Below are 144179 nucleotides of genomic sequence, written 5' to 3' on the forward strand. Positions count from 1 at the left end.
ATCTCCTTTAGAATGAGTCATGGGTAGATTAGCATATCGCCCGCTGTAGGCCAGGATATCCTATATAGGCTATGCTAATATGGTGAAACTCAGGCGGGATCCCCAGTGGAGTTGGAGTGAGAAACGGCGCTTACCTGAGCCTGGGAAGCAAATTCCTGAGGAAGCCTGAGCCGCATTAATGTATTAGCCGCTCCTCCTGCCAGTCAGTCCATTACATTTACTGTGGTTATAATATCAAAACATTGCTTAACACTCTTCTAACACAATTACATGTGCTGAGAGCGAGAGCCGTGTGTTTTGCTCCCTCGCTCCCTCCCTCCCTTGCTCCCTCACTCCCTCCCTCGCTCGCCCAGCTCAGATGTGGTTGTGGCGTTGATATTTGTTGCTGCACACCACAATGAAAATGTTTCTTTTTCATTTAAAATCAATGTCATAATGATGGATATTTTCAAAAGAGAAACAAGAAATCAAGCGGTGAAAATACTAAATAAATAAATAAATATAAAGTCAGGGCACTTCCACTTGTCAACGTGCCAATAACCATGGTAACCGTCATGCTGTGGATGTGTTTGTACCTGTGTTAAGATCATGACTGACAGTTAACATAATAAAGCTTCAAACTGTCACCGACTGTTGATCTGATTTACATCTGGAGTGAGGAGGAGGAGGAGAAGCTTCCTCTCTGCAGCTTCAGACGTCTTTAAGTGCTCTGGAGTTCCTCTTCCTGCTTCCTTTAGTGCTTTTGGACCTCAGCTTGGAAGGGAATCTGCTTACTTCTACATCCAGAGAGCAGGAGATACTTCAAGGACCGTGAAGATTATGTAAATCGGAGCGTCGTGTCTACAAGGCAACAGTTGCTTCCTTTCTGCCAAATCCATCACATACAGTAGAACAATAACAGAGGCAACGGAGGGATTTGATGTCGTTTGCTTTGTTCTGTTCGTGTGGCTGTTGGAGAAATCTAGACGAGAGACTTCAGAAGGGAAATTTGATTATGGCAGAATTATGTCGCTGTTGTTGATTTACTCAGAGCGTTTGTGTGCACTCGTTCACTGGAGTATTTGTGATTAGGCTGCATAAATAATTGGAATCAATAGAACTCCACAGGATGAGGTCACATCTCTCACATCGACGTGCCTAAATAAGCACATTTACAATCACAGGACCGACGTGGGTTTGTTCCTGGGCGATTGTTCCATTTCAATCACATTTACTGCCATAATCAAATATTGATGAGTGTGTGTAAATGTAGCGACTAAGCAGATGTCCAGTCAGGCACATACAGCCTGATGGCTTTGGAGAGAACCTGAAGTATTCTGAAGTAGGAGGTCAAATGGGGCGTTCAGGGACGATAGTTCAGGTGCCTAAGATGTTGAAATATCTGAAAGTTCCTGAGTTCTCCGCCCGGCCTTCATCAGTGGGGAAACTCTTCAATCTAAGTCGACAAGGTGATAGTTTAGTATTCCAACATGATGTGTTTCTTTTGGTGTTTTGCCGCTCAGATCAAAAGCTGGAATGTGAAATGTGCCCAGCAGGGAATCATTAGTCCACAGAGCTGTTACATATCAATACTGACACTTGGATATTTGAAAAGAATCAAACCTAAACCCCATCCCTGCTGAGGCTATTATCTTGTTCTACACCCATCCTGCATATTTAATCACAAAAACGATGTTAATATTGATGTATTTCTGTGAAGTTGCTCCAGATTGCTCTCCCCGTCAAATCAAATGTTAACATATCCAGAGTCGTGTGGCTCCGTGTGCTGCAGAGCTGCAAACATCCTCTGCAAGCCAATGAATGAGCTCACTTGTTACGAGGTGGACGGGCACATCTGAATGCATGCATGAGCTCATTGCACCTATTAAACCCAGGGCGAGCAAGGAGGCCTCAAAAGGCCAATTAGAAAAAGCAAGCTGTCACAAGCCAGCAGCCTCACCTTGCGTTCGCTGCACACACACACACACACCGTCCACTACAAAACTTCGCCGACCCTCCAGTGTGTGAGTAATAACTCCTCCATAAAGCCTGTACAGATTTATGAATCTCTATAAAGCCGAGGAGCGTTCGCCTGTCGTGATTTACATCAACGGGATGTTTGGAAAAGTACATCCCAAGTGCAAGCGGGCGCGTTTGTCCTTTTTATTGTAGTGAAGACCGGCGGGGATGCGGCCACAGACGTCATCCACACTTAATTTGTTATTTGTCCTGCTTAAGAAGGACAGTGTGAGTTTAAATCTCAGCTCTCACCCGTAGTGGAACTGCAAACGCAACACGCATGTCAATGCAATTCTGCACAGTTGATTTGATTTTGAGGCAATCTGTTGCTGTATTGAGACGTCGGGGAGCCGGTGACATTTTTGACCGTAACTAAATAACAAAAACAAAAACAAAAACATAGAGACGATGCCGATTCAGCACTTTTTCAACAGGATAAAGACCAAAAGGAGAACATCCAACATCTATTGTTATACAGACCCAGGAGTGTCCAGCCTGGATGTAACTCCACAGTACAGGAAACAACAACAAGCTGTTCCTGTGAGCTCCATCTGCAAAGGACACCACACAAACTCTTCCTTTATATTTACGTATTTAAGTCTCAAATACTCTGATGCAGATAAATGTTTGACATTTCGTCTTAACTCAACAACGGAGAAGGAACCATTGCGATTGAAAGCGTCTGATCTTTGTGTTCTTCTTGCTCCTCTCCCATCAGTGCAGAGCAGATTTGTGCCTGAGCCTTTAGGACCCCCGGGTCGAGAGCTGGGAAAAACAAGCTTCCCCTCTTCCTGACCTATTTTTTTTTCCGTGCAGGTTTTTTTTCCAACCTACTTCACACCGGCGAGTTTCTGAGCCCTACAAAGGAACCGTGTGAGCGTTGATTGGCAGCCTCGCCGTTTGATTGACTGCAGGACACTTTTGGTAAATGTCATCCTGAGTGTGTTAGATGTGTCAATCTCCCATACAGCGGGAAAGACATAAGGAGAATTTTAAGCGCTTGTCTGACTTTTTGATGCTAATCACACACGTCAGACAGGCTTGGTTCGGGTTTGACAGGTGAGAAGTTGGCCTCGCACTTCCTCTCCGTGTCTCAGAGATACAGTAACTATCCATATCATCACATTTGCTGACCTGTCATCGATCTTCAAAGTAGAAAACCCAGTGAACAGAGACGGTCTCATCCTGACAGCCTCTCACACACTCGTCCTATTCATGAGCTCACTGCGGTCTTCTGCTATGTGCTTTCTTCTCTTTCCCCTTCTTTATCATGCAGTTAACATCATCCTTATACATTTACATTACACTGGAATGACCTGAGGCTCCATTTTGGAAACGTAGCATTGATCCGCTTCTATGCGCCGTTTATTTCACGTACTGTCTCTTTAAGGATGCCGTAGGGTCCTTTTACGAACGGCCACACCACAGGTTGGAGTGAAAAGTGTGCTGCTGTAGAGAGGGAAGGGTTGTGTGGTTGTGTGTGTGCGTGTGTGTGCGTATTTGTAATCTCAGCATTATTAATCATATAAACAGGGGCACGCACTCTTACTGTAGGAGAGGTCAGGGGTGTCTGACAGTAATTAGTCTTGTGTGTGTTTTTGTGCTCTCCACACAATTACAAACTGGGTAGAAGGGAAATTCTTCAACTATGATCCTTTGTTTGTCCCTGGATTATGCATTGGAAACAAAACAATAATATTTTCAAACATGCGACCCTAATACGGGACTGAAATGAACTTCAATCCATTAAATGTAAAAGCTAAGTCATTATTTTTATTCACAATTTCCCCACACTGCACAAAAGGTGAATTCAGGGTTCTAAGTTCTTTCCAAGAATTTATACCTGGTTACCATGGAAACTGATGGGTCATGGTACAGCAGAAGCATGTGGAAAATAAAGGTAATTAAGCACCTAGCCGTATATTTATTAGGCATCATTTGCAGCATCTGCTCTGTTCTGGACCAAGATGGAGTTTGGCTTCAGTGTATTTGTCAAAATATTTGTTTCAATTTTCTGAAATGTTTGTGCCATAGCTGAAGAATTTCCTGTAAACTGGTGTAACAGCGCACAGTTTGACTTTGGAGAGTCGGAGAGAAAGGACCTTGAAAAAGAAATGTGGCCTTTTCATGAGAGCGGAGCAGAGCGAAGGTCATTCAGTCAATGCTGTCAGGCACACAGCCACAGATTTGACTGCTGGAGAGCGAGTTTCCACCTCCTCCCACCTCCCAGACCGCTGTGCCGGTCGAAGCAGCCTGAAGGTCCCTGCTCTGATTGGCCTGAGCTGGAAAAACAAAAACTAAGAAAGCCGGATGATGGACACTTTACACGTCGTGTGTGTTGAACCAAATGTGAGACGTTGACGTGAACACGCTACAGAAGTGAAGGACGAAGGACAGAGGAAGTGGTTGTTGACTTGATGGGTTTGTCTTACTGGATGCATCTCTACACCACAGGGATGAGTCATCAATATTACAGCTTGTATCCCAACATACTGTAGAAAAATAAGCAAAAACACCAAAAAATCACACCAATCTATTCCAGGCCTGTAAGCATGATTCTTCACAGCACACAGCCAAAGATGTCACAACTTTATTGTTGAGTCTGATACATTATTTGGTTGTCTTGTCCCAAAGTATGAGGTCCTCATGTGTCAGATAATAAAATACCATGAACAGAGTGAACCTGCGTCATGTGAAGGGGCTGAAAATACCACATTCTGTCTTTACAAATGTCTCTGTCTTATAAAACACTGTGAAAATCATGTCATCATGTCCCGTCACCAACACGTCCGTAGGTTTAGATCTTTAATGTCATAGGTTAGAATTTCAATCTGTTAGGTACAAAATAGACAAAAATAATTTCATATATTTTATCCAGATAAATTTCTAAAATCATCCAGTGATCACAACTAAATATAAAGGACAATCACTTTCAAACTAAACGCTATTAGCAAAATAATTTTCTTCCCCCTTGGCTCATAGAATCTGTCTCCCCTCCTCACGTGTTCCATTAAGAGTTCTGTGTAAATACCTTTATTATCTCTACAAACATCTTGATTCCATAGTAAAAATGTAGACAATCTTTACGTGATATGTGTCAGGATCGAGAATTTAAAAAAAAAACAAGAAAGGGAATGAAAACGAAAGGTGATGAGGGAATGATGAAGAAGAGTCCTGTGATGCGTGGAGGGTAAAGTGATAAATGACACTGTCGAGCACACAGTTGGAACTAGACTTCATATTTCTGTGAGGCACTGGTTGCCGTGGCGCTGCGTGGCCCCTCTGCCGTAGCCCTGATCCACGATGACGCTCTGAAACAAACACGCCCCGGCTCTGAAAGTCCTACAAAATAGCAAAATCTCAAGTGCAGTTGTTCCGGACGGCGGGTTTGGTGCTCGTCCAGTTAGAGGCACACGATCATTTTTGACAAAAAAAACCCGAAAGAAAATGAACACGAGAAACATCGCAAACTCACGTAAAAACGGAAAACAAACGTCCTGCCGGTCCAGTCAGAGTTTAGTCATTGGTATGTGCAGACTGTTCCAGGGTCCCATCCACAGCTCCTCCTCGTCTGACAGCGTGTGCTCGCTGTGAGACTCCAGCGTCTCCTTGCTGTCCCTGTGGTTGTCCACAGAAGTCTCTTGCTCCTCGCCCACGCATGTCCCGCTCCCGCTGCTGCTGTTCCTGTCCATCAGCGCCTTGGCAATATTGGTTTTGGACCCAAAACGTTTAAAAGTTGTAAAGGTGGCCGTCAGCGAGCCGTAGGATCGGGAGTTGAGGTTGACGTCCACGTTGGAAACGAGCGTACCCGTTCCGTTCTCTGTCTCGCTCCCTGTGCCGTTAACGGGCAGCGGCTCTTCGTAAGTCACGCCGAGCTTGTCCAGTTTTTTAAAATGCTTCCCCAGCCGGCACGGCGAGCCCACCTTCAGGTTGTTGGGGTGGGGCTGCCTGCGCGTTCGGACGATGGTGCCGTTCTGGGCCAGATAGATGTTCCCGTTGATGTTGCTGTGGCTGTTGACATTGGCCAGCCTGTTCCTCTGGGTCTCGCTGGCGCTCTCGTCCCCTGTGGAGCTGGTGTCGTTCTCTCGATCTGTCAGCAGCTGAATCCTCTTCTTCCTGCCGGCCTGATGGGAGCAGAGAAGCAGTTAGTGGGATGGTACTTTTCAAGAATCGACACGCACGGCAAACTACACTGCAGATCAGGCGGCCACATGCACACACACACATCTGAGACACATCAGCAGAGCAAAACCTATGCTGAGATGAGAAACACATAACAGAGCAGAATAAGTCAGAGTTGTGGGAGAGGGTGAAAGTCTGAAATACAGCAGAAGACCAAAGTTCTTTGTTGCTTGAAGGGAAGAGAAGAAAAAGTGGATGTTTGAAACACTCCAGGCGAGCAATGTTCCCTTCACACCCATGCGAGGGTAACTGATTATTCACTCTTACTTCACAGTTGACAGTGTATCACTTTAGAGGGCAGTTGAGTCGGATGTTTCTCCCGCTCTGCTGGACGATCTCCCAGAGGAGACAGCATCCTCGTCTTCCTCAGCGATGGGGGACAGTCCTCCGTACATCTCCTCGGAGGTGGCGCTCCTGACGTCCGAGCTGGACGCGTAGCGAGACGACGGCCCGGGGCTGTCGGAGGCTGCGTCGTCGCTGAGCTCACTGCCCGACTCTTTGCTCTCATCTGCAGTGCATGACTCTTCCTCCTCAGATGCCTCTACCTCGCTCTCCTCTGACCCCCGGCTCTGAGCGGAGGCCTCCTCGCTGCCTTGGGACCCTTGATCTGAAGACCCTTTTTCCTCGGAGCCGCCTTCACTTCCTGACCCTGACTCAGCCTCACTGCCTGCCGGCGTCCCGGACTCTTCCTCGCTGGCTGCCGGTGTCCCGGACTCTTCCTCGCTGCCCGCCCCCGTCCCTGACTCTTCCTCACTGCCCGTTCCTGTCCCTGACTCGGCCTCACTGATTTCTTCACTTCCTGATCTGGCCGATGACTTGACACTTGAGGCAGCATCGCTCCCACCCCCACTTCCACTCCCACTTCCACCCCCACTTCCACTCCCACTTCCACCCCCACTTCCACTCCCACTCCCACTCCCACTTCCACTTCCACTTCCACTTCCACCCCCACTTCTACTTCCACTTCCACTTCCACTTCCGCTTCCACTTCCACTCCCACTTCTGCTCCCGCTCATCTCTGAAGCCTCGGTCCCCTTGCTGGCCTCAGTAGCAGATGATTTCATGGAGGAGCGAGCAGAGGAGCCGCTCTCTCTGGTTCCCTCTGATCCCTCCTCTTCGTCCTCCTCCTCTTCATCCGACTCTTTTTCTGTACTCTCCTTCTCCGTTGCCGTGCCCGTTCCCGACTCGCTATCCTTTTCAGATCCGGACTCTTTCTCAGATCCGGACTCCTTCTCAGATCCGGACTCCTTCTCAGATCCGGACTCCTTCTCAGATCCAGACTCTTTCTCAGATTCGGACTCTTTTTCTGTGCCTGATTCCTTTTCAGAACCAGATTCTTTCTCAGAGGCCGATTCCTTCTCGCTCTCGTCTTCCTCCTCCTCCGAATCCCCCGGTTCTTCATCGCGCTCTTCATCTGAGTCCACGTTGCTTTCACTTGCATCGTCCCGGTCTAAATCTACTTTCAGACGATCTCTGTCATCGCTGTCTCTCTCCGAGGATTCCTCATCCGATCCCTTCTCCTTGCTGTCTCCACTTCCGCTTGCTTCTGGCTCACTCTCAGTCACAGTAATGGACACTTTAGATTTCTTCTCATCCTCGCTGGCTGCTTGTGAGGCCTCCTCGTCTCGCTCGCTGCCCGTTGCTGAACCGCTCTGCGAGAGTCTCCGCGGCTGCAACCGATTGCCTATTTTGATTTTCCTAAAAACTTTGCCAAGCTTGCTGCGGGCACCAGACTTGCCGTCGATTGATCCTGTAAGCCCCCGTCCGTCAGTCAGACTCTCCTGGCTGTCAATACGGCGAGCTGACATCAGTTTGGCGTAATCTTTGTCCTTCTTCCCGGCGCCAAACATCTTGAACATCTTGGCCTTCTTCCATGGAGATAGTCCAGCTTTGGATGACTTTGCTCCCTTGCCGGCTGCCAGTAGCTTGGTGAGTTTCATGACAGATTTCAATTTCTTGGCAGCCTTGGACTGCTCCTCCTCCTGCTCTGGCTCTGGCTCAGCCGCTTCGATCTCCTCCTCTTGTGGGTCGTCTCTAAAGCCGACCCTCCTGGGGGGACCTCTACCTCCGCCGCGCCCTCTGCCTCTGCCACCCTGCGACATAAGTCATATTCACTTCAAGATTCCTTTTGGGGTCTAGCCGCAGCGTCGGGATTTCACACTCTGTCAGTAACTCTGCTTCAATAATGCATTAGACATAGCGTGCTGGCTTTCACATTATAACCATTATGATTGGGCAGAAAATTCAAGAATAAGCTCAAATTGTACCTCGTCGTAGTAATCTCTTTCATCTTCCATAATCACCTCTCCGTATTCATCATACGTGGGCTGAATCAGCCGCCGCCGACTGCCGTACCTACGAGACAGGAGCGCACAGAATAGACGGCGTAAAATAATATGTCTGGAGTCGCGAATGGAAATCCAGGAACCTGTCACCTTGTAGGAGAAATGGAATGAAATTATTTTAATGTGCACCAATGTCTGTGCCCTGAGCAGAGCTTTCACTGGGTTAAAGTCGATCTCCAGACTCTGTTCATGTCAGTCGCCTGTTATCACTCAACACGATGAAGTGAGCGGGCGCGGTGCGGCAGAACGACTCGGTCACGGGGTTATCTACCCACAAATGTACTCTATTGTTCTAAAATATTTCACCGTATTGATCTTTGGGCATGCCATACAGTGGGACTTTTCCATTACGCTGATGCATTGACGTCACCGGCAAACGGAGAGCATTTCTCCTCCTTCTTCCCCTCTCGCTGAACTCATCTGACATCTTTCTTTCTTTCACATTCCCCTCCCCCCCTCCCCCACAGATCTTCATCCTCGTCTCGCACGGCAGCTTTTAATTTAACAATATCTACCGGGTAAATAAAGTTGTAATTGTTTTGTCGCTTTTGCAACACAAACGCAGAAAGGAAGCGCGGCGAACAGCGGACAGGACGCGGGAGAGCGGCGTGCGTATTAACCCCGTCCGTCAAACTAAATTGCAATTAGAACGGATGTGAACACAGGGAAATGAAAATCGTGTCGCAAAGCACCTTTCCCATACGCTGTGTGTATCCCAGCGAGTATTGCCTCACCAGGGGGAAATGGAACCCGTCTATCTCTCCTAACACACTATTCCTACGCCACAATAATGAATTACAAAAGGAGCCTGGAGGAAAGAAACCAGACTCGCATCACTGAAACTTTCCAAATATCTGAGGGTCATGTTGAGGATTGCAAGCACAGGAGATTGCTGGATTAAACGCTTATAAAGTGCTTTAAAGTTGTGCCCCTAAGTGTAAATAGAGGTGGATCAAAGTCAGGTCAGGTCATACTGAAGCTGCACTCACTGGCAACACCAGAGCTGAGCCCCCCAAAGTTATGACAGAACCTCAAAATATAATTACAACTTTGCTGCAGATGAAGGGCGCTGTGACACACACACACACACACACACACACACACACACACACACACACACACACAGGCGGCCGCAACTGAAGTAATTAGAATTAGCAAACATGACAAGAAGTTAAGACGATGAGTAACTGCGGAGGCAATTAAAACGCCTCAATGTGACGGAGGGAGGGGCAGTTTAATGTTTGTCAAATTTCCTGTCAGAAAACGTAAGCCTGTAAGGTTCAGAAAGCTGCTCTCCATTCTGATGAACCTGCAGCGTAATTCCCCCGAGTGGTGCAAGTCACCTGCCACCGCCCGAGCAGCGGCGCTTAATGAATCACAATTTGTAAAGCAGCTGCTGGAAAAGCTTTGGAGTTGTGTGTTTTTTCTGCGTTGGAGCATATGGGCCGTGTTAACACACAATCCAAATGCACACTCTGCTCATTAAACCGCGGGAAAACACTGGCGTACGCTCAGGTGTCTGGCTCAGGGCGGCATTACTGATCGAGTTTGGTGGGAGCAGACAGGGTAAACATCGGGGACGCCGCGTTCTGCTGCGGGGGCGGAACAAGTTAGGCTCGCCGGTTCTCGCTCGACTCTCGCTCGACTCTCTTTCTCGCTCTCTCGCTCGCTCTTCATCCTCCAGGGCCTCAACACTGGGAAGGAGGACTCCACTAGGAGGGGAAGTTCATGATAAATAAGCGTTAATGGCACCATTTGTAACTTTAAATGAACCGATGTTGATCAGCTGTATAGATTAGAGGGCGACAGATGAGGGATGAGAGGGGTTAGCGGGCTGCAAACACTCACCCTTGGTCATAATTATAGTAGTCGTAATCCTGGCCTGGGTCGATGCCCGACTCCATGGAGAGATCCTGCATTTCAAGAGAGGCAGAGAGAGTAATGAGTGGGCGCATGGCGAAGGGAAGACGGCAGCAGAAGAAGAAGAAGAAGAAGAAGTAGATCGGCGGCAACTAAAATGAAAAAGTAGAGTTTCTACCTCAGGTCTTAGGAGTGACGGCCTCAGCAGCTGCTGTGGCTGAGGAGGATTAGTGCAGAAGAAGGGAAAGGTAATGGAAGAGGAGAAGACATTTAAAGACAGAAGAAGAAGAAGAAAAGCCCTAAGTGTTTACTGTCAGATAATCAAGGTTTCATGCATCCAGGAGAAGACGGACTTAAGTATTGATGGCAGGTAATGAAGAATAGAGGAGAGAGTGACAGAAATAAACTTCCTACAAGATGAGAGCGCACCAAAAGTGTCAAACATTGTCAAACTTCACTTTAGACGCAAACTGCAACAGAAGGTTTAATCTGTTTATTATCGGCGGCAGCAAAACACAATAACAACATCGTCGCCCACTTTCAAATCAAATCCAAACTGTAAAGGCGGCAAAAAAAAAAAAGAAAAGCCATCGCCGAGATCTCATCTTAACCTGACGTTTCCATCACGTCAGGTGCAGATAAGGATAATGGGATATAAAGTGACATCGCAGAGATAAAACATGTCACGGCACAGAACGCGATAGAGAAATCTATAAAAGAAAAAAAGGCCAGAATAAGAATCAGAACGCTTACCTGTCTGCCGTAGCCTCGCCTCCTGTGCCGCATGGAGAGAGGGAATAAGACAGATAATGAATACAGATGGACAGCAGCGCTTCAAGTGCTTTCAGATAAATGAAATGTTGAGTCTACAGTCTGAACTATATTCTTATATTCTGCTGACCGGCGAGGAGATTCCACTTTTACTTACGGTGCAATTTCATCTGTTAAATGACTTGAGTTGCAGATATTGTTCATTTTGGAAAAAGGGGCCGCCTAAGGCCACAGTGTTATCATTTTGGCGCCGGCTGCTTCTTTTTTTGTTATCGCATCCCCTCCTCCCCCCCCCAAAAAAGACTTAATAAATGCAAATATCAAAGTGGGACTGGGGGAAGATTGGAATACGGAAAAGAAAGTGTGTGTTTGTACTGACGTATCTGCCGCCATCTCCCATCTGATAGCAAAGGGACGGAGCGGTTCAGGGGGAAATTACCGACTCAAAGAATTGTAATAAAATAGTTTCTCATTATCGTAACATAATACAGCGTTTCCTATTAAGAGATAGGAAAGTTTTTAAACTGCTAGTAAAGTGCGCTCAGCAGATAGTAAGAATTTTGCCCCATAAAAAAAGGCGCGACAAAAGGAAACGGAGTTGAAAGTCCCAAGGACGGTCGGCCCAGTCTGCATTCATTCAGCACAGATCAATGAGGAGCGGCGGGTAAATGGAGCAGCGGCGCCGAGAAACCCCCAGGATCACCAGCGTACAACTGTAACCTGTCTGAGGCTGTAAATAATGACGACTTTCACACTCAGATATACGACCCGGCAATAATGCGAGCGTCCCCCGGGGGAGCTGTAATCTGTTATTATGGGCAGGGGGGACGAGAGGACGCGAGGACAGGGGGCAGAGCGGTGTGGCCACGCCTCCCAGGCACGAGGGGGCGTGCTGATGGATGAGCGGTCGGTTGTGGCCGGCAGCTGCTCCACGCCACATAAAGAGAAATGAGTCGTTGGACGGTGTGACGGGTCGTAACCCGATATCAGAGGGGCGCCGCTCGGGATGAGGTCGGTACGACTCAGGGTTTACTGGCTGTGTGAGGGATCAATGCAGGAGTGGACAGATTTATGCCTTAGTGATGAATGTAAGGAATCATTAATCAGTAATCGGTTAACAAATATATGAAATGGTGCGCAAAGGTGCAGAGATCAGCACTTAAGAGTACATGGATACAGATGAGTGCATTCGACTGAATACTTTGCAGCCTTTAATGCTACACTGGCATGTAAACATGCACAGAGATCTGCTGAGTTGGAAAGCCTTATTTTGAATATTTATAATCTATATATTGATGTTCACTCAGCTGTATTTGAGTTATGTCAAAGTAATTCATCTGCTCTATCGTTTCTTGACCATTTTCTACTATCATTGTTGCTTTCTATTTAAATTCGTCACAACCTTAAGCACTTCTGTCACTAAATACAAGCACATATACAAACTGCAACTACTACAACTCTAACTAGCAGTACTACTATTAGAACCAACACACCGCTAATACTACTGACCACTATTATTACTACTACAACAACAAGAACACCAAGAACAACGACCCCTTCTATTCAAACTCCCTCTCTGACTATGAGACTGCTGCTGCTACAACCAGAAACAAACCAACTTACAGATCCAGAAGCAAACCTTTGGTCTAACGTGCAGAGAAATAGAAGGTAATGAATAAACAGCGGCAGAGAAACGGTTTGCATCTAAGCGTTGTGGTCTGTGGGCATGTGAGCTGCTAGCATCTCCAGATTACCCCAGGTAGCCAACAGCGGAATACAGAATTAGAAAGCCTTCGATCTGCCCGTCAGGGGGAACGCACTGTGAATCAAAAATGACATCGCTGCGGAAAGGGAGGTGTGTTGAGGCCATTTGCCTAAGGACAAAGAAGAGGGAGAGAGAGAGAGAGACGAGAGAGGAGGAGGAGAGAAAGTGAAAAACCTGAGCAACAGAAAAGGAGGACTGGCAGTGAGAGAGAGAGAGAGAGAGAGAGAGAAAGGAGGGAATGAAATCTCCAGAGAGCCGCGAGGGAGAGAGAGATTAACAAGACGAGACGGTGGACTGGAAAATATTAGAACTAACCAAAGAGAGAAGGACAAAGAGAGAGAACGAGAGAGAGAGAGAGAGAGAGAGGGAGAGACACAGATAAATGTTGGACAGAAGGTCGAGCGGATGGAGAAGCAGAGCAGAGGAGAGGATAACAGTGGCTGACAGTCCCACAGGCGGCGGCCCTGGTTAAGGATTGATTGGTTCTCTAATTAGCCTCTTCCAGCGGCGCGGCTGAACTTCACAGTGACTTCTTTATCACGCTGAGAGGATCTTAGCCGACATGTGAGGAGACGAGTCGCCCCCAGAGCCCGGTCTCTCTCTCCATTCACACCACGCCAGCCTGCTGAGGAGACCCAGTCGATGCGGTTTTACAGGCTGAGGCTTCTGCCAATAATAAACGTTATTTTCACCTGCCAGCGTCGGTGATATACTGCCTGCAGTTAATCACGCCTCAGGTCAAATGAAGCTCAGTCGCTGCAGGAAATCTATTACTATTATTATTTATATACATGTGGATTTTGCCTAAGATGTATTTAATTAATGGCACAAGAGGCAGAGTCGTCTCAAGGTCTTATTTTGGTGAGAGAGGACGAGAATTCAAATGTAAAAAAGCTAACATAACATTTTGTAAACCCTTAATGAACCAATATGCACTTTTGAGGTTAGGATACCCCGACTGAACGATCAATCAATCTCAAACTGTAAGAGCATGAAAGATGGCACTTCAGGCGGTTTGAGATAGTTCAATAAAAGCCATAAAACAGAGCAAAGCTGATAAATTCAAGCCTTTTTTCTTTATGTGAAACAAGCTGGAGAGCCAAATGACACAGAGCTGAGAGTTTCCTGACTGAGCTCACATTAGAAAAGAGCAACAACAACAACAACAACAACAACAACAACAACAACAACAACAGCCCCACACTTGAGGATGATCAGTCTCTCTACACAAACACCAAACTAAGAAACAGTACAAAAACATGGACAGTGTTAAGAAAGGGGGCCTTGAGAGGATAAAGACGAAGACGAAGACGAAGAGCAGAGGAGTCAGAACACTGTGGACTCTGAGAACTCTGCAGTACTTTGGCTGTCTGAGTCGGACTCAGTCGTCTGTTTAACCTCCGAGGTGGAGTCTGGCGGGCACGGTCCGTTCTCAGTCAAGTTGGCGCCGGAGGTGGAGCCGATGTGGGCGGCGGCGGGGTCGGCGTGCGTGGGTTCTGTTGCGCTCTGGCCATGCTGCGGATCAGAACCTCGCAGGCTGTTTGCTCCCTCTGTTGGCGGCCTCTTGTTAAACTTGGGCACCTTCCCGTTTCTGTCTACTTGGCTGTACATGTTGGCAACAGACCGCTCTATGTCAGCGAGATTCTGGATGTTTCTCAGGATTCCTTTAAGCTCCTTTTTCTTCCCGCTATCTGCTTGCAGAGGGCTAGGGGGATGAGGATGATGAGGATGATGAGGAGGAGGAGCGGGAGCAGGATGTTTCCGCTGTGAAACGGGCCGAAGGGAGGAAACGGGCGGCAGGGCGTTTGGGACAAAATGGATGCCTGGGCGAGGCCGGTCACAGGAAGGAGAAGGAGAGGGAGGAAGAGGAGGTGCGGGAGGAGGCGGAAGTGAGGGTGAAGGAGAAGGAGGCGGGAGTGGTGGAGGAGGAGCAAGCTGTTTGGTGATGGGAGGAGGAGAGGGAGGTTTGAAGTCAGGGGGTGCAGGAGGAGGGAAGGATGGAGTAGAGGGAGGGGATGGTGAAGGGGAGCGAGGAGGAGGAGGAGGAGGTGAAGGAGCATGAGGAGAAGGAGCAGGAGGAGGAGGAGGAGGAGGAGGAGGAGTTTCTGGCGGGTCTGGTATGATCTCCACTGTGATCTCACACGGCTGCACCGTCATGTAGCTGGAGATGCTGGAGGTGAACTTCCTGAGCACGGGCGGCGTTTCCCTCTGGCAGGCGCGAGGCTCCTCTTCATCTCCCTGAGTGATGATGATCCTAGGGGCCACGGCTCGGCCCACTGGGAAATCCAACATGGACAGCAGAGCCTCTGAGGTCAACTCCAGAGCCTCGGTGCCGTCTCTGCCCCTGAGCAGGACGGGAGAGAGGGCGCTCTGGTCGATCTGGTCGCTCTCGGCGTCTCTGCCCTGCCTGGTTTGCTCCTGAGAGGCCTGTTGCTCAAACTGCTTGGCCTGCTCACGGACTGACAGCTTGCTCTCTCCGCCGATGCCGCTCAGCTGGAGCGCGTCAGAACTCCGTGACCCCTCTGTGCCTCTCATGGACGCCACGAGGAGCTGCTCCTCCCACTCGCTCGGATCCATGAGCGCACGTCTCCTCGTCGCCTTGCACCCTTGCGCTCCCTCTGGGATACGGGCGGGCATCGACCAGACGCGACGCGACCGCCCCGAGCGTGTTGGAGAGAAGAAGAACTGTTTCTGAAACAGGCTGCGGCGTCCTGTGAGAGCAGACGGGCTGCTGGGGGGGCTGCTCTCCTCGTAGACGGGGTTTGGGGTGGTGAGCGGACGGCGGTCGGACAGGAAGGTCACGTTGCTCTCCGATCTGGGGAGGTTGGCGTGCAATGTGCCGTTGCCGTGGGCTCCGAGGGAGCGACAGCCAAAGGTGCTAAGAATCCTCTGGTGGTTGGTCTCCTCAATGACAGACTTTTTAGCCCTGAGGCCGGTAGAAGGTGGAGGTGAAGAGAGAGAGAGAGAAAAGACTTGAAAGAGATGAAGATTGATTGTTTAAGGGTGAGCCAAGCAACATAAAAGGAGGTGAGGCGAGACGAGATGAGGGGGAGACGAGAGGAGAAGAGGGGAGACGAGGGAGAGCTAGGGAGGGAGAGCTACAACAGGAACCTTTACATGCACCTTTAGTACTTCAATCATACCCTGATTTTAAAATTGATGAACTGGGCGTGTACGATCTGTTTCCTCACCCGGGAAACTTCCTCTACTAACAATGTGAAATCAATGAATCCTCTCGGTTCCATCAGTGCATGTAAACGTTCTGGATGAGGTGAGGAACGCTTTGCCTGCTTGACAATGAAACCAACACTAAATCTGGGTTCTGCAAGTTCAACACCACAAAGAGCTCAACTCTACATGATTTCTACAGGTTTGTCAAGTTCATATGAAAACCTTCTTCCCCCTATATAAATACTTTCACACACATTATGTCTCCTATCTTACTTACTGCAGTCTGAATCCAGAGAGACGAGGGAATAGAAATCATGCAGGAGACAGAAACACAGACGGATGTAAGAGGACTGAAGCAGACATGTCAGAGGTGGAAAACAAAGCCTTGGCTCCAGACACTGCATCCACATTCAGCATTCTGAGAGCGCCGCACGGCCAATCTCTGTGTGTGTGTGTGTATCCAAGAATATATATTACTGTGGGGCAAACACACAGGCAGGGTCCCTAATCTGCATATACACACACGCACACGCACACGCACACGCACACGCACACGCACACACACACGCACGCGCACACGCACACGCACACACACGCACACGCACACGCACACACACACACACACACACACACACACGCTCAGTCATAGACTCAGACATTGTTTTAATGGTGTTGTGTTTATAGAAACGCCTCCTCTTGTTCTTGGCTCTTGGTAATAAACCCAAAAATAAGCAACGACACCAGACTAGAATAGAAACACCGGAGCAATTCTGCCGCCAGAGCCGCCGCCGCCGCAAAATCGCAAAGCTTCTGCTCGTGGCTCGAGGGTTGGTCACCAGCTGTTAACACGGCAAATTATTTTTCCACAACAACTTAAACGTCCCTTTTACACCATAAAGTCGCTGCTTTACAATGATTTACATTAAAATAACAACGCCTACTGGGGCTACAGTGTCCATTCAGCGCTCCTTCATCTGAAACCACTAAACACTTTGTTGCTTGTTCAACATGAACGCTGAAAACTCACAAAGCCAATAACCCAGCCCAAACCTGATTCGGTGCGGGTCCACACACACACACACACACTGTAATAGAGTCCTGTAGGGAAACGTGAAGGTGAGGGATGAACCTGGTGGCTTAGAGGGAGCAGCAGATGGAGAGGATGAGCTGCAGTGTGTCTACAACAGCTAGAACTCATTTTAGGACTTTGAAAAATTGATAATGATTTGTGAAGAATGCACAAAAATAGATTTACATGAGCTGCAGAAGTATCAGTATGACTCTGAGGCGACCCAGCGGCCTGTGTGTGTGTGTGGAGACAGAATGAACGGTCAGAAAGGACTCACATGCTGCTGTCGCCCAGCTCGGCGTACAGGTTGGTGGTCGCTGCGGGCGCGGCAGCCGGCGCCGCCTTGGGTCCGGGCGGAGGCAGCGCCTGCTGGATCCTGGCGGTCTTGGCACACTCGGCCTGGAGACTGAGGAGTGCGTTCACCAGTTAAAGGCTTAAACTAAATCAGATACGCTCACATACACACACACACACGAGGAGAAGGAACCCAAAGAGTCAAAGCCAACTGGGATAACTAACTTCCCATAGGCGTGTAAACAGATCTGATCACATGTTGGAGAAGCTGACATTGGGTTCATGCTCCTTCATTAGAGAACACATAACATGCGGGTGAGAAGTCATAGCAGATGAGCAGACGTCAGTCGGCTATAAGAGGAATCAGCGTGCCATTGTGACATCAGTTGTTCTCGTCCTCTTCACACTCTCGTCTCGTCTCACAATGATTAACCAACAATGAAGATGATGCGGGGGAAGAACACAGAGTACCGAGCCACGAGAGCGCTAACACCAATCAACCCATGCATCACAACAATTACTTACTCTTTGAACCTGGTGGAGGGAGAGAGAGAGAGGGAGAGAGAGAGAAAGAGAGAGGGAGAGAGAGAGTAACATCATTAGTTGAAGCTCCTCGTCTATATGTTTGGTTAATGTTGAGAGGTCCTAGAGCTTTACGGGGGAAAAACATGTTTTATTCATGCAACAAAAGACCTTTAGATAACACAGCCTGTCAGATGTTTGCAGAACGAAACAGCAGAATCTCCTCGCCAATTTCTATGCAAAGTAGGAGGGACCAGGAAGACGCCTCATTCACAAACAGAATGCAATCATTTTTCAATAATGAATGGACTGCAGATTTTAGATTTCCGCTCATATTTAGGCGACGCTGAGTTGTGTTGATGCGTCTTCAGCGTGCGATTGATTTCTTTAAGTCGTCTAATTGCACGGCGGCCAGGTTGAGTCAAACAAAGCGAGCCGCCATCTGTAGCAGCAGCCTGTGTGTCGGGTCTCATGTCTCAGCCAACAGCCGTCTGTTGTGTGTTGGGTCTTTGCGTTTGCGTAGGACAACGCTTCGCCCATCTGCTGTGAAGAACCACTCGGCAAACATGGCAGCGTTTACATCGCGCCCGGCTCTCCCAGATTTTCCCCCGCCGCCGCTTTATGATCCTCGCCTGCTGCCTGAGAGTTTGACTGACTGGCCGCCCACAAGGGCGCGGCGACCGTAAACGCACGGGAATCAGAGAGGGACACACACACACAGGCAGAAAGCAGTATTCTTGTCTTTTTGTGTGTGTTTGTGTGTGTGTGTGTAAGAGAAGAATGATTAAATGGCGCGAATGCAATGTGACGGTGACAATCGGCTGTGGAGATTTGTCACAAATAAGTGTTAATTCATCTGCTTTCACAGAGTGTGAGCAGGGAGATTAGTCCAGAGAGGACAGTCAGCCTGTGTGTGTGAGTGTGTGTGTGTGTGTGTGTGTGTGTGAGAGAGAGAGCAAGACAGCGAGGCAAAATGAGTGTGTTTGGGATCCTAGCAGGTTAGGCGAAATATGAAAAATGCAATTTAGCCAACAGAGACGTTTGCTTTGGGTGAAATAGGAGAACAACACGAGGCAGCAGCTAAACATCTCCTGAGACAAATGTCTGCTTCATTAAAATGCATTTTCCCTTTTAACACCCTGACAACCAATTAAGGATGATAAATTGAGGACAGAAAACCTCTGATTGCGACGTACGCAGGGCAGCACTCACTGTTTGTACGACACCATGACGATGAGGATGGCGGGGATGCAGCAGAGGATGATGATGATGGCCAGGGCCAGGAGGGCTCCCTCCGTGTAGCCCACCGCTTGGGCCGCCTTCTTCAAACTGGCCACGATGTCCGGCGAGCGGATCTCCAGCACGCGGCCCTCCTGACCCAGGATGGGCTGGAACTCCTTGTTGATCTCCAGCACGTTCCCGTCCAGGAACCTGGGGTTAAGGAGAGGAAGAAGAAGACCTGGAGCATAACGTGCATCAATACAGTGATGGAAGAACCCAATTTAGGATGAGAACGGTCCAGTCCATTCTGTTCCTTGGCCACAAAACGTCTCTGAGGGTTTGTTTCCCACTGCCACATGCAATTATCATCTCATTTCTCTTTCACACGCTGAATAATGGAGATGAAGGTTATCAAGTCGTCTCTTTTGGCAGCCTGTCCTCCAGCCTCTCCTGCCACCTTGTAGCCTCACTGATACAAAGGGACACCGCAACACAGGGATCCCTCCTCCTTCCCCTCTGTCTGCCATCTGACACAGGTACACAACATGCAATTACCCCACAACACTGTCACACACACACACACACACACACACAGCTTTTCTCCGGCGCTGCTTTATTATTTTCCCTGAGAGCGAAGGACACATTGTAGCAGACGGAGCCCCTCAAAGCAGAGAAGCTGGAGCTGGAGTCTCTTATACCAGCAGAGATGGACACCCTGAGAAGAGGCCATTTGCAATCACGACCCCCGATCAGGTCCATAGGCACCCTGAGGACCACTAGGGGGCACTACAAGTACCACTGCTGGTCCACGTGCCACAGTTTGAGACTTAACATACGCCGTACCCATATCTCACTGCAGTATATAAGGATGAAGTAATGATGTGAGGAGGAGAGAGGAGGAATATAACTGCTGCCTGCTGGACCGGACACACTTCACTGAGCCTTCTCAACCGTATAGAAGGAGAAGAAGAGTTGCAGGAGTCTGGTTTCATAATGAGGCAAGCTGACGACCCGCATACGCCGAGGACCCCGCATCGTCTTGATGGCAGCTTGAACGCTGACAATTCAAAGAGCGGGTTCTGATTTTTAAAGGCTTAAAGTCTTTTCATTCCTGCATGCGAATCACACCAGCTGCCATTTCAAACTCATGACCGCTGCACTGAAATCACCGGCACAGAAGATGAGGAGGGGAAATGGAAAGCCGACGCATGGACGAGACAGAGGGGAGCTGCTGAGAGGAGGGGGGAAGGGGGAGAGGGGGGCTGGTATTCCCACTGATCAGCAGCTTTGTAGTTCCCAGACATCCTGAAGTAGCACCTGCCATCCCAGAGAACTGCCCGTTACCGCCGCGTTGCTCTTGTGCTGAGGAATTATTCAAACAAAAAGCCTCAAGTCTGCAACAGCTTGGGTTTCAGACGGCGAGCGAGCATCGGTGCTTGTTAACTGGAAATGGCTTAAATGACAGATGAGCAGTGATAAGAGATCATAGGAAAGTGGGCGTGTGTCACAAAGTCAACCAAAAATATGATAATTCTGTACAGTAAAACGTTTCCTTGTTACTTTGGAAACGAGCTGTGTGTTTGTCGCTGTTCTCTCCCCCTACAACCTATGTGGGCCTCCTCTCCGACGTTAGCTGTAAACATCACAGTGAGTGAAAACCGTGAATTACAAGGGAAATCACACATTTGGCAAAAATAAACAAAACAGTCTCTGCAAGGTTTCTGATGTTCAACACAAACACTGAAACGAAGAACACCCGGTCCATGACTTCAATCATGAGTTGGGTTCCTTGGGGTTCCTCAGACCCGGTGACTACATGACTGAGGAGCCTGAAAAGCTCAGTGCCTGGGGTCCGTCAGAGGGGCCAAGGAAGGTGAGAGACGCGCTTAAAACAATGTCCTCAGGTTGTATTTTAACCCCGCGGCTGCAGCTCAGGCCAACGCATTACATTCTCTTGTTCTAAAGGAGCAGAGTGTCTATCTGAACCTTCTCAGAGCTTTAATAGCACACATACACGCCCGGCTGTCAGACAGCGGTTCAGCAGACCTCGGGCTCACGGGAGCCGGCGCTCTATCCTCCCACCTGCAAACAAAGGGAATAAAATTCATTCTCCAGACTCTTGGGAAAGCCTTTGAGGCTGCAGCGTGAAGATTTGCCGGAGAGATGGAAATACTCCACGATCCACTCTTCCTCCCTCCCTAACCTTCTGTCTTCCCCTCCGCCCTCTCTACGCCGACACATAACAGAGACCTGAAGTAGCTGCGGGAAAGACTTACGGACAAACTCGAGGCCAGGGAATAAGGAGAGATGGTGAAGGAAGGAGAGCGGAGGGAAGATGAGGGAGGATGTGAAAGAAAACAAACAATCTAGTCAATGGTTTTTCATATTGTAAACAAAATCAACCACTCACTTGTGGAGCTCCTTGGGGGATATTGCCCTCTTAGTGACCGGGTCAATGGCGTACACCAGCACGTCCGACTTGGAATAATCTTCCTGCTCAAAGCCATCGCCGTGGCGACGTGGTCCAATGGACTCCACGATCAGCTTGGCACCTGGGATCTGGTCCTGAACGTGGCGCTCCAGAATTCTAAGAATGGATCAAACATTTAGGCAGGGGGTCGCGTCAAACTCAGAAGACATTGAGATCGAGACACAGATATTGAGACGATCACAGTTGGTTGGTTTGAAATGATGTGAAAAGCCAAAGTCCTATCTTTTCTACTAAATGTGCCATCCAAAAGTCAGAGCACTTCACTCTGGCTGTGATTGTCCCTAGGGGAAGCAGTTTGTGTCTCAACATTGGCATCTTGGCTAAACAGGACTCTTCTAATCCGTCTCAGGCAGAGAGAAATCCTCCCTCAAACTACAGCCAGCACGCCAAAGCCTTGACGCTGTCCTTTGCCAATGTGGATAAACAGTTTGAGCACTCAGGTAAAACAGAGTTGGATCGTCACCAGCGACTATGCAGAACTGGGGCACTCTCAGATGACATCACTCCTCAGACATAAACAACAGCAACTAGTGTGTCACCCAGAGTGGGAAGAGTGTTGCATACACGTGCTAGAAAAACATCTTTCAAGGCCCGTCTGCCTTTCAAATTCACCAATTTGGCAAAATACTGTATTTCCAAGAGCGGCAGAAAGAAGATGGTGCAATAAATCTCTGTCATTAATTAATTTAGACGAGGGAAATCGGCTCCACAGAATAGACTTATCTGTTCCTTTGGCTAATCCAGGGTTTTAATTGACTGGAAAATTGGTATAAAAGAAAACACGATTTAAATCTCATCCATTATATGAGGCAATATTGATTTTCCATACTTTTTTTTTTTGGCACCACTGAGTTACACATGTAATTCCACTCTATACAAAGTTTTGCGTTTGAATTTGGCTTCCATCTTGGAACTTATTCACAACCAATATCCATGTTCCAGCATCTTCCAGTGAGATATCAAGTGGGTGAAATGTGCTCTGCTTAGCCAAGACTACAGGAAACATTAGCTTGCTTTCCTTCCTCCTCCTTGGCAGAAATGTGCTCAATTTGGTAATGGAAATAAACAAACATCCAACGGGGTAACATGTGATCACTCTTACTGTAACATCTCCTCCCTGTTCTCTTCCACTAATGTGGGCTTGACGGTCGACACGACGACTTGCATGTCCAGCACGTTGACCACAGAGACCTGAGAGAGAGAGAGAGAGAGAGAGGCGAAACAGGAAGCAGATTTATTTATTGTTATTTTAATGTTGCTTTCTTTGATGGACCCTCTGAACCGCCTGCTTGAGTCGCTATCATGTGGCTTAAACTTAACAGGCCTTGATTCTAACGCTGTAATAAAGAGTGTAGGCAGTGGCGGCGGCGGCGCTCTGCAGCCAGATCTCCCATGCGGCCACTGGGAAATTAGATTTTCCCTTGAAAATTAACGAGCACCGTGGTTAAGAACTCGCTGCTCTCTCGTAGTCAGGCGATGTCTCAGACCCTCTTTCTGTCTCATTAGAGGCTTGTTAGCCAGACATATTTCACTGAAACTAAAAAAAAAGAATAAGCCCGGACACACTCGGCAGATACACACTTGAATTGGAGGCTGAGCTGAGCCCACTCACAGTGGGTGGGTGGGGAATGTATTGGGGGCTTAAATAAACACACAGAGAGGTAGAGACACACAGACGAATATATGGTGAAACACTCTCACATGCATAAACAGGCTAATTATACCAGCGTTAAACCTATATGATTCTGGAAAAGGTTTAATTAAGCCAGCAGCAAAAAGCAGAGAGTTCAGTTAAGTACAAACTACAAGCTGTGAGTGCTGTTAATAATTCAGCAGGCTGTGGGCGAGACACGTGTAGAGAGAGAGAAACAGTGTACACATACAGCCTACTGTGCATACGCACGCAGTACATACGCAATGTGTTTACAGCTGAATGATGCATGGACACGCCTGCATGCCACCGAAGTCAAGTAGCAAATCAAGTTGGACATATTTCACAATAGCCATCATTCCATAAAATCAATAAGCGGTTAATAACGCTCCAACAGATCAATAAACAGTAGACGGATGACTTTACAATCTAATTGAGTTATACAGTCGATGACCTTTAACTGGAGAGATGCGAAGCTGTGCTGTGTTCATTACCATTGTTACTCACTCCACACATTCAGCATGAGGCTGATAGGTTCACACTTAGAGATAAATGTACATAATTACCCACTGCAGCTAAGAGTAATAATAATAATAGAACAAACAATATACTCACAATCACTTCAGCCGTGCTGCTGAGACCGATTCCATAGTCGTCTGTGGCAACCACGTCAAACTCAAAGTAGGACCTGCGCATGTTTCGGAACTTGGTGGCCGACTTGATGATCCCCGTGTACTTCTCTATGACGAAGCTGTCAGTGCCGCCAGTCGGACGGAAAATCAGACGGTATTCATTGGCACTGTAATTCCCGGTGTCCTTATCGGTGGCCTATCACACACACACACACACACACACACACACACACACACACACACAGGGGAAGATATAAAGAAGAGTGCATCACACCATCACAGATTGAGACAGATAAGGAAGATAAACGTAACGACTCGATTTTAATGAAATCATCAAACGGCTTGTTATCATTTATTTAACAAAGTGGCTAATGCAGCGATGACACCGAGCTGTCCTTCACTTCCTGCAATACCGGATAGCTATGAAAATGTGTAAAACGATATCCATAACAAATGGGAATTGGTAGTTTGAATTTCTCCTCCCTGTCTCTGTCGCAGATTAATTCCATCTCAAAATGATTGTCAGTTAGATCATGGGGTCAAATCCGGGCTCGCAGAAAATAGCTGTGACCTCATTTTGGTTTCATCTAGAGAACTGACAAACTGGACGAGAAGTAGCAGAGCCCGAGTGCAGCTGAGGAGATGAAGAAAAAAGCAAACTACCATCGTTGTGTGTGACACATTAGGTTCACTGACTCATGCTAATCAAGCAAATGCAAACCAACACACACACTTCAAGCCTTAACATCACTTCAGCCAACAGTATTTTTGTGACTGGACTCATCTAGCCACATCATTTGAGCTCTCAGCCATGATGGAGGCTGTTTTCTTTCCATAGGTCCCAATCAGTGACAGCTGATAGAAAATACCTGCTGCAAATGGGTTGTGGCCAGAGCTGCTATAAGGGAACAGAGCAGCAGTGAGTTACTCTGAAAAGGTCATGTGATGCACTGATGCATCAATGTGGCGCTGTTTATTTGGTACGCAATCATTCCGGAGCCGTTTGAAGTATCAATATGAGTCAATTTCCCCGTGAAAATAGGACGATGGAGCTTTCGGCTTATATAACTCGATTGTTCGTCGTCTCTTGTGTCGCTGTGACATTTTCACATTTCAATAATTCATACCGTTTGATGACTGGAAACCAAAGGAAAAGAGATGAACGCAGACTGGGAAGTTTCAGATGCTTCTTCTTCCAAGTTTTGTCTTTAACTTTCTATTAAACATTGATAATTCATAAGAAACAGTGTGTATACCAGATAAGATATCCTCACATTCTCATCTCCTATAATCTCCAGATCTGCATTAAAATCATCATATACTTCTACCACGTCTGTTTGAGGAGCAGGTGGGCTCTGACTGACCACCGAGCTCAGGCATCAATTTTCTTGAGCGGCTCCTTGGCGAGCGACAGTGACAAATAGGAGCAATCTCTCTCTTTTTCCCCCTCCGTATATTGAAAGGAGGAGAAAAAACGTCAATGAACAGGCTGCATAAATCAAGAGGGCAATGCATCCTTCATTGGGGAAATGGGTGACCAATTGTGAACAGGTAACCAATCATACCAGGAATCAAACCACGTCAGAAAATGGTCACGTGGTTTTCAAACTGCAACATTTGTAGAAATGAGAAGATCACTCCGAATTAGGGATGTTAACCATTTAACTATCAACTACAACCTTCCTGGAATAAGGACAAGCAGGTTCCATCATCCCATCGTGATATTCCTTCTAAAACCTGGAGTACTATCTGCTTCACCTCACTCTTCCAAACCTCAAGCAGGGTCCAACAGATAACGATAAACTGATAAACTGCTAAAGCAAAAATGTTGATTGTGACGACTTGGGGAACAATCACAAGCAAATATAGTAAATGTTAGCTTATGGCAAATATTGTGATTTCTAACCCATTTTCTCCAGAGAGACGGCTTTATCCTTAATTAAGTACAAACGCTCCATGTGAGACGTACACCAAAAGAAGCCTTAGGGCCTGCGGGAAATCATATATAGAACTTGACCTAGAATTCTACACTTTGGTGTCGATTCCAAGTCCATGGAAGGAACGCAAAGAGACTCGTGGATTGGCTGGATTAGTGAGCTCAAAGACCCGAGGTCCTCTCAGTTCTGCAGCTGAGCCAGATCGGATCTCAAGGGGGGGACGTTCACAGCCCTTCATTAAGGGCAAACCATGGTCCCTCATTCATAAGTACTTGTTAGCAACCTTTCATTAGTATTACTTCAGTAATCCCTTGTGTCTGTAGGATAAGCGTCTTGTATAACACACAAAAATGAAGACTTGTTTCAGCAAGACCATTCAGTAGATTAGTCACTTCTTTATATTCTGCGCTCTGCGTCTGTCTTTTCCACACACACACACACGCACATATTGGACTTGCGGTGCATGGGTGGTGTGATTGTGTGTGTGAAAGAGAGAGTGTGTGTGTATTTGGCAGCTTATGCACCATCCTTTTAATATTGCTAGACCAATTTTTGCTTTGGCACCGCAGGCAGCAGTATACAGCAGCCTTTTACGTTGTATGTTAGCAGTTCATTAACACGCCAAAGTTCCCAGGTTTCTACCTGAGACGCCACTGAGACAACATGACGCTGTTGCTACAACGAAGCACCCATTACTGTAAAGGAAGATTTATGAACAAGCTTAAATTATTGTGGCACATAGTTAGAGAGGAGCTGCTGGTGTAGTTATGGGTAAATACATTTTTTATGAATTAGCCCCAATTGGGTTTTAAAGGTATATTGTACTTTAGGAATAGCTTACAATGAATCACCACCGATTAAGATCCAGAAGAGGACAAAATTGACTCAAAAACACTGGGAAGAGACAAGGAAACTACTAAATAAACGCATTCATCGTCAATAAATCTTGTTAGAAGAGGAACCTGTCAAATAAATATGAATATCCACTTTGCTTGTTTAGACAATACACACACACAATCATGTAGTTTGTCTGTGTTCTTAAGTCTGTATCTATATCTCTCAAAGGCCACTATACAATGAGATTAGCTCCATACGTTCAGAACGCGCACATCAACACTGTATATTCATCCCTGCTGTCAGATTCCTGCCATTCTCAAGCTAGCAACTTGCTTATTCTGGCATCTTGGAGCGACTTCTCTTGTTATCACGAATGCTTGGTATTTCTGTGGGCCGTCTACTGGAGTGTTACCCTGCTGCACCTTCTCTCCTTTAATGACAGCTGGGAAATGCGACGTGTCTGACGTCTGACAGTTTGGAAAGATTACTTTTTTTTTTACACGTATTGTAAATATGATTGAAACTGTGCTTTCCTTCTGGTAGTGTGTTGTCACAGTAAAAAGGTTCTATGCCAACAAAGTATGAAAGACGACAAAGGTTTTCATGAAATATTTAGCACTGCACTTTCATGAGGGTCTACATCTTTAGATCTCTTCAGGCCTCTTCAGAAAGAGACCGACTTTCTCAGGAGGCCCGATAGCCGCAGGCAGGCACGCTACCACTCCCGTAATTAGGAGTACTCTTACTGCTATTATATATTTAAATAAAATCTTTGCTTCTTGCAGTTTGCATGAGGCCAAATTGCGTTTTTGATTTGAATTAGATTCATTATGCAGCAGTTACCTAAGGCCAAACACCCACTACCTAACGGTGTATTTTTTTTACCACACAGCTGTCAGCACCTTGCCATTCTCCCGCTCAAACATTTGGACAACTTGGCAACGGTTCTGGAAAAGGTACCCGTCGTTACCATGGACACTTGATATGTTTGGCTGTCTCCTACCCCGGTGTCACTGTCTAACACTATACGCGTCCTCATGTTTGCAGAGGATCGCCGTGCCTCCTGAGTGACTGAATGCATTAGAAGCCACACTGAGTCTAGCCAAGACCTTAACGAACGCATCTGGATCCTCTGAGAGCATTTGTTTGATAATAAAGATTTAGGTCGCAAGGGGGTACATATTTTTCAAGCCTTATTTTCACAAGTAACAAAACAGCCCTAGAGTTTTATTGGATAATATCAATAAAGCCGTTCCTCTCTCTCCCCTGATAGTCCCGTCTTCTCAATTTCAGACAGCGACTAATTTCCTTCCTTTCCCGTTAATAAGGTCAGGGATATCAAATCAATAACGGCTCCCTCTTCTACAGCACTTTTTGGCTAAACTCCCTGCTTGGCCTTTGCACAATCTGATCCAACTTGCAGACTTCACATTATATTCACCTCGCTCTCTAGATTCCACCCGCCCCAGCATCTAATGTCCATTATAAATAGCTCACTTGTTTCTGGCCGCGGCCCAGTTTATTTTAAACAGGACAGTTAAACCTCAACTCGGGGAGCTGGGTGAACTATAGCGCCATTTCTCTAATAAGTCGCCATTTATCTCCAAAATACTTGAGTGGGTGGTCGTAAAATTGCTGTTAAATGTCTTGGAAAGTCATAAAATCTTTGATGAATTAATTTTGGTCTGGCTTGGAAACACTAAATCAGCACTCTGAAGGGCCCTGAATAGTATTTTGATGGATGCTGATGCCGCTGGGGAAGTGAGTGTGTGTGTGAGAGTGTTTGTGTGTGGGCTCAGCTCTTTTCTGACTCGATCCAAGAGGAGACCTCAGTGATACCGTGGATCAATGTATTGATAAGTCGAGACCCAACTGGGCTTGGATGGGGCGTTGTTGGAGTGTGTTCTCTTCCTCCGTTATCCTGCTGCATCCTCTCAGATCTCAAGACTCTCACTTGTTTGTTGTTGTTGTTGTTCTATTCTCCCCATTGATGTGACTCTTTTTTTTTATCAATCCGTCTGAGTCTTACAAGCCTAAAAATCCTCAGAAGTGCATCAAAGGTACACCACTGCTTTGATCTGCGTTCAGTCTATATTAAGTCATGTTCTGGCAACTGCCAGAGTGAATTACACATTCATTTTATCATCACAAACGGCGATATGTGCCACAGTCAAGCTCCATAAGGAAGCTCAAAGCAGACGTTAAACGGTGTCTTGACCTATCGTCGGGATCCACAGGAAATGTCAGAGTGCGGCTTCAGAAATCTGCTGAACGCTGCTCTTTATTCATGTTACAACCAACTTTTGAACCTTAGACCTGTGCTCAGCCGCCGCAGACGTTTCCACATTTTTTTCTATTTTGCTGACCCGACTGGTTTGATAAGCAGTTCATCTCACGCCATCATCATCATCCTTGCTTTCCAGACTACAAACAGCTGCTGAATACAAGCCACTTTTTCTGTCTCGCCTTTTTTCCAAGTCCTTCATCAAAATTACCGTCATTCTGCCATTGATGGCGTTCTGGAATCTATTATTCATGACTCTGTGTGGCCCTGGCCTGGACTATTGTAACTTACGTGCTTCAATCATACCGGCTGCTTCACAATGCCGCAGCAAGACTCTTCCCTGTAACGTTGATCCAGCTGCAGAGCTCAAACCTCCCTCCCGCCCTGGCTTAACTTAACTTTACTCGGCTGCCTGTAGAATTCAGAGCTAAATTCTGATTCTGGTGATCACATGTGAGGCTCTTCAGATTCCAGCTCCAGCTAACATTCCCCAACTCTTGACAGGACCACCTGAGCGGAGTTAGGGCTGTTTCTCCTGTCAAACCTTAACACTGGAGGTGACGTGCAGACTCAGGGAACAGGTTTCATATCAAAATCCATTTGGTCAGCAGCGTGGACTCTGGCACTTATACTGCAGGATCAATGAAAAGCAGCCTGTATCGACCTTCACAGGCACTTTATTCTGACACAGAGGCAACAACTACGCCTTTAACTTCTTATGCGCAAACAGTTCCAGGGTCAAGTGTTACTCTTAGCTTGTACACTTAAATTGCAGCAAATTCACAGAAATACAAGCTGAGCTATAAACAACTAGATCTATAAAACAGGAGATTCATGTAGGTGAGAGTATGTCATGGCTCTAAAAAAAAATAAGAGCAAAATATGATCCAATCGGTTTTCAGAACTCTGAATCCAGCATCCAACATCATGTGTTCTGTCCCGATCCCTGGCTCCCAAGTACAACATACCAAGCAGCCTCTTGTGGGGTATTCAGGCCCAGATTTGACACATCCTGCTCTAAAAATGCAATCTATAACCTATCAATGACATTTCTAGCAGGTACACATTAGTGAAGGTGTATCACAGACAGCATTTTGTTCCACACTGTCCCAGGTGTTTGTTTTCTAAGCTTGTTGAGGGCAACCTTAGTATATTAGACGTTCCCAGCTGCCTGTGGACAAGGCAGACAGGGAGAGGAGTGAAATTGAAAAGTAAGAATGGCGAAAGAGAGAGGGGGAGAGATGTGGGGAGGAGATGAAACTATGCCGAAATGTGGATCAGATGAATTCCCTCACCGTGACTGCGGGGTTCATGCTGAAGAAGTCGGCTGTATTGATTTTGCCCGTTTCAGCGTACGATGCTAGAAAAACAAAGACTGTTGCTGATGTTTTCTTACCACTATCTTGAGTACGGAGCTGAAGATCTTCGTGTCCTCCGTCACCCCTCCTATGTAGAGCTTCCTGGAGAAGACGGGAGGGTGGTCATTCTCATCCTGCACATCGATGTACACCTTGGCTGTGTTGCCTGGACAGAGTGAGAGAGGCAACAGAATGCAGTCATTATGACCTCTGGTTTTGACTTTTGGCATGAATGCTGATTTGTTTTCATGGCCTTCAGCTGTGCCAGAAAATGTGAACACTTGAGAAAGTGTTGAGAAAGTGTATCAATTTGACAATAAAAGGAAATATTTTACAAAAAACACACAGGTCTACTTCTCCTCCACATCGCTGCAGTAAGCGATGTTCGCACACTGAGTAAAAACAGACAAATCTTACGTCCCCTCTTAGCTCAAGTTGTGATTGGTCAGCTCTGGCAGCATCTTTTAACAATGTTGACCACACACTAGCTTCTCTATTACACAATAACAATAAACATGGTAAAATATGTCCCCTTCAAATTCAACAAAGCCATTGTTTGGACTCATATTCATCGGGCCGCTTGTATCCCATGGGAAACGGTCCGTTTTGTAATATTCATTCGCTTATCATTTAATAATAAATTTGAGTTGCCGCAGCGATGAATATTTAAAGTAGCATTTGTAATTGCTTGCAGGAAAATGACTTGCTTCTTTAGTCCTCAATGAGTCTTTTAATTGAAACGCTACGAGGAGCTCTTTTGATGTAGCTGACAGCCCTGAGTCAATAACAAAGAGGTCAATTTTGTTTTCATTACAGCATCCAATATGAAATGAGATACTGAGACTGAGAGGATGGTTGATATTCCCTCCTCTTCCCCTGATGAGCAGATAGAGAAAGTAACTGTGCATCCAGTTTACAGATCAGCTAAGGAAAACAGCTAAAGTTTGAGTGAAACATGATGAAATCTCTCTTCTTAGCCTTTCTATACAGAGCGCTCTCCCTCATTAGCCTAAGCTAGCAGAGAAGCATTTTTATATATTATTGGAAATGATATCTTGCAGGGATTAAGGGATTTGAACAACTCAGAGGTGTTGGAGTTTGAAAAATCCCTCCAAGCTAAGGAAGCATATAAATTCTACATCCTCTTAAAAGTGTCTTTGCGTTTGAGGTTTTTGACTCATGCGTTCTGTCCACAGTGGGTATAAACATGTCTACCCCCATAATTTGTCACTGCTACACTTGTGCAACGTGAGTGTATACGGAGCAAAATGTCTCCAACGCTGCAGTTTAGGTAAAAATATACATCGTCGGGGGCCATTTTTCTTCTGGCGACGTGTGAAGATATAAAGTCATGTGGCACAGGAGGATGAGCCGGGGGAAAAGGACAAACAAAAACGCGGCGCATTAAATTACAGGCGCAAAAAGCTGCGGTGTGAGGCACAGAGGGACGACCCCAGGGGATGAGGAGGAGGTTTGTGGCGCTCCTCTCCTCATTTTTCCATTTCTTCTTTTGAAGACGCTGGCTATTCTCCATCCTCTGAGTCTCGTGGCACCTAAACATAAACACCAAGACTCCATTTCATTCCCTGGCTCATTAAGAGGGGGAGTTGGTGTTATAATGCAGAATAAGCTCGAGTGTGCCTTCGAGCGCATTTTCATTAAAAAAACAGGTTTAATTAATTCATGTCTCAGTGCGTTACATGTGCCCTGGTGTGCATGTATGAATGCATCACCATTCCCCACGTGTGCTGCTCCTAATTAGGCAGAGAGAATCTTAATCTGCCAAATACGTCGAGTTCTGCTCTGATAACTTGAACTCAGCGAGGACCCGAGAAGGCAAAGAAAGACGTTCCCTGTCCCTGATCCGCATTACAGCAATAAAAAGAGAAATAGCTCCTCCACTGTCTGCCAAATGTCTTCCATTGCTTGCCAGTGTCCTCTACTTTAAGTCTGTCAGAGGGCCAATGGGTACTGGCTATCATTAAGTGCGGGAGAGACAGACAGAGGGCGCCGCGAGGAGAGAGACGGGTACAGTAGATCATCAATGGTTCATTGATAGTTCAGATCAATCTGGAGCCAGCACATTACTCATCATTACACAAGCCAGTGAACTGTCCAATTATGGAGGCCATCATATTCCAACCGGTACATGACCACTGGAAATCTTCATAAACGGTAGCACAGGGGTGACACAGTGACTGAGGAGCTTCTATCCTTTACTGAATTTCAAAAGCATTGATTGAAGCTGATTGATCGACAGACAAATATCAAAATCTGCCTTTTACTTTGACTGATACCTTCAACTTGCCATTCACCTAAATCAGCCTTAGTTCATTTAAAGGGGACAGAACACAGAGACAAAGTGACCGATCGACTCCTTTCCCTTACTGCAGCGCCACTGTGCACCCTGAGTGAAAAGTGGCCAGTTTGCATACCGTCTCATGAAGCGCATTACAACATCAGCGTTTACATTTTCCATAACTACATCCATCTCTGTGACAAACTATCTTTCTTACCTCATTCCCTTCCCCCCTCCCTCACCCTCACCCTCATCCTCATCCCCACCGGTTCTTACTTTTGGAAGGCACACGCAGGTTGATCATGACCACCAACATGGAGTCAGCCTGGACCCTGAGGACGTAGGTGGTTATGCTCTCGTAATCCAGACTCTTGGCTGTGTAGATCACCCCCGTCATGTTGTTCACCCTAAAATGACCTTGAAATGCACACATACACACACAGACACACACACAAACACAATGGATTACATGAAAGGAGGGAAAACATCTGTGTCTCAGCCTCATTTCCATATATCCTGGTATATCCTCAGTGCGGTCTGACCTTTACGTGCCTTTGGCTGAACATGTGATTTCAAACCCAATCTCCTTTACATCACCATAGACAGAGCTTCATAACCTTTATCCTGCTTTATCTGTAAATGACTTCAGCTTTACCCCCAATTAATCCATGATTTGGCCTTTACTTGATTAATTATCAGAATGTAAGAGCGATTGAGTCGGACTGAGAGAGCATCTGGGGTAAAGTGACTCCTGCTACAGTTTCCCTGTGACTCATACGTAGGGGATCGCCACAGCATTTACAGTTTGAAGGTTCTTGCAAGGAAGGGGCGACTGACAGCTTTCCTCCTCTTCCTTCCCACACTTTCTTTGGGGCCCGCTCTCCAAATTTAGTCTGCCACATTTTGCCGTACAGAACTGAGCTAACCTGACACCTGTCTGCTGCGCTTTCTCCAGGTGCAATTACCACTTTCAGACTTTCCCAACCTATGTGAAAAGTAGTCTAATGGTGAGAAGCAGGTAAAATAGTCACTCGTGTCATCTCTTCCACTCCTAGACAAAAAAAAGGGAGTGACAAACACATTTCAGGGGGAATAAACGTTAGCTACGGTATATTGTAGCTCCAAATATATTTTATGTGGTTTTGTTTGGACTTGATGAAATTCTGGACGTGAAACTTCGGACAGGTGTCACAAAAAAAGTATTGTCGCCGCATGAAAAATATAAATAGAAGTGAAAAATGTTATCAGCAAAGTCTGGGTTAATCTTTCATCAGTAAGAGTGAGTGCAGAGATATCTATATGTGCAGGCGTGGAAGGACTGCAGTGTGTAGGAGCCAGAGTAGATACCTTTTTCATTTCCTTGCACTATGGAGTAGAAGATGGTTTGATTGACGGCAGCAGCTAGGATCTTCCCCACTGATGTGCCGACGGGAGCCAGCTCACTAACAGGCTGATACCTGCATACACACAGAACAAAAAGCACAACGACTCAGACGAATGGAGTCGACACACTGACACATGTTCGAAACACACGTAAAGGAGAAGAGGATGGAGTCGCATGTAAGAGCGCACAGTTCATATTAGTCAGTGTGCAGAAACGCTGACTTTCTATTCGTGGGCAACACTTTTGACATTTCTTTAATTAGTTTCATTAGTTCTTTAACACAGCACATTACTTTCCCTTGTGGTAAAGGAATACGCCACATGATTTTCCTCCAAGGGAGAAAAATGGAGATTTGAAAGAAAAATGTTCACATTAATGCAGAATTTCTTGGCCTGAGGTTCAATCTCATCTCAAATCAAATAATGACTTCAACTAGTAAGGACAAAAACACGAGCAGAGAGCTGCCTCACAAAGCAAAAGCCTATGCGCTCCATCTTCGTTCCAAAATTCAACTTTGGTCGTCGTCTTTGTGTGGAGACTGAGACTATGTGATAACATGAGGACAAAGGCAGCAAGATGAGGCAGAGATCACGCCTACGCCAAGGTGGATAGAGCACCCGGGCTTTTGAGTTCATAACATAAATCATTGCTATAAAGTTTAAACGAACACATGGATGTCAAGGGGATTTCCAGGTTCTCTAAAATAAAGGCTATGACCCAAACTGCACACCGAGTGGCGTTGGAGCATGGGAAGGATTAGGAAAGGGTATTTTTATGAGGAATGTTTCAAACTATCTTCGGTTATATTGGTTAAATGTGATGCTGAATGCCAGAATGAGCTAGGAATATGCGGACAGAGTCAAAGTAAGACTTAAGCTGCTAACAGTGAGCAGCTGAGCCGTCTGAGAGGAGCTCAGTGTCGAGCTGCTGCTCCATTGCATTGAAGGGAGTCATTTGAGGTGGTTTGGGCACTTGGGGAGAGTGACTTTAGGTCACTTCCCTGTGGAGTTGTTCCAGGCATGGATGACTGGGAGGGGAGACCCCAGGGCAGAGCCAGGAAAAGCTGGCCAGCTTATATCTCCCAGCTGGCCTTGAAGCCTTTGAATCGCAGGAGGAAGTGAATCCTCCAGTTCCTCCTGAGGGAGCACTCGCAGGAGGGACTGGAGGAAACTGCTGGAGGTGAACAGCTCGTTGATTGACTGGACTTCACTTTGATTGCTATCCCGTGTTTGTTCCCCAGGGAGCACTTTGTGACACTTGCCACATAGATAAACCTAATCTTACCTTACAGCTATGCTTGTTCCTTTGGTGACCTCAATCCACGAGAACAGTGGTTCTCAATCCGGTCAGTTTTCCTCTTTGAGTACCACAATAAGTGCACATTTTCCATTTCAACCTAATCTACCCACCCCTGAGCCAATCAAGATCTGGGCGGAACCAAACTCTTGATGAAGCGAACACGTCTGATTAAACTAATCACTTGTGGGTCCACCGGGGAGAAAACTGGAGCACTTGGATTGAGAGCCACTGTGCCAGAAAATGGCACGAGGAAATTAATATAAGTATGGATCAAGAATGAGATTCCTTTGCATTGTAAATTGGAGTGTCGATGCATAATTGCTAAAATGCTCTTTTTCTGAATTCATATTATAATTTATTCATCCATCAAGTCCCTGAAATTGGATGTTGTTTGAGCAGGTTTGGCCAAGAATGACAGCTTCAATTTGGTCATGCTCGGGGGATAGAATTAATATCACAACAAAAGAATTGATAGTCGACGCAACAGCAAATCTTCCATGAATAGTTAAAGTGTTTTTCCCCTGAGAAGAACGACCTTATAAGCTAATAACTAGGCTTGACTATCAGGACTACAAGTGTGTAATCACATCCAGCAGATATGATTGTCACAACTCTATACACAAATTTCCAGCGACTATAAATAGCAGGAAACCCTGTCTTTGCCGAGCTTCACTGAGGGCGGATTTAAGTTGATAATGTCATGTCACTCTGACACTCACTGTGATACTGTCAGAGCTTTCACACTCATTCTCTCATCTCTGTATATGCGGTGTCTGTGTGTGTATATGTGTGTGTGCATGCACAGTGGGTTGCCATCCCTTTGTACTGTGCTGGTTTCATCCAAACTTTGACAATAATTCATAGCATCAGAATAAAAACTGTGACAGCGTTGTAGACGAAGTAACTGGAACACCATAATCTGTGAAGTCGTATTCTATTATAGGCTCAAGCTTAATGTTAGAAAAGTATTTGTGTGAGACAACAATATCTCTCCGGTCTGTGTCGTGAACATTACTGGGAACCGGGGGCGATTCCACACACAGATCGATGCATCAGAATTTATCATTGTAATCTTTGCTGACCTCTAAAATGCAGAGGTATTTTACTACATGAATAATAAAAAATGATCCTCAAGGTAGGAAGAATACTATAGTCAGCCGGAGATTCATTTCAGGGTTGATTGTTATTTTATAGCTCAGCTCTCGCTCCAGAAATGCCGTTATGTGAGGTTCCACAAGGAAGACTAAACCAATTTCCTACAGAGAAGACAAAGACTGGGGAATGCCTCCTTCGCACAGGGAAGGAGGCATGTATTTGCTCTAAAAATACACAGCCGCAAGAGACGATAAATGATGCTGTCTACCCTGCTCATTGGAGTAAAACAACATAGTAACTTTTGAGACAGCTGACGGGTGGAACATTCAGTGAAGAAATGTGTTTACCGCCCTCAAAGTTTCAGAGGAAAACAAAGGTACAAACAGCATGTTCTTGGAGGACACAGAGTACAAGAGGGCTGTCTATCCATCCTGGAGGCTACAGTTACAGTCTCCAGTAACAAACAATCCCCAAGGACATCATGGGCTGAAAATAGGTCTGGAGAATGCAGAGGCTGAGAGTATAGATGCTAGCATTCACAGGGACAATATTGGTACTACAAAGGTAAACGAAACTACACTAAAACGGATGTAAACGTTAAGCGTAGTACATTGTAATGTTAACACAATAGCTAGTATCGCTATGCTTACACTAAAGACACTACAAATGCTGACCAAACATTTAAATACTCATTCAACACGTGAACCACTGTGTTGCCTGCTCTCTGTGGGTGGTTTCTTCCATTTCTACAGCATTGCGGACAGAACAGATTTATTAATGTGGCCTTTACACCAGATGCTCCTCAGAAAAAGGCGACAAAACCGTGAAAGGCAGGTCCTTGAGCACCAGAAGTGTGTGGATTTGCAGCACGGATGAATGAGGTGACAATGACTCATTGGCACTGCATGCATGCATGACACAGAAGGTACTAAATTAAGGCCCTTTCACTTATGTTAGATTTGCAGGGAGCTAATGTCTGTCTGAGGGTGTCGTAGACCAGATAAGATCCTGTTCAACTCACAAAGCAGACCTCTTCACACAAACACTGCTCAGCTGTGATGGTTGAAGCTTGGCCGCACTAGGGTTTCAGAGTATGGTCGTACATCCCGCTTCAACACATTTGTACCAACGGCAAAGAGTGTTTGGTGCTAGCGCCGCAATTTGGGGTGTGATTGCTGGGAAGAGGCAGAGCTGACATGTAATCACTTCCACCCGTAAAAGCGGCTTTGCCTGAGGGATGTACGCTGCCGAGAAGTGCCAAGGGGGCTGGGAAGTTGTATGAAGAGTGCAGATTAATATAAAGGTGCGTGTGTCTACACCAGGACAACGTGACAGGAGAGGATGACAGGAAAGTTAGCTGGTGAGATAGAGAGACAGACGGAGAGACGGGCAGAGATTCCTATCTACTTAAGGCACATAAAATGTAATAGGAGTGGAAACTGAGATGCCCACTGGAGCACAATAAATGCAGTCTGAACGCAGTGTGTAATTAAGTGGGAGGAGTTACGAGCCCACTGATATACTGAGACTCGAGGCTAGCAGGGGAAGAAGGTAAATAAGTTGTGTATTGAACAGTGAGGCAAGCAGCTCTTAAATTCGATTACTGGCATATAGCAAAGGCGTGCAATACTGAGCTCGGCTGAAAATGCTTTTCATATTCAGATGAGGAAACGGCAACATCCGGAGAGCGAGAAACGGATAGCGAGAGTGAAATAAAGAGGACGGCCTCGGTGCTCATGACACGACCACAGGCGGCAGCGGAGCGTCCTGGCGTTCGACATGAAAGCGGCTGAGTGACGCGCAGCTGAGAAGCGTGGCACAAGGGTGTCAAGTGAGCTCTCTGCCCCAGGGCCAAATGGCGGCGTGACGCTGACAAGACAAGGCAGAGGCGGTACGAGCCAGCATTTTGCGCCACAGGGGCCCCTGTTACCTTGTCGGCTCACTTTCTCCCCCTCCGTCACGTTCTCTACGTGAACAACTAGTGACGGAAACACCGGGAGGTAGAGGGAATGACCTTGCCTTCCTGTGTTCTTCTTCTTCTGTGGCTTTGTACACGCAGTACAGTGTAAAGGTCTCGACTCTTCATACTCCCCCCCCCCCGGCCAACCGTGGGAGGTTTTAGCAAGTGCCTTTTTCTAAAACGATAACCATAATCGCTAGCCTCATCACTCTTTTTTCATACTGAAGCCACCAGAGGGCAGTGTTGATTTTTGTCTTTATATTATATGAGAATATGATCGGCAGCCAGGAAGCAAAGGTGTCTCCTCAGCTTAGGATGCCAGCTAGTGGACATCTAGGTAACATGTGAGCATAACTTGTGTAAAACAGCAAGATGCCTGTAAAGTAACTTTTGCAAGATAAAAAAGTTTGTTTCATCAATTTTATTCACATTTCTGAGTTCAGAAAGTGAACTTAGACTCAGAAATCAGAAACAAATTGCCGATGATTGATCATTATCAACTCCCAGCAAAAGAACTACAGTACAATGCAACACTATTATGGAGACTGAACTCTGGTTTGTGATGGAGCATAAGAAGGGTTACCTACAACGATTACAGGTTGTGTTTAGAGAAAAGAGGGGCAGAGAGGTAAAGATTTGAAAGGGGGATGAGAAATGGAGATAAAAGGAGCTATTACCACAATCTGAAAGCACTCAGGATAGTGAAGTGCTTCTGCGGCACCTGAGAGCCGGGGCACCAAACAGCGATGGCATTGTTGGAGAAGTCTGAGTCTGTGTCTAAATCACATCTACAACCCCCACCCCCCGTTGTGAAAAACACCCCGAAACAGTGTGCAGCCGGGTTACCATGACAAAGGGGTATGAAGGTTGTTGTGTTATTGTAATGTAACACAATAACACTGTAATATATCTAAAATATCGGATGCCTCTGCACAGAATCCTTTGCTTGAGTGTTATGCTGCACAGGACAAACAACACACTTCATGTCATGCTGATCCTTTCTGTGTCACCCAGTGTGTGTGTGTCTGTGTCCAGTGAGTTTGTGAATGCTTCTTCTGCTCACAGACAGATTCCCTCAGTGTAACACTAACAGAAGGAAGCATCTGGCAGCTATTGGTGTTATGAATAGCTCTTGTATTGTATTGTGTTATGTAATCTGTCGTTTCTGCGTTGTTGGCTGCCGTTTGCACACTGATTGCCTCTCGAGGACAATGAAGTTGGTTTTGATGTTATTTGACAACTTTAACACAAAGCTGCGATATTCTGAACAACCTCAACCCAAAATGAGTGGGATTATTGTTACTTATTATTAAAACACACTCTACTCATTTTATGTAAATCTATAGTCAAATTCCTACATTAACTCAGCTTCTTACCAGCAGATGTTAGTTTATCTGGCACCCTGTTGATAAATAATGATAAGATTTACTAAATAATGCACCCAGAAATCTTGCACCTCTCACACACTCACACTCATTTTCAAGCAAATATGTAGGCTCATTCTTTGTCTGATTATTTTCCCTCCCCATGCTGCTCCTCTATTTACTTATCTTGCCACAGCAGACCTCCTCATTTCTTTTGTTTCTACTTTGAGCTCATTTCTCTGTGCTGCGCGAGAAAGAAAGGGCCTTCGATCAAAAATATCTTCTGGAAAGGGACGACGGGATGCATTAACAAAGCCAGAGTAACAACATTGTGTGTGTGTGCTGCTGTGTGCCAGCGGAGCCGTGTCAGCCCACAGGATAAGACTTCACATATCACCCGCCGGGTCTTTTACCACTCAAGAGAGGAAGAGCTGGCCAGCGAATACATGAGCACTAGTGGCCGAGCCTGTTGTCCCAATCTGGACCGCCTCGTAATGTGCAATCATGCGGGGGCGCCATGTCGGTATCGATGCCATCCTCCGTGTTTTACTGTCAAATAAGCCCGGCAGAATTATCTATTCTCCCACAGCAGCACCTGCAGGTCTCACCCGCTGACGGTCATTACATCGTGGGAAATGCTGTTAACAGAAATGTGCTTTGGAGTAGCTGTGATAATATGCAGAGATCCTTTATTGGAATGCCTAGTCAGGTGTGTCTCTTTCATCGACTTGTGCTGATAGATTTTGGGCCATTACCTCCGTATGAAATGTCACTTCCATGTTACAAAAACAATGCCAGATTTAAATCTTGCCCTCCAGATAACTTACGCAGACACAGCGACGGCATTCTAAAGAGATTTAGTGAGAATATTATGATGTAAGATGAGCATTGTTCCATTGTTCTTTGATTTGCATTGCACGTCTGAGCATGCCGAGTAAAATCTGATGAGTTGTTTTCGTCTTAAAATATGAGTCAGTTATCCCGATAATGCCAATTCATCTCCTTCAAAGTGTACCTAATAATAAAAAAAGGGTGAAAAGCTTTTTCAGGCAAATCCGAGCTGCAGCATTTGGCGGCAGTTATGCATCGCAAAGGCAATAATGAAGCAGGAAATGAAGAGGAGAGCACTACCACTCTCTCGTTTGGAACAAAGCATTGACGCGAACAACACAGGTCCTTCGAGAAAATTGGCCACGTAAAAGTTTTATGAGGAAGGAAATAGAGTGAGAACGTGTTCGATCGGCTTTAAGGATGAACGTGCTGTGTGTTGTCGAGAGACGCCGAGATATTTCTTGCAATAATTTATTTGCTTCCCCATCAATCTCTGTAATATACTGCAGGCTAATGCGACGGCTGACCCGTGTAGTTTGACACGCTCCACTAAGCACTTCAGAACTCACAATACAGACAACAAAATCATTCAGCACCGTACAGCAGCTTGCCACTGTTCAAGCTCACCAATACCTTTTACCTCAACAATCCCAGGGTTTCCACGTCGACCTTTAGCTGATATTTGGGTATGTGTGCAGTCGGTGTGACCTCACGCCTGTTAAGACGGACAAGTGAGGCCTGTCTACTTAGCGGAGATGAGTGAAAGGTCAACGCGCTCCTGGTGCTTAGAGGCTCAAGGCTCTGGGTGACCGACTCTAACCTGCTGCTAAAAATCAATCATGCCCTTCAAAAGTGTGAAGGAGCAGCACAGCTTACAGTCTGGCTGCCGAGGAAAAGGGAGAGGAATGGACGGAGGGATGGACAGGAGGACGGAAGGACAAATGGACGGAAGACGACTGATTGACAGAGGAATGGGAAGAAGAAAGATGGACAGATGGCTAGAAGACCTTTCCATGCAAAGCCATAGGTCATGAGATACCTTGCACATTGCTATCTCCCGTGGTATGCTAGTAAAGCTTCAGCAAGACATGAAGGAAGACAAGGTGAGACAAAACTAAGCCTTTGAACAGCTAAGGTGGACTAGTAAGGTGGACCACACACTAACCTGCCATCATCCTTTTGTGTTACGCTTTCAGCAACATAAGTGTCTTTGCCTCCAGACGTCAAGAACACTGGAATAATGCTCGCACTCAGTCGATGTGTTTTTCGTCGTAAAAATTCCTCCAATTTCTGTGAGATTTTGTCCCTCCTTTCTCTCCATTTGAAAGGTAATTTATAGCTGCTTGATTAGAGGATAAAGGTCAGAGGACTCCACTGTGGCCGGCGCTACAAGCCACCGCACATTCATCTATTTCAGGTATTGTGCAGCCATTTGTGAGTCGGAGCGCTGAGAGCACTAAATCAATGCCCAGACTGCGGTCAGACATCCACAGGAAATTTACTCAGACAGTCTCTATGGTCTATAAAATGTTGAAACTGAAGAGTGGAGACTTGCTGTACAATATTCCAGAGTTTGAGCTATTACCCCTGTGACATTCGGAGTAAGGACCACGGCTACAAACTCTAATGGAAGCAATCGGGACAGAACTGTGCCTGCAGGCTGTGTGCACTTTTAGTATCTCTGTTATGTACAAAAGGACAGACCAGGTGATGTTTGAAGGTTCCGAGATTTGGTTTGTCCTTAAACAACACAATTACATGCAGCTGCAGTTTCACATGAAATATGTGAAAATGCTGAAAGAATGAATCCTCAAGGCCAGATGTCTGAAAGGTTTCTGTACCTGAATGAATAAAGAAGTTACAAGCAGGTTGAGTGACAGCTTAAGCTCAAATCCTTAGAAGCTGGCGGTTGTTTATAAACAACAGGTGAAGCCAATTAAGCAGAGACACAGAGTTGAGTCAGTCTGATGGTAGATTATGCCTGAAAACAACAAGTGGAAAAACTGGCTCTCACGCCATAACTGTAACATCTATCTGAAAATGGGTTGGGCCGTGAGAAGCAGACTGTGAGGCTCACAGCCAATCACCTTCAACTTGCCTCCACTCCAACAAGACACAATACACACACACACATGGGGAAGGCTGAAAAATCTACTATTTTGATGATGATTTTGAAAACACTGAATAGGTGGAAGAAAGCCTGAAGTCTGAATGAATGGTTTCTCTGCCGAAAGTATAAAGGGTTAATAGGTTTTGATGGGGATCTTTCAGCCGAAGATAGCAGAGTATTTCCGAAAATATGAAAGATATGAAAGATATAAATACATCACCAACACCAAAGGTCACAGCAATATTGTGCTGAAAATTTTGAACATATTTTAATCAATCTTGTCTGTAGGTTTAAGTATGCAGTGGTTGATAACTCCCAAAGAAGAAAAAAAAAACAGAAGACAGTACCTGTGTAGCAGCCACAGCAATCCAGAGAGCTTACGGATGAATTTGAATAAAACTACAGCATTAAAACCACTGAGCCGCTGTAAGGGGAGGCGACGCAAGAAGAATGTAAGCAGACGCAATTATGGCTGAATAATAACAGTGCGACGACATTGTAATGAGTTGTAAATGTAAATGGAGTCTTTCTGTATGAGGTAAGACTTGGTAACTGCTAAATGACAGACGGGGAAGCAGAGCCGCATCACGTTGTATTAGTGTGAAGCATTTGGGGCAGGGGGGTCCTTATTTGCTTCTGTGTGGTGGGTCCTGGTTGCTGCCCTACACTCCCCTGTGGGCTCCGTGCGGACACCTCATCTCGCCAATGTCACAGATGCTGGGTGCCTGATGATGATGATGATAATGTTCAGCCAGCCTCTGATGCAGCCAGTCAGGATGCTTTGTGCAGACGTGCTCGCCGTGGCAGACAAAAGTGTTTACACATTAATTGTCGACACACTGTCACTAAATCGACGATTAACAAAGCTGGAAGCATAAGTAGAGTGTGTCTGACAATGTGTTGTTGCTTGTAGTAATACTCTGCGTTGACAGTGTTTACTATGCTAACAGCGTAAGTCAGAGCATCACTCAATAATGGGCCGTGCTGCTGGTTGGGCTGCCAGGCGGCATATTAATGTGGCAGGTAGGGCGCTACGTCGCCGTCTGCTTCAACAGAGAACAGCCCGAGAGACGATATTGTAATCCTAAAATGATGCTTGCGACGTTCCCATCAATCCATTTACAGCTGAGTTGAACACAACAATGCTTAATATTTAATTACACAAACAAAACAACTCTTTTGTGCGTTTGGCATTTTTATTCTCGGTTTCAAATGGTGAATTCCCACTGCGATCAGGCTCGACCCTGATGAGGATCCCATAGGCTAGTTAAGGGCAGAGTGGAAATGCACGAGGACACACACTCCCTTGCCGAGTACGAACTGAAGGTCTATTGTAAAGTGAGAGGAGGAAGACAAAGTGAGAAAGAAACTGGTTGAGAGAGATACGAGCTGCGACAGAAGACTCCAGGGACTTGGGGGTTTGGGAGCTAAAAGGAGGAGGAGGAGAGCAAAATGACAAACTCAGGAGTGGCGAGGCAAAAGGTCTCATGTGATTTAGAGTAGATTTAGACTGGGGAGTGCTGTAGGGGAAGAGAAGCAGCTTGAAAAATGCTCCGGCCACAGGTTTGCAGTGGGCCAGAGAGGAAGCCAGAGCAGAACTCCTACAGAGCGATTATCCCGCCTCGTCTCCGCTCACACTGGAGATGAGGAGAGTAAATAAACATAGTAGAATATATTGTAAATTCTCCCCCGTGTGCCCGGTGTTAAAGACATCCCTGAAGGCCTGCGCCCATGAGCTCCATATCAAAGAGCCTTCAACACTGATTTAATGCAAAATAACTCTCAGAGGAAACCACAACAAACACAATATTTCCACCAAAATTGCAATTTCTGGTGAAATAATTACAGTTAAGTGCCTAATTCAAGGAATGAAGCTTTCTAAAGATGCAGCGTTTTGTTCACAGCCCCTGAAAAGCAAATGCCAACATGCTGTTACAGTAGTGACTGTGGTATAAGCCATTTGTTTTAGGCAACAATGACTGGGAGCCCCACATTTCCCTCAGACAGATGGAGGGGACCAACCATAAAGCTGGTGCAGAAATCATTAAGTCAGCCAAAGCCCTGCAGAGCTGTTTTAATTGTGTGCTCTGAAGCTGCAGGCGCTGCGTACCTGATTGCTGCTATAACTAACTGTCTTCACACAGACAGACCAGACCTTCTGTGGACGTTTAGAAAGTGATTTGTGTTGAGAAACTTCCTCTGGGAGAAGAAGATGGGGCAAGATAGAGAGGCGAGGAATGATGGGACAGTTCATCGCTGGGTGAGCAGATTGGAGGCTCTGCACTGGAGACGGTCTTGTCCAGCAGGAGAGCTCAAGCACCTGGCTAATGCTTCCATGGCTCATCATTTACAGCTAGCCTGCCGCTGTGTACACTTAGCATTTTCAATGAGACGCCCCGCATCAGTCTGCGCCTGTGGTTTGACCTAGCCGGTGTGTGTGTGTGCGTGTCGCTCTCTTTCAAAGCGTTAATCGATGACCTTTCCACAGCCATGCTGCTGTGCCTGTGTTTTGCATTGATCAATCATTGGACGTAGCTGAGCAACAGGAAAACGTGAGCGCACACACAAAGTGCTCCATTAAGAAACAACACGGAAACCAGTATTCCAATACTGGCCCATACAATGACACACACTCCTCCACACACACGTGAAGTGCACTTACACAAGCACACAGTCGGTGCGACGTGTGGACGCAGAGACACCTGCACACACTCACACACCTCGACTGATGTGCTGACAGGCCGAGCAGGACTTACATTTCTTGTCTAATGAACAAAGGCGTATCAAATTCTATTACAGAGGATGGCGTCTGCCAAGCCGCCATACTCTGACTGACATACAAGCTTGTAAATCATTCCGTTGCAAGCAAGCGTTGCTTTAAGTGCGGGAATGATGGCAACGTGCCAGCAGAGGAGGGCGTGAGACACCTAGCTGTATCGCTCCCTCTCCAGACTTCCGACAGCTGCTTACTAAAGCACAACACAAGTATAACTCTACTTTTATTTCATTCTAAATTATTTCTTCGCCGTCTCTGATGACTCATCTGCATCAATGTTTCACTTCAGTCTGGACTCACTGCAGCCTCAGGCAGCAATTACACCGCGTGCTTTAAAGGTGAGAGGCACTGCAACCTTTTCACACCGGGAATCTCTGATCCTGATCACGCCGGCCGCTGCTGTCGCTACGAGACATTTTTGCCGTTGCTATGGCACTTGAATCGGAAATCACTCATTTGGTGACTAATGCGTTCAGGTAACGCAAAGACGCCGTGGTCATTCCTCCTTCTTATGAAGAAGCTCAGGTTGGTCAACGCCAGCAGCTACAGATGTTTTCTCCCGTGTTTGCCGCTATTTTTGAGATAGACGAGCTTCTCTTCCACATGATAAATCCCCATTTGAGTTACGCATTGGAGAAACTGATCAGCTTCTACTTCAGCTGTCACCAATTACAGTGTGGTAACTGACAGGTGTAGCAGTCACTCATTTGTTACCTTACTCAGCTCCTCTCCCTTCATCTTGTCTCAAACCCTTTGTGATAAACTGGCAGGGGAAGCCCGGCTTTACCCTCAAGGAGAAACAAACGTGATGTACGGCCATGATGATATGTAGCATCTACCCCGCAAGCACTTATAAATATTTATACTCAAACCTCATTATTCAGTTATACAGCAGGAAAGAGAGATAACACAAGCGGGGTCTCTTTTACAGAGTGTTGACAACAGCCGTAAAGCATCCAAAAATAAAGCCCGGGCAGACAACTTTATTACCAAATTGTGAATTCATAAGAAATGGTGGATATCATGGAAACGCCAGATGGCCGATATATAATTTAGTAAGCAGTGAAATATTTATGCAAGTGTTAGAGGATCTGAGTAGAAGACGTGACGTTAGAAAAGGTAAATGTGTGTCGAGGCGTCCAGGAGATACCAGCAGCTTCTTCTTCTCCTCCTCAAACTGCCCTGCGGTGTGTGTGTGTGTGTGTGTGAATGTACAGGCATCAGCAGGAAGACTTACCTGTACTCCTCCTGGGTGAAGATGGGGATGCGGGACGGCTGGAGGACGGTGATTTCCACCAGAGTAGTGTTGAATTTCACCGGGTCTCCGTCATCGTAGGCTATGATGTACAACTGCAGTGGTCACACACACACACACAGACACAAACAAATCCAAGCGTAGAATTAGTTTATTTTGCGCCGCATTCTAAATTGGTCTCTTTGAGGGTTGCCAAGTGTGTTTCTGTACTCGTATCTGGCATCAGAAACCACAGACTAGTGAAAACAAATTTTTGGCGAGCAGCCTGCAAATCTCCTCGAGAGCCAGTTTGAATGTATTGATCTGCATTCATAGACTGAGGGGAGACGGAGGCCTGGGAGGGGGAGGCACAGACGGGATAAGTTGAGAAATGTTTCAAGCTGCAGAAGAGGGAAAACAAGCAGGGGAAGGCTGGGGAGGGGCGGGGAGGGAGGGAGAGATGCAGAGAGGACGTGGGCGGTGAAGAGACTCGTCCTCATTAGAGCCTCACATCCACTCAGTAACAACCACAGTATAAGGTCACGCACTGAGGCACAGGCTCGCTTACAATCATCTCATCTATTCAACACACAATGTCACAATGTCACAGACGCACATAAAGCTGTACGTAAAACTGCCATAGCATCACCATAGTACATTTAAAACCAATGCATGGAAAATGAAAAAGGTTTTCATTCAAATGTATTTCCTCAAATGGATTTGATTAAAGGAACAGATGGAGGTGGGCTCAGTGCAGTAATCACATATTAAAACAGGATAAAGGACAACACGAAGGATTTACATGTGTATGTGTGTGTGTAGTGTTAAGAAGGATAATAATAAAAAGTATAAAGGCAAAAACTGGAGGAGAAGGAGCAAAGTTATATTTATGATATGACAGCGATACAGTCGGGATTTTTGCGTTTGCTGTTTCTGAAAGCACACAAACCCCAGCGTCCCTCGCTCACCTGAAAGGTGACGCTGGGCTCTTCGTTGAGGTTGACCTTGGTGATGACCCTGCCGCTCTCCTCCTCCACGTCGAAGATGCTCCCGCTGTACGGCGACTGCTCTTCGTCCACTCTGTAGCGTATCAAACTGGCCGGCGTTCCCTGGGAGAAGGAGGAGGAAAGAAGAACGGGAATGTTACTCATCCTTCCATGAGGCTATGAAAGAGCCGATGCACCATGATGGATCATTAAATGTATCGTCTGGTAGGAAAGGTATATTTAAATGTTATTTTCATCACGTATCTTCATTATGATGCCAAGATGGAGGGACAGAATGAAGACAAACTAGGTCAGTCTTCTGTCAGACGTGGTTCATGAAAAACCAATCACTTTGCACCTTCATCCATATTAACAACTCCTCATCATGTCACAGCCATCATTAAGATGACCCCACCCCTCATCATGACCCCACCCCTCATCACCACGCCTGATAATAACTCACTGTTGCTCACTGATTGGGACCGCTCCCCTTTCATATGGAATTAGAAACTCTGCAATTAAACCTGTCCCTCTGCTCCCCAGAGTAACGGACTTAAATTCATTAAGGGGAGCTCTGACTCTAATGCCACCCTTTGATTAGGATTAATCACGGGTTCCTGATTGCAGATGAACTCTATAAGCTTATCTTATTCTACTTTCATCCCTTTGGACTCCCAGCTTGATTTTATTGTGGGGTTCCTTTTTTGTTATAAGCTGGACTGATCTTTTCTTTTGGCACTCTAGGGAGCTGCTAAATCCTGTAAGAAGCGGCAGGTCTCTTGGGAGACTTAGTCAAACAAATGTATCTACGGGACGTTACGACAGCATCTTAAAGTAAATTCACTGAGGGCATTCTTCAAAAGCTCTTGCAGTTCCAGCACCTCATGCAAATTGAAACGGAAACACCTCAGCACAGGAGGATTCATTTTAAAAAGCAGCTCCCGTAGATTTACAGCGGAGTTACAACAGCAAAAAGTATAGAGCTATAGAGTGCTCACTATACCTCAAAGCTAATCATATAGGACAGGTGGAATGGTTCTCAAACTGTGCGGTGTGTGCTAATATACAGCCGCAAGGTCATATTTACAAAAATATTAACGAAAGGGAATTGTTTTAGATATTTCTTCTTCTGTATCTTTGAACCCCTTTCTATTATACCTTTTCTGGTTTTGGACTCCCAGACCATTAATGGTTTGTATCTCTGCTGGAGCAAACGCGGTTAGTCATTAACATTGGAGGCAAAGCAACAAAAGTGCCATCTGAAAACGTTTCTTCATCTTCCAATACCGTAACCAAAGGCAATTATTTGTCCTTCCTATAGATTTACTCAAACCTGTTCCTGCCTGTTCTTGAGCTACAGAAAATGGTGCAATGCTTCAGAGACGCAGTGTGAGAACCAAAGTGCGATACGTGAGGCAGCATATTGAAATCATTTCACATGACGGGACTGCGGAATGATTAATGATGAAATCTGAATCAAAAAGTCCAAAAGTCTGAAGGACCTTAAGACAAAACAGGGAGCTCTGTCCTCAAGTGATACGGAACACTGACAAAACTTTTCCAATTAAACTATTTTAAATGATATTTCCTATAAGTTTATTCTCATGAGACCCTGGATCCTGTTAGGCATTCCATTCCATTCCTTCCCTAAACCTTCTTCATCTTTGTGCTTATCTTAAACCTTATATCCTCATATCTGGACAGATTTGCTGCCCCCTTGTTGTATACTTATTAGTTTGGGTTGCTAGAAAAAGAAGAAAACGTTGCATACAGGAAGAAATGTGTTAAACTCTTTGTGTCCATATGTAGTACACAAATGAAGACACACCACTTTTTTTTTGTATTATACTGTGTCCAGGTCCAAGAGGTTCATATTATGTTCAAAATCTCTTAAACGATGTATTGGACCTGAGAAATAAACCAATAAAGTGAAGCAAAGGTCCTACTTGTCAAGCAAAACTACAAGCAGCAGCAGCAGGTTGCCATTGCTTCTTTGTTTGTTTGTGTGCTCTTTGTACTAATGAAGAGAGAGAGAGAGATAGAGAGAAGCAATAACGTGTACACATTTGTGTGTATTTAGCGAGCGTCAGACTAAGCCCCTTTCCACCTGATAGCGGTGTCTGTGGCGGGCTTCCTGTCAATAAAATGCTTTGAGCTTCCAAATCCAGGTCAATATGAGACTGGGTTATCCTGCGCCTGTTAGAAAATCTAATCCCTCTGTCTGTCAAACGGCTCTCCTGAGTCACTCTCGAGTACTTCCTCGCTCCCTCGCTGCACCTATACCATCACATAATGAAGTATTCTGTAGCCCACGTTTGTTCGTGACTCAACGCCAACGGAATGCAGCCTACAAGATTTCTTTATTGGTGTCAAGAGGGAAGCAAAGGCAACAAGTTCACGCTACAATAAGTGAGTTTAGATTGTAGCGGTGAGGCGGAGGGGGTGTAAGGAAGCGAGGAAAGAAGGAGGCACAAGAGGAGGAAAACGTGCTGCAGTGTTTGCGATGCTCTTTGTGGTTGAGCTACCACCCACAGCTGAGACTGACAGGCACCCATACGCCTTGACATTTATGTGCTACAGAGCACACAGGCCACAGCGACCTTACTACTGGAAAGGCGGATGAGGCGAGGAGGGAAGGCATCATGGTATATAAAACGATTAGTCACATGGCTGCTGTGCAATTTTCCTTTCCTGCTAAATAGAGATCTCTCTTTGACACAAAACACTGCCTTCATAATGTTTACAGCTTATGGGTTATTTACAACCCAGAGGGGAAAATGATGTACCAAACATCAAAAGGGAGAGAGAGAGAGATAAAGAGAGAGGACGTGAACATGAAGAATGCTGACTCACACCGCTTGCAATGAAATATTTAGGCGGGTTACACAGCCAATAAAAGTGGCCCAGTTGAGAATGGGGGGCTTTGATGCGGAACCAAACATTGTCAGGGCAAAGTAACCTTTGTTGTACAGCGTGTAATGGTTTGCAAATAAATCCTCAATGATTTAATTATAATATTGACTCAAAAGCAAGGTAATAATAAGCTGCAGTCGTATGAATCTGCCCCTCAAACACGTTTGCCATTGTTTTTGTGCAGCACATTCTCAGTTTGACTATTTCTCGCTATGCAACTCGACACTGTGTCACTATTTCTCTGCTGCACTGTGCAATATTGTTTCGCAAATGCCAAAAAAGAAAAAGTCTTCATAGCTCCAATCCCCGGGAGAGCCTGCTCAGATGTAGTGAGGCGAAGGAGTGTGAGGAAGCTCAGAGGTGTCTGAGGAAACCGAGGTAGATGACTCATGCAGGCGGAGAATGCAAAACAAGAACCCCCTCACAATTAGAGCGACTGGAGCAGAAGGGAAATAAATGAATGTACAGTGCTGCTGCTGCTGCCACGGCAACGACAATGAGTGCATATACTGTATGTGTTGAAGGCGCCGTTTGAAAGCGATTCTGTCAACTGTCCTGTGCTGAGATTGGCTTTGAAAGCAACATGTGTGTGGTAACGCCAAAAACTGATACAACAGGTCGCCCATGTAGTGACCACGCTTCACCAGGCCGTGTTTTTGTACTAAAAGTTGGGAATTCAATTACTACTTTATCCTGAATTAAAGAGAACATTCACCTCCTCAGACCCTACGTCCTCATATGTGGACATTTTTCCTTCCCTACATCTTATACATCATTTTGTTTAACTTAAACCTGTTGTCCTCATGTGTGGACATTTTGTGCTGCCCCCTAGTGGTATAGTTACCATTTGGGTTGGTTGGCTAGAAAACACGGAGGTAGATACTCACCGGTGGGTCCTGGTCGTCGGCGAACACAGTGGTGATGACGGTTCCTTTATCTGCATTAGGCGCCACCAAACCCTTATACAAGGCCTGGGCGAAGACTGGGGCAAAGTCGTTTACATCCTAAAAAAACAACAGAGGACACCGTGAATGTAATCTTCTATCTAAAACTGTGAACGACTGTATAAGCTAACTCCTGCAGTTATCTGACACTGTGCAGCGATATTAGGTGAGCAGAGTAGAACACATTTACTGTCCTGTAGATGAACAGGTAGTAAAGTGGAGACCAACACGCTGCTTCAGTGTGGCAGATAAGATTTGGCATCAGGATGTTTGATTTCAGGGGGCTGGTGTTTGCCGTCTGCATACTGAACGCTGTGATATCGGAGCAGTGAAGATGCAGCTGCTCACTTTTTCAGCCCTGACCTGAGTCATCACATGTAAACACGTCCAATCTGGTTGTGTTCTGGTTAGTGTTTGAAAATATGAAAACAAACCCAATCTTTCCATAACAGATTATTACTGGAATTATAACATCATTACTGGTGTGGAAAAAACAAACAACAAAGCTTTGAGGGAACACCAGGAGCGTCTTATGGCCAAGTCATGCATGTTCTACACAGCAGCTTTGATATCAAGTAGATATCAAGACACCAATGTCACTGCTACTGTGTTAGCGGGAGTGGAAGGCCAAAAATACTTGCAACAGCCAAATCCAATAAGAACAGAACTTCATGTGGTGAAATAGATAGAAAAATAAGATTTCTCTGCATATTACCTCTGAGACATTAGACATCAAAATCCAAAATTTGTATTAAATTCAATTTAAAATCAATCTTTTCATTTCAGGTTTCTAAAAACATCTGCTGAGTTCCTCACTGTGCGATCTCGCTTTCTTACTTAAACACTTTCTTTCCCCGGCCAAACAAAGTCTGTAGATATACACAGCCTGAAAAACAATAACGGCAACAAATCATCACACTTCACAGGGTACATTACATTACATTAGCTTGACACGGCACCGTTCAAAAACAAACACAATGCAGTGACTGATGGGCAACGCTAAACTTTTGCAAGTACCGGTACAGTAAGTTCTTTACCTTTGTCCTTATCTCTGTATTAAACCTCCCTTTGGGACGGTAAACAGTTTTTGTGATTTACGGCTCCCTGGATGGAGGCGAGGTGCGTTTGAGTAAAGCGTTCACATCCCTCTCAGAGGCGGCCTCGACCCTGCAGTCCGCCCGGGCCGAGGTCTCGATCTTTCTATTGACTTTTCTCCACTCCTTTCTTCGCTTCTCTACCCAGCCGCGGGCAACAGTGAGTATTGTGTAAACTTAGCGATAAAGGGCAGCCTGGCCTTGATCCAGACGCAGGTGGAGTGTTTCCTAGCAGGGAATCTATGTTCCGCACTTCTTGCTTTTGAACAAGAAAGCCTCGTCTCGCAATGGAACGCCTCACTGAGAAAACGCCACGACGCCCATGTGATTACTCGCGTTACACACCGACTGCCATCCAGGGACGCACACCGACAACAACCCGCACACAAAGCACAGAAGTTTGAGAGGTTACTTTGGAACAGTGAGACAAATAGGACACCCGGTCCCATCACTACGGGGCATCCGATGAAAGAGACAACAATAGAACAAGGGGGGACTGGAACACAAGCCACATCAAATAACCCTCTGGAAGGCTTTGTGAGGAAAATGGAATCACTGGAATCTGCTCTGTGTTCGGCCCCCAGGAAGCCAGTGTGAATTCATTAGGCTCATTTTAATACAGTTCTGCCATTTCAAATAGCGAGACATCTGTTTGATACGGCTCGTCCCCTGGGGGACAGAGAGAGAAGGTCCACAAAGGTTGTCCTCATCGGGGGGTGGGAAAACAGGGAGGAGACAAAGACTCTCCATAATGTATCTTTGTGAACTTTTGACCCTATTTTCAGACAGCGGCTCCCCTCAGATCGGGGTCCTCTGGTCGTCGCCCTCGACTGAGCCTCAGACTCGGGGCGACTAAGCGTTTGATATTGTAGAACAGCTTCCCCACGGACCTGAAGTCAGAGCCGAACAGAGCGGCTGTGTGTGGGTTTTATTTTGACCTTGATTATTGCTCCATGTTTGCCACCAGTGAAGCTCTTTGTGCAGCTTTACCTGACTTTACCTTCTGCCATTCAGCCCAATACAGAATGGATCCAGCACTTTGTTCCATCAGGTGGCTAGATTCTAATTCTGTCAAGCCGCTACGCATGCTGGGCGCAGACAAAAATCCATGCACAGAAGAGAGAAAGAGTCAAAGAAATGCCAAGTATAAACACACACACACACACACACACACACACATTCACAGCAGCACGGCAGAAGGCCTCTCTAATCCTTCTGTTTGGATTCAGCTGCTAATCTCTTGAAAGCTTGGAAAGGGAACACAAGAAGAGAGAAAAAACTGACATAATTGCCGTCTCAAAGCTAATGAGTCATTCAGATCCAGAATAGCGCGGCGAGTAAAGCAGATGCACCTTTCCATCAATCCTCTTTATGGTGGTGAACGCACAGGGACGAGCAGGTCACGGGTAGAAAATATGTCTCACAAAGAAGACAAATGAGGCTTTGGGTCGCTGAGTGTTCCGTTTGCAGAGGAGGTGAGACTCTACAGTATGGCTCCAATCCCCCTCTGAACCTGGATCAGGCAAGGTGTCCTTACTGTAAACCGCTGGTAATGACTCGCAACATATTGTCCGCCATCTGCATCTCCTCGGGGACAAGGAAAATAGCAGGAAGAAGAGAAAACGAGTCTTACCGTGATGCGGACCGTGACGGTGGTTTGGCCCGGAGGTATGACGGCTCCTTGGTCCACCGCCTCCACCTGGAAAGTGTAGGAAGCCCCCATACCCATCGCCGCCAGGTCCTCAAAGTCCACGGTCTGTAGGACGGTCAACACGCCCGTGATGGGGTCCAGGGAGAACAGCTGGAGGGCCGACTCGGTCTTGATGTGGTACGTGATGTTGGAGAACACGTCCGCATCCGTCGCCTGGGGATTTAGAGGAGGAGAGAGACGCCGGGCAAGAGAGAGAGAGAGAGAGAGAGAGAGAGAGAGAGAGAGAGAGAGAGAGAGAGAGAGAGAGAGAGAGAGAGAAAGAGAGAGAGACGTCCAGGTTTGCTTTAGAAAAAGACGGAGCTCTGTCTCGCACACAGACACAGGAACGGTAATTGCAGACGATGAATATTAATGTTTCTATTTTAATTCTCCTCTATCTCGGGGCTAGTATGGTTATTAATAGGCCCTCGTGAAAACAAACCAAAGGGGGAAGATCTAATTGATCCCATGTTCAGATTCTGGTGAGGAGTTCAGTCAGACGTGCTCCTGTTAGGGCCCTGCGTCACAGATTTCCCCCCCTTTCCCCCACCTCTCGCTCGCCGTCTCACTCATTCTGGGGTTTTTGCTGGCAGAAGTCATGCCAGCCCCTCCCCCCCTCCCCTCCTCCCCCCCCTCCCCTCCTCCCCCCTGCCTGCGTCAGAGCTGAGGTGTCACTGCAGAGGAGATTAATGGTGTCACAGTGCCGCTGTCAATCACACGGAGGCCCCCCTCTTTTTTTGTTCTTCTTGCTTCTCAAACTCGGGAGAGAGAGAGAAAATAACGTCACTCACAATATGCCGGCAATTACTTGAACCCCCCTCTGTGTTTGCTCTGCACGTGCCGTGTTTCCCACGATTCTCTGTTTCAGTGCCGAAGAACGACTTGGCTGACGATTTCAACAATGCCACACTAAGACGCCGCTTCCATAGAGTTTGAAAGTTTTTGGGGGGATTTGTAAAGTCCCCGAAAGAGAATCCCGAGTTTGGAGGCCAAAGAAACGTTTCCATGACTACGTAACCGGAGGCACTCTCACCTCCAGCGTCATGATCACCGTCCCCACCGGACTGTTCTCCGGCACGTTCACTAAGTACGTCTGCTGGGAGAACACAGGGCTGTTGTCGTCGATGTCCGTGACCTCGACGGACACGGTCAGCGCCGTCCGCCGCGGGTCCACCGCCCCGTCTGAGGCCTCCACCACCAGCTCGTACTGGCTGACCTTCTCCCGGTCCAGCGGCACCAAGGTGAAGATGCTGCCGTTGGAGGTGATGGTGAACAGGTCGGGGTGATTCACGATGCGGTAACGCACCTGACCGTTGGCCCCCGCGTCCGGATCTGTGGCCTAGGGAGAAGAGAAGAGATACATAATTAATATTCCTAAATGTAAACAATCGTCTGCCAAGTCTCCTGTTTCTGTTTTGGTTTAAAATGGGGCGATTCCATGAGCGCCTCTCCTGGTTCCCGCCGATGTGACGGAACGATCGGGATTTAATGCTGCTAAGCGACAAAACAAAGTCGGTGCCAGAAACCAAGCAGAAGGGAGTGGCAGCGTGAAATACGGCCCAGATTAGCAGACGGTGGAATAATCGGCGGCATGTGCGGTGCCATTAGCTCATGCTAGCAGTAGACTTTATCAGGTGAGAATAACACCGCTGAGTGAGTGAGCGAGTGAGCGAGTCACATCAATCCACCGTAATCGATAAACGCTTTTGTTTCCGAACCGCGCAGAAGTAAACTGACAACCTGTGGGAAACGGTGAGAGCAAGTTTACATACGTCGATACGGTACAGCGGTGTGAGGGCGAGCATAAGAGCAAACATGCGTAACACAATTTAGCAATGAGATATACATGCATTTCCCTTTAGGCTCACTCCAGCTTTGTGGAGTTTAATGTGAGCTTCACACACACACACACACACACACACACACACACACATCCAGGCCGCCAGTAAACAAAGCAGGTGCTGCCTGCGTTTCACCGCTCGTTTATCGTTTGTTAATCGTTTGCCTTTTTTACATCGAGCCAAGTTTTCAAAAGAGAATCCTTGAACGCTAATAAATACGTTTAATAGCTGAAAGCCGAGCCAAAGTAATAAAGGGAAAAGAGGGCGGCTGAGAGAGACTTTGTGATGCTCTGTGAGGAAGAAGAAGAAGAAGATGCTTTAAGGGGAAATACAATTCTCTTTTTTGGGAGAGTATGACAGGTCATTTGTTCGCCCGCGGATTAAGTTGTGCATGTGCTCACGAGCCTGCTGTCGGCAAGGCACGTCGGTAATTGCTTCTACTAGAGAGAAAGAGGGAGAGGGAGAGAGAGAGGGAGAGAGAGAGGGAGAGAGAGAGAGAGGGAGAGAGAGAGGGAGGGAGAGAGAGAGGGAGAGATAGAGGGGGAGAGAGAGGGAGAGAGGGGGGGAGAGGGGAGAGAGGGAGAGGGGAGAGAGAGAGGGAGAGGGGGGAGAGGGAGAGGGGAGAGAGAGATGGGAGAGAGAGAGGGAGAGAGAGAGAGAGAATATGGCAAAGGAGGGGTAAACAGACCTTTGTGAGGAATGGTGCATAAGGATTTGTTGATGCACGCACACACACACACACACACACACACACACACACACACAAACACACACAAACACACACAAACACCGATTTGTTCGACACGCAAAGTGCCTGACAAATATTCACAGAGGCTACAAATTGAGCCGTCTGCAGAGCGGAGGGGAGCGCCTCGTGTCAATATCTGCAGAGGAATCGCCACGTCTGTGCAGCCATTATGTAACACCAACACACACACACGCACACGCACAGCTTTGTATTTTTCCCTGTAGGAGCAACTGGGCCAATGGAATCAAACAAGTGGATTGTGGGAAATGTACGGCTCCATTTTGCAAACTTTCCAGTCCTTCAATGTATAGAAAGACCTTACTGCACCGCTGCTGTGCACAAGGGGTGAAAACAGGTTAATCAGCTGTGTTTCTGTGGATGTTGAGACATCTTAAAATGTAAAAAGGAAGAGTACATCTATAATTAAAAAGGGGATGTAAATATAAAAGCATGAGAGCTCTGAGCACACGGCTTTGTTTCCTCTGTGAGCTCTAATCCAGAATCCAGTCTCTTTATACAAATACCCTGGCAACAATAACACAATACACACGCGGCCCCACAATCTCCTGACTGAAGCACACAGCCAAGAGTCACCGGGTGATGGGAGGGATTGTTACGACGGGATGAAGCTGTCAAACCCGTTCTTTATCAAGGAATCAGCGTAGCCAGATTGCGGTTCTCCTGTCGTCCTCCATCCTCTCCGTTTACCGTTTTGTTTGCGTGACGCTTTTACACACCGCCCGCTGACATGAATGCTAATCGATTTGGGCCCCGATCATTAGCAGCCTGCATGCTCAGATTACGGCTCCCTGCTAGGAGCGAGCGGCGCCCGGGCCTCGTGGCGGCGGCGGAGGATTTATTCAGTGAACAAACGACTTAATCAGCACACGCAGCAATTCTGTCAATTATGATAAGGTGGTAAATACGCTCCGGTCTTCTCCTGCGCGTTCGGAAAAATAAGAACAGGTGGGACCGCTTCCTGTTAGGCCATAATGGTAATCCAACACGCTTTAGGCTTCACATTAAGCTACTTAACGGCATTATGCATCTGCACTGCAGTCATATTCACTGATAGCGCCGGCCTGAAGCTTTGTGGTGAAGCTCGCTCGCTCTCTTTCTCTGCAGGTGAATTCAACGCACGGCTAAACAATGATTTAATAGCGTCATGTTCAGTTTGAGAGCTGGTAATTGAGTGGGTGAATTGGAGCGGAGTGTAAACTACCCTCACACCCTCGCTGGATTCCCCTGTGGGCGACTGATCGGGGCGTCCGTCCCACTTGAAAGGGACAAGAGCGCGAGAGCAAAAGGTCTTCAGATCTCCACGCGACCCCGCAGAGGGAGACGTGATGAGCCATCTGTCAGCAGAGGTGATGAAAGGCTGAGCAACACTTGCGGTGCCGTGCGTCGCGCTCACGTTTCTGCTTTGGCCTTCCTTTGTCCACCGATGTTGTAAACTGGCAAAAGACGAAGAAGCAGAGTCTCTCTCCCTCCTTTTGTTTTCAACTCAACTGAACTCTTTTGGCTTCAAACTTAACTGAACTCTGTTGGCCTTGCTAGAGTTTCACTCCTTGAAAATAAAGGTGAACTAAGGTGTGTGAGTATGCAAACAATCATAAGTTGAACATAGGTCCAGCTTTTGGCAGGATGGCATGCTTGTTTTAAAGGGAGCGACAGGAGGAGAGATCTCATTCCCAGAAAGACGGAGAGCCGGTGATGCCCCAACCTCAGGGGCGTAGACCTGACGTGGCCGATTGTAATCATCTGAACTTTCCTCCGAGAAATGAATCTAAGCACCAGAGTATCTTAATTCTGATTATGCGGAACTTTCCTTTCCTTCAGTCTTTTGACTTAAGGGGCCCCACTTAAGTCGGCGACTCGGCTACTTAATGAAACGTTGTGATTTAGCGTGACATGGGGGTAATAAAAGTCTTCGCCTTCCTCCCTTCTGGAACTACAACAGACTGAGCAGCAGCTTATTATAAAACAGGGAGGATTGTGTTGAGCTAAGTACCGAATGTACTTTTCTCTTCCGTCAGAGAGCCTCAGCCTCAGCACACACTGGCTACCAGCCAGCTGAGAACCAGAACAACTTCCACAGAGGAACAGAGGAAGAGGAGGAAGAAGAGGAGGAGGAGGAGGTTGGGTGGCTCAGATGATCAAGCCGCTGGCTGAAGAAAGCCTGGAGGAGCGGCGGGGTAGAAGGAAGCTTCACCTCACGCAAACGCGAATGTTCTTCTTCTGCATCTGTTTTTACACACTTGACTAACTCTTAACTGGCACTCGTAACTTGAGATGAATAAGGTTAATTAAAAAGTACAAAGTCTGCTATTCTACCTCAGTTCTCCTCAAATCTCATAAACTGAGCTTGGAGCTGGAGCTGTGGGCTGTTTTCACTCAGTATGCACAGGAGAGGGAGAGCAGAGCTGGATCAATGGCGTGGAGAAGTGCATAGGAATTCTGGTAGTAAAGAATGCAACCATCCCGGTTTTGGTTTGGGTTCCGTTCTCGCCTCGTCTCAAAGTACAAAGTAAGCACAGTTGTTTTGCGCTCACTGAAGACGTCTCCTCCCATTATCACCTGATTGATTAATCCGCCCACGGCTATCAGCCTAATTAATCTACTGCGGTAATTAGAAAAGTCTGTCTGCTCGGTGGAGCTGAACAGAAGCCAGCGAGGAGGAGGGAGGCGACTCCGGGTGACGAATCTCCCCCGACAGGACGGTGCCTGTCGAGAAAATGGCCGCGGAATAGGACACAAGACGAGAGGAAGAGGAAAAGAGGGAGGATGGAAGGTGACACGGGGCTCGATGGATGTGGTGGTGACGTGCGACACGCCACACTCACTTACCCTGACTTGTCCGACGAACACGTTGGCCTCTTCCTCCTGCACGGTGAAGTTGGTGGTCAAGGCAGGGTCGAAGGTGGGGTCGTTGTCGTTGACGTCGGTGACCACGATGTTCACCGTGGTGGTGGAGGTCTGTGGCAGGGGAGAGAGGAAGACGGACAGGAAACACATCTTACATCTTTTTACTTTCCACAAGTACAATTCCATAAGTTTCATAAGATCATTCCAGCGCAGAACAATCATAAATATGCGTAATTACATTTGGCTAAAAGTGCAGGCAGCCAAGGACGCCATGAATAATTTACGAGATCAACTCTGGGAAATTAGTTCCTCTAACAGAAGCGTGAGGAAATCAAGGCCAAACACTTAAATATTCAAAGTGATGACTGTTTTCCGATGAACCCTTGACCTCGCCGCGACTCGGAGAAGTTTAACGACGAAGCGAACGTGTCAACTTATAGACGAGAACCTGACAAACTTCCTTCCTTGCCAATCGTTATTGGATACAAAGTCATTGAGGCGTTGTGGTGTTTTATTGAGTCTCCAGTTCAGATGTAGCCTGCACGTGTCTGGACTGTAGGAGCAGCAGGTAAAGGGGGGGTAGTTACTGTTTAATGAAAGCAGCCGACTGTAGAAACCCTTGACCGACATCCACGCCCTTTCCCCCCCTTCTTCCTTCCTTCCAATTCTCTCTGCACTAATTTCCATTCCTTCACACGGTCCAGGCAGAAGGTTTTAAAAGTCGGCGCCGACACAAAACACTCGAGAGCAACCGGCTGGCGACACGTTAACCACGGCGACACGGACACAGAAAACAAAAACCGGTCTTAAACCCTCAAATACAAAACATGGCAGGAGAAGCAACAAAACAGTTTGGGACTTTAGGAACGTCTGTGGAATCTGGAATAATTCCCAGGTTGTGTGAAAAGTCAGAAATCATTCCATTATTCAGACCAACAGCTCTGCCTTCATAAATCATGAAATATCCTCTGGGGATGTCACAGGCATCCATTCATTCAGAGAGCCAGCGTGAAGCAGAGCGCCGCTGTTAACCTTCAAACAATGACGCAGCACAAACACCTTCGGAAGGCGCCGATAAATCAACACCGGAAATAGCTGAATAGGCAACGATCTATAATCTCTCTGCGCACGGGGGAGGGGGGGGTCGGGCGATGGAGCTTTATGCAAATGGCGGTGCGAGCCATCTCCTCTGGGGGGGAGAGGAGTGATGGCTAGGTTGCAGGGAGGACTTGGCCCCTGCGCAAGAGGAACACCTCCCAGAAGACCTGGCATGTTGGAAGTTGCCCTGGCAGACGAGGCATTCAGAGGCACGGCGGGGGGTCGGGGGGTCGGGGGGTGCTTCTTCGCCTCACCTACAACATTTACAACGTCCTTGCGGAAGGAACGAGTCGACTCCACGCCGTTGTTGCCTTTGTTTCCCACGCTCACAAACGTGCCCTTTCATGCAGGGAGAGACGAGCGGCGGCGTCACCTGCTCTCTGAGCCGCCGCCGCCGCCGCCGCGCTCCTTCTTCCCTCCGCCGAGCGAGCCCACAAAGAAGACTTCAAACCAATTAGCATCGCAGTACGAAAATATCTGATGATTATGATTAATGAGCTGCTATTATTGATGTTAGAAGAGGACAAAGCTTCAGTGACGCGGCCTTTCCACCTTTTCAGAGCGACAAAACTGACTGGAATCCATTTTGTGTCATTAATTACCGTGCGGCTGTATGAATAGAAGTACATTGAGTTCAGTGAATGCGTCTCCCTACTCGTGCGGATGATCTCCTGGATGATCGGCTGAGGTGGGCGGCGTTGATGTGGTTGCTCTTGTGGAGGGTCGGCGCCTTGAATCCTAACTGCCTGCTTAAGCGACCTTGTTAGGCAGCATCTTTGTGTGAGTGCTGCTATCAATCCCAGTTATTGAGCCTCCTGTGAGAATTTGTTTCCGGGAGTGCCGCAATAGAAATTAACTGCCTCATCTCCATGGATATACTAAAGTTTTAATGCAAAGATTTTAAAGGCGGCCTGGCTGTTAGCGTTACGAGTCGCTCCGCTGAGAATACAGATTTTTTTTCCGGAGACAAAAGGGGCGAAGCTGTGAGGTGGAAGCTTGGCAGAGCGTGTGGATTCACTCTCTTGTCTCCTTGCATACAGGCGATGTTATGATATGTACCCTATGGAAGTAAACAAAGAAGCTGTGTGTGTGTGTGTCAGTCATCTTCCTCTCTGAGTGGAGCTACGATCCCCAAAATCTGCTTTACAAGCTCACCCACATGAAACCTTATTTTTAGTTTTGCTTCAGCTGAACGAACTGAACTGCAACAACAAAACACTTGGCTTGGCTGCGAATGAGTGTGTGTGTGTGTGGGTGCGGGTGTGTGTGTGTACGCCCAGTAACACACAAACTGGCCACTTGACCTGCGAATTCAAGAATAGTCCAGCAAAAACAAGCCACTAAACAACGCTCATGTGTAGAGACTTTATCCAGGTCAGAAACTTCTAAATAGAAGAGAAGAGGACAGCTTGCCTCACTGGGTTCCCATGGTTACTGAAGTTCTTTAGTTTAATTAGCCCTGTTTAAATCGTACTTTCTCACTCGTTATCCTCACTCCACTTTGATTATTTTGACCCTTCCTCCTCGTAGTCTTCCTCCTCTTCGTACCTGACAGCGCTCTGCACCCGCTCGCCCCTGAATCCAGCAGCCTTCCCAGTTCACTGAGCGTCTGCCGAGTGGCGACACTTTGCCCCTCAAGTGCCAGGCAACAATTTACTCCAAGGAGAAGATGTCACACACACACACACACACACACACACACACACACACACACACACACACACACACGGTAGCACTCAGCAGGGGGGCTTGGCTCGGTCCATCAACATTCAGAATGGGAGCATCTGTTTCTTTCTGCATCATCCTGCGAGGTCCAGACCCCCACACCTCTTGATTTATTCCCTCCTTGCCCTCTGACCCCGTCGCCGCCCCGTCTCTCCGTCCTCTCCTCCTCTGAAGCCATCTTCCTCGGCACTCCTGCAGCGTTTGAGGCCCCTCACACCGGCAGCACAAATGCTTCTTTAACACACTTACACACACACACTCGCCAAACAATTCGAAACGTCACTCCAGGACTCAGCTGACGCGACTTCCTGCGACAGGTTTGACCAAACAGAGCAGAGGAGAAGTCCAATCAGATGAAGAGAGTTTATGTGATCACCACCTCCAGCACCAGAATGCAGGGTAACCGCTTGGTGTGTGTGTGTGTATATGCAGCGTTACTGTTTGGTGTGTGTGTGTATACGCCGTAAGTCTGTTTGTATCCAACCATTAGCCGCCCACGCCCACGCATCTCCACGACTCCCACTCACTACGCTTCAACCAACTGTCAATTTCTCTATCTGTGTTCCAAGTGTTTGCATATGTATGTAGAGAGAGAGAGGGAAAGAGAGAGAGGGAGAGGGAGAGAAAGGGAGAGAGGGAAAGGGAGAAAGAGGGATAGGGAGAGACAGAGTAGGGGGAGAGAGAGAGGGAGGGAGGGAGAGAGAGAGAGAGAGAGAGAGAGAGAGAGAGAGAGATGCAGTGTTGCTGTTGCATTTTGCAAGTTCAAATGTTACTTGGCCGCATTTCAATTCAATGCAAATACATTTTCCCTCTCTCCTCATTGTGCAGCATCAGGATCAGCAGCAAACAGAGCTGGACCATGGAGTCGCTCTCCAGGAAACCACTGCACTTAAGATTACACTCTCAAATCTGCGTGTGTGTCTCACAGACCAAACAACTCGGCCATAATCTCATCACGTCAAGGTCACCTGAGACGTCGGACGCAAAGTGCAGCAACTTGTAGGCCGACGTCCAAGTATTTCATCCGTCGAGGGAAATAAAAGCTTTTCTCAAACTGCTCAGGTTTGTCACACAGATCCTGTTGCAGCTCTCACTGTCAGATTGCATTTTAATTAAATTTGCACTGTTGCTCTCATTAAATTCAGGAAAAAAAGCAAAGCACCTCCAGCCAGAGTAAAAACTTAATATTGATATTTGATGTTTTTTTTTTTTTTTAATTATCATATTTCCGTAACAGATTTTTCAATTTGCAACTCCCAATTTACACAAAACCCAGAAGAATGGAAATACAACCTGGGAGACAGAGCGATGGGAAAAGGGCGCCCATGTCAGCTGTTTCCACACTCGGCTGCTTTGCGACTTCATTAGACAGTTTGGACTCATTTTGTTTACAAGTTAAGTGAAGTGGAAACTCATAAAGCGCCCGACTGAGTGAGCGAACGCCACTCTGCCCCCTGCATATGTGTTTATACGCTGACCTGCGAGCAAAGAGGAAGACCTTCAGAAAACTTAGATCACTGATTTATTCATTCTGTAGCTTTTTGAAAATGCAATGTAGGAGGAAGAGGAGCGAGATCGTATTACCATAAACTCGCTAACCCACTTGAACCCTAATGAGGAGAGATGAGGGTTAAGTAAGTACATGTATATATCTGACCATACTTTATAAGGAGGCTGCATCCATTTGCTATCGATGCGGAAAACTCAACCTGTTTTGCTCGGTGAGATCCGTCAGAGTCGATAAAATCTAACATGAACTCCTCAGCGTTCATCGCAAACTCGCTGCTCCTTAAAAGCTGTGGTCATATTCACACAGCAACAGTCTACATATAGTTGTCAATCTACACAAGAGTTTATATACAGAACTGTGTAATGTATGCAAACTCTACTGTGACATGTTCAACTGCCTCCTCCAGTGTGTGTGTGTGTGTGTGTGTGTGCTAACAAACAGGAGTTGGAGTTGCCCCTGTAACGATGCTTTCTCCTGTCAGGTGGAGTGTGTGCACATGTCAGGCACTCATTAGAAAGTGTGTAATTGGACTGATGAGTTGAGTTGAGAATGGCATGATGGCAAATATGAGCCCTGTTTAGAATGTAAAGTCTCAGCGTGGAATAATGATAATAAGGATCATTATAATGGCTCGTTTGGTTGATCGGAAATTGGCTTGAAAGTCGAGGCAGCGGCTCACAGGGTGTTAAACTCTGTCACTCTAAATACAATATTAAATTTTCCAGGCTGGGGAATCACTTAGGCCCTAAAGCTCGGAATGAGAATCTCTCATTTGGACTGGATGTGCTGGACCGTTCACCCGAAGGAATCCGCTCTGCGATTCATTATTAAACAGCGCGGCGGTGTCTTACCCCTCCCGGGTGGCCGTCGGAGGCCGTGACAATCAGGCGATGGCGGTCGGTGGTCTCTCTGTCCAGAGGCTTGCCCAGGAGCAGAAGACCGATCCTGCGGGGAGGCAGCAGAGAGGGACACACTGGTGTTACTGCATGAGTGGAGCAGCTTCAGACTGAGATAAACAAACATTTAGAGAGAGTTTATTTACTCCCAGATTAGAGGCACATATAAAACACAGCGCCTGATTTACGGTGAGGAGCAGGTGGGCTATTAAATGCCCCCTCAGCTTAGTTTTCTCCTCTCTGTGTGCTGCCTCTTCCCTGGCTTCACGCTTTCCTTCCAAGTGACTGCGGCAGAGAGAGCAGCCCTCCTCCTCCTCCTCCTCCTCTCACAGGGTATCATTTGGCAAACCCAAACACAAAGCGTGGACTCATTCCCCAGCAGAACATCAAATTATCTTTGTTTGCACACAGGCGCACACACACACACACACACACACAGTAGACACCCAAGCACAAAGGCACACACAGCAAACCGTACACTCAGGGGAGTTCATGTGTGAGTTCCCTGCCAGATTAATGCCCGTCACATTTCCATCCTGTCCTCCAGCTCCTCTGCACTTCTTATTTAAAGCTCCTGAGGTCAATCCGGTCCCAGCAGGGGGTCGCCCAGCTTCTCCAGGCCCGTAACGCCAAACTAAATGGGCTGTGGTCAGAGAATAGTTTTTAATCTGAACTGGCAGCTTTATTTTGGTTCAAAAGGGCAACGGCAGCTATCAGCAAAACATTCTACCCAAAAATTGCCAAGCGCCGTCCTTCACAGCAAAGATCCAAGACTTGAATTTATTCCTAATGAAGCAAAATAAGCCAAATATGTGCTTTGTTAAGCCAAATGCACAGAATGGAGAACGGCACCGATGCCATAATGAAGATGCATGGAGGTAATTGACGTAATGACATGATAACGATGATGACTGCGGTGATAAAGATGATGTCCACGCTGATGACGGAGATGATCATGATTTATGCCACTTTGCCAGCCCGTGGCGTTTATGAGGACGGCGACAGCGGGAGTTGCGGCGAGAGGTTCACCGATCACAGCACATCACCTATCGTATGAGAGCGTCCTGCCGCCTTTTCCCATCAGCCACCGGGAATGAGAAACGGCACTGTCGGACTGATAGGATCTTGTTAACACGACTGTCCGGAGTAACAAGACGGTTTAGAGGCTCTGTGGGCCCGAGAAGCTACAGGCCCACCCTTCATCCGGCTCAGATCAGGTCTCTTGTACGGCATAATGGGACTTAACGCACACAGCTGCCTCAACGTGTAACAGGAAATCATCTAACCTGCAGGATTCGTGTTTTTCAGGATTCTCCAAAGCCTGCTGAGCTCTTCTTCCTTCGCCCAAAGTAATGAACCGCCATCGGAGCACAATTCCACCACGGGCGACTTCCAGCTTATAGGTTTTCTTGACTTTCAAACACCACTTTGGCGAATTGAAAATGCAGAAGTGCCCCGCACAATTAAAAGGCGTACAGAGAAAGTTTAACTGACCCCAGTGGATGATTGATCACCTCGACTCATAAATATGGATGAGCTACACGCTGACCTGCTGCTGACACCAAGGAGAAGATAACCTCCGATGGTAAAGGAAAAGTTTGTTTGCATTCATTAGTATTCTTTTGCTCAACTCGTAGGCTGAACCTCGAGAGTTCTTACCGACCTAAGCTGGACGTTGTTGGCACAGGATGGAGTTGAGTGTGAGCTCATCGTGGGTATTGACACATATCTGCCATTGAGTGATTAATATTAATGTTACCTCAACTTGACACCGGTGTGGCATCGCTTACGAAAACGATGAGCAGGCAGCTACAGTAATGATGCATTCAAATCCCGTACGACGTAGCATCGAAATACAAACTAAGCAATTCAGCATTTTCCCTATGCTACACATCAGGAGTTTTTTTTAATAATAAATTAAACAAATTCCTCACGGAGATACGCCTGGGACTGAGTCTTCACCCGTTTGCTGAATTTTTACGGCTCAGTTTTCCTCTGAGACGAGTCTAGATCCGACATATGAACACAAACAGTATGACACATTTCTTCCTGTCTGCTATTTTCTCTAGCGACTAAAAGCGGTAGCAAAAAAAGTCCAGACACGAGGACAAGAGGTTCAAGTTAAGTATAATCATGTATACGGTGTAGGGAAGGGGAAATGTAACGTCCACGTATGAGGACGCAGGGTCTCAGGAGGTTGGGTATATAACATGGGACTTTATCCTGACCTGATTACTTTACTTAAGGTAAATGTAATTAGTGGCTACTTTCAATTAGATGAGGATCAATATTAATTCCATTCTGTACAGAGGAATCTCCCGAGGCTTGTTTATCTTATCTTAGCTCAGCGTTTGGAGGTGTAATCAGATCGGGCGGTCAAAACTGAAAAGCACCATTTTGAAAAGCTCCAAACTTGTTTTTTCGTCACAGTCGTCATTTTCCCCCGGCTGCCAGTCTCAGCTCGCTTAAACAAGTCCGACACATCTCTCTGTATCGAATGCAACAGAGATAAAAAGTGGTATCGATCGTCTTCTCTAACTCCCTGGAGGTTTCCTTCCAAACGTGCCTGTGCACTCGGACTCCAGAGTTTGTTGAGGACGCTTGGGATTTGCTTGTGACTTTAAAAAACTGCCGACTCGGTTCTGTCACTGTACCGGCAGCTGACTTCCCACCTCTCTGCTGGAATCGTCCCCATTTAGGAGGAAGTTACAGAGTAATGAGCTCGAACCAGGATCACAGAGATTACTGGGATCAAACCTCATTAATCAAATCTCATTGGAGTTCTGAAGGGTTGAGAAGGAGCTGAGGAGACGGCAGACTACCAAATTACCCCTCTGATTGGTCCTGTGCTACATCAGCACTTGAAGCCGTGGGGCTGCTGGGATTGCGTCGGCCAGAGAGGACGCACCTGAGAAGCCCCTGCGCGTTTCTTCCGGCGATGCCCTTTTGTCACATCTGCTTGGAGAGATTAGAGCGGCGGCGGCGGGCAACAACAGCGGGAAGGCTCGCCGCGTTTCTGATGCCGTCGCTGTGTTTGCTTTTAACAGTTCCCATGACATAACTGGAATGCAATCATCCTTCTGTAAAACTAATTATTTCAGCGCGGCGGAGCAGATTAAGAGTAAATAAAAGGCAGGGACACGGGCGTCGCCTTGGAGACCGCGGCTGTAGATGTGAGAGGCTTTAATCTATTAGAAAGAAACGAGCCTTTACGCTTTCACATCTGTCTCTCAGTATGAGAGGCTCATATTTCCTAGCTTGGTTGGAGGGATACTTTAATATTTCATGCCTGTGTCTCGCTCCCTGCAGCGCTCGATTCAGAGCGCCTTGGGGACAGATTGGCCGATGTGGCGCTGATTTATTTGGATTTTTTTCTCTTAAAGAGGAATTCTCTCCTGTCGGGCACGACTCGGCGTTTCAGTCGCTTAATGGGAAGCATGAGAGGGACGCAGAGCAGCGAGACGAGAGAGAGAAAGAGAGAGAGAGAGAGAAACGGCTTAGAAGCAAACTCGAGCCCAGCAGTCGGGTAAACTTTTGGTCCGTGCAATTATGGCGTCTGACTCCTTGAAAAGCGATGACCCCAGACCTCCAATACTCTCTCTCTTTATAAATCACTGCACCATCCTGGGTAAAAACTAACAAGCTTATGCTCCATTTTAAGCTTCAGGGATCATTCCTCTTGTTTCTCCCTCACACGTCGACTTAATAAGAGAAACTTTAAGAAACCGAACTGTTGGTGCGAAAATACTAAATTAACTCTGGAAGCTTGAAACGGATGCAACATTAATTCCAGATGTCAAGATTTGTTTTTCCACTCCGATCCAATCTGAAGTCCTTGGACGTCCAATATGTTTGCTTATTGAACATTCAGAATCCAGTCTGCATCACAGCCAATAGTGATTCATTAGCTGCTGTCATATTTTGTGTAGTATCGTCTGCTTTCATATGGATGTGGTGCAGTGGAGGATCCTACTTCCTACTCTTCCTCAAAATCAAATCAATACTTCAAACGCAGTATTCAACCAACAGTGAGGCTTTAACTGAACGCAACCCAAATAGAGAGGAGCTTCTCCGTTTGCATGGCTCGGCAGCATTAATAATCAGGCCGCCCGCCGTCTATTGGTTTTCCTGCTCTTTTGATTGCGGCGGCCGGCCGGAGGAAACGCCAACGAGGCTGATTGAGTTGTTTTCTGCCGCCGTACCGCAGAGCCAAGATGGTTTACGGCTTCCGATAGGCAAATCTAATCGATGAATCCATGTGTGTGTCTGCGGTCAACAGCGGTGGTCTGTGGTCACGGTTACGTCGCCGGAACTCTGCTGTGTAAAACAAAACCGCATGTGTTCCAATATAGCAGCCAGAACCAATCGTTGGCCCGGTATCTCCACGTCCTCCTCTTCTCCCGGCTCTCATTACTGGATGCAAACCTCCTCCCCCCTCCCCTCTCCCCTCTGCTACACACACTCTTATTCCACAGCATTGTAATATTCTCTTCTCTGGCTGCGAGCACTCCAGAGAACACACAAAAGCTTATCAAAGGCCATTATGGCTGAGTTATCCTTTTTTGTTTGAGTCCCTTAGATCATATGTTCCACAGAGCCTTTGATAAATCACAGCCACTGTACACCGGGAGAAATATGTTGCGTCCCATTCTTCAACGACTTCAATTAACTCTCTGGGCCTTTTTTTATCAAACAGACGTGAGTGTTTGAACAGAGCCCGGGCTACGGCGAGGAGGCGAGGAGGAGGGGGGCCGGGGAGCTGCTGATTGCAATCCAGCAAAGATTACTGTTGCTGTTTTCATTTTGAAAAGCCACACAGCCGCGGGAAAATCTGGATAAAATGTCAATTAATGGTGGTTTAACCTTTTCCATCCGTGCAGCCGCCCGCCTCACGCATCCGCAGCGGAGCTAAGTGAGGCGGCATGTCTGAATGAATCCCCCGTACACATTTGTCCGCGGTGTGTGAGCCCTTGAGCTGTCAAATAACTGTCCTAAAGGCTCGAATGGAATTGAATCAAAGTGAATTGTATTGACTTGGATGGGCGAGCGTACATTAAGGGAAGGCCCCGGTCTCAGCGTTACACAAATAACCGAATAAAGGCTCAGCTTACGTTTCCGAGAGGTTGAAGATCTGCTGGGAATCCCCGCTCAGGATGAGGTACGTGATGGGGTCGTTCTCTCTGTCGGTGGCCTGTGGGGACGGGGAGACAAAGGCACCGGAAGGTCAAACTGCACCGGGACATGGGACACGTAACATGTAAGCAAAGAGAGTGTGTGTGTGTGTGGAAGAGAGAGAGAGGAAACAAAAATAAACAAAAACAGTGAAAACAGCCAATTTCAGGTCTCCATATTTTATTACAGTAACAGAACCTGTTACCTTGACTCCACATGACCTCAAACTGAATTAAGTGGAGCCTTTCCTTCGCCGTGTCTTTGTGCTGGCGGTGCTCAGACTCACCTGCATGTTGAGCAGAATGGCTCCGATCCTCATGGCCTCGCTCACTTCCAGGTTGTAGGTGGGCAGAGGGAAGCGTGGGGGGCTCTGGTTGTTGGGTGGCAGCACCTCGATGTACACGGTGGTGATGGAGCTCCTGGTAGAGGCGAGAACAAACTTGCTTACAGTGCAGAGGGGAGAAAAAAAGGAAAAAGAAGAGCCGTAACTTTCTGTGGAGTAAATCTAAACTCTGCCAAGGAGTTGAGTGGAAATCACACAGTCCACTCACAGCAGGACTACACTACTGGAACTTTACTCGGGACGCGACCCGAAGTAAACAAATGTAGAGCGGATGGCCGGGGAGCTGGAGGGCAGGGAACGAGAAGTAAGTGAGGAGAAGGAGGAGGAGGAGGAGGAGGAGGAGGAGGAAACAGAGCGAAGAAGCCGACCGGGCCAGATTCATCTAAAGGAGCAGTCTGCTTCCACCAAGACCAGCCAGGCGTGGGGTCAGAATTGTCAAGTTCGTGGGTTAATAGGTCGAGTTAGAATCTCTTTCCAGCAGGAATTAGCTTGGCAATGGCGCCCAGCGCTTCTTCTCCACGAGCAGATGGCGGATGTTGGAGCTACCTGTGCATATAAAGACATTTCTGCACCGCTTCCTTCCTTTCCTTAACCTGCAGCTTGATTTATCTCACTGTAATAATCCCGCTCAGATGAAACGTGCCTGCCAGCTACTCCACCGATCTCATAACCGAGACGCCCACAACTTTGAGCCGACATCTAAAACTGCACTCTACATTAAAACGCTGTAATCATAAAGAGGTGACGACATATCAAACATCTCATTTCACAACCAGCAAAACCATCTGCTGTTCGACTCACAACAGCTTGTCACGCGTGTTTCCGCCATAATTCAACACTCGGAGGACTCGGCCTGTCATCCAGAAGGTAACCGGGGAATAACAGAGGAAGATGATGTTCAATCAAATAAGGTTGGAGCATGAAAACAATAAGTCTGTGTGGACGTGGAGTTACTGTACTTTTGCTGTGTCTCCGGCGCGCTGTCCGAGGCCTTGACGGTCAGAGCGTACGACCGCCCCACGGTCAGAGTGACGCCGGGCGCGATGCTGATGCGTCCGGTGCGCTCGCTGATGACAAAGTCTCCCAGGGCGCCGACCAGGATCTCGTACGTCACCAGGCCGTTTTGACCCTCGTCTGCATCCACCGCTGTTAACTGGAGAGAGAGAGAGCAAGGGAGAGGTGGGGGGGAGAGAGAGAGTTGTGGGGGAGGGAGAGAGAGTGAAAGAGAGGGAGAGAGAGAGCAAGGGGGGGGAGGGGGAGAGAGGGAAAGAGAGAGAGAGAAGAGGGAGAGAGGGACGGGGGAGAGGAGAGAGAAAGGGAGAGAGAAAGGGAGGGAGAGAGAGAGAGGGAGAGGGAGAGAGAGAAAGGGAAGGAGGGAGAGGGAGGGAGAGAGAGATATTTAATTTTGCAAACAATATCACCATGGCAGCATGCAATGATAACGATGCCAATCGTTAACGAAGAGGAACAAATGGAACAGTTGAAGACCAAATCACTGTGATATGAACACAAACAAGGACGGACGTGATTCATTTAGAACATTTCTGCGATGGAGCCATTACTTTCTGGGTCCTCAGCTGTAATGTGTGTGTGAGGTGATGAAAGCAGCTGTATGTGCAGTTTGAGACGCGATCACCTGCTGGGATGTGATGGGGCCACGATCCAACATGAGGACCAGAGTGAGGACAGTCATTTAGTTTCTGTCAGGGAAACGTAAACTAAAGCAAATCGAGTCGTAACTACAAGCAGACTGTGGAATCCATTTTGATTGATTACACACATTATGCTGCTCACAATCCAAAAGTTTGCACATTAATTAGTTTAATATGCTGAAAGTAACAGCGGGTGTGTTCTGCATGAGATGAATTACAAGTTGCGGTCATGAAAGCAACTTATTTTGCAGCTTTCTGAGGGAATAATTCCATTCTCACTTATCAAGAAAGTTAAGCTGCGGCCGTTTCCCTTCAAGCCAATTATTTAGTGCCTCCTGTTGTTTTTAACGATGCGATCTGGTGCTGAAGTTCGCATTAAACCTCCGAGGCCTTGAAACTTTAATCCGCCCAAACCCAAACCGCACCTTCCTTGCGGGCTCCTGGCACAGCAGACGAGGAGGAAGAGGCAATGCGAACCATGAAATAAGCAGCGGCGTCCTCCGGAGCCCCGCAGCTCTCATAAACGGCTTATAAAGAGCGTTTCCGCCGCAGACGCTCTGTGACCCCGCGACCTCCTTCAGGGGAGGACAGAGCGGCTGGCTTTTTTTTAAACACGGATTAAACTTGACCTTTTCCGTTGGAGAGGCTGGCGCTGAGAGGACGGATCAACAGGAAAGATCAGGCTCGGACCAACAAATCAAATCATCCGTTTCAACAATTAGGCATGGCGGCAGAATTAGGCCGACCGCTCTGAAATCGCAGATGGGCTCGTGCTCCAGTTTGACCTTTTAAAAGCCAAAGCGAAAAATAAGATCCAATGAGGAAAATAATTTATTCATAATACATCAAATAAAGAACTGTTGTCCCGTATTACAAATCATTTTGAATGCGAGGCGAGTTCAGTAATGGAATCATTCACAAGAGGTCAGAGAGTGAAGGAAAGGAATAAAAAACACTGTAGCCACACGAGCGACGGATCCACTGAGGAAAAGGTTTCACAGAGCTGCGGATTGAAGAGGGAGACGTTCGTTTTCTCTCTTTGTTCGCCACAACGGCAGATGAGAGGACGGGGAGAGTTTGCAAAAAGGGGGGATTGACTGTCAACTCAGTGCGTGGAACTGCTGGAGTAATTTGGTTTGAGAGAGAGAGAGAGTGTGTGAAAGAGAGAGACGTGAGAGAGGCTCAAACAACACGACAAAGAGATAGTGTAGGTGCCAAACAACCAGAGAGAGAGGGAGAGAGGGAGATGGGGAGGAAGAGAGAGAGAGATTTGATTGATTACCTGTAGCACCGTCTCTCCCGGCTGCATGTTTGTGTAGACTTCGACGTTGTACGAGTTCTCTGCAAAGGTTGGTGTGTTGTCGTTGGCGTCGACGACCAGGATGTTGACGGTGATGGGCACACTCTGCTGGACCCCGTCTGACGCCACCATCTTGAAACGGCAGGAAGGAGAGCATTGTTATCATACAAGTGAACTCCACGCTGACAAAGAAGCCGTTAGACTCTCAGGTGCTTCGCTTGGAGAGTAGACATTGAGCTCAAGTGCCAGAGTCTGAACAATAGACCTGATAGACTTGGAGACCTTCTGCAGACAATTGAGAGGAAACTCTGAAGGAGCTCGGAGCATCAGGCACAAATACCTGTGATTGTTGCCCACGGCGCTTCAACAAAGTTCTGACTAAAGGAGATAAATGTAATATTCCAGTCTGTGCTCTCCTGTTAAATGGTGTAGATTTGTGTAGTGAGGCGTTTAATTCAATCCATTCTGGAGTGTGGCTGTAACGCATCAAAAGATGAAAAGGTAAGCAGGGCTGAATGCTTCCCGAATACGCTAAGGCTCCAAAACTGGTGTGCAGAGCAGCAGGAGGGCGGAGAGGGACAGTTTGCAAAATGAGCAAACAGCCTGTTTATTCTTAGAGTGGGAAAGAGAAAATCAACTTAGTGGAAGAGCAAATGAAGTGCATGGAAACGCACAACTAAACAACAACAGCAGCAGCAGAGGCAGGAGATACATTTTCTGTCGCTTTCCCCCCCCCCCCCTCGACCAAAAATGTGCAGCCGGCGCTGGAATAGAAATGACACCTCTGGTTGGTTATCCTGTACATCAAAGAGGCACTTTAAAGCAGAAGCCAAAGTTTCCCTGTGAAGGTGTTGGAACACATGATTAGAGACGTGACAGCAGCTCCTTCTCTCATCGCCTCGTGTTTGTGCTCTTCATCCGGCGCCTGGAGAGAGACGGCAAACTGTTGTTTTTGTGGGGGGGGGGGGGGGGGGGGGAGAAAGCGCATTAGGCTTTTACTGAGACATTGTCATCACACATTCACTGAGGGTTTAGACTGCAGTGCAACTATGTGTGAGACAGGACCAACACCTGCCTGTGCACACACACTCACACACACACACACAGACTGAGCAACAAACACTATTCAAGGAGCACTCTGCTGTTCTAGCGCCATCAGCAGGTCAAATTGACTGATAAATTCAACAGACACAGCACTTTTGGACAAATGAGCCACGCCCACTCGGCAGCCAATTACAGCATAATCGAAGGGTTTATCAAAAAGGAAAGATAAACGTTTGTCCGTTTGTTCAGCAATGGGCCTTTATGGGACGCAGGTCAAGCCACTGAATCCTGGTCAAAGTGCCGATTACAGCGCCACCACCAGGCTGACTAGTTGCAAAATCGCATGCGTTCTCCCCTGATTTCTGTGTCCAACCTGGCCACCCAAATCAGTTCTCCACTTATCCAGCTATTCTGCTGAAAATCAAACGGACACGTGGAAGAAAACCAACGCAGGTGAAAGCACGAGCGGCTTGTCAGAGGTAATAATAACTTGTTACGGAAAGGTGGCTACACACCTGCATTGTATCCATCTGACAGATATGTCATGTTTGTTGGATACGAGCATTTGAACAAAGGCAGGATTTCTCTTCATGACGCACAGCCTTCATTTCTATAGCAGCTATAAGTGGACTGTTGATAAGCTTTTATCCATATCTCTGCAATTACTTCTGATCCTTCTCACTCCAGGCAACATGCTGCAGAAGTTGTTTTGGATGAAGAACAGGGTCTCTGGTAGCTCGCTTTGGTGTTTATCCCCGAGCGAAGGTCTGAGTTTGTGGTCAAATCCCCAGGCTGACTTCTATCATGGAACAATATGTTCCCACGTCTGCAGGCGGAGGAGTGGGTGACGCTTCTCTCTAAATGTAGGACTTCCTGCAGAGATCCACTTCCGATTCGTACCCAAAGTGCCTCTTCAAAGAGTGCATTTGTATGTGTGTGTGGTTGCTGTTTTGACAAATGCTTCTACCTAAGAAGCCGTTTTATCCTCAACAATGGCCTCCAAAACATCCGCCGTGCGAGGTGCATTATGTCTTTTTAGGGGGGTGGGGGGTTACAATGACATAGAAGAGAGAGAGAGGGAGAAAGAGGGAGAGGATATTTGTGAGCTGGAGGAGAATGTCGGCGCAGATCCGAGCTGTGAATCTCTCTGAAGAGGATTTACAGGAAGCGGCGCTCTGCAGCTCTGCTTCTCTACATTTGATATTGAATGCAGTAAACATTCACGGGAGACGCGCGGCCGTGGAAGTCTGAGGATTGTCATATTGAATGATCACCACAACAGAGCCCAGGCAGACTTTCATCGCCACGGATCCTGTGTCACCTAAAACGCTGCAAATGTACGGCGTGAAAAACTGTATCAACATTCATAAATACGTGAATAAAACCATGCATGCGTGCGTAGAGACATGGAGGAGAGGGGGTCTCTCGGTCTCTCTCTCTCTCTCTCTCTCTCTCTCTCTCTCACACAATAAACATGTCGCGCCTTCATGAGCTGCAGCTGGAAATGGAAATGGCAGAGAAGCACTTGAGACTTTAAACAGAATAACTCTGAGACTTTTCTGACTCTGAGCTGTCCAGGGACACTCGCTGTCCTGCTGATGCTTTCCAATCTGCAACAATCCCTCCTCCTGGATGACAGAAGCCATTTTCCTCCACACGCTGCAATCCCTAAACAAGTTACTCGGGGTAAAGTAAAAATTTAAAGTAAGCCACTCCAAAACACAACAGTGAGGTAGAAATGAACAACATATGATGCAAGACGGAACTCTATTAGAGCCACAAATACACTGTTGGCTGGTCTGACTGTCACTGGCACCCTGCTTAGTGCTGGCTGCCAGTTTGGAGAGTATGTTTGATCACAATTAGCAGCATATTGATGAGGCAGATAAACAGCAGAGACATGCTGGGCCTGAGTTTGGAGCTTTGTAGAGTTTCCTTCAAAACTACATGTGTACTCGTGAAAAGGTGCTGCTGCTATAAATGCTAGACAGCCTTGTTCTCTACGGTACAACATACAGATAAATGTCAGATACCAAACGCCACAACGACAAGAATCTGACCTACATGTCTTTGCGTACAGATTCCTCAGCTACAAAGTAAGACATGTTGGTATGTGAGTGCTGGTAAAGGTCACGGCTCTGTATCCCGGCTAACCTGTGACTTGTACTCATTAACATGTGTAAGGGGGAGGTAGGTGGCGTTGTTTGAGCCCAGATCAAGGCCCACCTACCGTGAAGGTGTAGACCATCTGCGTCTCCCGGTCCACCGGCTTCAGCAGCTTCAGGTGGCGGATTATCCCAGTAGGAGTGAGGGCAAAGATGGCGGTGTAGTCATCCATAGTAATCGTCAGCATGGGGTCTTTCGTCTTTCCCGGAGAAAGACATAGAACAAAGATAGGCGTTACCATGGGGATATGAGTGTTTCATCACGTTTTTTTTTCTTTTTTCCCAGGCCGCAGCTGTGGGGCTGAGAAACACCATCAAACGGCACATTTCTGATCCGCCAAAGAATCGAAAAAGTAATCTGCTGGCAGGTCTTTCATCTGCCCTCAGGAAGGGAACCTGAACGCAGCGTCTCCTAGCGCCATCACATCAGCAACAGAGGGACAGGGGGGAGAGGGGGGGGACGCCTAATATCTGCTCTGTTCATTGGCAGAGAAGGTCAAGGGCCGGTGGACGGACGCTGAATAGGAACGATGACAGAGGCGGAGGAGCTTCACTTCCTCTCTGCTAACAGATGAGTGTGTGGACGTTCCACTGCGGTCCAATGAAGGGAGCTGGTTTCGATTCCCGCCCGTCAATGAGTCGCCCCCACAAGAGTGTTTGGTAAACACTGGGGCTGGGTGGCTTATTGATTTTGTTATCTCTGCTCCCACTCCGCTTTGATTTGTTGATCTCCTCCAAGGACTCGAGTAAAAGCACATTTACACCTACGAGGTCAATTAGTTTCACGCTACAGGACGTATATGAAAACCTCTTTCCCCCATTTAAATACAGCTGAGAGAGCCAGAAGGGAAACGAGGGCAGTTTGTTAGTGACACCTAACAGCAGCTCTGCAATAAGGGGGGAATTTAAGATGAGCAAAACACACACCTTCATCCCACTCCACACACACACACACACACACACAATCAATAGTCAGGCAATAAAGTGATAAACTCATTTAAGGAATACGCCAGAACCACAGCAGAACGTGAAGAGAATGCAGCACAGCAAACCTCTTAAATCACACAACCCTCAGAGAACACAACACACACACTCACATACACACATCAGGACTGGAGACTACACACACAATTTGGAATGAACAGACCAAATGGAAATCATGATTAAAATAAGAAGTAGACAATTGTGAATACGTCTCCACTTGCGATGCATGCATTAGTGTGTGTGTGTGTGTGTGTGTGTGTGTGTCACAGCATCTCAAAGCAACCCGTTTACCTACAGGCATTTCACCAGGCTCCAGCTACAAACAAGGGTAGAAATACAGCAGAGATAATTTAAACATAAATAAACGAGCTAATTCCTTCAGTTGGCGACCTGCTGCCGTGTGTACGCCGGCTGTGCGGGCGTCAAACCCTCCCCCTACCTCCTCTATGTCATTATCCAGAGCCAGGATCCCGAGGGGGGAGGTGAGGCTGGCGTTGGCCGAGATGGTGGTGCCCACCGGGGACGACTCGCTGACGTAGCCCTGATAGGTGGCGAACTGGAAGTACGGCGCCTGGTTGTTCTCATCCAGGATTTCGATAATGAGGTCGGCGTAGACCGGGAGGGGGTGACCGTTGTCCTGCTCGGCCTAGGAGAGAGAGAGAAAGCGAGAGAGAGAGAGAGAGAGAGGGAGAGAGAGAGAGAGCGAGAGAGAGAGGGAGAGAGAGAGAGAGAGAGAGAGAGAGAGAGAGAGAGAGACTCTGTTACTTTGGCTCCGATTTTCGCTTTTTGGGACCATCTGGGACAAACACACTCGGAGTTTGGTCCAAGACGTTCCAGAGCGTGTTTAAAAGCATCGCCACAAAAGTTCCCCTCTTCTTGTCTGTGCGATTGTACGTGGTGATGAGTCGATGAGAGGCTGAGACAAGGTGGAAGCTGTGAAAACATCATTACGGCGGCTCGTTCCTCTCTTTCCCTCGCTCACACACCACTAATACACATCCTCCTTTTTCCTCCTTGTCGGCAAAACGCAGTGACTTCCTGCACCGCGCTTTCACTCCTCCAACTCTTCTAAGTATCAATTTCAGGAGTGAGCCATCTCCTCGCAGGTGAGCGATGCTGTGATGTGTTCATCTCCTCTGCAGTCTGCGGTGCAGCGAGGGGACCAAAACAGAGAGACGAGAGGATTACAGTAGAGATTGTTGCGTAATTTTGAGCGACATTTTTAGGGATTTCTTGAAGTTGCACCGCCTGAGCTCAGCAATCACTGTCCGGCACATCTCTCCATTTCATTCCGCCGCAGCAAAACGCGTGAGTGTGTCTGCCAACCGCTGGAAGCCGATAGAGATGTAGCAATAGATGGTACGAACAGTGGCCCTGTTCCACTGAGGGGGCCGGATCACAACCGAGCCGCTCCACGCCGGCAGCCTGCTTCCATTTCCACTCTAATCAAAGCCGACCCCGGTCTGACTGAAGACAGGGAGACCCGGGCCTGCTGGTCTCCACCCTCGCCGGGGGACCAGGTGACGTACGAGCCACCGCAGCAAATGGAACAGAGAGGAGAATTCATCAGTGACATTTGCAGCAGAATCCAGGATGTGGATTGCACTCGTTTGGTGCCATTTGGTCAGAAGCCCAAAAAAGAGATTTGCAGGGTTCACAGTGAGATGAACGCTTTGTATTCTGAACCATCATGAGCCGGTCTAACATAGAATCTATAAAGCAATCCGTACTCTGAGTCTCCACAGTAAAGCAGAGTGGAAACATCCTGATTTAAAGGAGCGATTAGTCTCTTTTATGTAATCCAGATGTTACAGCTGATAACCCACACGTTATTACATAAGTCTCATGATTGTTTGATACGTTCTTATCTGCATGAGTCCGTTCGCTTCAGCGTCCAAGTCTCCGATCCTGGAGTGCCGGGCCGCCGTCTTGGAAAGCCGTCGTTTCTCTAAGCAGCATTTCAATTAGAGCAAAAAGCTACAGTGACTAAATTTAATCAGAGGTCCACTCAGGATTAGGCTCGGTAATTGCCAGGGCACTTAACGCAAATACCATCATTTGTGTGGGATAGACGGCAATTAGCGGCGCCCGTTAATCCATCAAGAGTGACTTATGGTGAAAGGTGCGACATGGAAATATATGAGCGGCCGATGTCGGGAAATCCAGAGGAAAAGTAACACCATTAGCCAACAAGTGAGTGTGTGAGCAGTCGTATGAAAGACGGGAGGAACCTGACGGGGGGAAATCTCGGAGGACCTTACAGGAGAGCAGAATGTTGCCGTGGGAACAACAACATTATGATAAGCGTGCTCTTCTTAGCAGTTAAGCTCATTTGCATGTCACCTTCCCGTCCTCCGAAAGACGACGAAGGCGATGACCTGCCATGAATAGTGAGGGGAATTACTGCTGAATCAGCGAATCTGACCGCTCTGACATAAAACAGATACATTTGGCCCAAATCACATTCCAAATATATTCCCATAAAACCCTATCGTTGTGATTTCATCTGGAAAAAGTGAAAGTGAAACGCTGACTCGCCCGAAACTATACGAGCGAACAGTCTGCCAGCTCAATCATCAGGATACAGTAATGTGTAGAACCAGTGAACTGCTGCTCGGACTCGCACCGACAAACCGTTTAAGGAAGAAGCAGAAGAAGAAGAGGAAGAAGAGGAAGTGAGAGATTCTTATTTCCTTCACACAGCTCAGCATCTGACAGAGCTGCAGCCACAGTGAGACCGAACCGAGAGAGAGAGAAAGAGATAGAGATGGAGAGAGAGAGAGTCACGACCCTTATTACGCTTTATTAGCCCAATTTGATCGCTTGTCTGTGTTTTCGGAGAGCCGTCTGTAACCGGAGGCCAAGGGTCCGCAAGAAGGCACAACATTCGCCGTCCACTGTCGTCTGTATCCTGGAAGACTGTGAGTGTGTGTGCAATGCTGCTGTTTTGGCACATCCTGTCGCTGTTCCAGATGCCAGACGATCCTTCGCCCACGCACACACACACACACAAACACACACACACACACTCCCGTACCACAGATCCAATCATCTCGCACTAACACCTGAGGGAGGAACTCTGTCATTGACGGACAGCGTGTGGGCCCGAATGTCTCTCTCTCTCTACTTCTCTCACTCTCACACACACACTTCATCATAGCAAGGGAAGACAGAGAGAGGAGTGTGTGCGTGTATGTGTGTATGTGTGTGTGTGTACGATTACAGTGCTCCCTGGTGATTGAGCTCTTTAGCGGTGTCCCTATTTCGAGTGAGGCAGTGCTAAATGACCTGTGTTCTGCCGCTACAATACACGAGCCTGCAGGACATTCGCGGCTACCAAAAGTCACCGTTTATCACTCGCTCTCATCCCGGCTCCATCTCCCTTCATCCCTCCATCCTCCACGTCGCCCTGCGTTCTGTTTCTCTTTTGATAAGCCCTCCCTTCTTCTCCTCCTCCTGCCTTCAGGCCGCCACCGTCTGATATTCCCCTGTCAGGATCAATGATGACTTTGGAGGAACAACAGATGGGTTTTGTGAAACATGCCAGAGTTGGTGTGACTTTCTGGTTTCACCTTGACGAGGGTTCGCACACAGAGCCTGAGATGTTTGTATATTTCATTCACATCAAAGCTCACACGGCTCGGCTTTGATCACAAAAATCAGTATTGTGAATTGAATTACAACCTTTAAACAGCGACGGTGGCAGAGGATCTCTGAGGAGGACAAAGTGTCGGTATCAGCGCCGCGGAATGTCTTCAAGGTCTATAACAAGTGCTCAGATAAGGACTGCCACTCCTGCCTGTGCTGTACTCTCACGCCTACTCTGTTAGCTGCACACCAACCAAACTACTTCTCTGTTAGTTTGTGTCGTTTTGGGCAGGTCGCCTCCCGAGCGAACACACTGGTTGAGAACATACATCAAAGTAAGAAGGTTATGGATTATGTGGGCTGTAAACTGTAAATAAACAGCGGTGGAGTCGCCCTGATGAGCTGCGGGGTGGAATTGGAATGAAGAAGAAATAAAGTCTTCTCCTGGCAGTAGGCGTGTGATTGCATTAAGGAACAATTTAAAGGAATGAAAGAACAAGAAAGGCTTTCAGAGATCCAGCCGTTAAAATGCTGCATTCCTGTTAAAAAGCTGAGACAGTTACATTAAAGTCTGCAATGAGCTCTGGAGGAGGAGGAGATGTTTGAGAGGAGATCATCATCAGCATATTGTGATGTCATGAGAGGAGTAGAAACATCTGCTGAGATCCACATCGGTTTGGTGCTCTGGTGTAGAACTGCTCAGAACCAGGACCAGGACCAGGACCAGGACCAGGACCAGGATCAGGATCAGGATCAGAACCAGAACCAGAACCAGAACAGCACCCAAATCAGCTGATCCAAAACAACAGACATGACATATTGGCCTGCACACGTTGCTCATGCAGCTGAAACCTCATTCAGAATCAATGAATCCAATCAAAAGGCGAACCTGCTCCAAAAACAGTTAGAGTCTCTGTGTGTGTGTGTGTGTGTGTGTGTGTGTAAACATAATCAACTGTGCACAAGGTTGTAATTACTTTTTAATGTCTGCTTTTGCCAACAATAATAATAATAATATAAAATAATGAGCTCGGTGTGTGTGTGAAGTGTTTAGTGACGGTTCACTCTCAGAGGCGTTATGTATGTTCATCACATCCTGAGCTCCATCACAGACCTCCCATGATGCCACAGGCTAACACTCACTTCCCTGCCCCTCACACTCCAGGAGCAAAGGTCCCCCTCCTCCTCCTCCCCTCTATACAGCTGAGGTTGTTATGGCTACAGCCCTCCTCTCCTTCCCTCGCCCTCCCCCTCGCTCTTTCTCTGCTCTGTTTACTCAGGCTACACGGCGTTCCAGAGGTGTCCAGAGGTTAGTTGATAGGTGGATGCAGCGGCCTGAACCGACTCCGGCTGCGTATTAGGATTCATGAGAGCGCAGCCGCTTATCTTACTGCCAAGTCCATAAATCATATCATCTTTTTCAACCTCAATCCTTTAAGATAAGGTTAATGACTTTCAAGACTGAGGTTATCTACGTGGAGAGCGTTAAAGGTGGCAGCTCAAACCTCGCCGCTAAACAAATGCAGAAAAATGTGACGAAATAAAGGGAAGGATTTTTGTTTACCTAACGTGGGAGGCAGCAGAAATACTGAACTGAACAGCTGAATACATTACCTGTCATGTATACGGGATAAAACCTATTGTTTTATTGTTCTAATCATTTAATAAGAAGCTTTAATGCTCAATTCTTCCCCTCTGATCACTGAATGATGCAGGAACACATCCGCAGCGACACATCTCTGTGACGAGACACAACCATTGTGTCTTATTTTGGGACGTGGTGGCGTCCAAACAAGAATAGAAAGCAGTGGGAGCAGGACGTGTCATAATGCAGCCGCAGCGTCCGACACCAGGGACTCATTTGAAAGGGTTCATAACAATGCAGGGTTTCAACAAACGCCAGGAAATTCAAGCCATGAATCTGAACCGCAGCAGTGATTGGCCCGAGCAACACTGTATTCACTTTGGACATAATGAAGGATGACATTAATGTGACAGGTTAAACCAATCATAGTGTTCACAGTCCCAGCATGTCGAGCAGCTTTCACTCCCTGAAACCATGCTGGGATTGATTGCAAGCAAACCCTCCCCCCCTAGAACCCTAAATGTTATATAGACCTGAGGCTTTCTTCTCTTGACCGCATGAGTTCAAATGAAGCTTTCACACTTCAAACGCACCAGAATCTTGGGGAACACAGCCCCGGGCGCCAAAAAACCTTTCCAATAAAGCCAAACGTGAAAATGAATAAATGAAATGCACTGTGTGAGAAATTCACAAAGCGTGTCGTTAAAGGGGGAAATTGCATCTCGAAATCCAGTTCTCTCATTCATAAATGCTTGTTACTTGACTCTTCTGAGCGTTTGCCCTGACGGAGGGTTTACTCTGGTATTTCCTGGTTTACACTGAGGAAACTTCATAACACTCTGTCACGCCAAAACATTAACACTGGATTCAGTCTGGTGGCAAGTCTCTAAGGTACGGAATCTGTGTGATGTGTTAGCAATCAATACAACTGAAATCTAAACCATTAGTCACTTTATTTAAACAAAAGCTTAGATTCAAACTCTCACACATTCTTGCGGAACTTCACCAACCACAAAGCCTCTGCCCGTCCAATACAGACAGACAGACAGACAGACAGACAGACAGACAGACAGACAGAGACTCTGTGCTCTAAAATCAGATAATTAAGCATTTCCTTGCTGAGTTAATTTTATCTTGTACCCTATCAACAGCAGAGTTGATTGGACTTGGTATTGATTACCTTGATGGTGAGTGTGAACCTCTGATACAGGTCTCTGTTGATGGGCTGCAGGACGCGCAGTTCTGCATTCGTCTTATTTAGGGTGAAATACTCTGCATACGTCGCTGGATGACCTGGAGTGAAGGAACAACGGCACACAGGTTTTGAATGAGCGTAACCTTTCTGGTATGACCAATAACACCTGTACTGTGGGGTTTGAGCGTGGTTCACTCACCAACCAGGATGAAGTAAAGGATCCCTGGTCTGAGTGATGGAGGCTGTATGTTCCTGTCCTTGTCCTCTGCCTGGATTGGAGGAATCACATCCAGTGGGTTCAGTTGGCTCTGTAACAAGAGAGATGTGGAGTAAGCACTCACATTATACTGAGGTCTAACCGCACACACACACTTCTGCACACAGTTGCTATGTCATTGGTGATGCCTTTGTACTTGATGCCAGTCTGGAGGATCAATTTGTATATTACACTATAAGAATACTCAAATTAGACTCCTTGCGCAACAGAACACAAAGATAGCAACGATCAGGGATGATTTCATGCCAAATACTCTGGCAGGCATATTTGTTACTGTAGAGAGATGCTGAGACATCAGATAAATGGATGACACGCTAAATCAGATTCTCCTCCAAACGTTCAGCCTTTTTTCTGCCTTTTCACAATCTCTGCGTTGCTGACATCACTTAAAAAGTTGGCAGTGCTGCACCCTTGATTCTTGCAGGTACTGTTTCTTAAAGATGTGCACAACCATAAGCTTCAATAGAATGCAAGTGGCATCCATCCTGCATGTGAATAGCACACATTGTTCTAGCCCTTCGTCCACAAGAAAGCAATGTATTCAGAATTTCTATCTGATACTTCAAGACACGAGACGAGCAAGATGAAGCAATCCAATTCAATAAGCAAGATTTCCTTAAGTAGGCCAGCAGCGCTACATCAGTCATAATTCACAACGCACTAGCCGATGTTAAGGGGTAATTAACTAATGAGCCAGCGGTGTTAGTCCACATCAACATGCTTCTAAACATGCATAATAAAGTATCACATTAAGCTTAATCTGCTCATTGTGCTGTAGGCTACTTTTGCTGCTCATGCATACTCACACACCATCAGGGGTAATTATCCACATCTACCTACACTACCGCAAACGACATATGGCTAAGTGGGAAAGTGTTTAGCACATCATATTTACGCATATCTGCTCTCATGCAAAGTAGTTCCATATGGCTGACGCGGTACGTGACGGTACGCTAAGAGGCTGGTGCTGAACTTCCTTTAAAGTAGGAGGGGCACGTGGCGAGCAGCTCTCTCGCAGGAAGGACCCCTCCCTGCGGGGGTATATTTATATCCCTCTGCTCTGGGGTAATCCTTACACCCCTCCCCAGCCAGCCCTCTCCCTTTTACAATGTCTAGAGGTGCGCTAAATCAAATCCCACTAGCTGTGCACAATGATGATTAGCTATAATACCCTCCTCCAGCACTCATTATCCTTGGGACTCCAGAGCCTGCGTTATACCCCCCCAGGGCAAGAAAAATAAATACAGATCAACTTAATAATGCCTGTCTAGCCATTGTGATTAATTACAATACACTCATCAATTACGAGGAGACAAATCTCCCCGCGGACAGACACGTTAGCATAATGGCTAAACTGCACAACGGTAAACAGTGAGTGAAGGTTGCGTTATGAAATTGTGTTAAACGCAGTGGAAAAGAACCTAAGGAGAGGATTTAATACTCGACTGAAAGTGTAAAGGGAAAACATTGGATTTTGGACGCTGCTTATTAAAGGCAATATCTAGCATCGATGTAACATTAAAGCTTTGGTAGTGAAGCTTTTGCAGATGAATCTGCTATTGAAAGGGCAAAAAGAGCAGTAAGATGGGAGAAAGGCCAACATTTTCTCACACTGATGAAAAAGCTCCACTTTGTGTACCCACAGCTCACAGGTTCTGCATACTTAGCAGTCTGCAAACCTTTTACCATAAATTATACATTAGTCGGGGCAACTCTGAATGGAGGTCTGAACAAACAGCGGTGATTCAGTATGGCTGCTCTACACCAGGCACACACACACACACCCCTCTGTGGGCTTCAATCTATACCCTTTGATATCCTCAATCTCATCTCCACAGCGTCCTCACATGTCCCAGTGTCTCTGGCACCGTTCCCCCGCCTCTCTTTTCTTTGTCTCAAATCAATTTCGGTGAAGAATGTTGCAGAGGACACCTGATGCACGCTTGATGCAACCGTCCCCAACGTGCAGCTTCAGAACAACATCACCAGCACAGTGTATCCCATAATCCATCATTCCACAGTTCTATGCGGCTGTCCCAGTTGGTGGAAGAAACCAAGACATAAACAAACAAGAGTTGAAACCTCTAAATTTGTGACGCACTTCACTCAATGGCAGACTGGATTGGATTTTGACTCATATATCAAATTCACTGACCTCAAATTAATTCTCCATTAAGCACATCTACATAAACCAAACCTGTTGGTGATGACGTCACTGAGGAGGCTTAAACTCAAGATTTCGGTCTGTTTTGTGCTTGCAGACAAACTCATGCACATCTACGGGCAATTTAAAGTTTCCAACTCACCCCACTGGCCCCGTCTTTGGTCTGTGGGAGAACAGATGGACTTCCCAGATAAAAGGAGCGAGGCCACCGTCGGATCACTGCACTTCTGTTCAATTTCAGCTTCACCTTCGTCAAATGTGCCTCTGCTTTCTGTCTCTTTTGTCGTGTATTCTACTGATTCACATTTAGAGCTAGAGACACGTCTACACTCTACACTAGACACCTCTACAATGACTTTTACAGTGAATTTCAGACAAATAATAGTCTTATCTCTAATTTTGTACTAGTTATAAGTACCAGTCTCCTTTGTAGCAGGATAACTTCAAACGTTAAGACGCCATGATGAATTTCCTCCAAAGTACCTCAATTTAGGGTCAACTGATGCCCAATCTTTCATGTAAAATGTCAGGACCAAGACCGACAAAGGTGCCGTATACTCCAGTAAATCACGTCATTTGTTGCGGTACAAGACTGCAACTTCCTGCAAACTTCAACAACATTCAGTTCAACAACAAAGTTAACTCTTTTGCTGATGACTTCCCGTTCTCCAGAGGTGCGGAGGTGCAAACTCTTCACTTTTCCCTGACTTTTCACCTGCTGTGTTTCCTTGCCTCCTGCTGTCTTCCTCCTGTGTTCCTTCTTGCAGGATGCTTGCAGGCAAAGCTAGTTTGCAGTTGTTGGTTGCTGCTCGTTGCTCAACCGTACACACTGAAGCTTCCTGCATTATTACCGGCTGGCTCTCTCTCCTCCCAAAAAACCTTTACACCCCTTGTTACTGTCTGTTTTTGATTAATGTAAACTTATTATTCCACTCTGTGCCCCTATAGCAAGTAACAATATACTATTAAAGACAAAGATATGTATATTGGTCCAGTCAGGTTGTTCCCATGTCAGCCTTGTTATCTCTCCTTCTCAGCTGCCACACACACACATCCTGCTCTCTTACTTTCCCCCTTGCTTCTATGAATTCCAGCAGTGTTTAGCTGTCATCCCAGGTCAAGTCAGCCTTCAGCTCTAATTGCTAGTCCAACAGACCAGAAAAATGCCCCGGTATTACCATGCTGAGACAACTGGTGGGGCTCTCTCTGCCTCCAGGTGAGCAGCCCAAAAAGCAAGGTGTAAGCAAATGATTAGGCAGTTTGAGACACTTGGCAGTTAATCATTCTGTGACTTCAGAATAGAAAATAGCATACATACATATGTCGGCGGTGAATGGTTCCTGCGTGTGCATGAGGGTTCACACACGCGCAGGATGATGAAAATATGCGCATACTATTACCAGTTGGAAATCAGTTCGAGCAACCTTGTGGAAATGCTTTGTTTACCACTAAGCCTGTCTGCCTGCTTCTTACCGGTTGGGTGATTTCAGGGATGGAGACGCGGTAGGTGATTGGGTTGCAGTCGTTGGTGTTGTTGACCAGAACGCACGGCAGGAACATGGGGCCCAGGTCGTCTCCGTCCAAAACATCCAGAGTGAGAGTGGTGGTGGCCGAGCGTCTGTTGGGAGGGTACGGAGCTCGGTCCTGCAAGACGGATACACTAATGACTTTCTATTCACCGCTTCAGTCCCCGAGACGATTTGCTGCCGCGGGCACTGGGGCTCCACGCCGATGCAGTCAAAATCAATAGAATCTATTTAAACAATACAGTAGGGGTCATTATGGACTTTGATTGACAGTCTTTCAATAGCATTAACCTAAGAAACAGATTTACACCGTATTTGCAAGTTTCACTTTGTCAAGTGAAATTGAACTCTTGACATGAACAGTGCAGAGTTCTAACAAATACCAAGTGTTCTTCCTCTGCTCTGACATTGTACTGCAAGAGAAAAGGAAAGTTCTCTTGAGGACTTGTTGCCAGGCCAAAGGGTCGAGCTGTTGCTACCTCATCCAGGAAATGAGGAGAATAGGAACTGGCTCGAATGCTAAAAGACGATCAGCCTTTGGTGCTTCACCCTTTTCTATTTTAGAGTGTAGAGTGTCAACTCTGACCACCGTGCTTCTTTGCTTGAGTTTCCTTCCAAACACGGGCACAGTGAGCCTGTTAGTGCTCAAGGAATCAGGAGACATCCACAGCGAGTCCTTTTACAGAAATAGCCACATATAGGGTATTAAAGTATGGGTGAGTGTGGGTTGAACATTGTGAAAAGTTGCAAAAGAAGTAAAAAGAAAATGGAAAAGCATCTAGTGAGACAAACCCATCGGTCCTGAACTGCCACAGTCTACACTTTTGGTTCCACACACTCAACAAGTCTGAGACCAGCTCAGGCCTGATGCAGCTGGCAAACAAGCACAGAACTTCCTCAAATAGCCTGTACAGGGGCCTGTGTTCACTCAGTGTGAACTGCGGCAATGCAGCCAGGCCCCCTGTCCATACTGTAGGTACTGAGCTGTACGGTCCATGTATAAAGGAGGAACTTCCATTTAAGCTTCTAATGGGGGGAATTCTCAGATCTATGTGAGTTTTAGGGTTTAAGGGACCAAAGAAGGAATAAAAACATCTTTCTTTCTGCATTATTCTGTAACTCACACAGTCATTATGTCATCATTAGGCAAACTTGATTTTCTGTCTCAAGCTGGCCTCCTGAGAGTTGAAGGAAAATGGCCTTTATCAAGTAAATTGCACAATCAAATCAATTCTAGAATGCATAGCTGTCTTGACAGGAACGGACTAAATGGTAAAGTTAGGAGAGACAACTTTAATCGCTTTTTAATGGAAAATATACAGCCAAGTAATGATGGAGCAATAGAGCGATCAGCCCTGTCTGCTTGGTTTCCTGAATATGAGCTTAGCCAAGTTAGTATTAGTGGAATACGCTGTATAAATCAAGCAAATAGTGTGTGTGATGTTGTGAGAGCTAAGTGAGGACGAGAACCCTTGCAACTACTGGCCAACATGTCGAAAGAAAACAAGAACACTCTGTTATTCTCCTATTATCTTTGTGTATAAACATCCGGCACTCAGAATAGCTGAAAGGTCTGAAACATGACGAAAACCCTTTTTCCACTCTCTTCCCGCAGGCCAGGAGAAGAAAAAAAACTCCTTGAGCGCCGGTGCTACAAATGAAAATTTCAGGTTCCAGCTGCTCCCCCTGAATACCAACTAGACCTTGTTATGCCAGTTTATTGACATTGAGAGCTCTTCACCCTGTAAGGGCAGACAGCCTCACAGAAGCAGGAACAAAGTCCAAGTCAACACATATTCATAATCAATTCACATACAATATAGAGTGAGACATCTTCACGCTCACAATTTTAAGTGATTTTGCCCATTAAAGCACATTTCTTCACTTACGCTGGCCTGGACTACAATCAGGTAGCGTGTTCTCTCCTCGTAGTTCAGCCTCTCTGCCAGTATAATGTGTCCTGATAAGGTGTTTGAAACGCCGACCGTGCCATTAGATTCCTGAAAGAGAGACGGAGAGCGAGAGAGAGAAAGAGGGAAATCAATATGATAAAACAAAGAGCATGCTGTACGTGAGAGGCATGTAGTGTTTGTCCATATACCGGGTCGTTGGGGTTGTACCGGATGCTGTACTCGATGTGTCCGTTGGGTCCGTCGTCAATGTCTGTGGCGCCTTTCCTTTCAAAGCTGAAAATTGTTGTTCCAATTGGTGTGAGCTGAGGAAAAGGACAAGAGTAACAAAAAAGGGTCGAGCACTTCAGCATCGTCCTTTGACTAGAATAGGATGCGGACGTACATCAGAGGAGGGGAGTGTGCACACGGATATTGCTGTTGCCACTCCAAGCCCCATTATTATATAAAAGAGAGAAGAAGAAATAAAACATTTCAAGTGGAAATTGAAACGCGGTAGTCAGCAGCAGTGCGAGGGCGTCGGCGTCGTGCTCACTGAATAACAAAAAGTGAGTATGAGAAGCTCTGCTGTTCCCCAGAGGCCTGGGAGACGCCTGTAGGACCGGGCGGCGGGCGGGCGAGCGAGCGAGCGAGCGAGCGGGTTCAAAAGGAGGAGCTGAGAGCGGAGGGAATGATTCACTGTGCCGCCGTGGGTTTAGCTGTATGTGGTTATTGTAACTCCCTCCGACATGACTTTCGGAATTGGCGACGCAAAGGAAGCGGGATGGAAAAGAGATGAAAGCCGCAGCTGTGCAGAAGTTAGCGCGCCGAGTCTTTAACACTTATCTGTCGTCTCAAGAGGCGCAAAATGTAAAGCAGTGGGATTTGGCCTCACAAAGTGTGTTAAATCCCTGGAGGTCTGCACTGTACTTCCCTTCAGAGCAGCATGTAGTCTAGTATTTGAATGCTTTACATCAAATTCCCTTTACTTTCTGATCCATGGCTTCTGTAGGCAAGGTTCCCCCAAATACAGACGGTTTATTCAACACATGTGACCTTACTTCATCAGTTTTTTAGTCACAGTGACAAGGAAGAGCTGGTAAAAGCCCTTAGTCATGTTATTACTAAAAGTAGTAGAAGTGGTATGTTGATATCATTAGCCAGTGTTTAAATGTTTTACAGCATTTCTTTGGATATTTGACACGGTTCAGTTTTTGTTTTTGTTACACAGTGTCAAAAATTCAATTTGCACATATTCTATTATTTATTTAGTCCGAAAAATAAGAATAACCTTGAATTATTCTGAGTGTTAAAGTGTAAAAAATATCCTCTTTCAGCACTGAAGTTGGAACTATTTAATAATTAGTTTGGGGGATTGTGGCAGAAAAAGTGAAGTAAAGTTAAATAAAATCATTATATCCAATCATTATGTCATAATTTGGGCTTTTTTTCCTCTCCAACATCGATATCAGCATTGTCATTAATAATCAGCTGCTCTGATTGTGACTCAGACCGTGAAATTATTCTCAAACTTTCCCTTCCAAGGCCGAGAGCGGCGGATAAAGAAGCTCTAACATGCAACAATTCAACAATTCATAGCAATATACAAAGGAGAAATGTTTTTTTCATTGTGTATTTCCTGTGTATATTTAACATTCCACACAGCTTGATGCTCAACCAAAACATTACTTGATGTTCCACAGTGTGTGTGTGTGTCTGTCTGTTTGGCCCATGAATAAATACTCACAGCTTATCTCTGTCAAATACAAAAACACTTTCTTGTCAAGACTCGTGTGTGTGTGCATGCAAAAACACAAACACAAACACATCCACGTCAAATTACTGTAAATCTGCTCCATTAGCTCCGTGTGTCAGTAGTAGTGGTGCATCATTAGGCCACGTCGTCATAGTGACACGGAGCCCAATAGATGTGCTGCTTAGAGACTGTAAACGTTACAGTGCAGGACAGACTTGAATCACTTTGATGGTCAGATTTTATTAGTGGCTTCAGTCTCTCTCTCTCTCTCTCTCTCTCTCTGTCTCTGTCTCTCTCTCTCTCGCTCTCGCTCTCTCGCTCTCTGTCTCACCTCATTGACAGCGATGTAGTAGCTCGGCTGCGGAAAGCGAGGGGTGTTGTCGTTCTTGTCCCTCACCACGATCCGAACCTCGTGGAAGATGACCGTGCCCACCAGCCAGTTCTTGCACTGGATTTGAACCACGATGGTGGTGATGGAGTTGGGAGGCTAACATTGAGAGAGAGAGAGAGAGAGAGAGAGAGAGAGAGAGACACATCATCAACATTAACACATCGCTATTCGCCTCCTACACCCACCTAGTCTGTGCAGGGCTGAAGTTTCTTCCAGCATTCATTGGGAAAGAGGCAAGGTCGTCCATCTTTCACGGGGATGACACACACATTCATTCGCATCTACAGACATATTAGACTTTCTGCAAAGGAAAAGAAATGGCAGGAAGCCACAGAGATAGAGGTGCACCATTCGGATTTGAACCCGCGACCTCCTTGCTGCGAGCTGATGCAGCAAATCCACCGAGCAGCAACAACAAACCTGGTTGGAGTTGCAGAGGAGCAGGTGGCTGTGCCTTCAGTGTGCGGTGTGTGTGTGCAGGCTGGCATGCTAATGGAATGTTTGAAACTCCTGATTGATTCCTTGTTTTTTAGTGAAACAATCCATCAGTTCCCGCACGGATAGAATTTCTGTTCCCAAGCACTAAAGCGGCTGCTATCAGAAGCCTGTTTACTCCCCATGCAACCTGATGCTAACACACTTTACAGCAGTTAGTGCCATTAAGCTTCACACTAATCAGCTTGATTCAGAAGATAACTTTTCATTTGGCATCTTTGAAGGTCTGAATCGAAGCATTTTCTTACAGAACACTAAAGCGTTTCTCTGGCCGTCTGTATCTTCCCCTCCTCCTCACTTCTCCTGTCTCTGGTGAATCAGCCTGTAACTTAGCTACCAGCGCCTCTCTTTCATCCAAATGTGACTGAACTCAAACTGGAGCTGAAAACAAAAGATCAAAGTCTGAGAGAAGACACGCAAATGTGAAGCTTGACCAAACGATAGCTATGATTAAAAACACAATCTCCTCGTTTTCGGAGCGTAATTCAAAATCGAGTCGGGTGTCGAACATCAAAGTCGTAAAAATCCTGTAAGACAAACTTGTGTTCCCCGTCTTATGATTCCTCCTTAATTTGTCGACATCACTATGTTATATATGGTTAGGCCAGAATCTGTGTTTTCACTCAGAGTGCACGGTGATGCTGCAGCAACAGTGGATCGTTGTGTCTTTCTGCACCAAATCCATCCTCTTTACGCCTGCAGCATAAAGGTTTCATGCTTCTTTAGTGAGCTCTAGTTTAGAGATCAGCACAGCGCTCATTAAAATAACCCAATACCTTCACATTTCCTATAAATCCCCTCTTTATCATTTCAACACTCTCTCCCTGGCCTCGGCGGCCCTATAAGGACGTTGGCTAATTAATACATTCAAATGGCTCTGATGAAAATTAGGCAGAAAACTTAATCAGCACAAGTTTGCAACATCTGCAGAACGGACATCGGAACATTTACCACTGATTAAAGAGCTGATCCTGTCTGAGTACTTTTTACTGAAATACTCTGCTTAATAAACTTCTAATCCGCACGATGATACACATCTAAGGAGGAAAAAATGAAAGAAAACACCTCTGCATCAAAGCCCACACACACATCAATGCTGTTTCCATTCCCCAGCACTCACGTCTCGGTCCAGAACTCGGCCGGTGCTGTTGAGGAAGAGTCTCTGCCTGGCGGCGTCCAGTATGACCCAGTAGTCGTAGTTATCCAGCAGTGTGAGCGTGATGGTTCTGTCAGGCTCCTGAGCACGGCCGTTGATCTGCATGTTCTCCACCAGCACCGTTCCTGCAGAGGTAAAGCAGCCGTGATGAAGAGGAGGAGGAGGAGAGAAACCGCATAAGGAGGGTTTACTACTACAGAGCCTCTGTTTGATCACTGGGACTCTTTAAAAAGCAAGTATTGTGTATATACAGTGTAAATATAAGGAGGAAATAAAGACTCGGGTCGATAATGCGATCATAAGAAAGCATAGAAGAAAATGAGACGCTGGAAAAAAGTCCCAAATATTAAGTTATTTTGCTTGGGGAATTGGGTAGAAATGGGCAACAAGGTTCACAAACGCCTCCAGCAAGGAAATATGTGTTTGTATAACACTTCAGTCTGGATTTATTTACACTCACTGAGGCCGTATGCATCAGTTTCCACTTAAGTGCTGAATTCAATTTTCACGTTTCATGTCTGCTCCTCATCTCCCAGCGACACTGTAGGTAACATTCATCACTCCACACACACTGCTGTGACAGCCTGGTGACAATGTAAACAAAGTGATTTGTAATCCTCCGCCTGCATCCTTTTCTTTCATTTACACTTTCGCTCACATCTCACAATATAAAAGCTATATTGATTCTGTTGTAATCACCCTGCATTTCTGTTGACATGAATGAAGGGGACGATTCTCTCCACAAATACTGTACAACATCGCATTCTCACTGCATCGACGCACAATGACAATGATTCTACAGAAGGATCTATTTAAAGCTCACATATCCTCTACTTAGCAATTATAGCAGTGAGCGGCGCTGTCAATCAAGTCAATATGTGTACAAGCAGAGTTTCCTCCTGTACGTGAGTCACTGTGGTCTGACTTTATCCGTATAGATGTGAATCATTGTTCATGCCTGACAAACCCTCTCAGCTGTAAAAGCAAACGTATTTTATTTGCCACCGGTAGCCCGGTGTCTTTTCTGTTTAATGGAGCAGGCTTATTCATCTGAAGGAGTCATTGTGTTGCTTCTTAGCAGGGAGCACAGACTGATGTGTCATGGAGGACTTTGGGCACTCTAATTTTCACTTCTCCTATTTTTAAGCCCCTATTAATGATTGCCCCCCTGTTTGCAGCACTCAGGGCTTGATGCATTTGTGTGTTGTGATCACAAGGACCCATAATTATCTGTCTCACTTGGACAGAACCCCGCCTGAGCAATGGATCCTCTCCAAATTTAATTTAAGAGTCAGAAGGCCCTCCCTGTTGCCGCTTCATTAATCTAAAACGCCAGTTTTTCATAAATATACCCGCTTCAGTAACTCGAGCAGTGGCCTACATCTTTTTGAAACTCTGGGGTCATAAATTACACACAAGATAATATTAGGAGGGAGGGCCGAGAGAGCCTCCCTCCTTTCTCAAGTTAATTGAAATCCAGCTTTTCTGCTGAGAAGCGACTCGCTCCCGACAGTGTCGTTTCACACCTCCTTTAGGAAACGCCTCTGATCTGAGCCTCACTGAGGGACGATAGGCTGGCTCACTCTCATCTCACATAGCAATGCTGTTGACATCACTGGATTATGGCACCAGAGAACTCCTGGTTCACTAAGAAATAAAGTTAACATACTGCTAATGAGCACAGAGTCCTAATTGATGCTTTGAGCACATTAGCATGTAGAAAATGAATGAATCTCAGGTGTCATCAGGCAGCACAGCAAAAGCAATCAAGGCCTTATGATGGAATAAAAACATTCATTTGGCAAAACAAGCTGTTAAAAACATAACAACATAATTACTGCAGACAGAAGCCTTGAACGAGGCGATGTAACACATTCAGGTAATCAAGTCAAGGAGGCTTGTTGACTTGTTGACATTTTGATAATATCTGGTTCGCAAATGTCAAACCTTTACTTTGAAAAGACAAAGCTGAGAAATAGATCTAAGTGAAGAAAAGAAGCTAGAACTCACAATTCTCTAACCAATTCAATTCCTGCTGAGAGAGCACATAAATTACACAATTTACGCAAATGTCAACAATCTGTTTACTGGCATAAGTTCTGAGGGAGATTATTGTGGATCAACAGGCTTTGGTATATGGGAACAGTGTGTGCGTCTGGATCCAATGCTTATCAACATGAAAGTGCCACTAACATGTAGCAGAGGATTTGCAGATTATCCGGACGGTTCTCTTCAAATCTCACCGCTCTGTCCTCAGTCAGTGGTGCTCGATCCCTGCGGGACCTGGATGTTTGTAAGATACACGCTGGGATTCAAGCGGGGCTCAGCTCAGCTGCTCAGATCGCCGCTCTGCCTGTCCTCAGTTGCCAGCACCAGTGTGTGTTCAGGGAAGTGTAGTGTTAAGTTTCCTTTTGTCAGGAAAATCCTCAAACAAATGCAGATTCATTCTGAAAGAGTGAGTTCTTGTTCATAAATCAATTGAAGTTGGATCTTCCCAAAGGACCAGGATGGAGAACCATTGGTCTAGACTCTGGAGAACCATTGGTCTAGAGTCGACTCTAGACAACTTGATTTTCATCATACTGTCAACAGTTTGTGCTGCTACCCAAACACCACCTTGAAGAAAACTCCATTTCCAGGGCATCCACAGCTGTGTGAGCCAGAACGTCTGTAGTTTAATGTCCCAAACATCTGAGCTCTTCCTAACTGGCCTAGTTAAGCCCCAATTAGCCCAGTTACTTAGAAAGCACAGCTTGCTCCGATCCTCTCATGCTGCTCTTCTGGAGGCTCTGAAGCCAGGAGACTAAAGGAGGCCAGCATTTGCCATTCTGGTCTCTGGAGTCTGGATTGATCTACCTGAGGCGGTTGGGTCAGCAGGTCTCTAAGACACACACACGCACACACACGGGCTCATTCAGACCCTGTGCCCACATACTGACAAACTGACTCCCTTTCTATCTCACTCAGGCAGATTCTTCTCAAACGCATAAGGATTCCTTCATCAGCTGTCTGGGGTCCCACCCTGCGGCAGCAGATAAAGAATGAGCAAGGGTCACAAACACAGTGGAGCTGGCAAACTGCAGCCGCCCCGGCACTCCAAATGCTCAATAACGCTGAATTACATTTGATGTGATTCGACGCGAAGAAACATCTGTGTGTTTATGCTTTTCTACCAGAATAAACTCAAGTCAAAAGGCAAAAAGGAAGAAGAAGAAGCGGAAGAAAAAGCAGCAGCTGTTTAATTCAGTCTTAAGCGATATGGAGAAGTGTTTTGCAGCGGTCTCTTCCTCTTGTGAAGTGCAAAGCTTGGTATGTGAGGAGAAGCAAGCATCTACACACACGTTTAGATGCAGGGTGTCAAATTAGCTTCCCCGCCATCCTCTAGAATTAGATTAATTTCATCATGGGTGAAACTATCAGGTTCTTCTCCGTCATGTTGGCAGGCGGCCAATTTGTCTACGTGTCCGTCTCAGAATAGCTCAAACACCACCACAGCTTTGTTTCCTCTGATTGGAAACGTATCGGAAAGAAACTCACAACAAGGCGTCGGCGCTAACGCAGCTCAGCTCTCTCTCTCACAATCCAACAGAGAATCATCCTCAAGGATTTTGTGTCACATTGAGCTTAATTGCCCACATTGGCGTTAAAGTGGACATACTGCATTACGCCCAGAGCCTTAATTTTGATTAATTCTTCTATTTACATCATCGTTTAACACAGCTACTTAGACGTGAAGAAGAGTGGGGCTGTGGACACTATCTATCAGCTTAAGACCCAGGCAGCTGGCCAATCAGAACGCAGCAAGCACCTGTTTTCACTCCTTGTGCAGGCTGATGTTAAAGCCTTCGAACAATGTCAAAAAATTGACTTTAAAACATCTGTGTAACAACATATTAACTTCCCAGTGTAATGAGCAACCACAACCTGACGAATGTGATTCCAGAGAATAAAGTGAGATGAATCCGACTCTTAGTTAATGACAACAATCACACTGGTTGGAGATGGGCAGGTTTCCTGGCTTAATTAAGTTAAACGTGTTTCATAGTCATACCAATGAGGCACTAGATGAGCTTATCTTCATGAATTAATCATGGGGCTCCATCCTGCAGGAGGCTGCTTATCCCTGTGTGTGCACACATAAAGGAGTAAAACTGGGACATTATCGTAAAAACTGAATTAAACACCCAGTATGGTGCAGAAATGAATGTCTGAAACAAGCTCAGCCAGTGTGAATATCAAGTGGCTGCAGTCGCTCCAAAGCTCAAATTTCAAGAAGCCAGTTTCTCATCTCTGGTGTCATAGAGATTTACAACCTGGAGCGGCTTCATTGATTATAAATGGCAGATTGGCTTTTAAGTAATTCACTGTGTAGCTAAACACTGGTGAGAGTGTAGGAACGAGGCTGAACTCTAGTATCCAGCTGCAGGACACGGTGATGAATACTCCACCACCGCAGCCCAAACTGTTATGGATGCTGTAAGCCCAGGGTGAGAACAGCAGTGCTGCTTGATGGTGGTAAATGCTGCATAACGTATGTGTGAGTACGGAGTCAATAATTCTAGAACACTATCCATATTCCAAAAACAGACGACTCAATCCTTTTCCAAAACTGTAAAGAAGTCGGAAAAGTCTGCGGGAGTTCCTCGTTCTCCCACGTGGATGAAGACAACTCTGCCTGACAGCTTTTCTTCTCAGACTACAGTGGAGGAATAAGGACATTCAGCACGGCGTTTGAAGACACATCCTGATTAGAGAGAGCGCCACTGAAGCACGCCTCTCTCGCCTCTCTCGCCTCTCTCGCCTCTCTCGCCCTCCATGCTCTCGCCTCCCGTCTCACCTCCGGCTAACAGGGGAGGATTTGTCTGATTATTTATTTTGTGCCTACAAACTGAGTGACCTGAGAGCCGGAGGACGGCAGTGCCCAGACTGGCTCAACATGGACACGCTTGGTGTCGTGTATAGCAATGAGCTGCTTAAACAACATCCCTGCAGCCAACCCTCGCCACTCAATTCACTGTGTATTATTCCCCTCGTAAACGGAGGGCAAGCAGGTTATTTTTATTAACTTCCCTCTCGGGTGCGAAGCTACCAAACAGCTTCAAGTCTTGGCAATCGCCGACCTCGCACGGCCATTGAATATGAAAGTGCCTGTTGCCAAAACGGTGCAGAGATTTGGCAACTTGCCTCTCAATTTAATTACAGACTTGACAGTCAGCAGTCGGTGTGAACGCTGCTTCATCTTGCACAAACATTATTCATCTGAACCGGCACCGCTCGCTCTCCCAGTGCAGATGCTGATTCAGTCTGCATATCAAGGATCCCTGTCTACCGTCTACATACTGAACAGTCCAGCATCAGCCTCCTTTTATCTGTTTGAAAATTAGATATCAATATGAAATACCAATCCCATTAATATCTCCGCTGCTTAATGTGGGGATTGAAGCGATCCAGGAACCTCATTACGACCTGAGGGGCGTTCATTGGTGAATGAATGCCTGGTATCTTTTTGAAGGGAGGAGTGGGATTAACCAGCTGGCACGCACAAAACATAAAACCTTTCAACGCAGACAATTTTCTTAAAATGCGTTGATAATACATCACGGTCCTTTTGTGTGTTGAAGGGAAAATTAGATTTCTCTGGACTGAGTGGAACGGCTTCAAGTCCCAGCGGCTGTAATTTCCTTTTGCCATACATCTTGAGTCACTCTTTATCTCACAAAGAGCATCAATCTGTAATTTCAGTCTTGTCAATCTTGCAAAATATACCCAGTAATGTATCAGCTGCGGTTTAAATACTCAGTGTGTGTGTGTGTGTGTGTGTGTGTTTACCACATTTGATTGGCTGACGATTGTGATCTGTTTCACAAGCATCAAACCCTTTGATCTAAAGTTGAAAGAAAATTAAATGTCAGAGTAAAATGACGGAATTTTCACTTTTACGTGCGACAAAAGCAACAAATCCACCTTAAAATGCAAACTGCATGTCCATATCATGAACCATCTGTGGAGCCTCTCCTCGAAACAAAAATCTGATCCAGTGAGCAGCTGTATGTGTGTGTCTGTGTGTGTACGGAAAACAACACAAACTGAAGGAGGTATCGATTGAGTCTAATTTAGTTTTGAGAGGAAATGTTATGAGAGAAAGCCAGCATCATTAAACCAGCCCCAGGGTCATTATGGTGTCCACCATCTTGGCATCGTGTGTGTGTGTGGCTCAGATCCAAACCTTTCTATGCTGAGGATGCCATCAATACACATTTGGCCTCCACCTTTGGAGAACTAGCTCTAACAACGTCAAAACTCTAACAATAATGAGTTCTCAAGAAGTATATGGATTGTTTTCAAACTCTGGGTCGCTCTGTATACTGTGTGTGTGTGTGTGTGTGTGTGTGTGTTATGTAAAACTCAACAAGTTACTTTTTTGGCAAATTGTACTATGGCAACTCTAACTCTGCTGTGTAGTCGCTGCATGAGGAGACGCTGCAATGGAAGAAATCAGGGTTCCCTTGAGAGAGGGACACACACACACACACACACGTGTGCACACACACTTTATGACGACACCGTTAATTCATATTCTGTGGAGAGAGGCGATGTAATAACGCGGCTCCGTGCTGGAACCGGCCGCACTCATAAAAAACCTAATTTTTCACCTGACCAAAAACTCTGAATAAATATATTAAATGAATTAAAATAAACAGAGCCTGGCTGAATTTAGCAGGGATTATTTGCTTAATAAGCTGCGATCTTCTCTGATTGTGCATAAAATAAACTCATTACGTCGACTCGGCTGATTTGCATCGCAGACACTAAGCTTTTTCTTTTTTTTCCCTTCCTTTCTTTCACCGAGGCTGAAAACCGCATGAAGCGCCCAAACGTTTGGCCTCGCAAATGAGGACGCACACAGGCTAACACACCAACAGGCCCGTTCTATAGTAACGATGATAAACCAAACAGAAATGGCAATTATGCAGGACGTTTATCTACACAATACACTGTAATTGCGGCTTATTCGCACATCAAATAGTACAATATGTTTAACACATCTGAGGTAAACAACGGCATTAACACGACTTGTACTCTAATTAGGGGCCAACACACGGAGCTGGAGTCACACACTTCAGAGCTCATTTCATACGGGCCTTCCAACTGCGATTTGCAAAAATAAGGGACTATCAATGCTTTTAATGTGTTTGTAATTTGACAGAACAGATGAATCAGGGAGGACAATGGGAGCAAACATGAACCCCGGTGCAAAGCAGGCGCCCCTCTGTCCCTCTGTCCCTCTGTAATCCAGGAGGAGCAGGTGTGGCACACTAATCCAGCCTCTCAGCCCGACTCTAATTATATATTGATGTCCCGGCAATCATCACAAACTGGACCAGAGCACGGAAAAGAACTGAGAGGGAGAGAGAGGGAGGGAGAGAGAGAGAGGGGGCATCACCCTGCACAAAAACGAGAATTCACAGTCGTGTACACACATTAGCCACACCCAAGGTTCACAAAGAAAACACACAAATAGCCTGAATAATGACAGTATTTAATTTGCACAGACGCAAATGAACAAAGCAACTTTCCGGGCAAAAGCTCCCACACACAAAATAATCAAATTGGCCACTTGGGACAGCTCCAGTCTGATTCATCCAGATGGCTCCGCTCCTGTTAGGCTGAAATATTACACCTCGCAACAACAACAACAACAACGACGACGACAACAACCACAACAAAGCACTGATCAGCCGAACAAGATTTCAATACTCCAGCGACCAAATAGAATCATCGTGACTGCAGCATGTCACATAGTCACACATGTTCCCCCGGCTTTGTATCCACACAAACACAAAACACTCACAGAGGGCTGGGTGACATCTCCCATCATGCATCTGAGAAGCATCTATCCAGTCGTCACCTAATAGGATTAAATATGTATTTCATTTTGCGAAACGGACGCCACACAAATTAGATGTAGGTTTTTTTTTTTAATCCACCACGCAGCTCCTGGTGTTTGTTTGTGGAATGAGTGTTTTCACGCTTAAATATTAATCGCCTGGTCATAAACGCAGCCCCATTATCAGGCCGTGAGGTGATTAACTATTAAAGGCGCCTAGCTGGCGTTTGCAGAAGTCACGCAAGCAAAGAAATACGCATCATGATTAAATACGTGAGTTTTATGGGAAATTCTGATCAGCTGAGTCCGAGCCCGGAGCAAACACGACATGAATAATGCAAGTGATGACTTCATGATGACTCAGACTCTGATGGAGTTACAGGAGCTCACATCTTCACACCCAGAAGTCGTGTCCTGAGTGTGATGTCAAAGCCAATTACCTCCTTCAGCTACCACTCTGCCTCCCTCTTCACTCCTCGGCACAAAGATTGAGTCTTTCTCCACGCGCTTGAAAGGAAACCGGTACAAATTACGACCCCGGCTACAAGTCCGGGACTCGGCTGGACTGAGCTGATCTTGAACGCGCCATTCATCACCGGGCTCCTCTGCGGACGTGCCGTATTGTTTCAGAGCTTTGGAACGCAGCGCCTGAAGTTGTTTGGAGATTCATCACAGTGTTTGTACTTGTCGGACTGAAGAATATTATTTGCCCGTTGTTGGGTTGTAACTGATGGTAGAAGACTTACATTGTCGGGATTTGTAGCTAAGCTCAGGAAGGAATCAGATCCTTAGGTTTTGAGTTATACTTTCAATTTCCAGCGACTTCCGATAATCCAGAGTCCTATAGAAGTCACATGTCTCAAAGTCGTGGACTATCTCTCCAGGCAGGCCTTTCCCTCCATATTTGTAAAGGTTTATAATGCACTCTGGAACGGAAGGGTGAAGTTCCGAGCACAGATTCCTTCTCCTGGCCGGCTGGTGCGGTGAGGAATCAGGTGAAAAACCTCAACTAACACTTGTACAGTTTGTTTTATGCAGTAAAGTCATGTTGTGTAAAATAAATAAGGTTTGTTCTGGACGCCGCAAAGTGTTGCTGGGGTGTTGCATCTTCGGGAAATTGCTAAGAACCGACAGTGGAATATAACAGAGAGAGAGAGAGAGAGAGAGAGAGAGAGAGAGAGAGAGAGAGACTCTGTGACTTTTGCTTAGACTTTCCAGTCCTGAACAAAAAACGTTTTTGGACCATCTGGGACAAATACACTCTGAGTTTGGTCCAAGACGTTCTAGAGCGTGTTCCCCTGTTCCTCTAGTCTGTGTGAGTGTGTGAGTGTACACGGTGATGAGCCGAGGAGAGGCTGAGACAAGGTGGAAGCTGCAGAAACCATCATCACGGGTGCTTGGTTCCTCTCTTGCTCTGCCAGAGTAGCTCACACACCATTAATGAGTGAATGAAGTTTAAGGGGAGACGCTAATGAGTCCACGGTGGCTGAGGAACACACTCACGTTGGCCGGCTCATCTCATTAATCGTTTAAACCTGCAAACGCATTGATGCTTTCTACCGCTGCCTCTTATGCATTAGAATCCTGGAGGTAGACGAGGGTCTGACAGCGCCTGGTAGCCTCATCAAGAACAGAGACTGAGAGAGGGACAGAGAGAGAGAGAGAGAGAGAGAGAGAGAGAGAGAGAGAGAGAGAGACGGGGGGCTTCTACATTTTAAATTTAAGGCCGTGTCAGGGAGAGCGAGCAGCTACTTATCTACAGTCTGAACAGAGAAGAAAGAAGTTAAGCGAACAGATCAGCGGGTGAGGGCGAGCAGCCGACAGGAAGTATAACTCAGCGCGCTGCGGAACGTTAACCCGCCTCGCTCGCTTTGTCTTCGCCCAGACGCCGTTGTCGCGGTCGGCCCGTCTGTGACAAGTTTGTCTCGTCTGCGTCCTGCGACTTCGTAGACGTAAGAGGCGAAGGTGAGGCGAGGACGATGTCTATCCCCCCCCGAAACATCGACTGCGTTTGTTTCCAGAGGGATCAGGAGCTCCTCTCAGATATAAATAACACTCTTACTAAGCCAGGTAAAGAGTATTACTTCTTCATTAAAAAAAGGCGAGAAGGAACAGGAAATACCTTCGATAACTGAGCTAAGTCTTCTCCGTCTTCGCCGTCCTTCCTTTCATTACAGCCTTGAGGATAAGCGTACATCAGCCGCCTACACCAGGCGACGGGTTTCATTAAGCGTCTGCCTCTAATGGGCCTGAATGCAGCGTGGGAGCAGGTGGAGTAAACATTGGTTTTGTCTTACAGACGACATCGTAAGAGGACAACAGATTACTTTTCATTAAACTGCAGCTGTCAGGTATATCAACCATTCACCTTTGATACGCGATAGAAGCACCAACGCTGTGCGATCAGCAGCAGATTCATACTGTGTTGTGTATGTGAACGACTCCCGTCTGTGATGCTTCTCTCACTTTGGTTAGGCTGGAGATTTTACAAAATTTGAGAATTTTCATGAAAATTACAAGTTCAAATTACTGATAGAAACATCTCTTGTTCACGGCCAAACACCAGGCGGTGACTTTAACCTTGGTTACCCATAACAACTCGACCGTTACCGCGCTTGTTACTGCGTTTACAACGGGCCAAAAATCAATCAAAATCCATTCAACAACTAATCCAAACACACATGAGTAAGGCTCTCATCCATCCTCTCATCCGTCTTCTCAGTCTTACTATGAAAAGAGTAAATATTGTCGCAGCCTAACAGACGATTCCTGCTCCAAGGCTCAGCGTGCCGGAGGAAAGGCCGCACCATGAAAAGAGACTTGAACTCCAAACATAAACTCCTGCATCCCTCCACCGGTAGTAAATGTGTTCAATTACCCTTCAAACTACTTGGTAAGAACATTCCACATGACCAGAGGCTAACGTGTCAGGTCAGGCGTGCATTTTAATGGCCGCTGCCATTACCTGCATCAGCAGCCTATGGAGTATTTCACTTTGATTGCCTCAGTCAAGTGGATATCAGTCTTCCTCTTGAACGCGGCGATGCATTGTTCCCCCGAGCCGCCACACGTACGAGCTCACAGCACATGGATGAACGTTAAATTCACGTCTTCTTAATAAAGCTCCTTTTTCCCTCCGAGCTGTTGGGGGAGGAGGGGAGGGGCATACAGAGGGGAGGGGGGGCTGTGGTCTAGAGCTCCTCGCACGCTTCAGGCATCATTTGATAGGAATCCTGAGTTTGCTGAGACAAGATAAAAGCTTTGAGACGGCGTCCTCATTTACAGACGCGCTGATTTCCCACCGCTGGGGTATGATGCTTTCCATCAATGAGAGAATACACCCTCGCCCGCTCTCTCTCTCCCTCTCTCTCTCCTTGTGTGCACCAGCTCCCATGTGCCTCAATGAGACAGAAATATCTTCAATCTGAATAAAGGCTTTTGGATTTAGCACTCAGGCAAAAAGCAGAATACAGTAAACAAGCTTTTGTCTTCCCAACAGAAATCTCCTGAGCCGGTGAGGGAGATTTGATATGTTGTGTCTGGCACCTGTCAGCGGGCCTGCAAGCGGCAGCGGCTTGGATAAATTAAGCATGTTACGCTTCATTTGAACAACTGTCCCCTCATGACGATCCCCCCGCCCTCTAAAGTGAAAAAGGATCCGTAATGAAAAAGGGAAGAACCCGAGAAAATGGTTTTTCCACGGAGCGTCTGCGCCAAGATTTATCGCCGTAAGTGAGTTCAATATAATTCAGTCCCAGACAATAAATGGACGAACAACTGTTGATGAAAAGGCGTCGCTGCCTCGGCAGAGAGTGTTTGTGAGCGATGCCCGCAGCACCCAAGGGTGCAGCCTGCACTCGCTCAACTCTCTACACTTGATTTGTTCTTCAGGGAAGCACAACAGAAACAGGCCTGTTTACTTATTTACTTGTTTGTTTGTTTATTTATTTTCTTGACCCCCAAACAAATTCGGCCAGACAGAAAGGGCGATTACGTCGTTTGCTCTCCAATTCGCTCACGTGAATGAATATGAAAGCCAACGCCGGGAAAAGAGGGAATCTTATTAAGTGCTGTTTGTATGGCTTCAGTGTGACCGAGGAGGAGAGATGAAACACATTTAGGAGGATAATTGCTTTGGTCAATAACAGCGGGTTGCCTGTTTTACATTCCATTACGGGAGGACGAGGCCTGGGCGCCTCATCGCCAACAGATAAATAAAGGGAGCGCGGAGCCAGAAGAGACCCATATCCCAGGTAAATGAGTGCTTTATGAGGAAGATTAGCACAAATCCCTCACACGCCGAGCGCCGGCGCGTGTGGGCCGAGGGGAGCCTTTGGGATGCAGGCTTGGCTACCTCCATCTCGCCCGTTCCCCCGGCAATCGATCAAAGCCCCAAATCACAGCTGCACACGCGGGGGGAGGGAGGGGGGAGACGAAGCGGCGCCGCAGCCCAGAGTGGAAGCCGTTGCATTGAAGAATGGGGGCTTCTTCTGACACGGAGCCACCCAATCATGCTCTCAGGGACTCAGAGACACACAAGGGTAGATGTATACGTGCTCATACACACACACACACACACACACACACACAGGCACAATGTCACTCTAACACAAACAAAACTCTGCCCAGAGCACAAACAAGCAGCTTGTTTTTCCGCTACAAATGTGTCTGCTTGTTTGCTCTCTGCCACCATTACTGTAGCAGAAGCTCACCTGTAAATTCATGTTATACACACATCGCAGCTTTTAACTGCTTGGCACAACTAGAGATGCTGAAAAACCTACAGGAAATGCTGTTAGAATTATTAATGTTCAGTAACTAAATGCTTTTCCATTTTACACAGGCAAACATGACGCTAAGTGAGTCGTGCAATTATCAGCTGAGCCACCAACACAAACTTTCTTTAACCTTCTTAACATCTATCAGTAATCTAAAGGCAGAATGCAGCAAAAGTCACACAGGTGAAGCTTGTTCAACGTTACATTGTGTCCGTGGTTCTGGTTCATTTATGGATGTGTGTGTGTGTGTGTGTGTGTGTGTGTGTGTGTGTGTGTGTGTGTGTGTGTGTGTGTGTGTGTGTGTGTGTGTGTGCGTGCAGGCTTAACAGAGCATGTTGTGCCACATTTTGTCCTTGCTGAGAATGTGTGCAAATGTAAACACAGTACCTGGTAGGAGCCTGGCAGTGTGACTAAGCCTCCTCCTCTCTGGATTCCTATCAGGACGTAATGAGGAATTCGGCAAATGCTAGCAAAACACTTTGAAAACACTGAATATCATTGATATTCACTGAGGCTTCATCCCTCAGATGATCAGTGACTGAGCAGGACAAACATCTGAGCTGAATAAACACGACTGTGGGACTCACAGGAAGCAGTCAGAGGGGGTTTGTGTCTGCAGCAGAGAAGCGGAGCATCTGTGGAAACGTATTACGTCTGAGTAAACAAGATCTGGATTTATCGTGGCTGAGAACTCTTTAAACTCTGTTAACCTGCAGTATCAATATCTGCAGAGATAACACACCTGCTGCACTTATGGAGCTCTCACCCTCGCTCCGTCTGAAGCAGCAGAGAGCGCTCCCCCGCCGCACACGCACACAATGGCCCAAACACACACACACACACACACACACACACACACACACACACACACACGTCCATGCACACCCGTCAACAATGTACAGATGGCAGCAAGTCAACCAGGTGGCAGAGGGAAGCACAAAGGTGAAGGAAGAGAAGACAGGATAAGAGAGAGAGAGAGAGAGGGGTGACATCAGAGCTGAGGAGTGGATGCAGGTGACAGAAAGGCCGGGGAGAAGGGGGAGAAGGTGCAGGAGGTGCAGGAGGTGGAGCACCCTACTTGCTCGAGTGTCTTGCTGGCCGTAGTGCTGAGTCAAAACTAGTCCTTAATAGAGTCCCGTGTCACACTTCCCTGCCAAACACCATCTGCATTCACTCACTCTCTCTCTCACTCTCTCTCTCACACACGCACACACAAACAAACGCCGGCCAAGCGAGTACAAGCACACCTCCTGCAACACGCCGCCTCAGATTCATTTTTAATTTCAAACACAGTCAAAAATGACAATCCGGTGTGTCTGACAAAGCATTTTCCTGAGCGAGCCGCCCCGCCGGAACCACGCGCTCCATTACAACACAAAGCCCCAACGCTCCCCAAAGAGGGAGTTATTAATATGTATTGCGTTACCAAAGCAACACTGTGGCACAAAAACAATCCCAACTGTGTAATCCAAGCCGCCTGAGCCAGAAAGTATTCATCGTGCTGGGATATGGAACGAGGCCGCCGGGATGTAAAGCAGGGCGGAGCGCTTTGTACGTACCGTTGGGACTCTCCTCGTCGATGGTCACGATGGTGGCAGGGGGGCCGGGCCGGGACAGCTTACACTCTGTGAGAGGGGAGAGAGAGAGGAGACGCCTTTAATGTTAATACACAGGCTGTTTGTTAAGTCTACATAAAAGCCTCTATTGCTCTACTGTGCTTTCAAGGCAGCTTATGAACATGATGTCATCACTGTAAATAATGACCATGACAGCAGTGTGGCAGGATTTGAGATATACGTGTTGAATAACAAACATACTGAAGGCAGCAGGCAAGACCCATAGAAATAAATAATATGAATAATATGTATTTATAGCTCTGAGGGAGAACAATACTACATATATATATATATATATCTGTATATTGACTCATTAATAGTATTCTGGAGATGTGTTCAGTAACCCGGTCCTCTGTCCTGTAGATGCTGTCTGCGCTAAACACGTCAAAAAGTCTCTGAAAGCCTCTTGACATGACGTTAGAAGTTCAGTTAGTAGTTGGGGTCCATGCAAACGGCTAAGGACCTGGTTACATACTTGCATCAAATGTGCAAAGGGCCCGGCCCTCCCCTCAGACACTAGGGTCGTTTATGCCTGAATGCTGTCTGTCATCCCAGAAGCTGCCACACTGAGCGCACAGACACCAAACACCAGCAGCTGTGACGGTTACAACACTGACAGCAGACAGACAGGGTGGTGGATGCATGTGGCGCAGGTACGACTCCCAAATGGAGGTCACGGCAGCTAAGAGGTGTGGTCACATGGGGCACACAGGGGAAAGTCCAACAGCTCTGACGGACCAGCACCAGATGGGGGGCGGCGTGGGGAGGGATGAAGAGGAGGAGGAAATGGAGGGATGAAAGGGGAGGAAGGTGTGTGTGTGGAGGAAAAAGCTCCTGCAAGGCAACACACTCAGCAGCTGATGTGCAGAGATGAAAGTTTTAACAGGGAGGGAGAAGGGATGAGAGAGAATATAGGAGTGGAATGTTAAACAAAAGACAAGGAAGAAACAAAGACAAGTGACGTTTGCCCTCTTACCCTCATACTGCCAGTCTGAAGGGATCAGGGGTTAGTGGAGCCAGAGAGAAGCAGAGCAGAAGCGTGGAAGACAAGAAGAGCAAAGAAACGGTTGGTTGAAGAAGAGATCCGGCGTTAGGAGAGATGAACAGGAAACAGATTATTATACAGAAGATTACAGATTACAAGACACACAGAGAGAGGAGAGGAGAGGAGAGGAGAGGAGAGGAGAGGAGGGGAGGGGACGTGTAGGACAGCGGACGTCATGGTGACTTCTGTCCTCCGCTTGTTCAAAGTGTGAAAGTTCTAGCCGTGTAATTACCCTCACAACAAGGTGTGAGTTGTCGCCTGAGCTACGGTCAAACACACGGTGACTTGTCTCATCACAGCAGAGTCCAGAGTCTAATTAGTTTTCTTCTGTACGATCATGCAAAGTTTCAAAAGAGTAAAGTATAAGACAAACTCAAGCCGGTTCAGGCCAAAAACAGTAACAAAGGCGGGATCAAAGGGCCTGTGTGCCGCATCGCTCCGATTGAGCGCAACAACAAGTACTGGCAGGGTTCCCAAAGGCGTTCACTGTCCCACTACGTGTCCGTCCTCGCGGCTATCTAAAGAATTGATGAACGTTAGTGAATAACAAACTGTTTCACAAACACAGCGACGCGTTCTGACTCTGAAGTGTTAGTCCATGTTCTGACGTTATTGGGAGCTGCTTCTCTTTTGAATCTCCTTGTTCGCGTCTCCAAACTCGTAGGGCGGCGAGCAGCTTGCTGTCGCGCGGAGTCACGTTTCACTACATGTAATCAGAAACACGCATGACACCACATCAGCAGTCAGCGCTCTCGGGTTCCTCACTCGCCTGCTGCCGCCTGACTTCACTCCTGCAACTGTGCACCTGTTGCCAGTTGCCAGTTCCAAAACACTGGATAGTTTTCCCATTAAATATGCAGCCGCCAGCATTCACTAATGTGCTGGTTTAAAAGTGCATATTAATCAGAGATAAAATGCTCGGGACGTAATGGTGCTGCAACTTTAATTATGGTTCTTTCCAAAGTGCAGGTATACACAATAATTAGCAATTAAATGGCAGTGAAACCTGAGGCCACAATATGGAATATTTAATTGAAATCATTCATTTAATTTTTATTTGCTTGTTCGTTCCAGTCTGAGGCGGCGTCACAATGGAGCTAAAGTTCGTTTGGTTCCGTCAGACTAAAGGAGGGAACAACAAGAATCCTACAGGAGACAGGAAGTGTGAAATTCGATTCTCACGCGGAGACAAAGCGTCGGAGAAACACGCTGCCTTTCTAGATCAGAGACTGGTAGAGGAGTTAGCAGAGCGACTTTCGTTTGCGTATGTCATTATTCCTGCCATTAGTTTTCTGTGATTTTAAGAGCAATTATAAACCTGTAAAAAGCTTTGGAGTTGGTTGCCTGTTTCCTTTTTAAATGTGACAAAAGGATCCATGCAACCGGGTCACACCTAAAGATAATGAAACGTAAACAACACACGGCATCAAATGTGCAAATCTGCGGCGAGAGAATTCAGTCTGTGTTTGTCTTTCTGTTTGTGTGGGATAAAAGTAACTTGCGCTCATTTCGAGGAGCTTTTTAAAGGATTACAGTCGGTTTTATTCTGTTAGCTGTGCATCTGTGGGCGTGTGTGTGTGTGTGTGTGTGTGTGTCAGCATGAGAGCAGGGGGTACTAAAGCTGCCTTGAAGAGAAAAGACAGAAACAGAAACATATTCGCTCTATATAAACACACACATATGAACACAGCTAATATCAGCAGGAAAATGCTGTACAAACACATTATTATGGGATGCATTTTTTATGCATATGTCACCTTTATCTGAATTTATTAGTAAGAGGAAGGAAATAAAGCAAAAGGTAAAGATAATGGAGGATAAATAGAGCTTTAATGTCTCTAGAATCCACCCTGTAAAACACTAATGAACTTAAATGTCTTCTTGAATATCTACCAATGTAAACAGTGTGTCAGTGTGTTTACTTCTGGCAGCAGATATATGAGTATACTGTATACATGTGATATATGAGACATTTACGGTTGTATTGTTACGACTTTCAGTGTTTACATGGTGCAACGCCGTGACGTATTGATGGGTTCAGCGAGTGTGTGAGTGGGTTTGGCGGTTCATCGACTGGTGTGTGTCACGTCGGGATCGCGTACAATAACGACGAACAAAGTGAGAAGAGCGACGAGCCGCGGGCGATTCACATGAAGTTATTTCAATATTGATTTCCTCATTGTGTTCCTACGCAGGTGTGTTTTGTATTGATATTTTCTTACAGTATAGTAAAGTGTGAATCTCTTCTCAGTGTGAATGGCGAGTCTGCAGAGAGAGAGAGAGAGAGAGAGAGAGAGAGAGAGAGAGAGAGAGAGAGAGAGAGAGAGAGAGAGAGCAAGGACACTGCCCAGGGAGAGAGGAGTGCAACACTGAAATCCTGTTGTGAAATGAAATTTTGGTTTTGAATAAGAGCGCAGGATTTCTTTTATCGATGCTCAAATTGAAGAATACACTCAACACAAGATCCACTTCCTTCCTCTGCAATACCAACTTCACCTCATTCTTAAATCTGCCTGTAGAAATACATTCTAAGAAGCACAGCAGGCACTTAACACCTACAGATTTTGTGTAAATCAAGAGCAACAGGCGAGAAACGGAACAAATCAATACCAGCACCTTAGACTCCGCTGTGGGCGGAGCGATATGTGCCTCTCCGTCAAGAGGAACACTCACAACACCAATGCGACAATGCCGCAGAACGTACAACATGAGTGTTCAAACAACAACATGCTGATCTTGACCAATATAAGAGTGACGAGCTAGACATTGTACGAGTCTTTTGCAGCCTCTGTTTGTGTCGTTACAGGGAGTTGGATTAGAACCGTTGTGGATGGTGTTTCTGTCAAATGAACCACCCCAGAGATTGTTCCTTCTGACCAGAGTGAGCTCCTTTAGAGGGTCCAAAGGGTCCAAAGACAGGTGGATGCGAATTCACACAGGGAGAGAGAGAGAGAGAGAGAGAGAGAGAGACAGTGAGAGACAGAGACTCTCACTTTCTCCCCTTTCTCTCTTCATCTTTGTCTTTCTGGAGAGCCAGGATCAGTAATCCATCCATGGTTTTTGGTTATTCAAGTGCCCAGACCTGCGTAAAGCCAGACAGAAACACTACCATGATTAACCTGATTTGGTCGCCTGATTGGATGACAGGATCAACGTGCAGCGTCAGGGGCATCTGGCTGTCTGATTAACTGCCAGAAGTCATCACATGGATTTCTGGCATGTCGATATTGTGGTCAGTGTGAGCAGCTCAACAGTCCCTCATCCCCAAAGCCAACATGTGTGCAGTGGACAGTGTTTGGAGAACAGACACACATGTATAAAGTGTGAGGTGTGTGTGAGAGTGAGCGAGCGAGACAGCGAGAGAGAGAGAGAGAGGGAGAGATGGAGAGAGAGAGGGGGAGAAAGGCTATGGAGTCGAACAAAGCTATAGGTCGATGCCTTTACAGAAGAAATGACAATGGCAGAATATGTGGAGTGGTGCCCAGGCAAACGTGCAGTGCGAGCAGGTGCACAGTAGCTCGCCGATGGGATTGAGTACAAGAACTGTCAGATGGCTTTACCTGCACTGTTCAAACATGTAACGAGTAAAAACAACACATATGATCACTCAGCTGCCACTGTGTCTGCACTGCTGCAATGAATGAGATCAGATCAATCACGCAAATGAGAAGACGGCGGTGACGGGGGAACACGGAGGCAGAGAGGGGAATTGGGATGTGCTCCGTGTCTGGGACCACCAACATCTGAGATCATCCGAGCTGCCGCCGGCTAATGGCAGCCTTGTTATCAGACGCCTTCTTCTTTCTGGAGCCTTTGACTTGTGGCTGAAAGTATCAACTCGGAATATCTACTCAGCGGGATGTTGAGTAAATGTCAGGGAACATTGCTTTTTAATGACCCGATCTGTCTGCTCTGATTCAAGCGAGCGCGGGTCGGGGGCGTGGCAGAGTCGGCGGATTCGAAACGAGGGAACCACGAGCAGATGCAATTAATCAGTAATGGGTAATCAGGCCACTGTATACTTCAGGGGTCTAATCCAGCGATAATCAAATTGTCTAATTTTGACCTGGAGGTAATTGACTCTTCAAACGAGATCTCACTAATCAACCAAACAATGATGACTTCAAGCTGTAAAACTTTAATTAGGAAATGATTGCCGCTCGTCTCGGAAAAAACAATCTGCCGGAATACTAGGATGCAGGAGATTTTCAATCGGGTTTCGAAGGGCTCGGCAACATATGTCGCACTTGTCTGATTGGGTCTTTGATGAACTCCCGAGAACGCGTTATTCCAAAGGGATATAAAGTAGCTACCTTGACCTCTTCCTTGCATTTGAGGTACAACTTGTCTTTGTAATATTTCAACAAATAACACTTTGGACCGGAGAACGCAGAAGACGCAGACAAAGCGCCTGAACAATTCAAACCGTCACAAGGCCAAGTTGACCACAGCATTACAAGAGCAACGAGGCACTGTCGAGAGATGAATGCAGCTCACTGACATTTACTTTCAAAAGCCATTTTTACCTGCCACTTTATTCAATAGCTGACTCTTTGTGCTTTCCCGTGGCTTCGTCTGCGAAAACACCTTTCTTTTTTAGCAGCCGATAAATCAGTGTGCAGCTCCCTGGAAGATCTTAAAGACGCTTTGTACAGGAGATCTGTACTGCTAACAGGAAATGTGGGCCTGGGGGGGCTGTGGAGTGTCGATCTGCCTGGTGACGAACTTACGCAGAATCGAATGCGACTTCGGTCAAGTATTTGGGAGCGAAAATGCGAAGAAGGCAGAACGACTTTCCAGAACGGGCGGGGACGACAAAGACGACACCAGGAGCTCATTTCCTGTCCTTAAAGATGGATGTCCTCCTGTTTACTCTGAGCAAGCTTTCTCTTATCATAAAATGTGTTTTATTACATCTATGCGCAACCATAAATACTGATGCGTTTCCTTAAACATAAATATCAAGCTGCGTGCCGTGATAAGGAAATGTCAAACAGCCTGTGGAAAGTTCTGCCGGCAAGGAAGACGCATATCTAGATGAGATTGCGTCGTTGAGGGAGGCTGTCTGCTGATCTGTGGTCTCATCGCCAGCATCGACTTAGGGAACCATGAGGTCGGAGGTCAGAGTTATGACTAATCTTTGGCGTGCCGGGCGACGCAGAGCAGAGACGGAGCAAACACGGACAGCCTTTTAATTTCCCAGTCGGGTTGAAAGGGTTTATTGTAAGGGCTTGTGGTTGTAGAGCCAGAAGAGACCCCGGCACAGGACAGACACAAAATGCATCGGTCCAGCAGCAAACATAGCCAGCATGCTGGCTGCTGGTGGGCGGACAGCAGGTCCAGGCAGATGAGCAGTCTGGTACAGTAGGAGGAGTGTGTGTGTGTGTGTGTGTGTGTGTGTGTGTGTGTGTGTGTGTGTGTCCAAAGCACTCGGCTGTCAAACTACATTACAGTTTGCAGCAGAAATGTCTCTGTGTGCTCCGGGTGCAGAACCCTCTGGTCATTTAGTTTGATTATATTTAGTAGTTCAAGCGATTTTATATATAGATGTTATCTTGAGGTTGAGGTTTCGAGCTCTTCCACATGTTTTCTGAATATATTACTACAAGATCTATATGGCAAAAGGCAAAATATTCAGGCCGCGTTCTACTCCAAGACAACAACTGCATAAAGAAGAGTTTGTTTATCTGACTGCTCACATACGTTTCCTCCCAGTTTTGCTCACTGGAACATCAGCAAATCCTAAACTGTAGTTACTAAACAAACATTGGTGATGGATTTTGCTGCTCAAATCTCTCGGCTTATTGTATTTACAGTAACTACATATGCAAAGTACGATGTGGCGCTTGTACAAAAGCAAAAAAGAGGAATTTGATTTATCTTAAGCTATCAAATATTGTAAAAAGACTATTTAAAACACACAAATCTCCAACAAACACCTCCCTGTATCTGAAAATAACTGTGGAATAATCCTGTTTCGTGAGGTCCAATCTTGCCAGGAAGTTCACGCCCTGCGACTCTAACAGGCTTTAACTCGACACAGAGCAGTGGGAGCGAAGCTTCCAGAGCGCCTGTTCTGTTCTGGGGACGGATTTAACGTTCCGCGCAACAGATCTGATACAGGAAAGGAGGAAGCGTAGCCACTATCATTCCAAAAAGTCAAAAACACAAGAACTCACTCCTGAAAAAATAATTTGCAGCACGGATAGCCTCAGCCTTTTCATAATTTGCCTTGTCGAGTCCAAAGAAGAAGAAAAAAAACGATTCGCAGACAGTGTGTGTTTCGTCTTGCAGAATGTCAATGTTTGGCACAATGAATGCAATCTCTCTCTCTGGATGGCTCCGTCTTCATCTTCCCCCTCTTCCTCTGACAAATCATCCCTTTCTCCTTATTTGTGCTTATTTTGAAAAGGGGTCACAGAGAGGCAAGGCAGAGAGAGAGAAAGGCAAAGGGGCAACAGAAGGACAAGGGAGGGAGGGAAGGAAAGAGGGAGGGAGGGAAAGAGGAAAAGAGGGAGGGAGAGAGAGAGAAAGAGAAGTGGCTTCCCACCACCGTGTGAGTCATCATCAGTGGCCGATAAGAGGGAAGGGGATTATTTCATCGATGTGTAATCCCCTTGGAGAGGCTCCCCCACCTGCCTGCCCATCTTCCTCCCGCTGCGAGGTTAACCACACAGACAGGAGGGTCAAAGGTCGTAATCACACTTGTCGGCGAGCACTCTATTGCTTGCTGGGGTTCCAGGAGCGGTCCGCTTAGTGCAGACCGCAGGCATGCGGCGCGGAGAGGACGGCCTCCCTTCTCGGCGGCTGATTACAGGCTGCTGGCGGACAGATTAAAGCCCCCTTCCCCCCGCCGCTACTGCCGCCGTGCCGCTCGGCCTGCCTGCTTTGACGAGCTGCCGCCACCGCCGTAGTCGGGCACAGCAGGAGAGTTTGCACATCTGGCCCTTAATCAGCCCTGCCAGAAACAGACAAACAACTGCGAGTCTGATAACAACGGCCGCGAGGTGCAGATGTGTGGGTGGGAGAGAGAGGGCGAGAGAGCAAGAGAGCGAGAGAGAGAATCAGTGTGAGTTGATGTCTCACACTGGCATATTAACTAATCCACACCCCACTGTATGTGTGTGTGTGTGTGTGTGTGTGTGTGTGTGTGTGTGTGTGTGTGTGTGTGTGTGCCAGCTTGCTTGTCTCCCATCTGGATTTAGCGAAAGAGGAGCTTTGGAGCACATCTGTCCTCTGATCCAGATTGAAGTTTGACCTTTCATTAACCTTTTAGGATACAGTTAGACAGGCAAGTCGAGAGGTCTGATCGATTAAACGCGGTGAAAACAAGGGGAGGAGGCCACACGCGTGTTCAAATACACACGTGCCGTTACAAATGCAGCTCTGAGAGCAGAATCCTGCTGTGAGGGCAGATGATCCCACGTATGGAGGAGACGAAGGCAGATGTCAGAATGCAGCGTGTGTGTGTGAGCGGGGGGATTATTGGTGAAAAATATGAGCAGTGAAGGAGTGAGAGGAATGAAGAGAGAGAGAGAGACAGAGAGAGAGAGACAGAGAGAGAGAGTGAGGTAGAGAGAGGGAGAGGAAGAGGAAGAGGAGGAGGGAAAGAATTGGCGGAATGGAGTCAAATGAGGGATTTATCATTGAATCAGTCGTAACAGGAAGATGGATAAGGAAGATAAATACACATAAATACATAGAAACACATTAAGCGTCTCCATGGTTAAAGTGATCAGATTCTCCCTCTTCTCTCCATTTCAAAGCAGCGCAGGACTTTTTGTGATGAATTTCTTTTACCTTTAATATTTTCTTAATGATGCTTATCTCCCTGGCTGGTGACAAAAGTAAGAGAGGATCAATGTGACGTGTCAATGTGACGCTGAATTCTTCTTCTTCTTTCATTTCAATCAAGTAATTGGTGAGAGAAATCTTCTAACTGAGCAGATTAAACTGCTCTTACAGAAGGACGGGGGTATTGTTGGGTCATTACATTCATGCTCGCACTGTTAGATGTCTCTGCTTCCTGACGGCTTCATCCCCGTTAATTAACTAGATTGGTGTCTCTTGAAAGTCCAATTCAAGGGCGGGGGCGGCTGCGCGGAGGCCGACCAGCGCGTTCGCTCCACGACGTGCGAGATTTCTAGTGTCTATTTTTATTTGACAGACAGACAACAAACAAGTTGACGGTGCCAGAAGCCAAGGACGGCTCGAGGTGGAGGCAGAGCGGGGAGATTTATGAGGGGCGGGGGAAGAGGGGGTCGAGGGAGGGGAGCGAGGGAGGTGGGACGAGGGAGGCGGCGCTGAGGAGGAGGGGGTGCAAAGACCTCTGCTCAAACTGAAATCATCAGCTGTAGCATTAGGAATAAAAAAAGACATAATCCAGAATCTGGCATATCTAAGTGGATTCAGTTGTTTTACCTGTTACAGGTAACTGTAACTGTTTACAGTTACACATGCATAATGGAAAACAAAAAGGCAGTGAAGGTGTTAATTATTCACACTATTCAGATTCCACCTTCTTACTTTGCTTTTTATTCTAGGTGAAAGGAAAAAAACCCAGATCGATCCACTTCTACTCTCCAAGGATGTTTGAGGTACTGCGGCACTCTAAAAGTGGAATTGCAGAGAGAAGAGTTGTATCCCTCCTTCCTCCTTCGCACCTCCGTAACTCCTCCCACCTCAGACTACCACGCATGATTGACAGCTGAGGATGTGATGCCCCTTGTGGCCAAATCAGATTGGAGTCAGTTTATTTACAACGGAGCGTTCAGGCGCAGGATTCCCGCCAGGAACCAAAGAGGATTTCAGCAAACTGCCATCAGCTATGAAACACATCTCACGCTGGTCAAATTTAAATATCTTGCTAACCCTTCAGGGCAGTTCAGAACCTATGGTGTTTATCACTGGGCTTGTTTCTATGGGGATGGACCTCATGCACAGCAACTCTGACCGCACTGACTCTCCTCCATAGCTGCATCAAAATAAGGGAAGAAAAATGAAAACGCAGCTTCTCTTCTTCTGATCATCCAAAGGCAAAACGTGAAAGAAACTAAAGGATGCAAATCAGCCTCTTATTAATGCGGACTAATTGATTAAAATTGAAATTAAAAGGAAGAACTCGACACAGAGCAAGAGAAATAATAGAACAAATGAATATGAACAGAATAAAAAACAGTTATCATGGAAATAAAGTCATTATTTCAAGCTCACTAAATTGCAGCCCATGTTTCATTTTGAAGTCATACACATTATATTGGTTGGATTACAACAATCTATTACAATGATTATTAGTTGTGACTGGGAATTTTGAGTATTGATTAATCAAAACAACAAGTAGATTAATCGATTATCAGAATAATTGATATAGTGACTGACACCTATCCAGCATATATCAGATTGTATTGTGAGCGTCATTTATCTATTCACCTATGTGACCGTGTCAAATATCACGCACACTGATATGCGCACACACACACACACACACACACACACACACACACACACACAACACTCTCAACACACATCTCACAGCATGAAAGAAGTTTCCTAACTTTCCTCAAGGTGACTGAGCCCAATTAATGAAGATGATTTGTGCTCTGTGTCGTCTTGATATGAACCTTTGATGAATAGACAGTTAAACTGAATTACACCTTAGTGTCCTGAAGCTGTCGTAAGTTGGGAAGGAAATTGCCCACAAACACATCTTCCAAGGGGCTATTCCACAGAGTTCCACAGCTGTTCTGTCTTGGGTCAGCGGTTTCCTCATTCTACACAACAACACTTATCTGTTAATGCGGTCGGGGCGTCTTGGCACGACACCAAACAGAAGCCGCAAGGCCCTCGTTCACCTTCAGAGGCCGAGCCGGTCAAAACGCCAATCATTTCCCTCCCAAAATGACGGTGCACCAAACCGTGACGAGCAACTCTCCGAAATAAAATATTAGCTCGGGTGACGGCAACACAGAGATTATGTGCTTATCTGAAACGCTTTTATGTTTGGTGACCCCGCCGCAGATGCAGAGCGAGGATGAAAAGGAGGAAAAACTCTCCAATAAATGCGCTCCTGAGAAGTGCAGCGCCGTCCTCAAATGGACCTGAATCACGAGCGATACGGTCACACTTGGGGGAACTGAAGCCCGTATGTGAGCAGCTCCCCCGACGGCCCGACGTTTCAAAGAGCTGCCAATCTTTTACTGTCGAGGATTCACTTTTAACTGGCGTCTGCTACAATAGCCGCCGAGATTGAAACCTTCAATGAGCTCCTGTGTAATGCGAGCGAACATCAAAGGTGCATCTGCGGGAAAAAATCCTCCTCCTGGCACGGTCGCTGGACTGTGTCGGAGGCAGGCAGGATTCAGGCTCACTCGTTAAATAATGTATTTTCAATATTGTGCAAATATGAAGGGGAGGACAGAGGGATTAAGTAGGTTTCATTTGGGGGAGAAAATGCACAATCTATCATATACTAAGAAAGTAAAGCTAAAGAAGAATATTAAAATTCCAAAACGACTCCAAAATGATTTACTTCTACTGTGGGAACCATCCACCAACGCTTAATACCCCAAGTTTGGCGAATGATTTATAAAACTAATTTCATCCTGTTATCGGTTTTTCCATCACGCTGTTTTACCAACAGTGAAAAGCTTTTTTTCTTGTGGTCGTGCGGTGTGAAGTGCGAGGGCCCGCGGCGGGTTGAAGGCCTCGCCGCTGGCTGCTCTTACTTTCCGTGTCCTGGCCCCAGCTGTGTGTGAGCAGAGAGAGGATTGCCAGGCCCGTCCCCAGCCACCTGATGAGCCACCACCCCCGTCGCATCTTGGCTCCAGGCTCAGTGCCTTCCCACCTGCACAAAGACAAGAAGGAGGATGTTTGGCTTAAGAAAAATTCACATCAGCTCACACACACACACACACACACACAGACACACACATCTACTATCCAACATTATTGTCAAGAACACGTCGCTCTTGCCATCCAATTTGTTTATTGGAAAAGAATATACAACTCACTTTAACTCAATTACCTTTGAGGTGTGTTAAAGTCCAGCAAGGACATAAAAAGCAGCAACACTTAATTAACTGTAGGTGTTGAACTTTATATTATTATGGCCCCATTATTTAATTACGACAGCCGCAGGGGGCGGAGCCATTAAAACATTCACAGCATGGATTGAAACACTAACGATTTCTCTATAAATTATCAGAGGTGAAGTGAGACTGAAGCAGGTGTGTGTTGGAGTCAGTAAGCAGCCTTTGTGTGCCTTTGTTTAATAGGACAGGGCACCTTACACATCTATGGACCCATCTGACTGACTGGGACTCAGCGATCCTGCTTTGGGAGAAGGCATGAAGTCATTTTGGTTCTCTTTCAAATTGAGGAACCTTGAGTTTAAAACATCTCCAATGCAAACTCTGAACAAGTCTTTTCAATCTAGTTAAGAAGCCAAGCAATTGACAAACGGAGCACAAACAGCCACAATCACACTGTGCAGTGAAGCTGGTGAAGGAATGAATGGATGGAGTTCATTTCTTTCCTCTCAATGCTGGTTAATACATGAAGGATGGAAGTTCATGGAAAATTACAGAAATTTCTCGTATTTTTTACAATCACTCACCGAAAAAGACAGATGATTACAATAAGACATAGCAACAGGGAGATGCACTTGACTATGCAAGACCCTTCTTTCTCTCTGGCTCTCTTCTCCTGTTCTATCATCAGATTCTTTTGGGCATAGAACCTATCGACACGCAGAGCTAAGACACGCGGCAACAGCACTGGACCCCCTGCAACCCGATTAGGCTTAATATAGTTTGGAACTATGAAGACATCTAATACTGACAGCGTGTGCATATTGTCTGTTGTTGTTGAACCACAGCGATCGTCTTAAGCACAAATCCGGCACAACAACAACAACCTACTTTCTTTCCTGAGCTGGAGAGGGAAGCTACAAGGTGTCAGTGGGAGTCGTGGGGGAGGGTGGAGGCGTCTCTCTCTTGAAGACATTTGTCCCTTGCGAGGCTTATTCTCAAAGCTGGAGATAAGCTGTGAAATCAGCTTTGATAAGGGGACACGAGGGGGCTCGCCGGCATCCACGCTATCATATAAAAAAGCTGGCGTGACAGAATCAGCATCTCCTGCTCCTTCTATCAGCTTTGTTAGTACGGTTCCATCTCCTTCATTCCCTGTATCTCTAACACACAAACACACACACATACACGGCGGACTGCGTGTTTTCCTCCTTGCTTTCCCTTTGTTTCTGCTCTGACATACACGGGGAAATATTTTGAACCGCTGGACCCGACACTCAGCAACAAGAGAAATGTGAAGCAGAAACGCCCCGTGGACAAGAAGACGGCTGTGTTAGTGTGGCGTCTCCTCTCTTATGCTACAGAGCGATTTCACACTGTGTTTCTATTCTTCCCCTCCATTCTTGTATCTCTGCTCCCCAGTGGTGCTTCCTTTTGAAGCTGATTTGATTTCCCACATTTCTACATGTATCCTTCTTAAGAGGACTGGGCGAGGGAGCTTTGATCCTCACTGCCTCCTCCAAGTCATGTTTCGCTTTTTGTTCATGGGGATCTCATTGACATAAGCTCATAAAGACGTTAATGAATGGAGAAACTGGAGAGATTAACTGCTCGAGTACTGACACAAGCGTGACATCAAAACTCTCTCATAACTTCCCTTGAATCGCATCATAAACAGCTAAACAGCCACTACCCAACAAGCTGTGATGACATTAAAGGTGATCAGAGCACCAACAAAAGCTTTCTGTCACACACTCCTGGGTAATTTGGGTAAAGTGCTGCCCCAAAATTGCTTTCATTGGCATCCAGCTGAGATAGAGCAACATTAACAAACCACTTGAGTCGTGTTTCTGTCCACCTGATGAATATACACACACTTTGCTCATTTTAGTTATGGTTTCTTCAAACTCATGAGAACAATAGCTGTGTTTTTAACCTAAAATCAGCCATCTGACACGGGAGAGACAGGGACACTTAAATGGAAAATGCTGGTTGTTGCTGTTGACCAGAGCAGTTGAAGTCATGCCATAGCTCCATCAGAATGCAGGTCTTTCTGTCTGGTAATCGGGCGTCTTCATGTGGTTTGCCAAGTGCACGACTGTCTGGTCGCGACACAACACACCCAAGTTGTGACGCAAACTAGCCGCGCTTGTCGGTGTTTTGTTGCTCGTGTTTTGGACTCCTCTCGCTTGTTTTCCTCCCGTCCTGAATTTGAGCCGCCCAGCAGGTCAGAGCAGCTCTCAGATTGCGTCTTTCAACAAACTGTGATCGTCCCTCAAGGAGCCAAGTTCCACTTTGCCTCCGATCGACGCCTGAACCAAGCTAAGGACTTAACTGTACAGTGAATGCACCACAGATTATGAGCAACTGTTTCCTGACGATGATCACGATCACGTCTTTTTGAGCTAAAAACATCTGTTGCTTTGCGTAAATCTACAATATAGCTGTTCACATACTCTGTCTGTTGTAATACTGTTGCTGTGCTTACCAATCATTTAATGTGTGTGTGTGTGTGTGTGTGTGTGTGTGTGTGTGTGTGTGTGTGTGTGTGTGTGTGTGTGTGTGTGTGTGTGTGTCTCCTTTGGATAGAAGGTCGAAGAACAGTTGAGCCGGAGAGGAGAGATCAAACTGAGGACGAGTGAAGAGGAGGAGGATGGTGTTTAAGGCGGGGAGGAGATAGGGGAATGAAGCAATCACAGTTATGGATTACATGGAGAGTGAAGATGCACTGCATTATCCCATAAGGCCAGGGGGGAGGGGGGGGAGCTTCCTGAAGATAAGAAAAAAAAAGGGAACACAGCTTGTCTCTCTGCTTCGATCGCCTCTCATCCGGCGAGGAGTTCTCTCTCTCTCTCTTTTTCTTCCTCTTTGTGGGTTCATGAGTTGTGTTGTTGGCGAAATACCACAAAATGTACAAATTGGAGTAAAAGCAGCTCATTAACCCTTGGGAAGCATCAACCAACCATCATCCACACAAACCTAAAATGTGCTGATGCTTTTTGGAAAGCAGGAGATGAGCCAATCAATACCACCGCCTGTGCAGCCTGAGTAAATGTTTGTCATTTCCTACAGAGGCCCAGTGTTTAGCTGCGTAATTTAGTTTTCCCTTTACCTTGTTGACAGCAGTTTCCTCTGGGGCGGACAGGCACATTTTCTTTATTTTTCAGCATTCAGATCTGGGCTGGGCCTTCATTCGTCTGATTCAAAACTCGCAAGAATTTAGCAGAATTACACTCCTCTTGGTTTTTAGACGAAATAGAAAAATAAGCAGGTTTATGTGTGGAGACGTTTGCTCCCGATGTGTGCAGAGAAGTGAGTTGAATGCAGATGTAATGAAAGCCTGTAATGAAAGCTTGAAACAGCTTTAGCTCCTCTTCAAGCCTTAACCCACAACAAAACTCATCTCCGCTAAATATTACGCCAAGTACATATGGAACTTTTGCAAAATAACTGTCGAGCACTATTGGAGTATTTTGGCCCTCACACACACACACACACTGGCTCATCATAAACCCGCCGCACACACTTGTGGGAGCTGAGAGCTGCACTTAAGACATCCAAACAGCTTTGACCTTTATGAGTTGCTTCGCCTTTTTTACAGCAAGTTGTCATGAGTCCAACAAACGTTACAAAGACACCAAGGCTTCTCTCTGAAACTGGTTGTCGCCGGCGCCGTCCAGGTGTAACCGCTAGCCGGGTAGATTAAGACAGATCTGCCGATAGCCCATCAGCTCGCTCGTGCCGCTGCCACCGAGCGGCCGGTTACCGCGGTGGCAGCAGCCGGGACGATCAACACGGAGCCGTCAAGAGCCGACAGGCGGAGGCTGACAGGTAATATGTGTGCTTTAACTGCCCGGCCATGCAAAATGAAACTGAGCCGCTGTGCAACCAAGAGTGTCAGTGTAGACGCCGCGTGTCGGGTTTCTGTTGGTGACGCCAACACAAAGACCCAGCGTGTCTGTCAACGGAGTGGGGGGGAGGGGGCTTGAAACTTCCCTCAAAGTCAAACTGAAACAAACAAACAATGCAGACAAGAAACAAGAGGGCGCTGACGTGTTTCTGTGACTGTTCAGTGTTTACGTGAGATCTTTGGCTGATGTAATAATTGCTAACTGTTCTGCTATGAATCCTGTTGGTGTATGTTCGGACGGCTTGTTTTGAGTCGCCGGGTGTCATGGATATCACACACACACGGTCTGAGCAGGTGTTTGGGAGCACACACACAAACACACACACAGAGACAACACACAGCGTCATCTCGGCGCAGGAGAATGAAAATGTGCTTACAGTGTTAAAGCACCGAATCACAAACAGTTCCAGAGCAACGCAGCAGCTAACAGTTATCTTCATTACTGATCAGCAGGAAATCTTCATGATTGATTGAAGCCATTGACGACGGGTTTGGCAACGGGCTCCCCAGCTAACTTTGCATTTTTCTCCATACAGCAGCAAAGAGCTCTGATTGCTCACTGGGGGAAAGTTTCTCCCTCTCAGGTGGTTTGGACGTCTTCATCCATCTCACGTCAGCCTCCGCCCCCAAACGCAGGTGATGACAAATTGCAGTCATATGTGTCATAAAGCCGCCAGATTGCATCTCAAGTGGCTCCCCCCCCCCTGTGGTCGACGAGAGATTTACAACACGCCGCAGTGTGGCGTCACCGGGCCGATCCAGTGAAGCAAATGAAAAACAAGATGCTGCAATTTCATAAAAGGCTGAGAGACGCCAGCAGCAGACGATTTCCAAACGTAGTTACGAGCAGATGAGATTCACCATAGCAATGCCAGCATGTACAAATTGCAACAAACAAGGTGTTTGTGTGATCACCATGTTGACGACAATTTTAGATCTCAATTTTAGCTCTCAAGGCACCTCATTACGATTTCAAACAGTGGAGAGACGATAGCAATTTCATCTTTTTTAGCTCAGCTTGGTTCACTTTCTGTCACAAATTGCGTTCAGTCACACCGCCGCAACTTGGCTGTAAAACACTGTTATCTTTGAAAAATATGCTTCAACACACACGCCAGCCAAGGTGATCAACAACAACTGGAAACCATGATGAAAAGCGAAGCAAAATGAAGACGGCGGAGACACTTCTGCATTCAGACGACAAACCTATGGTGGATAACTTGTGGAAAGTGCCGGTTTTGTGCAGCGTTTTAGAGGTCCTACAAGTCAAATCAACCACCTTAGCTTGAATGGTGTTGTGATAAACATAGAAATCTGTAATCTCGCACATGCATCCGTCTCCATTTCTGCTAGTAAAGATGAAATTGAGGGTATGGGGTCTGTAGGTTTCCCTGTGACTGCAAATTGATCTCGACTTACGCAGGAGCCTCAAAGTCAAACGCTGTAACGCAACGCCCTCACCTGCACCCGTGCGTAACCCAAAACTAGCAGGCGTAACCACACCTGAAACCTTGTTAAGGCGAGGTCACACACACACACACACACACACACACACACACACACACACACACACACACACACACACACCTGCACGTGGACAAAAGCAAAGATTAAAAAAAACATAAGAAAGCTTAAAGGAGGCGAATGTGGTGTTCAGGTGTGTGACGAAGAGTGCAGGGGCTTTCTATTACCCAGTGCGAGATGTAATCAATGGTAGAGAGGGAGCCCCAGTGCACTAATGACGGGAGTGATTAGCCCGGGCAGACACACTGGCCTGCCCGCCTGCCCGCACGTGGCTCACGTCCAGATACAGATTGCATTGAAACACACAACAAAGAGGGATCTGGCTCAGCGTCGGGGCCAGGCAGGCAGGCAGCTGGGCGGCTGACGCTAGAACCTTATCTCGGCCGGGCCGGCTCCACGTTTATCTGCACCGCCCGCCCACGTGAGTTCGTAGACGCCCAGGCAATTTATTAACTGATTAAGGTGAACGATCGCCAGAGACCGGGAAGGTGATTAAGTAATGGCAGACTCAAAGCGGGACGCTAACTCCTGATCTATACTGCCAAGGTGGTCTGTGCTGCGATCAATACGACGCACACGTCACACGCGTGCTCGCTGACCCGCCGGTCACTCGCTGCTGTCACATAAAAACAACAAATACTTGTACTCCTTATGAAGCAGTGCATCTTTCAAGACAAGAGAGGGAGAAAGAATCCAAATAAAAATTCAGTTACGGACGTCTGAGCCTCCCTATCAAATTATCTTCCACACACACTCCCAACACTCTACACTGTAGCAAGACGCCTGGTTGCATCATGCGTGTGTAGATATGCTGTTCCAGTATGAAACATGTCAAATTATAGACGCTCAACGCTCTAGAAAAGAGCTCTTTGCTGACGCTCTGCTGGAATGATGATCACAATTAGTTTGCTCGCCGATGAGAATTTGTATTTGTTCTGATTACTCATTCAGTTTTATTGAATCTCAACACTGCACATAATAACCCTATCAATCAAAATGAAACTGCAGTGAGCAATAATGCTGCAACAACATGAAATTGTTACGAAAAAAAAGGTGCTAAGCACAGAAAAGTGTTCCAGTTGGACTCATGGGTTTGTTTTCTGGTGCAGCTGCAGGCATTTTGGCAACGCACGGCGTGTTTCAGCCACTCAATGGTGAAATGGTGAAAGTACACAGCGTACAAAGCAGCAACTTGAAAGTAAGGAAACGCCACTGAGAGACGGCAGGAAGAAGTTCCCCACAAGTAGAATCCCTTTTTTCTGAAGATGACCGGAGAATAAAACATACATCTTTGAGCAGGGTTGTAGGAATTGAACAGAACAAGGGCATGGAGGAGGTATGCAGAGCAGAGCAGAGCTATAGAATCGTGTGAAGCAATCAATACTATCTTGGAATGTCCATGAAACATCCATGATTCATACATGATGGCGTCCGTGGTCTTTTAGACTCCAAGGCTGCAGTCATGAAGGTTTCTATAATGCCTCGTGGAATATAATATAACATATAACTCAAAGAATGGCCAAGGTAGATTTGTTTGATCGGAACTAGGCGTCGATTGCAAGAACATCTACGAACTAGTTCCAGTACGAACATTGACAGACACGTCACAAATTCTCAGCGTGCATGGTTGCGGAGGCAAGTCAGTTGCCCGTTTGCCCGTTTGTCACTTTAAATCGAAGTTGTCTTAAAATCTCTCACACTACATACGCACCCTGCTGCAGGATGATGTAATGGTTGTTGATGTAACTGTAAGCGATATGAGCGAGTGTCTAACTGAGTGCATGCGTCTGTGGGAAAGCGGTCGTTAGCACTGGCAGAGATGGCACTTGACTCTGGAGGGAAAGCCATTACGCTGTGAACGGTCATCTGCTTTCCTTCATTATGCAACTTTAATTTCATCCCACCTGTGTCACGAGGGTGCACTTTTTTCTCCATTTTCCGCATGACAAAGCACGCTGGAGTGACTGGCGCAGGTGCTAAAAAAGAGTCGGAGGGGTCGAGCTGCTCTGCCGGAATTTTCCAGCCGGAATTGACTGACCCTAATGGGAATGTGCACAAACACCATTATGTGCTTTTGCGGTGCTACCAGTGGCAAATGAAAGCTTTAATGCAGCCTGAAGTGCTCCCGTGATTGCTGTGATGGCCTTGGGTTGTTTGGGCGTATATACCCTTGCACCTGTTTACACACAAGTATTTCAACAGAGATAAATCCCCCGACACATCTTCTTCTAAGAGGAACACGAAGGGACAAGAGGAAATGAGAACTCGGGCAACCTTGTTTGCTGTTTGTGCCAAAGACACTCCAACTGCACTCCACAGAGAGGCTTGGCTCACAGCCGTTACAACTTTATTGTGGCGGGTTCGGACTTTGTTGACTTTATAATAGCCATCAGGTCGGTTTAAGTTTGAAGACGTGAGTGCAAATGGTGGAAACAAAGGCAGGTTTGGCAGGTTGAACAACTTTCAACCTGGTAAATTTGATTCACATCGGGCAACAACCTGAGGCAATGCCAGTGATTACAATACACCTGCTCAGCTGCACACAAGTAAACAGATCTACCTCACAAGCCTCACAAGGAAAATCAATGAATACAAGACACATAATACACAATATAGTGTTTCCATCACCATAACTATGACCATCAGACATGAAAAATAGACAATAACCAATCTCCAAGGACAACTCCACTGTCAGGCACAATCACCGATAGCTGATGGAACACAGCACCTGGCACACACACGTTATTACAAAAACAAGGAGGTTGAAGCGTCTGGTTCCCTGGTTGAAGCAGATGGAAGTCTTTGATGTGAAGTGTTACTGAGAGAAATCCTTATTAGAGAGAAAATGCGTCGATATGTGACGACTATGCAGAGCAACGAAGAATGGCAAGTTCAGGCAGGTGTCACTCCGGCCGCCGTGGAGAGGACACCTGAACGTATCACCGCTTTGTTCTTCTGATATGACATTGTGACAAATGTCGCTCACGCCAGCTGAAATTGCGGCGCGTTTGTTGCTGCAGAGTCGAGTGGAGCCGTTGAGTAGAGACACGCAAGCCCTTTTCAAAATCTACAACCAATGAGAAAATAAGCTGCGTGTGAAGTGACACAGCACAATGGCCTACACACTCATGAAGCAGCTCAGAGCAATTCTCTTGAAAAATGTTCAATACAAATAGAAAATTGGACCGTCATCAAAGGATGATTGCGAGGAGAAGTCGGGCGGTTCACACTCGCATTGTGACATCTACAAAGTTTTAAGCTGAGGCCACGACTTGATGATGCGTGTCAGTCTTGGTTTTTACTTCTGCTTCTTCTGCTCACTGTGTAGAGAGAGTGTTGGCGATGCACTGTGGAGCTTCTGGCCACTAGGGGCGCTGTGGAACAAGGACATAAATGCACCACACTGCAGGAGAGTAGTGTGGTACAATTTTCTGCTGACTGAACGCAGCGGGTATTTAATATCTGCAATTACAGCAGAAACATTGATCAAACAGGAGAAAGGTGCAATTTAAACAATACAGGTCGCTCTACATCTCGTAAATAACATATTTTATGAGCTAGGTAATGCATTCAACACGATCTCAAGGTTATCAACGCCGCCCTTCAATGCGAGTTGCCGATTATAAACAAAACAACATTGGTTCGTGATGAAACCTCCACAGGGCGCCTTTTAAATGCACTGACACGCTGCAATAATATATCAAAGAACATTTTGATACAGGCTATTACAGGTTGTAAAGTAAAGCCAGATAATGTATGATAAGCAGTAATGGGCTGTTAACTTTTATGCCACTGTATTATCTGGTGTCAGGAGAAGGTGACGGCTGTGGGACAGGAAGAGGAGGAAGGACGGAGGGAGGGATCAACAGCGAGGACAGTTGTAGGGGCGCTGCTTTGATTTTTTTGGGTGAATTGTTCCAAAAACTTTAGCTGCTAAAGTAGAGTGGGCGTGTCTCATTCGTGACCTCAATGCATCAACTGACCTGATGGTGGCGCTATGACAGCAACTGTAAAATTTTGTTCATAACTGTGGAAGCAAAGGTGGAATCAAAGATGTGTTGATAACCTTAATGAATGGACCTTATTTCAAGTCAACGCATGTCTAAAGGATTAAATTCTTTACTGCCTTCCTGCTGTAAATCGTGCTGCTATTTAGTTTAGAATATATGAGAGTTGGAAGCTGGAAAAAGCAAACATGCTTTACATCCAGTGCAGTAAGTACATCATTTATCCAGCCTAATGTCAACACAGCCCGGTGCTCCTCTAAACCTTTCATTTTCCTCTAATTCACAGCATGTGAGGCACAGCCCTCGTAGGTTTTAATCCCTCTGCTTTACTCATCTCATGACTGCGGCCTAAATCTCTAAACCCTCGCTGAGCTCGGTCCACGTGGCTGCCACCACCACTCTGTGCGTCCTGCTTAGCATCAAAACGCCGCTATCCATGTCACAAGGCACACAGAGGGCTTGCAGCACAATAAGAACCACTCAGCCACGGGGCCTCTCTCACACACACACACAGATCGGGCCAAACAATAGAACACTGTTGACTTTTGAACACACTCTGCCCCTTTAATCTGTGACTTTTCCCCCCTCGCCCATTTCAGCGTGACTGCATTAACCGCAGGGTCTTTTGCGGGGGCCCAACATGTTATTAGTGTTAGTAATCCTGCCAGTGACATCAGGAAGTAGTAGGGACCGTTCTATTATTATGGAATTTCTATCCATATGAACATAATTTGGAATATAAATAAATATAAGAGTACATTTTAAATACATCTCTTCAAAACAGATGAAGATCAGATTGAGAATACATTGTGTTGCAAATGTTTCCAAAGCGTCCCAAGAGGGTTGACTTGGAACATTATACTAAGTAGTGGGTGGGTTATTATGCATCGCAATGCGTGGCTGTGCCTGCAAGGTAGACCTGAGTGAACTCACAGAGAAATCTCTCGTCCAAGGTCAGGAAAACTGCTGGCTACATACTCTATCTGCCAAACCTCTCTTCACCTCTGACATATGAATTGGTCAATCAACCCTAAAGATTTCACATCACAATTATTTAAATAATATATTATCATATATCTCACATATCCTCGGAGGCTCCTCGTGGCAAGACACGCCAAGCAACACCTATGTTTTCATATCAAAAGCCGACTGCCGGGCCATAGCACAATGCCGTCCACCCACCTATGCATGATTTAAAGAGATTCCAAGGAAGCCATAATTGTGTGTGGATATTATTAGTGAAGTGGGTCTTTTATCTGCTAAAGAAAGCCCTGAGAGTAACATTTAATTGAATTATTGTCATAGTAATTCCTCATACGTTCCAGCAAGTGCACATAAAACTCCACCTACCTTGGATATAAACCTTTAAAGTACCTCTGAGCGCTGACTGATTACTTAAGATGCGCCTGAAGTAGCAACAACACATCCAGATTTGTTTCTTATAAATGCACTCATCCATATGTATTAATGGGATACACCAGAGTTAGAGTCTCCCAGGATCACTGAATGGTAGCGAGACGACTATGCAACTGCAAATGTGTCTGTTTTAGACATTTGGTATTGAAGACTGCAGTAAAATCAATCAATACACGGATCACAGCTAGATGAGCAAATACATGAGTTTGTTCATTTAGGAAATAAAGTGACACTTATATGGTTAAGTCAACGACCGTGCCAGTATTTGTGAACAATATCAGTTTAAAGAACAGCTGCATTGGTGAGGAACATGGCTGAAAGGAACACTCTGGAAGTTGAGAATAGAGTGTTGACGACAAAACAGCTCAGTTTAAAGTGTCGCTAAGGGGAGTTTGTGCCGTGCAACAAGCAGCACAGCTGTAAGGCCAGACACACTCCAGTCAACAGCTGGAGAACACCCAGCGCCACAAAAGTCACAAGAAAGAAACAAATAAATAATGCAAATGCCCTGAATTCAACTTTCAAATGTGGTTTTATTGCTCCAGTGCAGCACGGAGTTGAAAGCAACTCCAACTTTTTTCCTTTTTTCGTGCATTTTCAATAAACATCTCATTAAAAATTGATGCAATAATTGCTTGGTGACATCGCTCAGAGCCAAATGAGGGAGCGAGCGAGCAAGCGAGCTGTAGCTCACTGGCATCTCCATTAAAGCACTTTCAGGGGGGAAAGTTTGTTTGTGGAGATGTGATGTGCACTTTAAAGGCGGACAGATTTGGACCCCCGCAGTGCTCCGGCTTCCCCGCCAGTGCCCTCACTCTATAATACCTCTGTAGCTCTGCCTCCTGTAAGCATACAGTGACTTGTTGTCTCCACGCAGCTGCTCACCGTTTGTTTCTCCAGGAGAATCAATACTTATCCAGTTGAATCCCAGTCTTGAGATATTAGCTTTGTTTAAGCTCCCTCTCGGTTTGTGAGGGTAAACAGCACAAAGATACGGGCGCTGATGGGACCTGGACGCTCGCAAAATACATAACAGGCAGATACAATATTCTACAAGATGCGCCGCTGTTTAATCTATTATTTAAGTTCATTATTTGTTCAGTCTTAAGAGGAATTGTAACAATTTATCCTCTGCATCAATTATGTAAAACATAAGCAATAACAATCAATATCTCAGTGTCCTGATCACACTGTCAGGGTTTAATTCACGATTATCACCCACTGATGATGCGTTTCCCTGCTTATTATGCAGCCACTTACCAAAGCAATAAACTATTCCACATAGTGTATTCACTTTAAATGAATTTATTACTTAGTACAAGCTTGAGCTGAGAGAAATACTCCCACTGCTGTCGTTAGCTACTCTATGCTAGTCTAGCAACGGCTACGTAAACAAAGGCAGAACAGTAAAACTGACTTATACATTTTCATTGATTCACACATAGTATGGAAGGATGTTGAGGGATTTGTTGTAACTTAACATTTTGAAATCCTGAGGCGGTCACAAGAAGAAGGCGATGCTAGTTTGTAGCCAGTGATGCCGGTGTTTAAGCTAGCTAGGAACGCTGACAATCTGCTGGCAACACTTTTAGTAAACGCGCAGTAACTAAGCAGCAAACACGCCAGCTGCCCAGATGATCGATCCATCATCTAGGTCCAGGGTCATTGTGAAGAAAATAATTGACTCTTGAATGCAGCGATTGACCACAATAGCTTGTTAGTAAGAAAGCATTTAGACTCACTACTTTCTAAAAGACATCAGATGAAATTGTTCTACACCAAGTGCTTTCAACTAAAGTAAGAACAATTAAATAAACACGCAAATGTACAAAACTTGACAGAAAGGCAGCATAACAGCGGATACAGTAACACAACACCATGACTCCAGATGGATAAGTGGCCTCTTAAGCACAAACACACACTTTCACACACAGCACAGCACAGCATGAACCACCCAGCGTGCCAGCACCACAGTTGGGACTCTTTACTCGATATGAGGCGGATAAAGACTTTGTGTCTCTACTGTTCCTGACACATCCATGCCAAACTTTACAATGATGCAACAAATGCTGCTGAACCTTATCTAAAGGCTCAGCGGTGGCAGGCATTTAAGCGTTGTCGTTGGTGTCATAATCGCATTTCTCATTTTCCATTCTGGGGTAATCTCGTCCTTTTTCCCATCCAAACACTCAATGAACACAGGAAATGAGGAAATCCCTTTCTCATTACAGCACAGACGGGTCATTTCACACAATAAACGCAACTTTGCTTGTCCAATATGGTTGAAATGGACAAAGGGGACGGCCAACATTTCATATTTTATCACTGTTTTGTTTATCTCCAAAGCTTGACGTGGATGTTAAGTGACACAATTTACGTCCTCACAACACAGACTCGTGAATCTGTCGCTCCCTCATATCACGCTTGTGTTTTTAACTCATTTTCGCACCGGTCGCAGCCTGTTACACCGTTACCGTGCCGTGTTTCACGTCTATCTCCCCTCCACAGGTGGGGGAGATGAAATGGAGAGTTTAATACCTCTGAATATCTGAAGTGTCGCTGCTGATCTGATAATGGCGTTTCTCTCTGTGCCGTTCTTGGCCCTCCCTGCGCTAGAATGGGAGCGGGAAAAAAGGCGGGAAATCATAGGGGCGCCTGCAAACCCCACCGTCTCTCGTCTGAGTCACGGGGAAATGAAACACCAGGAGGAACGTGCACAGGGAGCCCACACGTTCCACCGGTATTCCCGTTTCCTGTTCCCCCTCACCGCGCGCACGGGCTACAATCATTTCAAGCATCGCTACCCTCAGGTCTCTTATCATGTAATGTTGAAATGGTTACCCCGGGGTGTCCATTGTGCATATGAATGAAGTCATTTCTGCTGGATGATAAGTAAGTTATGATAGTGAAACACTGTGGGGAACATACAGTACGCTTTTCATCCCACAATGAAATTCTCGTTTTTTATAAATCATCCCATTCCTTCACTCCGTAGAACCCGTGAGGATTCAAAAACACCCCTCGGCACTTTTTAAAATGTCCAGACCTAGTGTCGTCTCGAGCGCCGACCTTTGACTTTGCACATAATTACTTTCTTGACCTCGCTGTCCTTCCGCTCCAGATATGTGTACATTTCTTGGCAGGTTCGCTGAGGCCTCGCGCCACAGATATCAAGCTTAGACTCAAGCAACTTGCCGGGGTTTGACCTCTCTCCTGTCGAGAATTATCCTGTCCCAACACGTTCTAATGTTTAAAAATAAAAAGCATTTAGATGGAAATTAACTCTGCTGCACCTAGCACATAAGACAAACCAGTACAACCCGACTCTCCTCAGGAACCCTGTGTCATTCAGGAAAACCCCCCATGTCGGCTTTTCGTGAGGGTGCATTTGCGAAGGAATAAACAAGATTATAGATCAAATCCCAGGGATTGTCACCAGATTCGGTTAAAGCACCACATGTACTGTGTATGTAGTGAAGAGGAAAGGAAAATGTGCTACGGCGCATGTCATCCGTCTCTTGATCTGTCGGGATTTCAAGCTCAGGATTCCTGCTGGCCGCTCCACCAAACGGGTCTCAGATTTGGCAACATAACCACTCAAATCTTGCCTTCAATTATTGCAGTTATCAACCAGAAAAGGAGCAGAAAGCAGCAGAATGACGACAGAGGCGACAAAACCTTTGACCTCAATTACCAAGACACCGGTTCTCAAGGTACTAACATAACCTGGTGATCGTTGTTTTCCGTAATACGGGACATAATTACAGTGGTGACAGCTTCACATGGGGTTAGAATCATAGACAAGATATCACAGGATGTACCTGTGTAATATCAGTAATGTGTGAATAGTGCATAACACAAATGTATTATGAAGTTATTGCTCAAGGGCAGCAGCACCTGTGTAGCATTATTTATCCCTACCAGGTAGTATTTGTTGTGCTAAACCACTGGTGCATCATACATCACCCAATCATTAGTGAGTCATGCACCTGTAACCTCGTTAATTACAGGTTTAATCACACACAAACAGACACACACACGTAGAGAGAGAGGGAGAGACGCTCACGCAGCATGTGTCATGAAAAGGTGAAGAATAAATTAATGCAAACTGCTCACTGGAGGCGTTGGCCCCATACGGTCCCTCAAGCTGTATCTCTGTGCATTCCTAAGCCTTGAATTTTAATACGGAGGCACAGCGCTCAGGTGGAATAATACCGACATCATCCGGCGCCGTATTAAATCAGGTGAAAGACGGTGAAAGACGCCCACCCAATGGACTGATGAGTCTCATTTTCCTTCCCACCTGTGTGCACCACGCCCCGCAGGCGTCCTCACCATCCGACGGTATGAAAGAGACACTCCATTACTTCCGTGCATAATTCACCAATGACTAATTTATGCCTCCTAGTTCAGTTGGGTTGCCACGGAATTTTGTGACCTCTTTAGTGCACGCTATTAATACTTAAAGAGAAGACGCCCTCAGCTTCCCGTCTCCCCTCAGACAATATCTTTAACCAGTCCTAAAGCTGATATGCGCTTTAAAGACCGGCTATCAATCAAGCGGCAACCATCAAGGTGGAATGCAGAAGCCAATAAAGAGCCGTCCTCAGATGCAGTGCTTCAGACGCTGCCAGCAAGAGAGGGAAGTGGGTAACCTCCACCCTCTCTATTAAAGTACAAAGGCAACGCACTGGCCAGAGTTCGGGGTTCCATCACAATGCACTGTAACATCAAAGGCATTATGTGTGTGTGTGTGTGTGTATTGTACATCTTTTGATGTATCCTCACTCTTGTTCTCTGTGGAAAAGGGTAATAGTGCTATCGAGGGAGATCAAGGTATCTGCAGCAGGGACAGTGTGGAGGTCAGAGTGAAACTGGTTCCAAGAGAAACCCCACTAGCTAAGAACTACTTGACAAAAACAGCCAGTAGCTCTTGCAAAACAGAAGTTGTGGAAGTGGAAATTCAAGAAGAAAAGCATTACACAGAAAACTTAAAGTCCAGGTTGGTTCAGGGGCTCTGAGTTTGGCTCTTTCAGTTTTACAAAATTGGACGATTTGGGAGGTATTTTGGCCTGAATGAAGTCACTGACATCGTGGTTTTTGTGGAAATTGGAGCATCTTTGTCTATAATCTTCTGAAAAGACTCTGATGGAACCCTGATGCTCAGTAATCAACGGCACAGCAAAGACAGAAGTTATTCACTCCATGAACGATGGAGCGACATCATGCAAGCAGCAAACTGATGTCAGAAGACTCCAGGAAGTTTCAATAGGACAGTTTGACGGTTGAGATATTACAGATGGTAGTTTATAAATAAACATATCAGTTTTAGAGGCTTTTCTGTGGATGGTGTTCTTGGGTTCTATGCGGGTCCACAGACTAGGGGACTCTGCACCTTTTTAAGGCTAAAAACTCACAAAAAAGCATCGTCAGTGCCTAGTTAGAACATAATTTCCCCCAAAATCCAATAACGCATGCTATATGCTTTCTTACACTTCCAAAATAAGAGTAAATAAAGAGTAGATTGTGCCCTTTAAATATCGTCCTCACCACGACAGCAGCTTGAAAATCACACAGCCACACTGCTGTTTGCACACCAGGCTGCAGCTGGCTGATGCTTGTTGGACTGCCACCGCCATAAGCCTGCATAATGTGAGTCCTCTAAGTGCTTCACACTGAAAATAACTTAACACACACACACATATATAGCAGCGTGTGTAGGCAGTGGCAGATTCTTATCGGGGTGGCACCTAATTAATGTCCTTTACTGTCTGATCCATTCATTCCACTCCATTCATTCCAAATGTTACCAGTCTGAAGTTGTCACTTAAATTCAAATGGACAGACAGCGTTGCTATAGTTACACGCTAAATGCCAAGCTGTGCAAAAATAAAACAAGGGCATGCATGCTCTCACACAGACACAGGCACAACACAAGGTGAGCATATGGTATAGAGGCAATTTAAAGTTGCACAGGCAGATGTCTAATCACTAACTATCTCTGAAGCAAAGAGTGTTAATTAGGAAGACCATAAACTCTAAACTACCTGTGGATTATTGTATCAATGCAATAGAATCAGCCCGCCTGTGGTTATCGGACAAGTCCTCGCTTATCGAAAATTCCCCAAAATGGTTTTTATCGCCGAAATGTCCACTTGGAAAAGCAGCTGAAAGCAGCGATTCAAAGTGAATACCGAGGCAGAGAAGGGCAGCAAATAGCAGAGAGACTCCTAACTGCTGGATGGTGGCGGCCCAAAGAAAGAGCCAGAGCTGCAATCAGACGCTCAAATAATTTCCTGCAGGCTGCGATGTCGGCGACAAAAAGAGCCAAAAGAACATTTAGTGTACATCTGCTGCAGTAAAAAGTCTAACAATCGCAGTAAGCTTCGCATTAGGAGTTTCCAGTTAATGTGGATGTTTTGGGAACATTACATTACATTACATGACAGCCACGATGAAGGTACAGCTGACCAGATACTATTAGGACTAGGTTCACTGCCTGTTCTCCATGTTACTGTAATGAGATTTTAAGAAAGGAGCTCGAACATTGTGCAATTGTCTTTTTCATGTATGTACAATGAAGAGTGCCTATATGTCACAATGGGTACACACACATGCACACACACACAAGTACACACAGGCTGATGAGTCTCCATGTGTTGCTGGAGGCTTCATGTGTTCCACCTGATTCATTATCTGAGCTCCAACAAGGCCAAAACGCCATTTGTGCTCGACAAACCAAACAACAAAACTGACACGTAAAACTGCTTTGTCAGCGCCATTCTTCTTTCTTTTGATCCTGTGTAATAACTCATGCCGCTACCTGTACAATACACCTCATGACCCCTGGGGGCCCAAACATTGAGCGCCACAAGATAGTAGAGAGGAGATTTAGAGCACCTGCAATCGTGTTATTATTTCCAGCTGCCATAAACGAACTATACAGGCAACTGCAGCCATCTTTGACCCAGATAGACTGCAGCAACTTCATTTAAAAAAGAGTTAATTGATTCTATAGTGATTTGGGAGAGTAAAAAGGGAAACAAAATGAGCAGATATAAGGGCCAAGTGCGTTTAATGTCTTTTGATTTGCTCCTGTGAGGCTGAGAAGAGTCTGAGTGCGGAGGAATCGAGTTTAGAAGGGAAGCTCCATAACGCTCATTAGTAGGGAGGGGAAGTTCCTGAACGCCACTCGTGTCCTCAGTAATACGCACTTATTGATGTGTGTGGGAAGAGAGACGTACAGCTGTCAACGCTCCACTCGTGAATTGACCCGGGAGATGAAACATTCACGCGTTTCGTTTCCCTCGCCTAAAACAGATGGAACAGGCGTCAGAGAAAGATATTTAAAAACATCCACAGTCTCTGCTTGATCTGTCAAAGGCGGATCAATAACAGTCAATCACGGGGATTAATTGGCTGCTGTTGTTTTCAAACTTACACACTTTAGAGATGAGAGCGGGTGGATCAGAGCGGAGTTGTTGTCACAGCTGGGAATCGACGCGAAGAGGGTGAAAAGACGCGCAAAAGCAACCGAGCCAGCGAGCTCCGAACCCCCGCGGCGGAGGAGACGAGCCGTTACGCAGCACGTCAACACTTCGACACGGGGGGGGGGGGGGGGGGGGTAACGTGCGTAACGACACAGCGGAGCAGACACGGACACGTTACGGCGACAGCACATAGACACGATAGAAAGCGAAGCCCCTGCTTACCATGATCAGGCTCCGGACCCGGACTTGATCCAATATCCGTTACGGACGCGTAAAGGAGGTGCGGACACCGGGAGCGAAGTCAGGCTCGATACACGGGCACAGAGGCACAGAGGAGCCGGCAGAGAACACAGCACTTTACCCCTCTCTCTCTCCCTCTCTCTCTCACTCACACACGCACACACACTCTCTCTCTCTCTCTCCTCATGACGCATACAGCGCGTAATCCTATTACACCGGTCATTAAAGGTGAGACGGACTAAATCTCCTCCGCTCCTCCTCCAACCGACACTATCTCCTATGACAATCTACCCGGACAACCGATGATGTTATTGAATGGACTTTAGGTGGCGCTGTTTCAGACATGTCACTCAAAAGTCATAGTCATTTTCTATTATCCTGGGTGGACCAAATTGTCAAAACATCTTCTTTTGTGCTTTGTCGTCGTTGATAAAAGCCCACTTTTTTACCCAGAATGCACCCTGAGTGAGGGGAGAGCTGTGATGTGGAGTGTCACCGTCGGCTCCAACGCTTTGGAGAAATCAGACGGCCAATTTGCTGCCTTAGAAGCCCCCCGAGGAAATGTGAGATGTGTTTTGGGGGAAAGCTGGAAGTTTGCTTCTCCTGCGATAAAGATGAAGCGTGAAGGAATGTTCCCCCGGAATGACTCGCAAGAGACCAAGGCTCCATGGGAACGTCGCCCCAGCAAGCACGGTTAGCAGGATAGCTCATCAAGTTAGAAACAGTTAGTGTAAGGGAGAGTTTAACATGATCCACAGAGGTCTGATGGTGGCGCTGTAATCGTCCCTTTGACATGATTTCTCCCTGGATTGGTGCTTAAATAGAATCCTTTTCTGTCCTATTACAATTTTGGACAAATTGCCACAAAATTGGTCATGTAGAAAACATTTTTATCTTTGTTTTGTTTAATTATCTTCACCGTTTTGCTGTAATTGCCTGCAAACCTTCAGTGGACTCGGCTCGTTCTTCACAAAGTACAAAATGTAACAAATTACTTACTGCTCTATTCTACTGTAACCAAACCTGAAGGATGTGCACTCACGACTCATGTCAACAAAAAGAACCAACATCAATTGACCTGATGGTGGCGCTGTGACAACAACAGACAGATTCAGTCGATAACTTTAATCGTAACTTGTCTCGGCTCCTTGGTAAAGAATCATTACAACTCAGGGACAAGACCACATCAAGCATCAACCAAGTAGAGCATCGACAGAGCAGATGAGGCTCGTCCACGTCTTACTTATGTACCGACGCATTCAAACGTCGGCTGTCAGTTATGTCACAGGTAACTCCATTAAGCCCACTCTCAGGAGCGGAGCTGGGAAATAACAGCGCTGCGGGCACATCGCTATGATTCACCTGTCACTTTGTTACAATCACCGGCCCGCTTTCTCCCCTCCAGCTTAACCAGCACAAAGCTTGCCATCAATATCGGCTAATTAGCTGCTGTGCCGAGACTCAAGGCAAAAGGTTGCGAGGGAATATTCGGTAAACAACACCTACGAGGGAGACGTGTCAACAGTGGTAAAATTCATAAAGCTCGGATCAAATGAAACTCAACAACACACGTGTGCAAAATGAGGCAGGATTCATCGCAAAGTAAGAACGAATGTGACAGAACGGGCATAATCTAGAGACGAACTGACATCGAATCAGCACAGAATCATCAGAAATCAACCAGGACAGTGAACAGACCCGAACAGAGTGGTCCTTCTTTAATCTTATGTCTTAAAAATGGCTCACAGGGTTCAGATTGTTTCATTTCGATGGGCAACTCACCGACATGGATCCATTCTGTACCTGGAGACGCCTTTCCAATCGTCTCCATACTGTCCACTGGATAGCTGAGATGGACAGATTTATTCCTTTCATTATTCTTTGGTGATTGAGGTGATTTACAGTTACTACAACAGGGGGCTCACGGAAAAAAATCATATTAAACTGTTATGTAGAGGTCCTGGGTGTTAATCCCAAATGGAGGCGATCTCCATACCTACGCCTCGCCTATCTCGATTTAGAGCCGAGGCGAAGCTCTGCAATAATCAACCCCCATGCCACAGCACTAATTCTCCTCCCCTCCTCTCCTCCTCTCCTCTCGGCTGCACGTGGAGAGCCAAACGAGGGAGCCAGGGGGTTCAGGCGAGAGAGAGAAACCCTCCACAGAGAGGTGTGATTAACTGGGATATGCTGCTCCTGGGAAAAAGGAGCTAAGCCTCAGGTCTCAGTGGCCCCCAGATGAAGTCTTTTAGTGAGGAATCACAGAGCTGACGTGATAACACACTCCAGTCTGTGTGCGTGTGGGTGTGTGTGTGTTCATTGCGTCAGTTAATCACACAGAAACTGAAAATGAGAGAGAAAAGATAGACAAGAGTTAAGAATAATTGCCGGCGTTTGTCTGCTAGTAGCAATGGAACGAGCAATGGAACGATCTTTCCAATCTTCATTATTCTTTTATGCCTTTGCCATACTTCAAATATCAGCCATACGCGTGCCCGCACCAATAACGCTCATAAAAGACAAAGGCGGAACCAATCTAATCACTTTTCATATGAGCAAAAGGTCCGTTTCTGTGGCTGGAGTCTGACAACTTCATGCATAATTCAAATGCAGATTTCACAGCCCCGCTTTCTCTCAAACTAATTATGCAGACATAAAATACTTTTTACGTTTTAACCAGCAGCAGTTTAAGTCGACTTTGAGCCACCGTGTATTCCTCTGAGGATGCTCAGAGTCGTATTAGTGTTTGTGCGCCCTGGAAAGCCGGAGGGTTCCTCTGTCAGTGACGCACGCGCGCTTGTTTGTATTCAGCTGAGGCTTCAATTACTAAGCCGGCAAACTTATCTGCAGGGGGAAATAATTCGTATTAGTGATGTTGCATTAATAAAGCGCTTTCAGAGCTTTCTTTAAGGCTCCAGAAACTGATTTTGCCCAGCAGATGTGGGCTCCCCGCGGTGACAGACTGCAACAGCTTAATTATTCCCTATAAAAGCCTCCACTTCTCACATTTGTCAGGGCCGCCTTCAACCAGAAGTGTTTATTCGCCTCTTTTTGGGGTGGAAGGTTGCATCAGCACAGTTTACCTACTAAATTGTACCAAGCCATTAAATTGGTCCAGGGGCCATTAAACCGTGTTTGCATTGGAGTTTTCTAACTAGGATAGACACCATCTTGGGTAATTGGTAGCGAGCGGTGCAGTGGTTTGTTCTCTAGTCAGCGTGGCCCGAGAGAGGAAGTCCTACTGAGGCGAAGATTCCCTCTGATTTGGGAATTGGTCAAGTGGTGCGGCGGGCTCCTCTTTGAACTCATGGAATCAATAGCAGCATGAATCATTCAGAGGCCTTTCCACAGGAGTCTGGCCAGATGAGGAGAAGCAGAAAATGGACACATTTAAGCGCGGCGCCGCCCTTTCAAAAAGTCTCTTTGATATCATTTTGCATTCTTGAGGTGAGACATTTTTTAAGTGCATTGTAAACAAACTCATCAAAGCGCCGCCAATGAGGCAAGCCCATGGTGGGGAGGGGGGCGGGAAACAAGAGCGAGAATGTGCTGGCAGAACAAAAATACATAGTTAATCTTAAGTATTGTTTTTCATTTGGAGTAAATTGAACAATTCTTCTTGTTGAAGTGTCATTTCCCTGAACTGTGTGCGCGCACTCAGCTGTTCAGTCCTAAAATCCTCTGCCTGCAAGCTCCCTGCAGGCAATCCCATGGGAGCGCATACATCGGGCTGTATTGCGCACACACACACACACACATACACAGAGAGAGAGAGAGAGAGATGGGGAAAGAGAGAGAAAGGGGGAAGAGAGGCTTCAGTAAATGTTATTAGCTATAAGCAATCTATCTATCTATCTATCTATCTATCCATCTATCTGTTCTATCTGTTCTATCTATTCTATCTGTTCTGTCTTCTGTCCTTTGCCAAGAATCACAGGCTGGAAGGTGTCAGGAAGTCCTCCAGACGTGATAATGTGTGACACCGAGTGTGAAGGAGAGCGAGGGAGTCATGGGGATTCCTCACATTTCAACCCCAGCATGTTGCAGTGACTCTCTCTCTCTCTCTCTCTCTCTGAGAGATAGAGACAGATATGTTCTTGGTATATCTAATGCCAGGTATATTGCAATTACCGTAAACTATATTTGGAGGGGAGGCGTCTGAAAATCGAACAGTTTTGCCCTGAAGTACAATAATTGTGATCATTATGCTGTGTTTGAATCATAAGTGACTTCATTGGAAGAAAGAAACACCGAACATTAAATGGCTGTTTCCCCTCAGAATGTGAATCTCCTCCGTGTGTGGGTTTAGTGCTGGTCGCTGTCCATGGTACTGATCTTGGTGTAGCCTGAACACTGAGTGAACTATCCATGGTGCTGAATAAGAGCCTGGTGAGGAGCGCCACAGAATCATCCTGGTCAGTGTTGAGTATTTAGTTCATCACTTCATTAGAGGATGAAGTGAAGTGAAAGTTCTGCTTTTAAAATATAACACAGCAAACTCCTAATGAGAGGGTCAGAGAGTGAAGATGCAAATGAACAAACTGTTGACATGTTTAAGAAAAGTCTTGATCGCTTCACACTTCTCACAATTGTACCACCTTGTGAAGAAAAAGTGAGAATTCCTGGTTGAAGAATAGTTTAAAACGCTAATGATACAAATGTGGTTATTTAGAACTAATTAGGAGAGAAACTTGAGGTGTGTGTGTGCGTGTGTGTGTTTGACTGTAATTGCAAATTCTGTTGACTAAAACGACACTGAAACCAGAATAAATCTGATGACAAAAACTCATTTAGGATCAGAGAATTCAAAAACTTTATATTGGAAAAGTTTTCCTCCAATTATATTTGTCAAACATCAAACAGTGAAACGGAATTTCCCAAATGCCGAAAACACACTGACTGCCCCCAAACACACACACACACGCACACATAACTCTGCTGGTGACCCTTGTGTCTCCATCTCCCACTTTGGCTCATTGTGACCGCGGGGCCTCACGCTGGGCCCCCGCCGGACTCGGCTGAGAAAAAAATTGAAATTGGCTCGCTGCAAATGGAAATGCCGAAGGGGAGACTGAGTCAAATCAGTGTCAGGGGACATTCACAGTTTGGCACTGACAGCCGCCGTGATATTGAGAGGTCAGTGCACCCGGGTGAGCGAGGGAGGGAGAGAGAGAGAAAATGAATAAGAAGGGGACAGGAGCAGCAGCTGGAGTTCTTATTCACACCATCATCATCATCATCCTCATTATCCACCCCTGCAGAACATCACACATATAAGAGGAAAACTCTCGGTGTGTTAACGGTTAAACACAATCTGAGGACAGAAGTGGTTTTCCGGTGAGAGGTTTAATGGGGACTCCAGCTGAGTTTACCCACAATTTAGTTTAACCTACTTTGACTGACAAATTAAAAGCGGCTCAGGCAGCTGACTCATCACTTTGGCACCGCGAGGGGGGCCTGTGAAGAAGTAAGTGACGCTACTTTGTTGAAAACAGCATGTGGCCCT

General features: G+C 46.4%; 1 protein-coding gene across 1 annotated transcript; it reads right to left on the minus strand.

Annotated features, from left to right (window-relative positions):
- Positions 1-5441: 5441 nt before the first annotated feature.
- LOC142991637 (protocadherin-15-like) lies at positions 5442-119874 on the minus strand. The gene is made up of 35 exons (XM_076141714.1): positions 119784-119874; positions 107958-108023; positions 93697-93857; positions 92022-92177; positions 90147-90260; positions 89935-90045; positions 87993-88163; positions 84278-84386; positions 84064-84176; positions 78150-78356; positions 76792-76926; positions 73500-73649; positions 71525-71718; positions 70509-70641; positions 70162-70241; positions 65006-65099; positions 59804-59932; positions 55401-55706; positions 54311-54541; positions 51527-51643; positions 47709-47849; positions 46744-46856; positions 34035-34144; positions 32964-33104; positions 30427-30554; positions 23956-24168; positions 22792-22880; positions 21609-21785; positions 19190-19408; positions 17981-17989; positions 17439-17567; positions 11139-11160; positions 10374-10438; positions 8448-8535; positions 5442-6122 (listed from the first exon to the last, which is right to left on the minus strand). Exons 1-35 carry the CDS (start codon positions 119872-119874, stop codon positions 5508-5510), a joined length of 5127 nt encoding a protein of 1708 aa, XP_075997829.1. The 3' UTR covers positions 5442-5507.
- Positions 119875-144179: the final 24305 nt, after the last annotated feature.

The sequence above is a fragment of the Genypterus blacodes genome, unplaced genomic scaffold, assembly GCF_046128005.1.
Source record: "Genypterus blacodes isolate CSIRO-AG114 ecotype Tasmania unplaced genomic scaffold, CSIRO-AGI_Gbla_v1 ptg000020l_1, whole genome shotgun sequence".
Classification (NCBI taxonomy): Eukaryota; Metazoa; Chordata; class Actinopteri; order Ophidiiformes; family Ophidiidae; genus Genypterus; species Genypterus blacodes.

Excerpts from the sequence above, each read along its gene's own strand:
- LOC142991637 (XM_076141714.1), bottom strand. The coding sequence starts at position 119,874 with ATGCGACGGGGGTGGTGGCTCATCAGGTGGCTGGGGACGGGCCTGGCA. Across the intron at positions 108,024-119,783 it reads CTGGGGCCAGGACACGGAAA|AGTGTAAGCTGTCCCGGCCC; the intron begins GTAAGAGCAGCC and ends CCCCTCTCACAG. Across the intron at positions 55,707-59,803 it reads TGTTCGTCGGACAAGTCAGG|GCCACAGATCCGGACGCGGG; the intron begins GTAAGTGAGTGT and ends TCTTCTCCCTAG.